Source organism: Brachypodium distachyon, chromosome 3 (genome assembly GCF_000005505.3).
Source record: "Brachypodium distachyon strain Bd21 chromosome 3, Brachypodium_distachyon_v3.0, whole genome shotgun sequence".
NCBI lineage: Eukaryota > Viridiplantae > Streptophyta > Magnoliopsida > Poales > Poaceae > Brachypodium > Brachypodium distachyon.
In genome coordinates this window covers 21455339-21596445 of record NC_016133.3, presented here as the reverse complement: position 1 = coordinate 21596445, position 141107 = coordinate 21455339, and the positions used below count along the sequence as shown (strand labels likewise).

The window sequence follows — 141107 nt, the reverse complement described above, 5'->3', positions numbered from 1 at the left end:
ACGTTTGAATAACTGATGCTGCTTGAAATTACAAAAATGAAAAGGTGAAAAAGAAAGGCACCTTGCTGGAAATAAACTATTAAGCCTTCCAGTTACCGGCATGCTGGTGGGTTTTGTGATTTTCCCAAAATCCAGAACTTCCATGGAGAATCCGTTTTGTGTCAGTAATCTATTAACTTCTGGCAAGAGGTTAATTAATTGAATAATTTGATTCTATCTTCAATTTGATGTAGCTGTGAAGGACGATGCAAAAGGGCTTTCCATCCCAGAGAGAAGGATGGAAGGGAATCTAATTGCGATACTCTTGGTTTCTCTTCTGCACAACTACAGGTGCTTCTAAAAGTTGACTGACAGACCCTGCAGTTTTTTCACTTATCTGGTTCAAACTTATGACTGTCATTTTGACATAATTGCAGGAAATTGGTCATTATCTGTGCAAGAACTGTGAATTTCAGCAACACCAGTGTTTCAAATGTGAAGATCTTGAGCCATCCGATGGGCCGAATGCTAAGGTAACACATTGCATCTTCCTTACAAGAAAGTGGACACGTGGTTTGTTGAGATCACAGGGTTTTTTGTACTTGTCATTCAAAGATAATGCTTGCCTTCCTGCAAAGAGTATGTTCATTGCTTATTCCTATTTTATGTAGTACCCTTATTTCATGCCTCGAAAATCACTAAACCTGCTTGCATTGATATTTCTTTATTAAATGATACTTGCATCCTATGCCTTCGTATGAAAATATTCAAATCCTGTTCCTCGATGTCTTTATTCTCTTATATGTTTTGAGTTCTGAGCAACTGATGTTTTTTGGTATTTCTCTGTGCCTTGCTCATTTTGTGGTGCTGTACATGCCATTGATGCTCATGGGTGTGATCCGGGATTGTGTTTAGATATGCTTCGAAGTCCCCCTTTAATAACTATCTTTGTCCTTCCTTCTCGTATCTTTTCTTTATCCTTACTCTCTTGTAACTTGGAGCCAGTGGTGGTTCATTTTCATCCTCTCCCCTGCTTTACAAATCGTGGTCTGACTTGTGGGGCCATCAAATCCCTGGAACCCTGCGCCTCGCTCATTGTGTCATCCCCCCCCCTCCCCCCCCCCCCACCTCCAACGTGCACACACACAACCGCTGCACCTTGATATCCGCTCGCTTTGGTCACGCCATCTGATTCCCCTTCCTACCACCATGATCCCGGGACACACTGAAGCCATCCTAGGTAGTGCTTCTCTACAGTGCATGTACATGATGCTTTTACCTACTCATACCGAACATGGCAATGGCATGAGGACATCATTGGAAGTCCCACATGGTGGTACTTCCTCATATTGAGTTGAGTAAGTGTAATTTTCCATGCTACCTAATACTCCCTCTGTCCCATATTGACTCAAATTGTCTAATAAATATGGACGTATCTATATACCAAAATACGTCTAGATACATGTAGTATTTCGGCACTTAATATGGGACGGAGGGAGTACATGTTTGGTAGAATGTCTCAGTTGTCTGTGGTGTTCAGCTTCAGCAGGTGATTAGTATCTTACATAAAGTGCCTAATACATGAGTTCAATATTTAAAGAGTGACATGAGAACTGGAGTATTTCTTTTGTGAGAGTGTCATGTGGTGCCAACCAGCTAAGGACTTGGTGTCCGAGTTTGTTTCAAGATTAGTTTAAATCTTAGGTAATAAGATCTGGAGATGGAAAGGTTTCTCCTGCTGTTTTCAAATCTGTTAGGAGTCTGTTTCGAACTTCTGTTAAGAGTCTGGCTTAGCCTCCAAGTTGAAATTGGGTTATTTATAGTTCCCTCTAGTTGATCAATGAAGCAGACAGAAATTTACCCAAACCTGATTCTCACCCCTTTCTCCTGTGCCTCGGCATCCCTTCTCATCCTCTTCCCCAGCAATAGGTCGGCAAGCTGCGCCCTCCAATTACACACGGCTATAACTGATATCCAATCTGTGCCCCTTAGACCCCCCAAACACTTAACAGTGAGCTTGACATGTTTGGAGGAACTAGGATCTGGTTTGCAACGAAGATAGGTAGAGCCAAGGGACGGGCGCAGAGGAAGAAGAAAATGATGTTTTCTTCTAGGGCGAGGGTCCAGAAGGAGACACACCACAGAGCGGGAAAAAGCTAGAGAGGGCGCGGTGGTCACTGGGAGGGACAAGCGCTAGGAAGGGTCTGACACTTGTCGTGTCATGGTTGGAAACAGTTGAAGTTTGTGGAAAGAACAATATCCTCATCAGCATCTTTCTATGTTTTAGTTTTAGTTTTCCGTAGCAACGGGCGTGGCACGTAGCTAGTCTTCATGGTTCTAGTGTTTCCAAGTTTCTAAAGTGCACATTTTTTCTAGGTGTTCCAATGTTATAAAGCATGTTGTGGGCACTTCTACCACCCCAGTTGTATTGCCAAATTACTTGAGCCTCATGACAACGATGGAGCTTGTGAGTTGGAGAAAAGGATTGCTGCCGGGATGGCATTTACATGTCCTGCACATTGGTGCTCTAAATGCGGAAAGATGGAAGACCATACTGAAATACCATTGTGGCTTGCGGTCTGCCGGCGTTGTCCAATATCGTATCACAAGAAATGCTTGCCTAGGTGCTCTGCATTACCCAGATTAGTTGCTTTTAGTTTATTTAGTTATTTTATTGCTTTGTTCTCATTGCATTTAATGGTTTATCACAGAAACATTTCCTTTGAAGACTTTGAAGAGAAGGATGGCAGAAAAAGTATACGTGCTTGGCACCTGGATGATAGAATTATCATTTACTGCAGGTATCGGTAATTCCTTGTTTGTTTCCTGATGTTTCTCTGCAGTTGCCTCTCAGAGCATCTAACTTATGTTAAAATCTTGCAGACAGCATGAAATAGAAGACAAGATCGGAACACCTCGCAGAGACCATATAAAGTTACCTTCTATAAAAGATAGTGGCACTATTGGAACACATTGCATGGACCATATGAAGTTATCTTCAACTACAGAAAGTACAAGAGATCTTGCTAAGAAGAAAGCACAAGTGACTGGCAAAAGGAAAATGAACACCGATCAAGGTTTAACAGGAACTGAAAAGCTGTCAAATAAGATTAGTCAAGAAAAAGCCGGCCAAATCCAAGGAGTTGTCATCAAGAATGACACTGTCCATTTAAACCGAGGGCACTGTGATGAGCTAGACAAACTTACTGTGGACGAACAGGCAAAAGGGGATGAAAATAACGCCAAATCTGGAAAAGAAAGAAAGATGCATAGGGGAGAAAATGCATATGGACATGACTTGACACTAGAGAAGGGGAAGACTCCTGGGGTCAAAAGTAATACATCTGGTTTAACTATCGGGGGGTTGACATCAGGTCATATTGATGACCCCACTCCAGAAAAGAAATTGCAGATTGCATATGTGAAGACGCCTACTTCAAACAGAATAAATAGTTCCCAAGACTCTGGATGGGATGGTGAGAAACAAGTTTATGGAAGCGATGCCTGCCAGCAGGATCCGAAGAGTCCTCATTGCAATGATAATTCGAAAGCAACAGAAATAGATACTTCAGTTGACAAGTCAAGAGCAAGACGGGGACAGGAGGAACAGGCATCTGATGGTAACATGTTGGACTTGGATACCAACAGAAAGAAGTTTCACAAGAAAAATGGAGATGTTCGTGACAAAGTTCAAAGCCCTCAAAGAATCCGTGACATCGAAAATCCTCGGTCAAAAAGTCTTCCTCAGCGTACTGATGACCAGAGAGCTTCAAAGTCTTCTGAATACATTGGCAGAGAGGGAAGGGGATCAAGTAGAGGAGAGTGGAGGGATAACAGGAGAGCAAGTAAACATAACTCACTCTCGGGGAGGAGAAGTCCTCAAAAGAGATCAAGGGCCTCTTCTCCGCAACGGCGAAGGATGGACTATCTAAGAAGCAATAACCAACACAGATATGAGCAAGGACGACGCGATGATTATTCCAGTGATGGTGATGTTGGTAGAAGGAGGTTGAGCCCCCAGCAACCAGCATTTTCTCGTGATGATTTTGGTACTATGCCCAGTCCCCCTTCATCTCGGGGAAGAGCAGAATATGGTACCAGCGAAAGACGTACGAGAAGAGCGGAAGAATATGAAAGGCATGGTTCCCCTTGGTACCTGAGAAGACCTGAAGGTGCTACTAGTCGAATGGATGACTCCAGTTTGTACGCACTAGGATCAGATTATGCAATGGACCGGACAAGTGTTCCTGTCCATCATCCACGCAACGTCGATCTTGATTACGGTGACTACCATTTGATGGACATTGCTCGAGTTGATAGGCATTCTGCGTATGGAGCGCGAACTGACACTGGCTGGGGCGAAAATGCAGCATTGAGTGGTGGGGGTTTCAGTGATTATGGACTCGGATCAGATTACCCACCAAGACTGAGATCAGATTCCGCACCAAGACTGAGATCAGATTCCCCACCAAGGAACGGATTTAAATTGGGTGATTTGGCTTTCGCTGCAGGTTCAGTTACGGACAAGTATGTTCCGCAGCTTGACCAAACGAATCATTATACAACAAGAGGCCATGGTGGCCTAAGTGATGTGAGCTTCCAGCGCGGACATCAGAACTCGTATAGATATAGTCTCTTCTAGTAGATTGCTACTGTTCTGGTTCTTGTTAACCTGGCCCTAGTCACTCTACAAGAGCCCTGCAGGAAACCAAGAGTTAAAACCTTCTTAGCCTTGAAACAGATGTCTTTTAATAATTTGTGAGAGTAGAGTATGTTGCATTATGTTTTCGCCACTGGCTTTGTCCTTGGTACATCAGGCTTCTGTGGAACAGGTGTATCTGGTGATTAGGAATTACTGGACAAGCTTTGGTCACAAGCGATTTCTTGTCTTACAACAGATTTTTATTTCATCTACCTAGGTAAACAAAAATTATCCGCTTAATTTGCTGGCCTGTTTGTGATCTTTCAACAGTTATTGTATTTTTGTCTTAGTAGCTCATTAAGATGTTCTGGCGATGTAGACGCCACAGTTTTGCCGGTTGCTAACTCAAAACATTGGCTTATGCTTGGTAGTACTACGTGGATTTGCCTATTGCACCGTGGAATTGCAAGACATAGGAATAGGCGAGAGATTAAGATGTCACGTCATTTCTGCTCATAAAGAGAGTAACAATTTAAGATTTTGAGCCATATTTGTATCATGTTTCAAAAAGATTATAGTGTCAACTGCATATTGCGACTAAGTTCCCCTCCAGGTCTGAAATCAGTAAGCAATCCAGAGATGAGATTTCTTTCAGCTGCTTTATTAAGCATTCTAGTAAATACATCTGCTACTAAGTTAAAAGAGCAGAGGGGACATGGGATCCCCTTGACTTGCCTTTGCCAGTCTCGAAACGTAGCAGTAGCAAACGACGCAAACCATTAGTCATATTGATGGATGCCCAATTAGCTGAAAGTTGATTTATTTGGATTCTTTGGAGCAGTTGCCAAATTCTGATGAATTGCATTCCTCCCGTCTCTAATTTCATAGGAAAATGAGCTCAAACTTCTTCCATTTTTCCTTTGAGAAATCTAATGCAGTGCACTTGTTACTGTGCAATTATCCAAAAGCATCATCAGCAAAATTTCTGTGTTTCGGAATCCTGTAATGTAGAACAAAACAAGATTTTTTTTTCGAGGTCCATTCATGAATGCAACAGTTTACAAACAGTCCCGAGAAGCATTGACAGGTACACAAGCTCCCACTGCATCTGACCAACACACATGGAGATACAGATGAACACACAATATGATGTCCCAAAAACAAATACACATTGCAGTTTTCACATCTCACATTTCCATTTTTCAGTGGACCACGAGCGATTTTTTACTCGTCCAAGCACACAGTCTGATCAGGTATGGCTTCACCGTGTCGTCTTGTCTTTTAAAAAACCCCACACAGTCTGATCAGGTATGGCTTCACCGTGTCGTCTTGTCTTCTAAAAAACCCACATGGGCTTCAGTGTCACAAAATCTATTTTTACACTTCATCCATCCATCTTGAGTGAACTCAGCCGTCTTATTCTTTGATCGAGCTCAGCCAAGACCACTGTCTCCTGCTTTTTCCTCTCTTTTGTGATTGTATTTGCCGTCATGGACCCAATCTTATCAAATGCAAACTAGGAAGGAAGATGGTAAACATAGATAACATCAGAATCCAATGTTTGGCAAATAGTGCTTTACAGCGTTTTGTACTACTACCATAAGACATATACTTCATCACTGACTACAACACCCAATTTGTCTGTTCAAAGGAACGGATATTTACCGTGAGCAGTTCATCAGGGTCATATAGATGATGAGCAGTTGTTTGCAAAACATCAATTACATCACCAATGTGTTGGATGCGTAGTAGATCATCTTCTCTCATCTATAAATATTCCAAAGCTTGTGAGAACAAAGTAATGTAAAACAAGCATAAAGCACTCTTTCAATCATGTGAGCAAGGAATCCAAACACCTTTGGAATACCATGCAGCTAAGGATATTTCCTGGGTACACACCTTGAAAATTGCCAGAGCAACATGGAACAAGACCTTTGCTCCTTCATTGAATAAAACATCCCACACCCGGAGGGTTGTCTGTTCACAACAACAATAATGTCATGTATGAGCTAATAATTGTACAGTGAATTCTGGACAAATCTTAGATGAACGTGCTAATCTTTGAAGCAAATTATTGCCTAACCTCTGAAGGCAATGTTTTGGAGAAGAGACACAAGAACCATTCTGTGGCAACAAGTGAAACATCAAATCCCATGGCTTCAAGATGAGCAGCAATCCTGTATTATTTGGTTAATCCAGTATAGTTCAACACCACAGCATGATGTGTTATAGTTTTTTCTTTTGACCGAAAACTGTAGGGGAGGCCCCAACAGATGATGTATTATTGTGATTTATGTGTTAGGGAGTAGCATAGCATCAGAGAAAAAAATATACCTGGGGCACTTTTTAGCTAGAAGATCTTTGAACACTCTCTGCTCAACATGACAGCCAGAAAGATTATCAGTATAACAATCTCTGACAAGGACATCTTCTAAAAGTACAGCAAGCATCCAAAATGCATCTTCCTCTGTCTTCATAACGAGCAACAACAGAGCAGCTACGTAATTTAAACCCTGCAGTACACACCGTTAGAAGGTGCTCTGTGAGTTAATTACATTTGACAAACTTGAACTAGGCACCACAGTTACCTGGCAATATCCAACTTCTGAATCGCGGAATGAATATCCAGCAAGCACACGTCGAAGAGATGCCTGACCTTCCTCACTGTTCAACCAAGGATGGCAAGGGAAGGTACGGGGAAGATCCTATAATGACAAAGTATTCATATTTACATCACAGATTCATCGAATTAATGTACATAAGAACAATATTCTTTTTAGATAATGGGAACTTTTATTGATTCTTTGCAATTTATCAAGATGATGCAATCACACAAGAGTTGAAATCCTGGTCTCTGCATCAAGATGCACAGTCAATATATGCTGATAAGTGATGATAACCATCTGGATTGAACAGCATAATGCTACATATTAAGATCAAGAAACTATATCAACTCCAAGATGGGCACTTCCAGCACACAGGTACACAATTGATATGAGGAATGCTAACTGGAAAATCCTTGAACCAATGAAGCATATGCAAACCAAGTATTAATGTAAAGAACAAACAATAACAGCTTATCAAAACTCACATGGTCGATTTGGCGTGTCGCTGGTGTGGTCTTCCCCTCCGTAGCCCTGATCAGCTCATCATAGTACGTCTCAGGAACCGTTGAACGCTTCTTGGCCGCTCCCGACACTGACAACCATACCTTTGGCCTCAGCACAGGTGGCACCCCCTTCCTGATGAGCCTCCTCAAGGTAATTGTATTGGTGAGCACTGATAGCTTGAGCGACGTGACGCTAATCACACCCTCACCGCCATTGGAGGAGATCCTCGGCTGGAGGTACCAGTTTGCGCCCTTGCTTGCCTCCAGCGCCCACCACACCCTCCCTTGCTGCCTTATCCTCTCCCTCACCTCGTTCAGCACATTGACATCGTCCACATTGCCCTTCACCATGAAGCCATAGAGATCCTCAAACTTCACCGACAAGTGGTGGGTATTGGCATGGCTCTTCCTGGGTGTGGTGTACCTGATGGTGTGGGCGGCGGGCATGGATGCAGGTGGCGTGTTCCACAATGTCTTCCTCCTCCTCGGGTTGAAATCATCTGCCACATCCCTGGTTTGGATCCCAAACATAGTCTTGTCCCCAAATCTATGTGCTAATATATGTATGTATATAGTATATCTTTATATCAATCCACTCCGAAATGAACCCTTTTTTTTCGTGTTGCTTTCTTGGTTTCCTTTCTCGTTGTTGAGACCCCTGCAACCATCGCAGCAAACCACAAGTTGATGGCACTTCATCAAACACCAACCGCAACTAGGTGCAAGAAAGAACACAAGTTTATTTCGAAAAGTAGGGAGAATAGGAGGGCGGGTGGGGGGGTTGAGATTACCTGCAGATTTCGAGAATCCGCACGGATCTTCTCTTGGCTAGGCTAGCCGATCTCTTGCTCAAGAACCAAGAAGAGCGGATTCGGCCGGTGCTGCTCTTGTGGATATTCGGTCCGAGAACCCAAGAGGCGGAGCAAACACCGACGATATCAGATTGGGAGCAGCAACACCGACGACCAGCTTCCTCGCAACGGCTAAAAATGGCTCCTCCTTTTCCCCTCCTCCTCTTTGACCCTTTTTTGGGAGGCCTAATCGCTCTCACCAATTGGGATTTGGGAGTTCCATGTCAAGCACCGGGGCGGGGATAATCAAATGCTGAATCTTTCGCGGTGATGTTTTCTCCTGGATTATCCTATCTCTCGAGCTTCTGGCAATGATGACAGCTTTCGAGAAAGAAGGTGGGGGATTGGTAGCTAGCTTTTATGCAGAATACCTTCTCCCGTTGAACATTTCAGCTTCTTGTCTCTAAAATAGTGTCGGGATAAAGATGTACTCCTTAGCCTTAACTACCACCAACGGATAGAAATTTGGCAGGTTTCCCCTCCAAGAACATTGGATTTCAAAATAATTGAAATGTGATAGCAAATAAACAGGAACAAGTCTTTTTGCAAATTGATGAGCCAGGGTAGGCATGATTGCAAATTATACGAAAGGGATTTGACTATATAATAAAAAGGGGTTTGGAGGTGTTGAACACGTTCGATTATGACGGAAGCTTGTCATCCAAGTCGACGCAACTATCAGCGACCGATATCATAGGGAAAAGAAAATGTTCACATTTGATTTCAGCTTCTTCTTTTTCTTTTCGGAGAACTAGGCACGTTCACATTTATATTTTGCGGTTGGTGGGTAAAGAAATCATAACAGAAAGGAGGGTAGAGGGTTAGTTGCCAAGGACGGTTTCTTGGAACAAGCGGTCGGTGCTGTGTGATTAATGCTACACGTGGAGGAGAATCTGCTTCTGGAGTGTGAATTAAGATCCCGCCAAATGTAACGATCAAGATTTTCTTTACAATTTAATTAACTAATCTCATTTTTCACAAAGAAGGGTGTCCATTTATTTTTAGGTTTAACTTTGATTGTTGGTAGGACCAATATTATGTAAATTATGTGTAATAAATTTTGCAGCATTGGAAACTTTTTTTGAATATGAATTCGATGATACGTATTAGTAACAAATATGCGTCGTCTAACTAGTTCTAGTGGTCCGGCGAGCCGGCGAGTACAGATAACCAAAGTCGGGCCCATACAGGTCACCCGGTGCAAAACCGAACCACAAACCGAAAAAATATCCGAAACCTTTCGGTTTTTCCTGGTTTTTTATTTCGGGTCCGGTTTTCAGAATGTGTAACCGTTCGGGTTCGGTTTCTTTCGGTTAAACCGAATAAAACCGAAACCAGTCCAGCCAACGAAATATGTTGGACATGGGAGTCAAACACTCGATCTTTGGATCTCCCCTCTACCAACAAGCCAGTTGCGTCGTGAAACTTTTGTTACTCTTCTAAGGAAAACTTGTTGTTAACCAGTTTCAACGTTGGGCTTCCAGATTTGGGCCTATTTTCCCTTGGGCTATTGCTAGGCTTCTCATCTTTTTGCATGAGCGACTCAACGGATTTTTCGAAACCTTTGAAAGTAGTCAAGTTCGTGCAGAGATCCGAATGGCAATGTTGCTGCTCCAGTCTTATTGCGGTCTCTTTTTTGAAGCCTTGACATTATTTTATGGAGCAAAGAACGATACCATGGAGAAGAAGTCTCTAGAGATTTCGTTGTAATTCTTAATTTATAGGAGTTGCATTGTAATCCTAGGGTTTATGATCCAAAACACTGTACCTGTAATGGTTCTCGAGTTTGACTAAAGTCTCGAGTATGTGAAATCATAGGTGATGTGTAACATTGGCGAATGTTTTAGGTGAAACATTGATGTGGATATTTTGAATAATATGGATACTTATGTAATGACATGTATCTTGTTTGGACTTAGTGATTTGCTATTGGTATGTTGATCCATTAGTTTCTTATGTGAAAACGTGGCGTGAGTTGTGTTGAAACTTACTCTCAGTCAAGTTGTGGACTTGTGCTCGTACTAGTTATTTGTCTGTTCGCTTTGAGGTGTTGCCGGAGCTTGAGGGACGTGGCCGATGATGGGATCGAGGGACGAAGCTTGGGAGAAGTTGAGGTCGAGGGATCAAGGTCATGCGGGACGTTCGTGCGAAGGAACAATGGAAGTAAAGGCTACGATGATCCGGGAGGGTACCGGTTTGTCGTACGTTGTTTATATCGGAGATGGAGATGTACAGTCTTGGAGATATTGGTCACGTGATGGTTGAGTTTTGAAGACATCACAAGGAGTTGGTGGCATGGAATGACATCGACGGAGATATTCGACACGTGATGGTCGAGTTTTGAAGACATCACAAGGAGTTGGTGGCATGGAGTGGCATCGACGTGAATACATCCAGGTCCAGTCCTGGCTGGTTGAGAGTTGTTAAAGACTGAACAAAAGGGTCCTCAAGATCGAGTCCGATGGAAAAGTGGTTCACGCGAAAGTTGTGCGCGTCGTCGAGACGAACAACTTTGCTTTCTGAGGTCGTATGCAGGCTCCACGGTCAGAGTAACGACTGGGACACAGGTGTTCGTGTTGGATTCGAACTCGGTTTAGGGTCGCAAATTTTTCCTTATAAATAGAGGCGTCCAGGCTAGGGTTTTAGCAAGGACGTGAGGGAACTCAGAGCTTTGGATTTAGATCAATTCTTGGAGAGTTTTTGGATGCATGGTTGCATCTTCTGTAATCGATCGACATCGTTGCAATAAAAAAATTCGTTGGCGGTGTCATCTCCATTTTTCTCGGATCTTCGTGAATTCTTCGTGCTAAATCTTTCTAACACTTTGATGTAGGTTTATCACAAGTTCATAATATTTTGATGCAGGTTTCCCACCAGATCAAGGGAAGACTACGATTACTTCATCTTTTTAGTTATTCCTCGAAATTGGTTCTAGATTGATTCTCGTAACTTTCTGTCAGCTCTTACTGTTTTGATCATATCTTGTGATTCACACATCCGATTGAGCTGCTTTTTGGTTCTTTGGTTAGATAATTTCAATACCTACTCATACGTATTTTTTTATTCATCCAATCGAAAGTTAAGGCTGTTTTACTATCACGTGTTTTAGGTTTTGAACTTTCGGGAAAAGTTTTGATTTGCTTGCGCGCAAGCATTCACCCCCCCGCCCCCCTCTGATTGCACGAGAATACGGTGTACATCGATTTGGCGCCTTTAGAGGACTATGATGACACTGGATTGGGTACCGAGGGCGCCAGGGGTGAAGAGGGAGCCGAGGGAGGAGAGGAGAATGATCTTGAGGAGATAGAGGAGGGGTTTTCGACGGATCCCAACCTAAATTGGCTCCGCGGGCGAGCAATTACTCCGAAGTCAAAGACGTGATATTGGTGAGAGCATTTGAGAGTGTATCGCTCATGCTTTGTCCGAAAATGATCAATCCGGCAAGAAGTATTGGCAAAGGATCGAGGACAAATATCATTGTATGATGGAGGTTCCTTCGGCGCATAAATTGAGGTCACTCCAAGGAAGATTTGAGACGATCAAGACTTGTTGCAGTCGGTGGAGTGGTTGTTTGGAGCATGCGCCACCAAGCGGGTGCCGAATTGATGATTATGTGAGTGAAATTGAGTCAATACATGTTTGTTTGATTCTCCCCATTGGACAATTTTGATTGTTATTTCCATTTGCATGACAAGATTGCAATGGCGAGGTACAAGGAGATGCCGGCGTCAAAGCGGAGGCCTTTCATGCTCCACCATTGTTGGAAGGTTTTAGAGGATAGCGAGAAGTGGAGACTGAGGGATGAAGAAACACCCCCGAAGAAAGGATCCTTCGTTGAGTTGGATGATGATGATGATAGTGATGCACCATAGGGTGGAAAGAACCCGCGCAGGCCGGATGGAAGGAATACAGAGAAGGAGAGGTTGAAGAAGCAAAGAGAGACCTCTAGTTTGACGACCAAATTTGATGAATTGATGAAACCGAAAGAGATTGCCGCGGCTAAGAAATTGGAGGTCAAACTTGCATTGGCCGACAAGAAGCATGCGCACAAATTGGAGAAGTGGCAAGTGGTGAAAGAAGTGGATCGAGAGAGGACGAAGATCGACGTCCGGAGGACTGCAATTGAGGAAGAGAGGGCGAAGATCGATGCACGACGGACTGCAACTGAGGAGGCCAAAGCGGCCAAGGATTTGGAGGAGGAGGAGAACAGAGTCATGACGATGGATCCTAACGCCCTTTGATGAACTCGGCCGACAGTGGTGGCAGATGAAGAAGGAGGACATCATGCTGCGTCGCTGCCAAGCTAGAGCTACCACGACTGCTGCCGCAGCCTTTTCTGCCGCCGATGCTACTTCTGCTCCACCGTAAAGCAACAACATTTGGTTGTTTTAATTTGAGCTTTCATGTGATGCGCTATGATATGCGCAAGTATTTTGTGAACCGTGACTATGAACTGTCGAATTGTGAACTAACGAAGTTTCAATTTTTGTTTTCGGTGTGCATATTTGCGGTTTGCAGGCCATGGGCGGAACAGATCCTGCAAACTCAATTCTGGCCAGGTCTTTTTCGCACCCAAAACGAGGATTCAGCTCACGGAAAAAAAGTTTTTCAGGTTCAGATTATGTGGGATCCGAGATGCTCTTAGGTAACCTGATTATTTTAACCTCTTAGGTAACGTGATTATTTTAACCTCAAACCAAACCAAATGTATCCAAGTCGGGTCCGAATTTAATGCGTATATTGCAAAGTGGGCCCCTATGTCATACAAGTGCTTGTTTTGGTAATTTTGAAAAACAGCTGCCGTGCTCGGCCCACATACGGACGGATCCCACGGTCGCTGCGAAACCGCTCCCACTTGGTATCAACCTTTCGTGCTAGATCTCCCTCGCGGCGAATTATTTCCGTGTACCCAATCGTAACCTACCCGCGCTCGTACCCGCCTCGCCGCAGAAGGACACCTCCGCCGCCGCGGCGTCACAGGAATTCCCTGGCATGGAGGGCGTGGGCGCTCGGTTAGGGCGCTCTTCGGCCCGCTACGGCCCGGCGACGACGTTCACCGGGCCCGTTAGAAAGTGGCGCAAGGAGTGGGTCCCCATCGCCGCCGCCGCGGCCACCGCGGCCTCCGCCGCGACCTCCTCCACCGCGGCCGGATCCCGCGGGAATAACCTGGTCCTGTTCAAATGGACCCCGCTGAACGGCGCCAACGGAGGAGCAGGGGAAGGAGATGGGGAGCAGGCGGCGGCGGCTGCGGAGACGGCCACGAGAAGACGGCGGTACGTGCCGGTGAGGATTCTTGATGTAATTCTTGGGTCTGGTGTGGTCGGTTTCTGGGGCTACGATGGGTTCGTTTCTTTTAGTCTGCGCGCTCAAAGATTGAGCTTTTTTTTAGATCTTGGTCGAACTGAACTGTTGAACCAGGGGAATTTTGGGATGATATGCAACACTGGGGACCATATGGTTGAAACGGGTTTGAAATATTATGATCTGCAAATAGCCCCGGAAACTGACCACGCCAAACTAAGTTTACTTTACAATAGAGTTGTACGTTTGCGAGTTGGGTAATTGTACGTCTATGGTGTTTAAGTAAATTAGCCTGGAGTTTAGAATTTCACTAGTATTGCTAAACTTGATTGGCAGTGTTAATCGTGCATCATCTAATTTGACCACTGATTGTTTAGTAGGATAATAAGCATTATAGTGTGGTGCTCCCAAACTGAGTTTATTTTACAGTGTGGTGGCTACGGCAACTTACTTGGGTAAAGCATCCGCAAGACCCTTTGACTATTTACAGTCTTTTCTTCTGAATTGTAGTTCAACTTCAGTGTAGAGACGCCTGGCTGTTTGCTTATCTTAAATATAATCTTGATTTGATCAAATTGATGAATACATTTAATATTATGTTCAGTCTTGGGGTGCATTTACTTACTTTTGCCAACTACTTCACTCCCTGTTCGTGACAACATTTACCCTCTGGAACTCTGGCGTTTTCACATGTTTGTTTTTTCTGATATTTTGTCAGCCTGCTTTAATTCAATCTCGCCACACTGCAGGTTTCTATAGTTGAAGATCAGAGGCAAGAATCTGCCAAATCTGACGATGAGAATAAGGCTAATGATGGAGATCCTTCATCCACTGAAACTGAGCCATCTAATGGGAAAACTAATATTGATGATACGCCCATGGATGAATCACAGGTAAAATTGCTCTTAGTCAGATGTACTATTAGTTTGCAGTGGTTATCTTCTTTAATTCAGTAATGTTCACAAACGATCAAACTAACAAACAAACAAAAATGTTTAGCTCCCATGTCCCAACAAATGTCATTTTACAGTATTTGACAACAGCGATCTTCTTTGGATTTTGATTATCTTGATTCATCCAAAAACGTATCTGCCATTGTAGTACACTGGCTCATAGCTTAGCATAGCAAAGCATCCAGCTCTTTACCGCTTAAAATATTTCCTGAAATTGTCAATGATGATTCTTGATTCGTGATCGTTCTCACAAGAAATTTTATATGCCTGTTTGCAAATAGTTGGTATAATGTTATGCTTCATATTATATGTGGCTTTTTTGTGACACCATAGATCATAAGAGGTGGTAGCACTAGTTCACATAACCGTACCACTTCATTTCAAAGGAAAATGTCTTTCTCTAATAGCTTGTTTGGACGGTATTTTTAAGTATGTTGAAATATATACAATATCGTTCTTTCTGGTACTCAGTGTAGACTATAACTACAAAAGTGAGTACATTTTTCTGATGCTATAGACTAGACTTGAAAATTGTTTGTTTTCTAGTAAGGCAGCAATCATCTAATGGTGTTCATTGTGCAATATTTGTTCCCTGTATTTGTTGTTCTATGAAGAATTTTTGAAGTTTCTGTAATTTTCTTTACTTTTGTCTCTCTTTTAGATCGATTTTGGTGATCCTTTTACCAACTATTTTACATGAGAGACCATGTGTATTTGCTCTACCCACAGCGCAAACCACTTTCCCCGTCAATTAGCTGATGACTTGTTTCTCCTTATTTCCTCTTCAAATTGAAAATTGAGCGTACATGTCCTATTTCAGGCATCGGATGAGGCTCGAGATTCTGGCAATAATGGTGGTGGGACCGACCTAAATTTAAACTTAGGTCCGAAGGACCCTGATGATGAGGATGAAGGTGATACAGGCGAGCAAAATGAAGCTCGAACAGAACATAGATTGAAGAGAAAATCTGTAACCCCTGACCTTGAGATGAGAATGTAACAGGCGGCTCATCTATTCCTTGGAATTCTTTACTATATTTGCCTTTGGGCCATTTGTGTAACTTTCTGGAATATTTTCATCAAGACAAACAGCTCAACAGAATTTATTACAGAACTCACAATAGTCAAGTGTAAAACATTGATGTTAATGAAAATATCTATGCATTGGCATGTGCAAAGTGCGCTTTTATTTTACGGAGTATATATGTTTGAATGGAGCAATTTATAACAATGTGAACACAACATTAGTTAAGATACAGCTAGAGATATCTGAAAATTCAACGAAGCAAGTTACCTAGGCATGCCGTGCTTGAGTGCTTACATCCCAGCAAAGTGTTAAAGAAATTAAGCCAAACTTGGTTTGCACATGAAGAAAATGTAAACCACTACCTCGGTTTCTAAATACAAGATAATCTACATTTGTTGTAAATCAAACTTCATCAAATTTGACCAAGTTTATACGAAAATGTAGTAATATCTATGATATCACAATCACAACAGTCTTAAAGGTAACATGCAGGTCGAAATAAGAAATAATGTGCGGTAGTTAAAATGTAACAGAACAGAACAACTTCACTAGCAAGGGCGCGCCCCCAGATTAAACTTCAGACTGCTTCTTGCGCTTCAAACATGTGTAACAGACACACCCCTCGCAGTTTTCCCCGCAGTGCCCAAATTAGAGATCGGCAGAACAGAAACTGGACTGGCACAGAGGAGCTTCAACTGAGCAGGGGAAGGGACCTGAACATCTTCATTGGATATCTTCGAGCCGCTCCCAGCTAGAGCATTGCTATCAATAGTAGTCACCACAGGGGGGCTAAAAGCTATTACAGCCTACTTCCATGTGACCAAATGAGGTTTGCTGATATTCTGGGAGATTGTTGGCATACGGCAGCCATCATGATCCTCCTTGAACAAAATATTCCATTTCTTTATACGTTTCAGGACTAGCTACCAAATCTTCTTCTCTTAAAAAAAAGCTACTTCCTCCGTCCAACAAAGGATGTCTCAACCTTGATTAAATTTAAATGCATCTATACACTAAGTCATGTCTAGATACATTCAAATTTTTACAAATTTGAGACATCTTTTGTTGGACGGAGTACCAAATCTTCTTGAAATTATCAGACCAAGAAGAGAGGTTAGAAATCATGTCATTTCTATGGGTCATAGACTCCAAAGAACATATGCACATACTACATTCATCATTGAAAGTTTCTTATTAGCAACCAAACATTGTAAAATAGACAGAAAATTTTGACCTAAATTTCTGCCAAAAAACTGAGATATATGTGTCCAAATAGATTTGGGCACAACACAATAAAAGAATAGAGGCGCTGAACTGACTCACATTCGTCACAAAAAGCACCTACATAATTCTGTTTTTTTTTTCAAATTCCTTTTTAAGTTACCTTTGGTCATGATCTTGTTGTGAGCAGAAAGCCACAGAAAGACATGTATCCTAGGGGGAACCACTAAGGACCAGACAACAGGAATGTTGATTGGATAATGATGGCTTATAAAGAACTAGAGGAATATAAACCATTATTACTATACATCAAAATCAAAACATCAGAATCATCGGTGTATCTAACACTCTGAGCAATCTGTTCAATCTCATACCACTGTTCCATCAGGAGGGCACTGAAAATCCTTAGAGCATTAAAGTAGTCCCAGACAGAAGCAACATGCACATTGCTCATTGCTGATCACATAAAGATTTCAGTTGAATTGATAGAGGGGAGGACCCAAACCAGATGTCTTCACAAAAAAGAATTTTCCTACCATCTCTCCAACAGACCATCTGTGACCAAACTTGATAGCCTGGACAGCATACATCACCCCTTTCCTGAATCTGTACACCCCAACCTCCTTGCTACAAAAACAATATTGGCTACAAGTGTTGTACTTGTTGTCAACAATAGTTTTCCAGATTTTCTCTTCGGCAAGAGAATATATTTTCAACCGGGAACCTAATAACAGATATTAAGATCTTTCAGAGATGGGGTGCTTAGACCTCAAAAATATTTTTTCATAAAGATGAGAAGCCAATTTGCTAAGTTCAGTTTTCTATGCCCTTCAAAATCACTCTAGAGGCAGTGTGCCATCTGAGAGTTCATAATAAGGTTTAAAGCCCACTTGGGAAACGGGGAAAAGGACAACAGATAAATAGGTATGGTGCCAGACAAGATTTAATCAAGGTCAGCTTCCCTCTCCAGCCAGCCATTCTCTTCAGGACTTTGTCAACAAGTGGTTGGATATCCTCCCTCTTGAGTTTGTCATAGACCTATAGTGCAAGGGGATACCTAGATATTTTTTATTGGAAAATTCCCCAAGGTGCAGCCAAAAATGGATTTAAAGGGGGCTACTTCAAAAGAGTCGAAACCAATAGGAATTAGCTCACTCTTTTGAATAATTAATGTGCATGCCAGAAACCTATTCAAAGCATGCAATACCCACTTAAGATTAATGGCAGTTTGTTCGTTAGGGTTAACAAAGAGAACAGTGGGAGGCAAATAACGCCTCCAAGGCAGATAGCAGGGCACATGCTTTTTATCAAGTTGTTTTACAGTACGGCAGATTCAATTAGCTTGGTCGGACAAACCCAGAACATCTTATATGCAGAATCAGGGCATAGTCATTTCAGGCTTTCAAATTATTTTGCTGGGTCGTATTTACCTGCAACGCCACATTTTCAAACTCTCCGTTTGGATAAAAATGCACTGCAAATCCATGTAAGATAACGAGGCCCAAGCGTAACATAGATTGAAGAGAAAATCTGTAACCCCTAACCATGAAATTGTTATCATTTTTTAACAGCAGGGAGTATCGTGGTTCGAACTTCAGATAAGATTAGAGGTCAAATAGCATATCCGTGATAACGAGTTTGACAAACAAAAAATTAGCCCAGAAATCACTTCTGGTCGGATAAAAAACAAAAGGTGGCAGATCTAGACCTAGGCAAGTATCGCATGCTCATCACAACAAAAATGATATGAGTATAACAAGCATCCATGAAAGGGATCTGCTGTCGAGCCTAAAAAGAAAACTTGTCCATAGGTGGATGCACCGCTGTTTCGTCCACCGGTTGGTGCACCACTGTGTCTCCCTTTTTATGTTCAGAGCAATCACACTCGTGCCCGAAGGCAGATGATCTGAGATCGAATTTAATCCGACTTGCTAGACTTCTCTTCTGTAATTTCCTCGGTTGGACCACCTTCAGTGACACCAACTTCAGCAGGACGGAGTACACGATCATGTAACATGTATCCCACCTGAAAGAAAGGTATATCAGTAACATCAGAATAGAGCATCTATATTTTTGTGATCAAGTCTTCAAAATTTTATTTTATGATTGCTGTCCCAGCTATAGCTTTGGAGCCAATATTGTAGTAGGTTTTTTATTCCATGAGCCTTTCTGCAAAAGTTTGTGTTAGTGAGAAAATAATGCATATGATTACACCTCACTGCAATGGTCTGGTTGGTTTACAGAGATCTAGTTCTTAAACTAGAAGCTGGAAAGGTTATACATCTACAACATTAGATGTGGTTTTGTGTAACTTACTTAATATTGCACTTTATGGTGTAACTGAACTGTAACTTAATACTGAAACCAACATTAAGTATTAAGCTACAGTTCAGTTTAGGGACACAACAGTTCCTGCTATAGTTTCTACCTTCTAATGTCAGTATTAAAGGCTCCGCGGAGCCCGAATTATTTTTAAATATGAAAATAACATTTAGAAGCTTACAACAATTCTGAAAAAATATAAATGTAAAAGTTATATATTTTTTTCAGATTTTTTGAAACTTGAAAATATTGTTTCTATTTTTTTAGAAAATTTCAGGCTACCAGGATCCCTGGCCACAAAAGGAGATCTCGATATATGCCTCACTTTTATCAAACTGCTTCCTACTGTCTAGTAAATATCTTGTTAAATCCTGAAAAAGGCCAACAATCAACTAGCAAGAGAGATGCTGAAAATTTGAACCCCCCCTTTCATTTAATGTGCACCAGTTCAGCAGAACCAAGTTGAACTAGTACGGAGTAGATAGTTCTGCAAATAACAGAACCGAGTTGAACTAGTACGGAGTAGATAGTTCTGCAAAGTAAATTCACAAGTAATGCTGGACACATATAGCTCTACAAGAACCTACTGATTTTCAAGCAGTGACTCCAAGCTATTACTTTTAACTTTCTAGATACAACTCAAAATTCATTCATGCTACTTGTCAAACAAGCAACATCCAAATTTAATTCGAGATATACTAGAAATATCTAACGTATGAGATGATCAACGCGAATGCAATATTATACACCAGGCTGACTAACTAATCAACATAACATAGGAAGGTCAAATGCTGAGTTTCCAGAAACAGGAAAAACATACTCCCTCCGTTCCATAATTCTTGTCTCAAATTTGCCCAAAAATGGATGTATCTATTCCTAAAAAGCGTCTAGATACATGTAATATTTCAACAAGAATTATGGAACGGAGGAATACATCAAAGTAACTGGGAAGGTATACCTTGACAACAGCAGCCACAGTTCCTGACGGTTTTGAAGGATCAGGAATTTGGAAAAGTGCATAGTGCCTATTTGGATCAAAGTTCTCATTTAGAGGATCAAACTTTTCCACTCCAAACTTCTTGAAGACCTGTGCACGTTCCTTATTAGTGCTTTGTGCTTTCGGAAAATTGTCTTACTATGTGTATGCATAAATGAAAGATGGAGCAGAAGAGACACAAAAGGAAAGATAAGTTTGAAAGAGCCATTATATTTTACTATATAGAAAAATAGAAAATAGAAAGAGCCATTACAGCAATTCATAATTTCTACTAGAAATGACCGATGGGTAAAAAAGTTCTATGCATAAGGAAATTCTATTTTATTCCACGGAGCTATTCACGACATATCATACATTTTCCCTTTGTTTTATAATCTTTCCTTTTCTTAGCATAATTTTGCTGCTCTTTTGAAGTATCTCGCGGCATGTTTAAGCATGAAAGGTTCGCTGGTTTTTTCCTTTTTACTATATACTTTTTTACTATATTTTACTATATACTCAACAGTGTTACACATACACTTGTACAATTTATGTTAGTTAAGGCAAAAGGAGAATATTGCGCTTCACACATGAGGAAAATAAGTTGAATTTACGGTTACTACGATTAGTACACAGGACACTAGAGATGAAATACCTCCCCAAGTTGCTTCTCAGTCATCTCAACACCTTCTAGCAGGGTTTTCAGTAGTGGCACAGCTTCACTTGAATCACTAGAGGTATCAATCTTTGAGAAACTTTCCTTGACAACAAATGACGCCCGAGACAAATTGTCTGCAACATCTAACAAGCTCTTTGAGAAACCCTGCATATACAATATATTGAGCATGAGCTAACTCCCAATGTAACAAGAAAGAAACGTGAATCTGTAAAAACAAAAACAAAAAACAGAAGATATAAAATGCAAACCTGTACAGCATATTTCTTAGAATTCTCAGATTCACGTTTTGTTCTTGCTATGACATTCTCCATCTCCGCATAGCTGCGTAAAACTTTATCCTTCATATCTTTAATTTCTTCATCTTTGGATTTCAACAATTCTTCTTTCTCAAGAACTAGCTTCACCAGGTCCTCCTTTGACAGGTCAAGTTCTTCTGTATCTGAATCAGAAAATGCAGTTCGTTTAGCACCTCTCTTCCTCCTGTTGGATTGGGACATGGAATCTTGTGAACCTACTTCAGGTGCTTTCTCAGCTCCTTCTGTTCTATTGGCTTCATTTGAAGCATCACTTTGTAAGCCAGGGCTTTTATTACCTCCATCATCCGTGTGCTTGTTTGCCTCCTTATCGTCTTGCTGAGGAGCAGAGGATGAAAACCCAAACCTCTGAAATGTTGATGTTGAGTATCGCATTGGTTGATTCAACAAAGGCAAGACCTGCTTGTTAAACAACAAATAAAAGTTTTGCACTAAAAGAGATAAAATATAACCAAACAGTAAAACTAAGCGAATTAACTCGATATAAAAGATTTATTAAACTACGAAATCAGTATTTTCAGTAAGGATTGAAATGACTTGCAATTATTTCAAGGCTTTGTTTTTGTCGTGAGGTGCTTAAATTTTCCCCATTTGAAACAATGGAACAACATTGCTGCAACACGTCAACACCATCACCAAATTCAGCAAATGCTTGGCACTTTAAGTTTTGTGGAAACCAATCGATCTTAACCTAATAAGAATATGCTCTAAGCCAATAGTATCCTGAACCATGAAACAACAATGATAAGCCACAAAATGAGCTCAGATAACAAAGTAATCAGAAAGAACAGTTTACTGTTTACAAAATATATTACAGTAGTACCACGTATTCCATATACTATTACCAAAGCAGTGAGATAAACCGGAAGACCTAGCAATAATAAATCTAAACTAACTAGCAGCAAACCACGACAAGCGCAGCAGCATCCAGTATCAAGAAATAATTACGGTGACTCGCACCCAGAAGGCCTTCCGCAGCGACTAGAAAAACCCACCTTGATTGAAGAGCAAGAAGCGGCGGAGCCCTGCTCCGCCGCCAGCACCGACGCCCGAAGAAGCGCCGACGCCTCCGGCCACCGCCTCGCCGCCGCGGAGGCTATGCCTTGTCGCGAGATTCGCCCAATCAGTCGCGCGGCCGCCACCATCTTATTCGGTCGGAATCGACGCGAGACTCAGACGACGATTTGGAAGGAGAAGGAAGGAGAGAATTTGGGGAGAAGATTCGAGACGGGAGCAAAAAGGGTTTTGAGGGACGGAATACTTCCGTAAAGGACTGTTATGCCCTTGACGATATGCCGATGGTGTGCGGCTAACCGGAGGGCATTTGCGTCATTATTATTTGCGGTTTCCGCAAAGAATACTTGCTGTGCAAGAAGAAAGGAACTAAACAGCCACAATGCGGTATGTTCCACTTTGCGTAGGATGTAATGGGTTGATTACAATAATCACCATTCTCTGTCTATTTAATATTTTGTTTAAATTTATTTTCAACTTTCATACTTCCTCCGATCCATATTACTTGTCGAAATATTACATGTTTCTAGACACTTTTAGACATAAATACATCCATATTTAGACAAATTTGAGACAATTAATATGGATCCTCACAACAAAATCAACAAAACGACAACGAAGATTGCTTTTAGTATTGCGATGGCTTGTGATAGTCCTACTTTCCTAATCAAGTTTTGTCTATTTATCGTTTGATTAACATTTTTTTCTCTCTTTCCGTTGCTTTTTTAAGACGATTATAAATAATTTCACCATTTTTCAGTAATAACAAGTTAAGCCATACTGAGTTAACAACAATTTTTTTTTGCATATGCGCTCCTCCATGTAAGATGGTCGAACAATTTCAACTATCCACATATATGCAGTACATCAACCAAAGGGAGCATTTATTAAAGTCGAGCCGATACCTCCCGGGTATTTACCCCATCATAGCGACCACACATCTTTTATACCTAAACAGGTGATCCCTACTAGCCTATTTCTCTTAACATGCAGCCTATCCACCTTAGCAACCAATCATATCAACAATTTGCGCCATGTCAGCAGCCTAGTTTTTCCATTAGTAGTAGTTCCGGACCCTCCTCCTAACTCCCCGCTAATAAATCGAGAAACCCATTCTCAACCGTTCACCTCCCTCCTTTGCTCCTCTACTATCTTCTCTAAAGCCTTGACAGGAGGCATCTGAGCAGTCATCGATATACCTAAATAGGAGATCCCCACTAGTCCATTTCTCTCAACATGCAGCCTATCCATCTCAGCAACCAATCATATCAACAATTTGCGTCATGTCAGCAGCCCAATTTTTTCATTAGTAGTAATTTCGCCCCTCCTCCTAATTCCCCACTAATAAATCGAGAAACCCATTCTCGACCGTCCACCTCCCTCCTTTGCTCCTCTGCTATCTTCTCTAATGCCTCGACCAGAAGGAGGTATCTGAGCAGTCATCCATCTCAACAAATGCAGAAGAAATTGATGGGATCTCAACAACAAATGCAGAAGAAATTGACACGATCTCAACAAATGCAGAAAAAATTGATGGGATCTCAACAACAAATGCAGAAGAAACTAACGGGATCTCAACAAATGCAGAAGAAACTGACGGGATCTCAACAAATGCGGAAGAAACTGATGGGGGCAACTGAACAGTCATCTTCTTTTAAAACCCGTCTCGGCTCGCTCCATTCCCATCGTTCTCTAGCACATTGGGCGCTACTGCTCAGAATTTTTCATTCAAATGGCTGGTCTCAAATCAACTGATTTGTTCGCTCCTTATTCTTAATCTTCCAAGCATCAGCGGCGCCGCTCCCCTGCTGGCTTTTGCCGCGCTCCTCGCTGATCCCCCGGTCGAGGACGACGACCATGCTCCTCGGCGTCTCTGCTGCTCGCCCATGCCGGCACAACTCCCCTCTTCGCTGCGTCCCAGAACCTCTGTCGCCCCGTCTCTGCTGCTCGCCCCATCGGCCACAGCCACGCTCCTCGACGCCCCCGCTAGCTGCAACTGCTTGCCCCCGCCTGCTGCGGCCAAGCTCCTAACCGCTGGGCATGATTTTGCTTTTCTGGAACTGAAAGAATATTTTGCCATGGTCTGGACCTGTGGCTGGTGGTACTAGACATCAAGATTGGACCTTCTCCAACTTTTCTATTTTTCAGACTACTCCCGTTAAGACTTAAGACACAGTATTGGCGATTATTACGACCAACGTAGGTCCACTGGCTTCAATTCAAGAGTACTCTCAATTCAATGTGCAGTCATTGGTACTCTTGGATCAGAGTAGTCAAAATTAGTCCCCTGTACTCGATTCAGGTTTTGATTTGGGCTCTAATGTCCCTGTCAGAAGACGAGTACTCGGTCCGGAGGTACGTGTGGCTGTAATCAAACTAAAAATCTTGTGTGTCTTAACACATCTTTGCACTCCACAAGTTGTGGATGTGTTGTTGCTTGGCATAATGAGAAACGATTCTATTTTACAGTTCTACTCTGAATTTTATTGCCCTATATGATTTGTGCTTTCTGTGTATGAATGATTTTGATGTACACTCAGTCCTTGCACGGCACAATCAGGAACTCGGTTTTAGTACTCCCTCCGTCCAACAAAAGATGTTTCAAGTTTGTCAAAAATTCAATATATCTAGACATGATTTAGTGTATAGATGTATTCAAATTTAATCAAGGATGAGACATCCTTTGTTGGACGGAAGAAGTATTTTATGCTTTGTTCAGTCTCTCTCTCTTGCTCATTCTGAATTTTATTGTCCTAGAGTGTGAAATTTTTTTGTCTTCTTGGAGATGAAAAGTTGCATCGTATTGATAGTTTTTTTTTAGAACGAATCATATTGATAGTTTTCATTTTGTGACCGCGTTGATGATGAAACAAGTTGGAGACAGACTAACTGATATGGGGATTGGATTTGGCAAATGCCGTGGGCTGGACTATGGAGTGGAATCAAAATTAGCCGCGCCATGTGTCTAACGCTGGAGGGGTCTTCCTACTGGAATGGCTGAACCCCTGTCATATAAGATTTTTCTCCATTTTTGTTTGGTTTTCTTTGTGTTCGCCAATACACAAAACATAATTACTTTTGCAAAGCAACACCAACCAAGCCCATCTCATTGACCACATGCATCCCATAACTCCACCGTGATGGATAGCCCAACACTATTAGTCTTCATTGATTTCTCCGGCCATCGACTACAGTGACGCTTCAGCTTCCTTTCGCCATCAATGAGGCGCACAAGTTTCCGCAGCAACACGCAAGGTATTATGTAGTTTCAGAGAGAGAGAATTAGAGAAAGATGATTAACAAGAAAACGTACAACTTGTGTCAGGTTTTTCTTTTTGAACCTTCTTGTGTTAGGTTTCACTCTCTTTTGGATGTGACAACTGGCAACTTTTTATATTTTTTTTGCTTTTCTCTCTCTCTCCTCTCTTATTTTGTTGTTGTAATGTTGAAAATCACATAATGTACTCATCGGTATATATTTTAGTGAGTCATGAGATACGACAAATGATGGTACATTGCTCGTTTATCAATGTACCCATCGGTACTAACAATAGTACATGATGGTACTCAAATCACAGCTGCCAAAATAAGACGAGTAACTCTTCAATACTTACTACCTCGTCTGTTAATATTGTGTATATCAACTCATAATTGTATGTCATGTATCAAGAAAAAAGTACAAAAAATCATCAAGACTTAGTACCTCATGATGTGACACTTCATCAAAACTTAGTACCTTGTTTGTAAATATTGTGTACATCAACTCATAATTGTACGTCATGTATCAGGAAAAAAATCACAGCACAAATATTTATAAAAAAATAGTACTCCCTCCGATTCATGTACTAAGTGGACGACATTTTTTATGAATCGGAGGGAGTACCTCGTCATGTACCCATGGTACAGAATGGTACTCAAAAATCACAGCGCGAACATTCAAAGAAGAAACCACAAGATCCAAAAGAAAAAGAAAAAGACGGCAGCCCGCGGGGGCCGAGACGAGTGAGGGCAGCGGCGGAGGTCGAGACCGCATCCTGCGGCGGCTGCTAAGGCATGCAGCATGGTCGCGGCCGCCTAGAGATCTTGCGCTCTCTGCAAGAGAGAGAGAGAGAGAGAGAGAGAGAGAGGGATGGGACAGCCTGCGCTGAAAGAGAGGGGGGGGATGTGTGTGCCAAGGGATTAATCAAAGGTTTACTTGATGCCAGAGGGATTGAAATTGAGAATGGACACATGTGTGGTCAACACGGTGGGTGTAGATAGGATGGAGGCTACATGCTCCTCTCTCTCTCTCTCAATATTGTGCTTAGTAGGAAGCAGGCATTGTCTGCCAATCCGCGACCGACTACATAGATTTAGTTTTTTTTACCAAAATTTTAGTTGAAAGCCTTTTTGCAATTTGTGAAAGGGGCAGTAAATATTTTGCTAGATGTTTTGGTATGTTCCAAATTTTAGAAAGTTCACCAAACTTAAAGTTTGTTTCGAGATTTTGAATTTCACCATGCTTTTTGAAAGTTCTAGTGTTTCAGCTTTCGAAGTTAGTTTATTGGAAGCTCATCTCAACACTCTTTCTCTCCCTCATTGTTGAAACTAGTTCCATGAACTGATTGAACTAAGGAAAGTTGGGCCAGGCATGAATGAATGAGGGAGTGGGACCTCAGGAGCATGACATGTTTCTGAGAGAGACATCCAGTGACCGTCGAATGGTTCATAATTTAAATCATACTCTGTACTATTTAGCTACTATTCAAATTTTGAAATTTTCTTTTGTTTCCTATGCATTGAATTTGAATTAAAGTCTTGTGACATACTAAATGAAACTTGGATCGATATTTTCAGAAAATATCTAAAAAACTTATGACTTCTAGGATATGCTACCCTTTGTCGTGGACAGTGCCCTACTCCGTGTGAGCGTGTAAATCTCACTGATTTTGTGGCAACAGGTTTAACTTCAGAAGTTTTTTTTTTTCCGATTTAACTAGGTATGATCGTTTGTCGGCAGCTATGGAAAATATTAATTCTTGAATCACCTCATTGTCCCTGCAAGAGGGCGTGCCACGGTTTGGCTCAAGCCCTGAGATGCTTGTTCAACCGATGGGGACCATGAATTACCTCTTGGTGGCTTGTCCCTTCTCCCGCTTTCTCTGCCACGAGGTACACTCTTGGATTCGATCCACGTGTGTCCCACCAATCGTCGGCTCCCATTTGCCGATTGGTGGCAGAAATCCATCTGCTTTGCCCCTTCCACGACTAGAAAAGGGCACCGCGTCGATCATCATGCTTACACTCTGGTGGATCTGGAAGCATCACAACACAGACGTCTTCGACAACGCTACTCCCAATGTTGCCTCCCTCGCTGATTAGATCAAGTCTAAAGTTAGGCTCTGGTCTCAGAGCCAGGGTGGTTGGGCTTGGAGCGCTGCTCCCAGCAGATACCTAGTTGTGTGAAGTTCTAATTAGTGTTGTCCTCTCGGGCATGTACATAACTCTCTTTCTTAATCAATGCTTCGAGCCCGCAAAGCTTTTTGTGTTTTCTTGAGAAAGAAAAGAGAGGCGAGGGACATTTTTAGACATTTTTCCTGGTCAAAGTTACAAGATTTTTTTTTTGATAAAACGGTACAGACGTGGACACTCAGAAACACACATGCTCACTCAACATGAACATACGCACGCACATCCTAACCACATGAGCATTTTGACACTTTCAAGAAGTCATGTATTCACGTACGGCGGTAGTGTTATATTTGGGACAAGATGTGGTTACAAAGACACATTTTTTGCTGGGAATGTTAATCGGCAGCCGTACATCTAAATTTCTAAAAAGTCGGTGAGTATTTGTTCTCAATTTGAGTTGCCGGTTATTTAGCTCTTTCTGTGACAAAATGAACCGATCTGTGTAAAACATTGCAATATTCCTACGTGAGGGTGAGGCCCTTTCTAAAGTAAATATTTAACGACAATGGCACCATTGATTGTTGAATTGTTGTATTCCAAAGATTATGCAGCGATGGGACCATCGGTTGTATCTTCGCATACCATGATATACATACTTCAGAAAAAATAAATCATGATACTACTCTCTCCGTCCAGCTTTAGAGGCTCTCTATTCAAATCATGCGGTCCGTTTATACCAGGCGCGATTCTTTTCAGCAAACGTTCTCCCAAATGCCTTGATGAAATCGCGCATGCATGCAGTAACTGCAGCGGCCAAGCTAGATCAGTGGCTGGGCTAGTTTTCTCAGATCATTGGTACGTGTGCAAAAACAAACTCGCCTCCTATATACGGGCCGAGGGAGTAGCATAAATGCAAGATTTCATATGGTACCCCCGACAACCTCTCGCTTGTTACGACCTAAGTACCATGCTAATCAAAACATTAGTCGTGTTTTTTACAAATAATTAATCATCTTATTTTCCTACCCTGAAAACATAAAAATATATGATCTCATGTCCCAACTTGATACATACTCGATATACCCATCGGTATCTCCCTCGGAACATGTACACAAAAACGAGAGTGACCAAAGCAGCAAAGATATGCGAATATATCTTAACAAAAAGGTGAACAGTTTGTAATAGAAACTAACGTTGGTCTGCTTCTTTTATTTACCTTTGTACTTTCCATCACTGCGCACCGACATGCATGTACATACAACATACACGTTTCAGCCAGTTCGCGCACAAGTGCATAATGGTAAGAGCAATGAGAAGGATTTCCCCCTTCCCAATAAATTGCTAACAAAAATATTGCATCTGACTCCTGACCCTACAAGCTAAATTTCAGATTAAAAAATGGGAAACAAATTACTTACCCTTTTCTCATCTACAGCGCAACAATTGTACAACAGCTGTCAAAAGATGAGCCCTGTAACATTTGATATTAATCTGTTGGCCCCAGAAGAAAGTAAAGTGCACAGCTCTGTTCTCGCTCGCTCACTCCAACTTGGTGAAGCAGCAGCAAAGCTAGGAGCATGAGTTTCTTCATCAGACAGGTAAATCTTAGAACTCCTCTGCCACCGCAAATGGAGCAGACCTGACTCCTGAGGGCCAACTGGCTCATGGAGAAATAGCTGTTCAAGCCAATTATCTCTCACCAGTTGGATTGGTGGTATTTGTGGCAGAAAAAACAGGGCTTCATCTTTCTGCCAATGGCGATCTATGATTATATTATACAAAATGGGATGCCTCCTGGCCGATTGGGACTCCAAGGAGAGGATTCCAGCGGTCAAAGATGATGCGACCTCCTCGTCCAATCCTGCCTTGGCACCGAAATGGCGGTGCGGTGGAACCACCATCAATAGGTGGATCTAGTGGTGGCCTGATCCTAGCCATCTCCAACTTATCGGGATCCAGTGGTCTTGTGAATAACATTATTGGTTCCTCAGGATCCTGCATTTCAGGAACCTGATTAATCATTATTCAAATAACAGTGACTAAAGATAGCAGTTGTGATCCTTTCAAAAGAATTGTCCTGTGAACTTATAACTGCAGGTTTATTTAACATTCAATAAATACAGTTAGAAAAAAATGGAAATTTTCTGCTGTACAAGTAGGACAAAGGGAAGATAAGACATGATCTCCTTCAAGGTAAAATGCATGTTTAAAAGAATGACAAAAAGATGTCATACCCTTCTGAACAACCAGGCATTCTGGTGACGTCTTCTTTTTAGCTCACGCTCACGTTTTAAACGCACTGATGGGATGGTTGATAGCTTGTTATCAGGGAATCGAGGATGAAAAACAACTGGTTGCTCAGTATCTGTATCATCTGAGTCTGCATAATCATCGTCGCTTGATCCAAACTTACTGGGAACTTGCTGGAAGCCTGATAGAGCAAATCCATCATCAATAAGTAACGCCTCATGCTGCACAAGAAAGAAAACTCTTGTAATTATGGGAGATAAAACAAAATTAATTCATTGTTGTAAGTCAAGCATAAGTGAAGACCACTGGGCATAGTGAAAATAAAATGAAGTTCATGGTAGTAATGAACCTAACATTTTAAGAGTTAGAATATAGTAATCTAAGCTTTTGTTCATGGAGAAAAGTAATATCATTCGTTGAGAAAAGAAATATTCAGCAACTATTTATTTTGTCAATGAAGCTGTCTTTAATTTTCCAACTAACAAATATTAAGCTCGGACTAATGTAGTCCTGCCAAAAAAGAGATTGCACAGCAGATCACTTCATCAGTATTATCGATTTAATCTTGATTGAGCAAATAAATGCAGGATTATAAACTAGCCAACTATTGTGTTGCTTCTATTCTTTGGAAAAACACCAGTTTCATTTCGTGCACCTTAGAAGCATACTAAATTCATGCCCAGCTAAATCAGGTAGCAAGGCTAAAATAAAAATGGATAACTGATCAGAGGTCACGTATCAATAGGGACTTATGACTATCTCCATCAAAAACAAACTTTGTGCAACCAGTTACCACTGCAAACAATTCCCAAAAAACTACTTCCCCAGTTTCCAAAAAATGTGAAATAATTCATGGATATCATGCTATACCATGTGTACCTGCCAAAATTCTTAAAAATAAATAAACGTTCTGACCTAGAAAATAAGAATGGTTAACTAGAGCATTTAGGTCACATTTGGCATGAGTGTGATTGCTTAGGTTAGGTGAAAGTGGAATAGTCAAAGTGACAAGGTTTTGCCAATAGAGTATAAAATGCACTGCCTGCTCTACCAGGATCCTGAAGTCATATATCGCTCTTTCCAACTACACAACAGTTCCACAATAAAACAGCACTCGTAAACTTCTTTTATTTCAGAACAAATTTATGACTCTTAGCAGCATCCTGCTTCACCGTGTAAAACATTTGTTGCAAAGTTGTATTTTTTCCAGAAGAAATCATTACTTCTTATTAACAGCATCCCGCTTCATGAATTGTAATTTAAATTACGTACACTATTCTGCAGCATGTAAAATTTGAACTCGCAGTGCATGGATGCATCTAGCTGTAACACATAATTAATATAAAGAGGACTTTGTAATTTGCATGCATAGTTTCACAATGCGCAGGTCGTCTGATACCTTGTATTTCATCTGAATGCGTCGAAGGTGAACTTCACACTCCATGGCCTCACGTTTTTTCTCTTCCCTCTGTAAAGTGAACAATTAGTTGCCTGGTGTGCTATTCTCTCATGCCATAACAGTAGTACAGGAGCATACCTTGATCAGAGCATCCATTAGCATCTTGGCCTGAACTAGATTGCGCTGGATCTGTATTGAGTTTTAAAGCATACGAATGATTGTAAAGTACAGTTTATGTCCAATTAACACACATACAGAAATACAAATGTAGGATTGTTCCATATACGAGGCATTGTGGGACTGAAACCATGACATTATGAAAATTCAGAATGGGAACTATAAATAAAATGAAATAACATGCAAAGCAGAACAGGAGAAAATTTTAAACTAAAACATTAATGGAAACTAGGCAATCTACTACTCCCTCCGGCCAGAATTACTTGTCGAAATATTACATGTATCTAGACGCTTTTTACACATAGATACATCCATATTTGGGCAAATTTGAGACAAGTAATACCGGTCGGAGGGAGTACTACACTAGTTGGTCAAATCATACACAACTGCACAATAATGATTGCAAATTACGTGCAATATAGCACATGATTTATGTTTTTAATTTCTTTGCCAGTCTACCAGATTTGTTATCCAAAGGACAGAAAGTTGTGGCATATTTTAAAATGCATTAGAAAAATATTTGCAACCTAAACTAGCTTCTGATCAACTGAAGATGAAAAGAATTCGCAAAGTAAAATTCAGAGCTTCAGATTTATTTTCCTCAAAAAGAACTTTAGTTTTATATAAATTGGCTAACAAGATCAAATCAAGGGAATCGTAGACAAGGAAAGCATCTCCGGAGTGGTTGGTAGAGGAAAATCTAAAATACTGCTTACATGTTTTTGTAATAATTACAATTCTAGTTTGAAGAGAGAAGATGAAGCATTTTTCCAAAGTAAAATTCAGAAGTTCAGATTATGTAAGTTGATTAGGTAGACTAGATAGCGTCTCCAGGGCGGTCCATGGAGGAACTTTCTAAAATAATATTTAAAATTTTGTGAAATAAATACAATTCCGCTTTGAATAAAATGTTTATGTCCAAACAAGATTTCTCACTATTCTATTTAGACTAGTTACCAGACTGACATAAACTGAACATGAAAATTGTTCTTTTGTCATATACAAATATTATTTTTATCTGTACATATGTTCTAAACTTAAATATTACTGAGGTCACAGAAAGCTATAGAAAATGCCCATGGTACATGCTAGTTAAGAAATGCTAATTATATTAAATCAAAGAAATAGCGAAGACAAGAAATTAATAACCATGGTAGAGTTTCATCCAAAAATGAGTCAACATTGCTCATAATTTCAGACAGTACGGAGAACTCGAGAATAAGAACATGGTTTTGTTTAGTAAATAAACAGCATGGAAAATGCATCATGAAACAAATTGAAATCAATGAGCAATTAGGATGCGATAAGTAATGATGAGGAGCAAATAAATATGAGTTATTAGTGGAGGTCTAATTTCTGTCCGCAACCATTGGATAAAGAATTATGATACTGGATTAAAGATTCCTGACGGCTTAGATGGAAAGTACCATTTCCTAACTCGAGCTTTATATATTGGTAAAGAAATACAGAAAATGAATAATAAGGATGCGCTACAGAACCATTGGGCAAAGATATAACTATACGAAGCAGAAGTACCTAGGCCTTCTGCAATTACAACAACTGCATATTTCCATAATCAAATATGTTGCTATGCTTACCAGACGGAGTTTTTCAAATGATTGGACACTATTTTCTCGTCTTTGCATCTGAGAAAAGAAACGAACGTAAGGACATGCAACAGATGCAGTAGTTAGATATTGTTACAAGCTTCTGGTTTCCCAAATACTCACCCTCCTTGTGTGAAGGCGATAAGCCTTCTCTCTTGGTCTAAATACATTGTATGGATTTGTATCATTCACCGGTGGAGGAGGCTTCACAAAATCAAAATTAGTTACTCCAAAGCTGTGTAGCCAAGAAAGCCCAAGCACAATCTAACAGTTCTACTTCTAGTCTTCCAAAGTTGATGAAGAAAAAAGCAGAATAACAACCCAAGAATGCTACAACTTGTTAATGTTTCCAAAATATAGTAAACAAGAATGTTGAAAAGTAATAACTACAAGCCAAAGATACCAGAAAGCATGCATCTGGGAATCGAGCATACAGCATATAAGACAAGAGGAATTGCACATACTACATGCACATAAGGAATTGTTGATAATCCAAAGGTAATACAACAATGTGAAATGTCATGCTAGACAAGTTACCACAAGGAACTAACCTGCAAACGCCGTAAAATGGGCTTTTGCCACTGCTCTCTCTGACAAATGAGGAAGTATAGGTAAATTACAAGGAATAACATGAACATTTTAACAAAATAAATTGTTCTAGGTGAAAAGTGTAATCTCCATATAGAGTTTTTAAACATAGAACAGGTTTTGCAGTAATTTCTCCAGAAAACAGCAATGTGAACCATCATTCAAGAAGCAATGAAAACAACATGCGTAAACGATGCATATGAGACCTGGTAAGAAGCAAAAACATGTGTGCTATATGTTCTAGACAAGAAATATACCTTTGCTTTCCAGTAGTTATATACAGCTTGGAACACTGTATAGCGAACTGATAAGTACTGCAAAGCCTGGACAGAGAAGCACTTTGTTTAGAGAAAAAAAAACATATACGTGCATGCCACTTTCGATTAATAGATAGTAGCAGCAAATAGGCACTTTATACTTCACATGTCAGCTTCTCCAGTCCTCATCAGTCATCACAGAACCAGACTACATCAAAAACTACTGCTTACGAACTCACCCCTTCAGCCCTGTCTGGCATTGTTGTAGCTTTTCACAAGCACATTTATTTCTATTTATGCATATAGCAGTTAGGTGGGAGCACTTTTTCTAAGGTGTAATAGAAACTCTTAAGTCTTACTCGAACTAGTAAAGATTTCCCTAAGTAAATCCAACAGCTCAGCACAGAAACTGCAAAGTGACTCTTCATCTCGGTTGAGTGCAGCCACTATAAAATAAATTCAGTGCCAGAGACATGAGCCTGAGCTAGGGGCACAATGCAGGCCAATCACTGGGCGCGGGGACATGACATGTGCCAAGGTTGAGTAGGGGCACAATGCAGGCCAATCACTGGGCGCGGGGACGTGACATGTGCCAAGGTTGAGTAGGGGCACAATGCAGGCCAATCACTGGGCGCAGGGATGTGACATGTGCCAAGGTTGGGCACAGACGGGTGACATGGCGAAGCCGGACGCATGTCATAGGCAGGACCATGACAAGACGCCTCACTGTTCTGTCTGATATAATTCCTTTCCCCATGGCAACACATGGGTATTCAGCTAATTTTGTAATTAAGAGGTGAGAGAAAAGAGACGCGCACACACACATAAAAACAACTCATTGCCAATTTTACAAGTTTAATGACTTAACTCATATTCTTTATCACATTTACCTTTGTGTTCCATTCTTTCCTTTTACTGGGTGTCATATCCACCACGTGGCAAACGTGGTAAGCTATCAAAAAAAAAATGTTTTCCTTTTCCTTTCTATGCACCAAGATGCAACTCAATTAATCTTTGTTGTGCAATGTCATAATTTTTGTAATGGCAGTGGTTGGGTGTTCAAATAGTTTTGTTAGTCATAGAACTCAATTCAAAACAAGACGAAAGGGGACTCACCTAGTCAGCTAACATTTTTTTTAAAGTAGCAGGAATGACCATTAAAATTTCTCGATGAAATATATTATTTCAATACCATTAAAATTTCTGGGTGAAATAATTACCTCCATAGCAGAATCAAGCTGTAAAATGACTGGTACAGGTCCAATGAAGGTGGGTGTTATGATGCCTGCTCTTTCTCGAGCTTTGAGGTCCAAAATTTCAAGCTTGAATAGGAGAATCTCCAGCCTGTCATATGTAATTTCATTAGGAATGTAGCAAATTATACCTGCTATAGATTTATTTACATGGAAGAAAGCAGTTGATATCATACCAAAAACATTTTATCCTAAACTGGAGATAAGAGGTCCGACTTGAACTGTAGTCAAGTATGACAGTCAACGAGGGACATGAGTTCAAAACGACAGAAAGAGGGTTACTTCGAAATTTAACACAAAATTAGATTAAAGTTTTACCAGTTAGACAGTTTGTAAAATGTCCCGTGGTTTATGGAAGATATAAAGTTATCTGGGAAGATATTTCTTCAGCTTTCAGTTATTTATTAAGTAATCCTAACCCAACCGCCACATATATTATAGTGTGATATCACTCCTGCTCACTCTGGCCCATCTCGAATGACCACAGTGACTGTGTGCAGAATGTTTTACATCCTTTAGTCCAGGCTCTTACAGCAAGAATCAAAGAGGATTGCAAGCTTTGGAGGTTGGGCGAGCGCAATACGGGTAGATCGGTTGTCCAAGGCAGAGACAGCATTTAAGGGTTCTTTTTGTTTAGGGAGTGCTTCTGTGTGTTTTTCATTAACCTGTTGTCTTTTAAATGAAACGATACGCATGGCATATGTGTATTCTTGAAAAAGAACAGTAAATTATCTAGAACTGCATATATTTTCCTTACTTTTCAGGGTTAAGATTTATCCTCTCATTGTTAAAATCTTCAAGCCAATCTTCATCTTCATTGTCCAGATCATACTCAACAAACTCGCCAATTTCAGCCCGAGCTGCAAGCAGCAATTGCTCTAAGAAATACAATAAAAAAAGTAAACATATGGTTTTTATTTCAACCACAGTAGCAGCAAGAAATAAACCTCCTCGTGCACGTATATAAGATGTGGGCTGTGCAAAGGTGCGAGTATAGTCCCTGTCATATGTATCAACATCATCATACTGCGGTGTAGGTATTTCTTGCTCATTTTTCTTGGCCGATCCTGGATGTGCCTGCAATGTAAAACATATGATCATGTCTCCAAACTGCATAAAGTTTCTCAAGACTAAGAAGTATCAATTATGACTAAACAATGTCGTTACAGTTTACATTAGCATTACACAGGGAGACAAGCTTGTACGTATGTGCAAGCTGTTAAGCCCACTAGTTATAAACTTGGTAACTGTGTAGTTTACCTCTAGTGAAGGTAGTTCTTTTTTCCTATTTGTCCCAACTAGTAAATGTATTATTCCAGCCCTTTGGCCCTATAGCGATCTGGGATACGTATCATCAGAGGCCAATGAAATCAAAACCTAACTACTGCTGCGGAACTCTAGCATCCTAGATATGAAGACGAGTTACCTACTGTTCGTTGAAACCATAGGGTCCATTGCTTTTCTACTTATGCTAACCAGCTCTAAGTTCCTCCCAAATTTGCTCAACCAAAAGGGTTAAACTTGGTTACTGTGGATTGCTCTAAGAGAGCAGTATATATACCGCATTTGCTCATAGTTCTAAAGATGGACTACTAATCCACGCAAATCGAACATTTGAGCCACTCTTTTGGGCCATATCTACCTGTCAGCACTGGCGGAGCTATGTCGGGGCCGAACTGGGCCATGGCTCACCCAGGTTTTTTGCAAAAGAAACAATTACTACTATTAATCATAGGCCCATTCTAGCAGACCGACAGAAACCAGCCCCTTTACGCTGCCTCTGCCTTCCTGCCTGGTCACCACTCGCCCGCAGCCAGGGGCGCACTGCCCTGAGCGCTTGACCTTGAGGACGACAGACTGAAGCCAGGGCTGCCCCGCATGCCGCCGCTGCTCGCCCACTACCCTGCACTCGTGCGCCGCCTCGCCGCACACGCAGCCCTGCACCCGCTGCCGTGCGCCACCTCGCCTCGCCGTGCCTGCAGCCCCTGCTGCTCCGCCGCCATGTGGCTGCTGCTTCTCCGCCGCACGCACCGCTCACTGCACGCCGCTGCTGCTCACCCCGTAGCAGTGCTGCCCTGCGCCCGCTGCCCCTCCTCTTTCCCAATTTCTCCATCCAGGTATTTTCTTTCTTTCTTCTCCAAATCCCTAGTTTGCAATTTGGCAATTTCATAGCATGGCACTGATTGGATTGTTCCCCGAAATTGTGTGTTCTCTCTTAGCTTGACCCGCCCATGAATTTCTTCATAGCTCCACCACTGCCTGTCAGTATAACATCGCAGGCCTGCCAAATGTTAAAGCTTTCCCTTCTTAACAAATGTCCTTGCTCTGATCATACGAGCTTTTGTAACAGCTAGGTTCAGGTCTGATATTATTAAGGTCGACTAGTTCTCTTTTACAGCTGGCTGGAATAAACTTGTGAACACAAAGACTTGCTTAGGCTTTTGTCCACTTTTTGTCTAGTAAGTAATAAAAACAACTCATGGTGCTAGTGTTGATAGCCTGTTATGCAATATATACATATATACATACCCAACTCAACTAAATTCCCATGCGGGATGAAGTCACATGAGTGGGCTATCGAGCCATACCCTTTCAACTGTAGTGATGAAGTCTCTCACATACTGAATGTTACCTCAAGCGATTAGCTACCGAATAATAGAATCATATGGAAGTAAATGAGCAAATACCGCATACAGGGAAAATGGAAACATATGAATTACCATAGTAAAGGCTATTCCAGGACATTAATTACAATATTTAGTTATTTACCATAAATAAATTATTCATTAAGCTATCAACACCGCATAATTTGTGTTCTTCTCACACATAGTAACAGATACTCCCTCCTTTTCAGTTTTTAAGGCCTATATCAAAAAGAGGAGTGCTATGCGTACGACGGAATTGAATTCTGTCCAATTTTCGTCCGACGATTCACATGCACCGCTGGTTTTCATCATTCTTTATTATGTATGGCTGCTAGTTGACATTGTACCAAGGTCGGACAGAAACCATCTTACGCACAGAGGTTTCGTATCCAAAAATTTCAGTTTGTAAGCCTATTTGCTTTGGGACTAGGTAAAGTTAATTACATCTACACTAATTCATGTGTAGTTTTGGTTCTCGATGTGCAATCAACCAATGCATTAAGGGGAGAAGTGGCGATGCATGTTGCATTTATACTTGGCTAACACTTAATTAGATGCTCCTTGGTTATTGTAATTTTTAAGCAGGCCTTACAAACTGAACATAACAAAAGAAAAATTAGAAATAATGGTTTGCAGAAGGAAAGGAAAACATGCAGATTACATCATAATATGTGCAATAAGATGATGGACAGAAGGCTAACAGTGAGATAACAAGGTTTTCTGCCAGCTTTACGTAAAGCCTCCCTCAACTCCTTGAGGGCCAACTTGTCTTGGCAGCAACTTAGGCTTGTCGCTAGACCTACTCTTCTATTGTAGTCTTCATTTTTTAAGATCGGTTCACTTTTCAAGAATTTAATCCTTTACGTGGAGAAAATTATAATCTTGATTCACCCATACATACCAACATGGAGGCAAAACTAACATATTTGTTTGCACAAAGAGGCAAAACTAAGCCACAGTAATCGTCAACCTTACAATTATCAGCAGCATAAATCTAGGTTCAAACAAGCAACTTAATAAAGTTTGCAGTTTGCATGCCCTGAAACTGGTTAGCCTTGAACATTAAATAGCATTACCAGGTAGATTAAGCGAACAACTTTAAAACCCACCCTGATTAGCTTGCTCAGGAAAATTATGAACTAAAACTAATAAAAACTTTTATTTCACCAAGCTCTTTACCCAAAGCCAGGTCAAACATGTCTTGAGTTTTGCACCTCCACACATACTAAGCCCACAAAACAAAAAGTCAGTGCCATGTAAGCCATTCCAGTAAAGTTATAAAGGATCATAACATTCTGATCACGCATTACCTCCACATCAGCTGCAAGCTCTGGCACGGAGTGCCGCGGAAGGGGTGGGGCAGCCCTGAGTGCTAATGTGGTCTCATCGTCTTCGAATTCCCGCGCTGACTTGACGATGGGAAGCTTTTTGTGGATGTCTAGAGGACGAGGCCTGAACGAGAGCCGATTCATGGCTGCCACTCACGGGCGGAGGACCCAGTAGGGCAAGGTAGGGCGCCCGCCCTACCTTGATTTTGCCTCAGTTACGAATTGGGGAAGATTATGAAACGGGGATCTAAAGGGCGGAATCCGTTCGTGGTGTGATGGGAGGAGAAACGGTCGGGAGCGAGAGAATCGAAGGGGAGATCAACCTGCGGTGGAGGCGCTCGAGCGAGGAGGAAGACGAAGGGGGCTCGGGCGCTCGGCAGCGGGATGAGTGGCGGCGCTCGCGCGAGGAGGAAGAAGATGCACGGAGCGAGGGGGCTGTGGGGCTCGGCAAGGAGATGGGGAGAGGGGTATAGCTTTTCTTTTTTTTTTTTAGGAGGAGAGGGGGTATAGCTACAAATGAGACTGACCCGGTCGCGGCCCGGTGAAGCCCGATTCCTCCAGGCCCAAACACGGCACCGTACAGCTGGGCCAACTACCCAAGTAGTAAATGAGAATAACACGATTAATAATAATGTTTAAGAATACATGGATAAAAAAATTGACAAACTCGTGTTAGATGTTGTAACCCTTGCATCAAGTTAAGACAAATTATTAAATTGTTGTTAGATGTACATTTATTTGGTTCTTTAGAATTTGTACTTTCATCTTTATATAAAATAAATATGCAAAATTTCAACTAATTTAACTCTGAATCATTAGAGGCAGCGATGGCGATGATTTGCATTTTTTACGTGGTTTGAGAAAGACGTTGTAGGAGGCAATGATAACGGGTCAATTGTCGCCTACATCGGTGGCCAATTTTCGACGGCGACGCCCGTGTGAGGTGGTGTGTGTAACGTTCCAACGTACTTTGCGCAGTCGACGAGGATATAGCCTGCAAATACTGGTTCTCCAAGAAACGCAACTTCTGCACTCTTAGTTATTTTGGATATCTACTTTTGATGTCCATGTATGATTGCTCATTGATGTCTTAATTGTCATACCTTTACTCGTATTTCTTGCTTAATGAAAGTCGATAGGAAAATTATATTACTTAATGACAGTAGATATGAAAGCCATGCCCACGTGGTGTGTATTATTGTTTTATGAGTTCTGATTTTGACAGACTTGCATACTATGTTTCAGATTGTGTAATTATTTCCCATAAGATATCATATCTCTCGAAGTATGGAGAAGAGCGTTGCTTATTAACTAAATATCTACTTGATATTTTTATGTCGCTAAATATGGAGATATTTTTGGAAGCAAAATATAACTATAGTTTCACCCTTATAAAGATTTGAATTGTTGATCGTCTGCTCACCCCACTGAAGAACTGTTTGCAAATTATTATAATTGTCATATATTCTATGTTATAGATATTTATATTACATCTTCAGATTATGGTTAACATATAATATGATGAAAATTAATATTTAACATAAATATCACAAGATGATATATCATAAATGTACCAACCAAAAAAATGCATCCTAAAAAATCCGAAAGAACCAAATTTATTGAAATATGTTTTGCAAACCTAAAAAAAATATTAAATGTGATATGTATATTAACTCATAGTGTTCGGATAAGAATTCGCCCTATCTAAATTTTTTTCTATCCTCCGCCAATGGTACCACTTCATCTCCCAACCCAGCCCCTCCGCAAGAAACACCAAGACATAAAAATACTCGAGCCCTAGCTTGATAGGGCCTTCAAAATGGAGGTATGTCCACACAGGCTGACCCTACGACGTCGGCGGGGCGGTAATCGGGGTCACGGGAGGTCCGTACGACGTCGGCGGGGCCTCCGCCACAACCCGCAAGGAAGGTTATCGAGGGCGCGTCCGCGAATGCTGTGAGGATGCGGCGGAAAGCCGAAGAGACAGCGGAAGCGATGGAAGGGGTGCTCGAGGCAACGGATTGCCTTAGGGGACGGATTGGCAAGGGCTAGGGTTAGGATTTTGAGACGACGAGGTGCTTAGGGTTTGAAACAAGGCCAAGGAGGGAAGAACGGGGAGGGAGGGAACGATCAAACGAAACCAGGGAGATTGGGCTCGATGGGTTCACGACTGTATCAAAGGAATAGTTTCCCTCCCGCGTATGCGTACTCAGGAAAGACGTGTATCTGTTACGAAAGCAGATAAACAATCATTTATGTTTGAAACAGTGAGACAATGGCAATCTTATACTCCTGCGAACAAGTAATTCCGGCCGGAGGAAGTAAAACCTAAAGCTATGTAATGACACTTTGCACCGTTATTGTCAAAAATAGTTGCGCTATTCGTTTTAGCTCAAAATCAAGCAATGGTTGATGCTATTCATTGTAATTGGGAATGGATACAAGAAAAGCATATCTTCAATTATAGTCATATTATAATTTGACCCAAGAATAACCTTATATATGGACAAGAAAACATAAAACATGAAAAGCAAAACAAACACGATGACATCGAGGAATCTTGTTGTGTCAACCGTTCCGTCTGGGAGTCTCGACCGGTCATGACATCTGCAAACATCTCACACGTTATCCCAACCAGCCAAGAAAGTAAATCAACTATATGAGTTGATTCTATCCATTGGCTACTTTGATTTGTTTCATGCATGTATTATGATACAAGTGTTAGTAACTCTAAATGACTATGGTTTTCTAGTTTGTTTGAATATAATTTTTGTTACATGTTTATGTACTTTTTTTGTTTTAACATAAATGCCGGTGGCAATAGCTTCATAGCTACTGGTAGCTATAACTAGGGTCATGTCGAGGCCCTAGCTTAAAACCTGGTTACTAAGTCAGCGACATATCCAGTGTAAATTTTCATTCGCTACGAAGTTGCAAACTATTCACGTTGATAATCATATCTGAGCGTGCAGTATAGATCAAATGTGGGAATCATAACACCCACTTAAACATGTTTTCGCATAACCTCATGTACTCATCCCAAGGTTGGTAGCACTTGATTACCACCGGCCACACAAAAAACATTTGATTCCAGCCTTTGATTTGCATCACATGTTTTAGGTCCGATGTTCTACATGGATTGTTCGCAACTTTGCACCAATGAAGATTTCCATTGGATGCGCTGCCTAGTAAGTCAGCTTTCATCTTTCTCTATGCTTATGCGGTACAAAATCTACTTGTTCCAAGTATGTTGGCAGCGCTACAACACCATGTGCCAATCCTTGAGTCAAGGAAAGGGCCAGCTAGACCAACAATAAGCCTCGGACTATACATAAATTTGCTTTTTATTAGTGAACAAATGTTTGCGTTTTACTCAAAATAAACGGTCAGCATCTCTATTAGGCCAGATCACACATGTTCAATTTTTGTCCAAATGGTGTGCCGCTTGGCCATCTCCATTGTTTTCTTTGTGAGCCATTGGACGGCCAACATTGGTGATCGCATCCCGCACGTGCCTTGTTGCTCCTTTCGTTTCTCCGGATGGAACTCAGAGGTTTTGGGTATGGGCGGAGTTCACCCAATGCCTTCCTATACCCTTCACTTGCCGAGTAAACGGCACCCGCCGGGTAACCCTTACTTGCGGGAGCATGTAACAAGAATACGATACAAACACAACAAGCATGGAGCTCACCCAAACTCGTCGTCGCCGGTTCCCCTATTCTCGCCCTCTTTCTCCTTTCGCAGCACGTCGTTCGCCGACTCCTGCATGGTATACGGCTTCCGGTCTAGAATGCGGGGGTGCCAAACGACCACATTATTGTGGAGAAGAGGTGGAGTAGAATTTTTTTTTAGTGATAGGTGAGTATAAGGGCAGAAAGATATAGATATCACAATACCATATGTACCCTCCAAACACGGTGGGCGCAAGGTACTCCCTCCTTTTCACAAAGAATGACATACACGCATTTAGGATTTTACTTTGACCAATAATTAAACTAATGATTTCAGGGTTTTGTGCTACAAAAACTATGTCATTGGATTCGTATTTCAAAAACCTTTCCAACAATATAAAATTTGTAACATATAACTTACATATATTGGTGTAATCGTCGATCAAAGTTCGATCTCGAAAAGCGTGGGCGCTATTCTTCGTGAAATGGAGAGAGTAATTTCCATTTACGCATCACATGTGCAAAACATTCTCAAACCCTCGGCTTAATTAGATAAATACCCGGTGGGTACGGGGTAATGGTTACCGTTGCCATTATAGGTGGCCAATGAGGGAGACCTTTTGGAAAAAGCATGCCCGCCGACACGCAGGCCCGACACAGGCTTGGCGGCACCTGGCTAAATGGGCCGGCACCGTGCCTGGTCCTAGGCCTTGGACCCGTGGGCAGGCCCGACCCATTTAGCATTTTATATATTTTCGCTGCATTTTCCCTATGTAAGCCAGGTTAAACGGGCCGTGGGCCGGGCCAAGCTAAGCCCGTTTATCCCCCGGCCCGCGGATGGCCACCTATAATTGCCATCCACTTTCCCCAATTCACCTCCCGCGCCCATAACCCCAATTTCCTTCTAGAGCTCTCTCTCTCCACTTCCCTCCATCCTTTTTCAAGTATCGGGGCGGCGGATTGGGGGAGGTTTCCCGGAGCGATCGTGGTCGGTGGGAGCGATGAAGCGCGCCAGGGACGGGACGCCATTGGTGCCCCCCTCAGACCAGTTAGTGGCTTTGCATCCTCGTCGTCCCCTTCTTTTCCATGTTCTGCGTTGACGTTGCAATGGAGGAGAAAACTTGTGATTCTTCAAGCCAGAAATTCGACGGCCTGTTTTGATTCTTTGCTGTTCTTTGATCGGGCGCGATTTCGAGGATATTCGTGATAAACAAGGCTCCAATCTACTCGCGTTTTATTTCACCAGTTTTAATGGTGTTTCGATTCCGTCGTCTTTCTTCTCGTGAAGTCCGGTCCAGGTCCAGCCGCCGACTTGCATGGATCTGAAGCCGGCGGCCACCGACGCGTTTGCGTACATCGCGGCCGTGAAGGACCAGCTCCAGGGCGAGCCCGACAAGTACCAGGAGCTCATCAACACGTTGATTGAATTCCAGGGCAATAGGTTGGGGATGGTTGTGAGATGCTGCGTGATTAGAGCAAGAAATGGGACGCCAGTTCCAGTAGTGAAGTTGTGTTAACTTAAATCTTCCTGGTCTTACAGGATAGACAAGAACTCTATGCTCAGCCGTGTGAAGGTCCTGTTGGCTGGGTGTCCCGAGCTCATCCTCGGCTTCAACGAGTTCTTGTCAACTTCCTGTGCACTCAATATTCAAGAGGACAAAAGGCAGCGGCAGGAGGATAAAAAGCTGCTTTGAAGACATTTGTTTGGCCATAGCTAGGTAACAAATGATATGGTCGGTCATTTTGCTGTTGTTTCTTGTGGATGGGTTTCCTTATCTCATTTTGTGTTGAATGATCTAACAATGCGCGCTCCTAGTAATGTGGGACCTTATAGATTTGGATAGTTTTTGCATTTGGTATCAATTTGTTTCATATTACTATCCGACACATTTTGATTCATCATTCAACGGAGTATTTAATCATCCAACACGTCCAAGGAAAAATGTGGCACTGCGCTGAATGACGTAGCATGCATGTGTTTCGGACTTTCAGTGAGGTGGATTGAATTTTGGTGTTATGTATTGCTCCATGAAAAGCAAATCTAAACTTTTTACATGTCACTATGAAACCATTATTTTTTGCTTAGATGGGAAAGCTTCTATCTGATTAGACAAGGTCACTTGCTTATTTATCCTATGTTTTGAAGGGTCTCTGTGTCATATATACACCACTTGTAACAATGTAAATCTGAACAACATTCACTGGCATGCGCCACTGGTTCTGCTAGCTATTGTTAGTTTGTTACATACCTAAAACTCCATTTCTAAGCCAACTGTCAATCTGATTGAAAATGCTTTAACTAAACTATCATTATGCTGCCAGAAAAATGTAACATATGTGTACTAGTTTGTAGTAGCTTGGATGGTGCATTTGAGCAGAATTATATTTTCATATTGCAGTTTCAGATTTCTTCAGTGCTAAGTCTGTGAAACAAGATTGAAACTCAGAATACATTTTTTTCGTGAAAATATGAAAAGCCTATGTCTCTCTGTTTTACTTGCTTGGTCTGACTCCCTGTTTCCTCCAGCAAGCAGCCAAATTATGTTAGAGGAAAAACATTAGTTAAAACTTTCAAAATTGCTCTAGAAGAGAGGCAATACTGAAACATGAACTTTGTGTTCTGGTGCTCACCGCCTGCGCCTCATGGCCCCAGCATGTGTAGTTCTTGTTCACAAGACATACAGATCAAAGTATTTTATTGTGATTCTTCCTGTTCATTTGTACCTTAAAATATTGCTCAAATATTTTGTACCAAGACAATAATTAAAGAGAAGCATATCTTGTGGGTTTCAGCTTGCTGCTTCCTGTTTCTTGCTTGCTGTAGCGTTGCTAGATGGATCTGCACCATCAACTCCTCATATATGACTGGAAATTACTCAAAAATATATATGTCTGGAAATCAGAGATTGTGAAGATAATGTACATACATCTAGAATTGTCTTTCTTACAAAATGTACCATAATCACTGGATGGGTTTGATATATACAAGTTTCTTGTTGCTTACCTCGATGATCTAATTTTCATGCTGTGAGTGTGCTGTTCCTCACATTGCCTATTAGTTCTACGGATTTGTTAATTCTCTTGCATGAGACCTGGACTTATTCCAAACTAACAATCTTCTAAATGATTTCCTGCAGCTTTGCAAACTCAGCTCTGAGGGCAATGTAAAGAAGCTGGTAGGAATATGGTGATCTGCGTTGTTTTTATCATGCGAGATCGTCATTTAGTTAACCAGGATTAACAGTGAGGAACCCGATGACCTTAACGTAGTGCAGTGGTATAGTATACTGGAAGTTGTTTTCCGCCATCCCGATGTTAATATCTGATGCAGTGAATGTCCACTGGGAAGATTTGATGATAGAAGTTGATGAGCAGATGCCATGAGCAGTTGGATCGTGGCATCAAAATTGATATTAGCATTCCTTTTAGATGGTAAAGGAAATTGATTTTTTTTGGATTTGTAGTATTATTTTTTACACAAAAAGCATTTCTCCTATTATCTGTCTATTATTCTTTTTGAATTAAAGTGTTTTCAAGAACTTGCTGTCATGATTTTTATCATAACAGAGTTGGCATAACGCCCTCTTACAATCCTATTAGCCACCTCTACGGGTGCCGAACCGAATAACAGACCAGAACTATGATTTCTACGACTGAATTGAGACAGGATATATGAGTGCATTCGTTTCCAGCATGTGTTTTCAAGAACTTACTTAATCCTAACTCAGAAATTTGCCGCATCAGTTTCTTTGTTTCTTCGATGATGTCACACACAAGGCTGACTTTTGTTATTCTGCCAAGAGCTGAAACAACTAAGCTGCATGGAATCAGTTTCAACCCTCAGAAGCTGCTGCATCGTTCCAATGGATACCTTCCAGGCATGCGAAAGCTTTTGCCATGCCCAGCTTAAGCATCTTGGCTCGATCTGAACCAACATGAAGTTAGGAGTTTACAGGTGAAACATTTCCAGATGTTATGGTGGAACAATAAATTGAACCAGATATCGAAACAAAGAAGCCATGCATCTGACACCTGCAATATGCAATTTTTCCTTGCTTTTGTTTTTCCTATAATTTTCCTCGATCTGCGGTGTAGTACTGAAAATTCAGACGGCAACAGTTGAAAATAATATCTGTGATGCTTACTCTAGGTCACTTACTCTTGCAATTCATTGTGGTAGCTAGCAATAACATATTAAACCAAAAGTAACAGTAATGGGAACATGCCACAAAAGTGTTTTATCTAGGTGAATGTTTCTTTTATCTGACAGCCCCCAGGAGAATGCTGGAAGAGTATGAGTACAAGTTAAACAGGAAATATTCCAGCTTGCAATCTTTTCACACTCCCTATGCAATTGTGCAAAAGATACCAATTAAGCTCACAAGACAATTAGATATGCAGTCCTTGGTAATTAGAACTCAGATCTTAATGTCAAAAAGGACAGGGGAAAGGAAAATTGGAATGCTTTTATGAACCGTGGGTTAGGGTGCATGTGAAGGAATGAATGACACAGACAGCTGTTTAAAACATATTACTTCAAGTGGATCTTGATCGCTTCAGCTTTCAATCAGATTTTAATCTTGCCTGATGAATGATGTACAGAAAGGATCCGAAAAAAATCTTAAAATCAAATAGATCTTTTACCGGTTCTCATGACAAACAAAAGAGATCTGAAAGATTCTACAAATCAAATCTTACTTAGTAGTGTTAATCTTGTCCCGCTTACGGGACTATTAAACATTTGTTTTTTTATTGTCACTTTGCACATTTTGTATGGTCAGTTGTCCTGGTTGCCTCTAACCTCTCTCCATCCCAGAGTGTAGCCCATATGTTTGGGAATTGGCTTCAGGGGGTTGGGAAACGGTTGAGGTCGTTAATCCTAGTGGGTGAAGCGACACTATGTTGGGCTATGTGGCTATGCAAAAATGATGTGGTTTTTAACAAACAAGTTATATTGTCTCCTATGCAGGCTGTGTACTCTTGCTCTCGCTGGCTCCGTATCTGGTCTATACTTCAGCTGGAGGACCAAGTGGTGTCTACAGATGTGTGCCATGTCTGCCATCTGTTGGAGTGGGTGGTCCGAGAGATTTTTACCCTGCATGGATGACGGACTAGTCTACGGATCGGTGTGCCTTAATGGTTTTCCTTTTTATTTTTCCAAGTTTGGAGACTTTGGTCATATGCAGAAGCAGGGGTTTGAACTCACTTTATTGCATCTCAATCGAAGCTTTCTCTTTATCGAAAAAATACATTGTTCTCGTTTGCCTGTCACAGCAATGGCCTGAATTGTTATCATTTGCCATCAACAAAGACATTGTCACATCATCTGTTTTCCATTGTGAAGACATGAGCACGCTTTTCCATTTGCTTCTTTCACTTGAGGCCCATATGCAGTATCAGGAGCTACTTAACTTGATTGATCAGCTCATCCTCACTATATCAAATGATCAATGGACCTATCTGTGGAATTCTTCTGGATTTAGCACTTCAAAAACATATCTGGCTCTCATTGATCATATCGATATCAATCATGCTGCCAACTGAAGCACACAATCTTCTGTTGGCTTTTTCTTAATGACAGGCTTAATACCAGGGCTATGCTTCAGAAGAAAATTTTCATCCTCCCGTCATATTCCTGCGTGCTTTGTGATGGCTTGCACACTGAATCAAAGATCCATCTTTTCTTCACCTGCTCATTTGCTTTGGCATGCTGGAGATACATCTGTCCAGCCTTCACTCTGCAGAGTTGTGTTCATTCCAACATCTCCAGTATTAAACAGCTGTTGCATGTTCTATTCCATATGGAAATCTCCACTCTGTCCTTTGGAGCACATGGAAATGTCGCAATGATGCGATCTTCAATGGATTCAGCCCAGTCTCTACAGATGCAGAAGTCTTTTTAAAGAGGAACTTAATGTAGTGTTCCACCATGCTAAAATACAAGTGGATTTGACACATTTAGATAGCTCCTTTTATTTTCCATTTTCATTTGTACAAAACTTCTTTCATTTAATTTAATAATAAAACTTTTACAGTAGGCATTTTTCCTACTGTATTTTCCCTAAAAAAAAATTATCACGCTGATTGCAGCCACTCTGATCTCTTGGGACTTCTTCATTACAAGTTTTATTTTTATACACATGTCTCAATCATGTTTCTAGCCGTCTAGCAACTATGCTCAGTTAGGTTAAACTTGCAATCATCAGAAACTTATCTTATTTGGTAACTAAAATTATGCAAAGGTACAACCAGTCAGAGACAATCTTTTCCATTTGTATAATGCACCTGCCTGCAGGGCCTAGCAACCTTACAAGATTCTTCACCAGCAACTCTACCTGTTATAAGAACAAGGGGATTGGACTGATTAGGTAAACTGAAAACCAATTCGAGCATAAACTACCTCATAAGATTTTGATTGTGTGCACTCAAAGCGTGTGGTAATTGTTTTTCCATGGACCATCATTTTGTGGATGCTTCTTAGTTATTGGGATCCTACTTCCTTCTAGTTCAAGCAAGCTAGCAAAGTGTGAAGGTCCTAGGATGAGCTTAGAAAACCTACCATCTAGGCACTACTGATTGGATCATATTCTATTCAGGGAAAAGATATTAGCGGTTTCAAACTTGAGCTGGTATGCTCGCCTACCGTGAATTTTCATGAAATTGTTTTTTGTGCATTAAGTTATAGATATGAAAATATGGATGATACTTGCACAACTAAAGAAAACTAAATTTTAACTCAAATGCTGGCAGTGTCGAATTTTCCATGTCGCTGCAAATTCTTCCAGCGCTCACCCATAACCACCAATAGAGATTTCATTTGATCTGATAAGTGACCTTGGGAGTTCAGTGTTTCTATATCCCTCTGAACTCTGAAGTACAGAAAGTTTGAAGCATTTGCAGCAGCATCTGATTGTGAAATGCACATGTCAGCTGCTATTTAAGTGCCTTAAACCTTGTTTGCCTGTTCCATCTTACTTTTCGAATAGTACATAATAGATCCTTTGCTCTCTTTCTTGGTTGAAACGGCAAACAGATACCTATGTTTTTATGGCAGCTGTTGATTGCAGTAGGTGATGGCAGAAAGAAGGCTTTAACTGAAATGACTACACTAAAATACTGCACATATCTACGAAAACAGTGAAGATATCTTTGTCTCAATTTTAGTTATTCACTAAGAAATGATTAGGATGTTGGATTTACTTAGTGTATGTTTGTTGCTAACTAACTATAACAAAACAAAATCTTCCGAGAATTATGAGCATGGGAATCTTTGATAGGAAAAATGAGGATATAAACTTTTGATGGTTTCTGTCCTGATTCTGTACTACAAACTCTTGGTGATTCACTACTTTTGCTTTGAGAACTCATTATTTTTCTTTCTCTGGCCATGATTCCACATTTAATCACTTCCTGAAATACTTGAGAACACAAGTCAAACAATTCAGGCCACAGATCAAATTCGAGCAGTTAAATTTTATATGTTCTGAACTTCTGGTTACCCAATACAATAGACAGCAAACTATAATAGTATCTTGACCAACTGAAAGGTTTGGAATATATGTCATGCCCCCTTGATCATAGCTGTAAGTTGGATGGAATAACTTTGCAGGGTGCACATGGTAAGATCTGGACATTGTGTTACTTTATTTGGTGATGATTTGACCCGCTATCGTATTGTTTTCTTGGGAGAGGTTTCTTTCAGATCGAAGAAGATATGGACACGTTGACAAAGCTGCTTGCAATTTGTATTTAATAATGCTTGTCATGTGCAAATAGATGGGTTGATCCGGCCCACTTTCTTTGTACATAATTTCCCTGGTCATGCAGTTCATTGCTTCTCATGAACACTTTTTTTATATCGACAAAGTGCTTCTCATGATCTGACATGAGCACCATCATTTGGAAATGAGACGATCAAATATCTGCACAAATTATATTTGAACCAATTAGGTTTCCGTCAAAGGTTAGGCATTAGCATTGCTCAGAGTTTACCTTTATGCATTTTTAGCCTTCTTGTTGTCTAAATCACCGGTAATCAAATGATGTACCTCATGATTGCTGTTGCTATTGCGCCTCGACGATTTTTAAATGGCCTTCTAGCTTTCTATAATTTTTCTGGAATTCAACTATGGATAATTGGATATAATGGCGAAGTAAAGGTTCAGGCCGCACCAAAGACGCCCCAAAGTTTGTGACCTGTCGTACTGTCTGAAAGAGGATTCAGGGATTCAAAGGTGTACCCCGTGGTTTAATTAATGAGGCATAATGAGTTTTGCTAATTATGAAACGTGCTTTTGCAAAATTCTTGTAAAAACTCAAGCAATGAATCTAAATATGATGTACGTACTATAATCTGCAGGTGAACAAAGTAGTTAGATCGATATTCGCGATAGTGATTCGTAAATTCGTAGTATTGCTGGAACTATTAGAACCAACGCGTCCAGAAATCTGCTTTAGCTTACGTCTAGCTAGCTTACAGACTACTCGATTGACCCACCGATATTGCGTGTTTTGTGCTTAATTAATGTCCATGGATTGAAGTAAACACTCAGTCCAGAGATCAACCAACCCCAGAAAAAGCTACTCCAGCAGTCAGCACTCAGCACTAGCAGGACCATGCGTAGAATTCCTTGTAAATTTCAATAGCGCCGTCACATGTTGAACTTTTTTTTTACAACGACCATAAACCTAATTGGGACCGACTAAGAATCCACTATTATTTCTCAATTTAAATTCTGCGATCCAAACTGACCCTCAACGAAAGTCGACTCCCTGCCACGTTAGCATGACGTACAGGCAGAGCCAACCTGTTAGGATGACGTTACATTTAGCACAAACTAAATTTTCGGTTCTTAAATAGGGTGTCGATGCAAAATAGCACTTCCTCCATTTCAAAATGTATGGATATACTTTCGGTGACTCTCTAAAGTTTGACCAAACTTCTAACAAAAAATATTAACATCTACGATGCCAAACGAAGATTGTTAAATTCATTGCGAAATACATTTTCGTAGTATTTTGGTTTGACACTATATATGATGGTATATTTTGCTACCTGTTCAACAAGAATTATAGGGCCTAAATTTTAGAAGAGATCATTATTTTATCTGTTACTCGTATTGCATTCTAAACCTCACGCACCTCGTATGTTAGTATTACTCCCTCCGTTTTTTAAATTAGCCCATATATTGTTTCCATTGACCGAGCATTTGACTAAGGATTACTTCATGGACGTGTGGCTTACCTGATACTCCCTCCGATCCATATTAATTGTCTCAAATTTATCCAAATATGAATGTATCTATGCCTAAAAAACATCTAGATACATGTAATATTTCGAAAATTAATATGGATCGGAGGGAGTTAGGATCGGATGCGGCATCGGTTCTGGTAGCGGTCTTTCCAACGTGTCCGTTGGCTTTCCAGGATTGGTTGCTTCGTTGTTGGGGAGTCGGAGTTGCCAACTTAGAGGAGGAGTGATGCGTGATGACGATAACTTGGTGGGAGGTGGTCCGATTTCTGGGGTTCCTTTTCGGCGCAGGCCTTGCATAGTGCCTCTCTGAAGCTCGCCATCAGAATCGGCGTCTTTTGTTTGCCTGCAAGGATGATCGACTGTTTGGCATGGGCCGGTACGTGCTTGCGTGCCTTTGGAGGCGGAGTCCCCATTCTTTGACGCTAGTGGGGGAAGTCGGAGTCGCCAGCTCAGGAGGAGTGCTTCTGTGATGACGATGACTTCTGCGTGCAACCTCGACGGCAATTTTCCTTCGATAGCGTGCGTTGAGTGAGTGTGGGTGGCCAGGTCGGTCAGGGTGGTCCATGGTGCGGTCATGTTCCATGACGGTATTATAGACATTTGTTACTGTTTTTGCCCGGTTTTCTGTTAATTAACTAGGCAATTCTATTCTTCTTAATTAATAGTTTGAGTTCTTCGGACTCCGGTTCGAAAAAAAAAATATTGGCAAATACTCCCTCCGTTCCTAATTAATTGGCACCGGCTGTTTTGCAAAGAAACCTCTGTAAATTTCCGAAATAAACATGCAGTCCACATCTTCAATTAAACGTAGACTGCGTGTTGATTTCGAAAAACAACAGGGTTTTTTCGCAAAAGTTCCGATAGAACGTGGACTGCAGGTTTATTTCAGAAATTAACAGGGATTTCTTTGCAAAACAGACGGCGCCAATTAATTAGGAACGGAGGGAGTATAAATCTAAGAGTAAAAAATATATCCAAGCTGGTACGTCATGGTAGCACGGCAAGTTGGGAAACGGTCAGCACGAAGGGATTCATCGAAATTCTTAAATGGGGTAACTTGTGGAAGAACTTTTCTTAAATGAGGTACAAAACCGAAATTTCCACTAAATGGGGTAAAAGCTGTCAAAAAAATGAAACCCGGGGGTGGTGGTGTTAAAAAATGAAATTTACTCTAATTTTTATTTCACAAAAAAATATCAATGGACTAATTTTTTACTCCATAAAACAATGTACACACTAATTTAAGGAACGAAGGAGTAGCATTTTACCGGCCCAGTCCATGCACTAGGGTTTGTTGATCAGGGTGAGTAGTCTGAAACTCACGGATGAAGCAAAGCTAGCTGGCAGGACTAGCACCTAATATGCTTACTGTCCCTGGAACTGGACGTAGGACGACGGGTACGCATGCAGCAGTAGGCAGCTGAATAGGCAACTCCCAGTGCATGGTCTTCCAGGAGCTGTCTCTTAAGGTGTGTTTGGATTTCGGAATCCAGTGGAATGTAATGGAACCGTTCCTCGTTTTGCTTTCATACCTGCGTTTGGTTGTTGGAATACACAAAAGTAGAACGGAATCAGGTGGTTCCTCAGATGGGAATATTCTTCTCAGATCCGGAACCAACACATAACAGCAAAACGAAGGAATGAGAGCGTTCCGCTCGAAACGTGTGGGCCCGGGCCAGAAATCACACCTCGCATAACCTCCCACCCCTCTCTCTCTGCGCTCTATCCTCACCCCCACCCGAAAAATCTTCCCCGTGAGCTCTCCCCATCCCCGGCGAGATCCCGGCCGTTCTTCAGTAGATCCGGTCGGCGGCAGGAGGTCGGCGGTGGGGGAGAGAGGAGACCGGTGGGGAGAAGAGGAGGCCGGCGGCGGGAGAGGAGATCGGCGGCGAGAGGGGAGAGAGGAGACCGGCGGGGAGAGGAGGTCGGCGGCGGGAGGGAGAGAGGAGACTGGCGGGGAGAAGAGGTCGGCGGCGGGAGAGGAGGCCGGCGGGGAGAGGAGGTCGGCGGCGGGAGGGGAGAGAGGAGACCGGCGGGGAGAAGAGGAGGTCGGCGGCGGGAGAGGCCGGCAGTTCGGCAATGAAGGCCAAAGGTACAGAAAAAAATCGATTGCTCACCCCACCTGTCCAATTTTTGATAGCCATGAAGTCTATGATTTAATTGGTACAAAACAGTGAGAAATTGTTGCATATGGATGCATTGTTATATTTTGATAGCCATGTGTGCATTGTAGATGGTAAAGAGGATGGATGGTAGACAAAAGTCCTGATTAGGGGAGCTGCCACGTTTGTGGTTATTTCATTGCTGGCTTTGGTAATTCGGGACAGAATAAGGAAGAGGAGACCCCGTGTTACCTACGGCCCTATGTTGGACAGAGATGTACAACGAGTCAATTATCTGAACAACAAAATTTTCAAGTGCGATCTTAGATGCAGAAATATGTTAAGGCTTGAAAGAGCTCCATTTTTTAGGTTGTGTGAAATTATGAGGGACCGTTCCCTGCTCAAAGACACTATACATGTATCCGTGGAAGAGCAACTAGTAATGTTTTTGTTTACTATTGGACATAACCTTCGAAATAGGGTTATTGGCGCTAATTTTGACAGATCAAATGAGACAGTGCGCCGCTATTTTAGACTAGTGCTTCATGCAATAGGCGAGCTACGAACCGAATATATCAGGCCATCTTCATTGGAGGTTCCAACAAAAATTGAAGGGAACCCACGGTTTGACCCATATTTTAAGGTATTTTGTGAACTATTTCTTATGTACATACGTGTCAAATAGTATGGCTTACAATCTTTTTAAATACATAGGATTGCATTGGAGCAATTGATGGTACACATGTTCGAGCATCAGTTCCTAAAGATATGGAACCTTCATTTCGTGGTAGGAAGTCTTTTCCTACTCAAAATGTGATGGCAGCTGGCATATTTTGCTGTTGTATGGACTCCTCTAATGTTCTCTACTAATTGTATGGACACCAAATATCTATTGTAGTAGTATGCTTTATGTGATGTATTTTGGACTTGTAATGTGATTGATTGTATGGACCCTATATGTGATTTATGGATCTGATGCTTCATCTACTAGTATGTTTTATTCGTGTATGTGTTATGTTCGTGAATTCTAAACTTTCTATGAGAGAACATACAAACAAAATGTTGCCAATTTTTTTCCTTGTGTTTTCAAAATCATGAAGAGTAGATCAGCTCCATTTCTTACTCCTGGAGGTAACCTCACCAGGAGGTGAGTACATTCTCTTCATCTCATTCCATCTCCCAAACCAAACACAAAATGAAACCATTACATTCCATCATATTTCATAGACCAAACAAAATCTATAACCGTTCCATTTCCCAAACCAAACAACATACTAGAACCACTCCATTCTCATAGGAATGGAATGGAATGGAGTGGTTCCATTCCATTCTACCTCACTCCCAAACCAAACACAGCCTTAGCTCACAATAAATGCTAAAAGATAATATCTTCAATGCATTGTTTCTTAGGTGTTGTCTCTTGTGAGTTTACAATTAATTAGATTTGAGATTAATACTTGCACCTCAACATTGTGGCCTATTTGTGGCATGAACCAACATATAAATTAGTTCATACAAAAGAAATTCACTTTCATTCACTAGATTAAAAACTTATAAACTGAACCTGAAATTATAAACTGAAGGCAAAACAATGCTGAAACTGAATGGCACTGAAACTGACCAAACAAGCCACCTAGTGACTACTGAACCTGCTCCAAAACCACACCACGATCTCAACCCATCCAAAATTCAGTATTAGTACTAGCCGCCGAATAAAATTGACAACTTGATGCACACAGCTTGTAGAGAATCAACTGACAAATTGCATTCGTTTTGTTATATAGCTGCTTCTCCATGACCCCCCTGCCCTCCCCTCTCTGATTAGAGCTGCTTCTTCTAGACCAGACAAACATGGTGATTAACACATAAATCATGGAGATTGTGCTTACTACTGATTTGGAGATCTGTTGTTGGAGGAGCGACTGGGATCGGCCAAACCAAACAGTGCTGCCTTGGGAGCCTTCTCCCTGCTGCTGTCCATGGAGATTAGGAAGGGGCGGAGATGAGTTGTTGGCAGCTGCGGAGATGGCCAGGTGAAAGGAGAGGCATCAACGGGACTGCAGATGTGAATCGGGGGAGACAGATGGCCAGGTGAAAGGAAGAAAACTGGCGGCGAGCTTCGCGGGAAGGCGAAGGGCGACCAGGATGGCGAGCTGTTGCAGGTTGCATCCGGGAAGAAAGGTGCAGCGAAAAAATCGCCTGACCGGCCGCACGGGATCAATCGTAATTAACGTGTGTGTTGGGGTACGGGACAAGGGTCGTTGTTCTCTATAGAAGAACCGACTTCTGCGTTTTTCGCATTAATTATCTTAGCTCTTGCTGTTCTGCTTTCCATTCCACCCGGATCAAAGCAGCAAAAGCAGCGAATGGAGCAAAAGGAATCGAAAAAACAAGAGGAAAGAAAGCCCTCCGGCCCCGAGAAAAGAGTTTTACTCCGTCCATCCATGTACTACGTAAAGCAGAGGAGAGGAGGCACGCGGATTATGGGCCGATCATCACGCGCCCAACCAAAGCGATCGTGATGAGCTCGGCGTACGAGGAGGGCGTACGGACAGTTGGCTCGGTCGGTCTTGACGGCGGCAGCGACCGGTGAACAGTGCCCGCCTTCCCCGGACCAGAACTGACCAAATGGTCTTTTGCTTAATTTTGTTAAACTTCGGTATCCAAGTGGGCACGGGCGCACGATCCAGCCACCGTGATGCCCTGATCCACATGGCACAGATGACTCGCTTCATGGAGTTCTCTCTCTCTCTTATAAATGGAAAACAGTCGGAAGTGGAGTATTAATTAAGGCCAATTCAAATTTTCGATCATGAGTTTTTCAAACTTTCGCTGAAGAAGTGGAGGAACTCTAATACGTCCGTTGAGTTACTCAATATTTGTCGATGCAAATGCTGATGATAACGATATGATCATATGTTTAATTTAGTTAAACTTCTTTCCCCCCCTATCAACGATTTGGGACGCGTTCCGGGACATCATTAGTTCCATGGCCCTTCGCTGGTTGAGGACCGATACATATAAGAGCATCTCTAGCGGATACTCCCTTCGTTTTCAATTAATTGGCACCGGCCATTTTGCAAAAATATCCCTATTAATTTATGAAATCAACCTGCAGTACGTATTTTCAATTGAATGTGGACTGCACGTTGATTTTGAAAAACTGCAGAGTTTTTCTTTGCAAAAGATTTGGTAGAGCGTGGATTGTAGGTCGATTTTGGAAAATAGCAAGGGTTTTTTTTGCGAAATTTCCGGTGCCAGTTAATTAGGAACGAAGGGAGTACCATATATCGACGTTCCGAAAAATTGTTTTTGCGGGTTACCTAGCGTTGGGAAGAACATATCCCTTATTTCAGAGAGCAGACCGTAAATTTTAAAAGAAACTTCACGCATCAAATCACATTCATCAAAAACATCACATCCAAACGCATTCATCAACAAGAACAACATTAAACTTACGATTAAAAGTAGCATCTTACAGTTCATATGTATAGTTCATCGTCAACTACATGACCTAAAATTAAAAGCAGCATAACCTAACAAAAAAGAGGTGAGCTCCCCGGCTCACTCCTCCTCCTCCTCGATGGAGGGTCCCAACTGATCTGCATTCTCTCTTCACAAGACCGCATTGGATTCATACTTGGTCCCTACTGGATCAGACGGATGGTCATGATAGTTTGGAGTTTTTGGTGCAGCTGATTGGAGATTGTCACACGTGTGACTTCTTCAATCGGGTTGCGAACAGTCTCTAGCCTAGTGGTTAGAGGCTCTAGTAGCACTCCTTTGGTTCTGGATTTGACTCCTCCGGGAGGCGAATTTCAGGCCAGAGGTTAAAAAAAAACCTCGTCTGTCCCATACCAAAGCACAGGTCTAAGGCCGGCTTTGTCTCACGTGGGCTGCGGTGTCGCTGTGTATGGGTGGAGCATGAGGTTTGGAGATTTTTCTAGACCTACGTGAAAAGGTATTCTTCTTACAAAAAAAATCGGAGGGGGGAGGGGGGGTCTTCCCCCCGCAGCTCTAGTTTTGACTTTTTCAGTCAGGTTGGATGGCGCACCAATAATAAACTAGGAGTGTGATTTGTTTCTAACTTGTAGTTTTGTTGAGATCTAACAACTGACAGTTGAATGACTTCAAAATATATAGAAGGTGTCTGCATCGATCGATGCAGAGGCCGGAACGTGCCATGCTTTTCAAGAAAAAATTGATAGCACACCGCAAAGTTATGAAAAGAAACTCCTTCCCAAGAGAACATCTGATGATTTTCAAGATTTAGTTGTCAATTTCTCAAAAAATGTGAATCATGTATCTCTCAGCTATCAACCCCAAAATTATCTGATAGCTTCATAGCTGATAACACTACATGCCATGCAAACTCCCAAGGGCTCTCGGATTCCTAGCTTTCCAGGCCAAGCTTCGGGAGCGTCGCACAAAAGAATTATTATTTGTCTGGGAAAGCCGCATGCCAGTCATTCATTATACCAAAGAAAAAACTCTAAAAACACTTTACAATAAGTAACAATTAGTAGGAAAAACAAGACCGAGAGGACAAAAAATGTCAGGAGGTCTGATCGACAATCGTGATGCTTGGATTGATTGCCGCCGAAATGGTCCGTTCCAAATTTGCCATGAATATTTCTCCAAAGCAACGCTTACAGTACAACCATAAATTCAAATGGACCATTCCAAGCTGAGAAGAAAAGCCGAAGCATGCGTGCATGCGGCGATTATGCATGTACATGACGCATGGCATAATTAACTAGCGCGCCGCGCCCACTGGAAGCTGAGATGGAGCTGTCCGTCAGTCACCTATCGACAGCAGGAGGCCTACACATGGAAAAAACACCGTGAGAGATACTGCGGTCAAGCAGGCATCCAGTCGATGGCAGGTGGGCCATACTTCGTCGGCTGCTGCTCCGGCCGATCCCGACACGACCGCCTCAAAAGCCGGGCCTTTCCCACGGGAAACAAAGGCGACCACTGCTCAAACCTGCAGGTACGCACGCTGCCGGACGTTCAATCGTCTCCTATAAACGCAGGTTTGTGTTTTTTTATTAGAGGTGTTATTAAAAACGTAGGAACAGGAAAATCATATGATTAAATTGTCGTGGCATGTTGAATACCATTCGTTTCACAATACACCTCATACAGATTTGTGTATTTGGATCAAGAAAGTTCTTGTTTCTAGTGTCTGGCCATTTCTATTGATCAAAAATTAAATGGATGTGGTTAGTTATTGAGATGTGGGTGTCAAGAGAAAAATAAGATGTGTTGCGGAACAAATTAGAAAATATTATATGAGTTGTTTTGTGGAATGGAGAGAAAACTATAAGAACAGAAAATACATAGTTTGAAATGGGTGTTTGGATGTTACACACGAAAAATATGAGATGACATGGTATTTAATTGGAGCAAGAGAGGAGAGAGATAGAGAGAAGTTGCATTAAAACTGTCAAAGGAAAATGTCCATGAGGTTAGACACTTAGACCTCATGCTTAGATTGCTAAATATTTGGATGAAACTTTATATCGTATGAAATTCCTTGGGTAGCAATCCTATGATCCGAAGGACATCTATAAGAATTATTTCTTAGGACTGGAATCCTCTATTGTTCCTTCAAAATTCTTATGATCCAAATAGGACCTTATAAAGGACAAATACCTCTTTGGATCGAATGAATTTCAAAATATTTTTTATTCCCTCCGATCCATAATAAGTGTCTTTAGCAACGCAGTGGTATATCTAGGTCTCTAGAAACCAAACTTTTGGATCATGCTCAAAACCAAATCGCGGCGGGGGCTTGCCAGAAATGATTATGTGGCTTGGTGTCATGTTTGCCCGTGGCAAGTTGGAACGAGGTTCGGTGCTCGCATCGCGGCAAGAGCCATAGCGTAGAGTTGAGGGTCTCTAGCCGTGATAGCAACGCATTCATGTAAGTTTCGCGTGCAATTTAATTTCTTGCTAGAAATACATATTAGCATATATTTTTATGTAAACTTGATCAAACTTATTGAAATTTGACTTGGATAAAATTAGAACATCTTAAATTTAGAAAGGAAGGTGATATCACACAATTAACCAAACAACATTTTACCAGAGTCCTCACGAGTCACAGTAAGCGAGATTACGTCGTACATACCTACCAAGTTGCATTACGTCAGCCACCTCCTCCCTCTTCCGTCACCGCCACCTCTTCCCGGTAAGAGTAAAGAAAATCAACTTTTATAACTTGAAATTCCAAAACTTCGGGCGAAATCGATAATAAATGTGCAACTATCATGAAAATGCACACGCAGTAGAATAAAACAGTTGAGGAACAATTGCAGCTGAGCTCTGTACGTGTTGGCCCGCGTAGGGGTGTTACTGGAATTACAAAATTCGAAGGCATACCTTGAGGACTTGAGGGATGGAGGCAGCACACCAGCAAAGCAAACCAAGGTGGACCAGCATGGACTTTATTCCGAGGACCACAATGTAATCTCCCCTCAGCTAAAACAAACAGGTCACCATGATTATGGCCTGGCCTCCCTCAATCGGAAGACTAGCTAATGGTAAACATTTTACAGAAATACCCCTTCGTGGGCACGAAATTAGTTACTTAGCTTACCTAAGTTAGGTGTGTTAGTAAAAAGCAAACAACGCCAAAGAGCAGAAGCTTCTCCTTCCCGTCTCCACCCGCTAAGTATATTACTAGAGCATGGTTAGCAGCAACACCCCAAAGCTGAAGAATAGACAATTGGACAACCTGTCTGCTCCGCCTCCGCCTCCGCCTCCACCTTCCTCCAATCCAACAAGCTCCCCTCTTGCTGTGTGTTTCTCCTGGGTTTTGAGCTTAAGGATCCAGGCGGAGGCATCGCCGGTTTCTTAGATTGGCGCTGCGGTTCAAGAATTGGGATTGAGCGGCCGGCCCTTGGTTCAGCCCCTGGAGGTGATCTTTCTTGTTGCTGTTTATACTGTTCTTTGTCGATATGGTCTTCTCTCTTCTCTTTTGATGGAATTTTCCCTGCGGCCATGCTATGTTTCCAACTTTCCATCCTCCTTTCGGTACAAGAATCCCGAAATTTTGCGAGAATTTGGTTAGTTGCTTAATTTGGGGACCAGAACCCTCCTTCGGGAAAATTTCGCGGAAATTTTGTCACAAGCGTGAGAACCAACCAGTCAACCGCCAATGCTCTGTTTCCTGATTTTTAAGTCGTCCGTCCTTTCTGCTTGTTCTTTCCAACGGCGTCAAAATCGAGTCTTTGCTCGTCTTCCTACTTCGGGGATGTCCTCAGACGACACTTTCGGTGTTTTTTTTCCAATAGACCCCTAGGAATTGTTTTCGCCACACAAGTCTCGCCGGAGGTGAATTCTGATTTCTGTTGCCTTGGTCAATTGGTGCTCTAAGCTGTTCTGTAATCGCTTGTTTCCCTGGAGGATTTTTTGTTGAGGAAAGATACTGTTCTTGATTAGTTTCCGAATAGCTGTTTGTTTGGGTGCCTCTGCGAATTTTGCTACACTCTTCTCTGCTCAATTTCCCTTTGACTAAACGGTAGCCTTCTCCGGCATAGAATTAGTACACTAGAGCTAAATGCCTTCTAGTATATCTTACTGCATTTTTTTTAGTTTCCAGTTCTTTTGCAGTGATAAATGGCAGGTTGGTCACCTCAGCACAAATTCAGTCAATTCTGCCATGGCTTTATTGGTTTTAGAATGGGTCGATGAAATCTAGTCAAGGTCGTCTTTACGCGTATTATGCTCCACTAATCTATTACAAGGTTTAATGGCTTAATTTGCGCTGAGCAGTTTCAGTCCTTAAACTTTGGTCAAAAGCTGCTTGTTGACCACAACTCTTTCCTTCTGCAACTACGCAGGCCCGTACAGCAGCTCACACGGCTCAGTGCTTGTTTAAGCTTAATGTCTGCTTCTTCTTTCATCGAACTTAGGTTCTACTGAAAAAGAAAAAAGGATGATCTTGAACCTCTGTCACTCTGCATTTCCAACTAATTCATGTCATGGTAACCCAATAATACCTTGCCAGAACTAGCACTTTTTTACCTACTTTTCTGATACCCCGTACAGGAGTTGTCTGGGCTTTACCCGAGCACGCATTTTGATGATTCTTTTTCTCTTTTGTAGTACTCCTACGCGCTGTAACAGCTTGGCCTGGCCATAATGGAGTGTTTTGTTTCGCTTTAATGGTGAATTTCTTTTATTTTTCCTGTAATGGCTTGCCTTGGTAACTGGAAAACATTCCGTGGCCATCTTAAATGTTCTCCCCTCCCAGTCCTGCATCATCCTGTCTAAAGGCCAAACAAATCTTCTTGCAAAGAAACTGGAGGTGTCCGAGTGTGTAGTGTACACTGAACTCTGAACAGCACATTCTCATGATGCTTTGCTCAATCTGTACTCTATTCCAGGTGCATTTGTGTGGATGAAGGCGAGAATATAATCCCTCAACAAAAGCCACCGAACCTGCAAACGAAATCTTTTGATTCCCTGAAAATGTCAGGTACAAACCGGTTTCTGTATTTTATGTCTATAGATTTTTTTTCTTGTGTTGGTGATTTATTCTATCTACTAACTTGTTTTGTCGGCAGTGCGTCGTCGGTCAGAGAGCATGGAAGGGCTGTTCTTGTTAGAAGAGAGGAAGGATAGGAGGTCGGACGTGGAGAACTCTGAGGATGAGAGGAGAAGGCTGTCCATTGGCGGGTCACTCAAGAAGAAAGCGCTAAATGCATCAAGCAAGCTCACACATTCACTCAAGAAGCGGGGGAAGAGAAAGGTTGAGCATCGGGCTTCTTCCTTCACAATTGAAGATGTCAGAGATGAGGAAGAGGAACGTGCTGTCTTTACATTTCAGCAAGAGCTTCTGAGCAGGAACTTGCTGTCAGACAAGCATAATGACTATCACATGTTGCTCAGGTTGGTGATCGAACAGAACAAAACAGCAGATATAGAGCTATTGATGCTTGGAGAACTCTTTCTTGTTTTATTTGCACTAGGAGTCTAAAAATTTCCTGACATGCTATAGGTTTCTGAAGGCTAGGAAATTTGACACTGATAAAGCCATCCATATGTGGGCTGAGATGCTCCAATGGAGAAAAGAATTCGGTGCGGATACAATACTAGAGGTGAGGCTAATGGTGCTGGCCTAGTTGATATAATATTTATGTATGAAAATTTCATTCGGATTAAACTTTGCTGAAGGGCATCATGCATACATCAGGTTGCTTAGTCACATGCAGCAACTGTTAGCTGGTGTCTTAAACTAGATATTCTTAAGGGACAGAGTGATAAATGGTAGCCTGTTTTGGTTTTTGTATAGTAGAAGTATCTGTGAGCACAAATTACATTTATTTATTTTCAACAATACAACTGATGCTTGCCATTGACAACTGAATCTTGTAGGATTTCAATTTCGAAGAGCTAGATGAGGTTCTTTGCTATTATCCTCAAGGCTACCATGGAGTTGACAGGCAAGGAAGACCAGTATACATAGAGAGATTAGGGAAAGTTGACCCAAGTAAACTTATGAACATCACTACAGTTGATCGCTACATCAAGTATCATGTGCAAGAGTTTGAGAGAGCCTTCTCAGATAAGTTTCCAGCATGCTCTATCGCGGCGAAAAGGCACATTGATTCTACCACAACTATACTAGATGTTGACGGCGTGGTATGACGATTCCTTCCATGTTTAGAACAATAACTTCATCTTTTCAGTTTGCAACCAAAAGAAGTGCATATAAAGATTGGATGCTAACATTTCCCGTACTATTTTGCTGCAGGGTTTCAAGAACTTCAGCAAGACAGCAAGGGAGATGTTGACCAGAATGCAAAAGATCGACAGTGATTATTATCCCGAGGTATGCCTACATTTGTTACTTATCTTGCAAACTTGGTGCCAGTGTGATTAACAGTTTACTTGTATGGTCAGACACTGCATCAAATGTTTGTTGTAAATGCTGGCAATGGTTTCAAGCTACTATGGAATTCAGTGAAAGGTTTTCTTGACCCTAAAACTGCATCAAAGATACATGTAAGCATAAATAATCTCTAGAGCTCTTTTCCTTTTCTTTCCAAATAAAAGTATTTCAATGGAACCTCAATTGTAGGTTTTGGGAACAAAGTTCCAAAGCAAACTTCTTGAAGTAATAGATGCAAGGTACATTTTTCCACTTACAACCATTTAGTATAACTTACTGATCATAAATCTTTTCTCGTAGTACATTTGATCGAACGCTTTCTTTTTTCTATCTACAGCCAACTTCCTGAATTTTTGGGTGGAACATGCACTTGTGCTGGTGAGGGAGGATGTCTCAAGTCTAACAGAGGTCCATGGAACGATTCTAACATTATGAAGGTGAATCTTGTTGATTTGCTCCCTAGTGATATCTGTGATTCGTGGTGATATTGCTCTATGGTTTCCCAAAACTAGTTAGTAAAAGCTTTAGATTTCCAGTTGAACTTTTCAATATTAAAAACCTGACAATTCCATGCTGACATAAATCAAATCCTAGAAATAGCTTTGTGTTGGGCGTACTTTAAATCTAGATGAAAAATAGTCTACAACCGGACAAGCTTATTATATTTTTTTTTCTTTTTTAAGACAGATATTACTGTGTGCAATTTCATGGTATCCTCCCCAGCTGAACATGCCAATATATTTGGAACTAAACTCATCATATGGTTCAGCAAAGTTTTTTCAGTATCACGTCTTTCATACATGTTATTCAAAAGTATACAACAGCATTCTCAACTGCAGTACTTGGTGTTTGCTTTTAGCTTGCACATAACAAGGAAGCAAAATTTGTACGGCATACCAGACGGTTATCTGAGATCGAACAACGAAGGGGATCATTTGCTAGGCTACATCTTTTGAAGGCAAGCTCAACACTTCCAATCACTCTTTACTTTAACTTGATATGATTGAAGCCCTTCTTTTGTTTCATCAGCAATAATACATATTAGCACTAATAACAAATTTTGCATTTTATTCATCCGAATGAATAACAGGGTAGGAACAGTGATACTTCAACAGTTGAGTCAGGATCGGACGTTGATGATATGGGTTCTCCTATGATGAGAAGGACATTGGAGTGTAGTCGATTAGCTCCAGTTCGCGAAGAAGTGAGCTTTCTTCCTGAATCTTAATCCTTGTTTCATGCAAATGCTTGATGTGCATATACTTAATTTGCCAAGTTTTACACAGATGCAGATGAGAGCACGAGACTCTGCAGCTTATTACAGTTGCGATGATCACTTTGTCGTGGTGGACAAAACAGTCGATTATGGCAGAGGATCGATGCCGGATAAAAGCATTACCTCAGAAGTAAGAGCTCAAGCCCGGCCTTTAGGCATTGCCACATCACAAAACATGGCAGGTACGTTTACATGTGGTCTTCTGAGGTCACTTCATGTAATATAAAGAAATCTGCTTTTTTGTTATTTCCCCAGAAAATTTTGTACATTGTGACAACTCTTACTAAAGAACTTACCATCTCTTAGTATCGAAGTGAGCAGGTAGTGCAATGAACTAGGAGTACATTAGGACACTCGTTGCGTTGAGTAGTATGTTCACATTTTGTTTTATCTCTTTAGGTCCTTCAAGAAACGGACATGGTACAGTAGTACCCAAAGAGATTCAGGCCGAAGGGAAATTCTACAATTTTCTCAGATTACTGCTGGCTCTGATTGTTAGAGTTCTTGCCTTGTTCCACATAGTACACAGTCAATCAGCGACGACGAGGGTCAATAATCCACCACCACCACCTGAGCCTGAGCCTGAAACGATCTCTGGTGATCATCCAGCAGCGGAAGCATTCAGTCTGGACCATATCAGTCCTGTCATTGAGCGCCTTCAAAGGCTCGAGGGTAGGGTTGATGAGCTTGGCAGCAAGCCCCCGGAGATCCCGCTGGAGAAAGAACGCTCTCTCTTGGAATCATGGGATAGGATCAAATGTATTGAATCTGATCTCGAAAGGACAAAGAAGGTAAATTTCTATCAACATTGTTGTTTTCTTTACAAGCCTATCCCTGTTTCAGAGTTAAGGAAATATTACAAATAAGAAAATGTACTAAACGGAACCACATAAGTTTTATAGTACTTCCTTCCGATCCATAAAAAGTGTCGGACATTTTGTACTAAGTTAGTACAAATTTTGTATTAAGTGGGCGACATTTTTTATGGATTGGAGGGAGTATTAAACAATGTTCCATACCACAAAGGGTAAATAAATTTCCACTTAAATCTTGCTGCCAATCTCAACTACGAATTCCCCCTTCTGTCGCTAATCAGGTGCTGCAAGCTACGGTGATGAAGCAACTGGAAATTGCAGAGTCAATAGAGGAAGTTATCTTGTCAAAGCTGCATGTAAGATCATTCGTTTGACTGCTTCCCTTTATTTTTTGGCTTGGATTGGCTTGTCATTGCATTGCCGGTCTCACCATTTTACTGTGTCTTAATTTGTTTATGCAGAGACGAAGATTTTGTGCGTAATAAATAATGATAGCTCCTTAACAAACAACATGAGTCATCGAGGAAATAAGACTTGAGAGTTGTGACTGTTTAGCGGGACAAGGTTAAGCATAAGATGGAGTTGGCGTGTGCAGATCGTGCATTCACATGTTCAGATTGGCTCAAAGATTGGGTGTTGCATAGAATCAGTTCACATTTCATCATTTTCCTTGTAACCAAAGATGCTTGTCTATTCTTCAGGTTAACAAAGAGCATGTTAGGGTGAAATGGGTGAAGTCTGTGGTAGACTAAAATCGAGTTATCCAGAATTCCGTCCCAAATCATCACTCTTGACTTAGTGTTGTCCTTGAACTATAAATCTGACTCATTTTTATCCACTGCCCATGTGGCAGCGCACGAGAATGCGCTAACTCGTTCGGACCCAAATTGCCGTTTAAGTACCTCTAAAACCCTAAACCACTTCACCGTGGCCTTTATTCCATCCGTATCAACAACTTTGTACACCGTAGGAGTTTTTTTTCTTTCGAAAAGGAGGATAAACCCCGGTCACCCTAGGAGTTGGTGGTGGCTCTGTGAAGAAGGCGGCAGTTACATCTACTCCCTCCGACCGGTATTACTTGTCTCAAATTTGTTCAAATATGAATGTATCTATGTGTAAAAACCGTCTAGATACATGTGATATTACGACAAATAATTCCGATCGGAGGGAGTAGTAAACTTGGTCATCCTTTAATATAGACTTAGTTCACCAGGAACACAAAATCATGGACCATATTGATGTTTTTCCTATTGTGAAGATTGCGTTTACGTATTGTACTTTTCCAAAATTATATATTCCATACACCATATAGTCATGAACATGGTTCCATAATGTTACGATCGATACACAAATCACGGACAGATCCTTGGGTTGAAGAGTATCTGAAAGATCGTATGGTCGACTAGACGGGGGGTTGAATAGGCGACTAACAAATTTTACTTTTTTCTTTTATTTTTTTAAAGATACAAAGCACTTAATCCTAAGGCTCACTAGATTCTCTAAAGTGAATGCAACCCTAGTATGAAGTGCAGTAGCCGAAGCAACAACACAAACAATATGACTTGCAATAATGTAAAGGTGTAAAAATGATACCACACGGGAGACGAAAATTTGACCGGAGTTCCACCTTTTGGAATAGGTGTACATCTCTATTTGAAAGAGCGTTTTACCACAAAGGTAGAGACGCCACAAAGACTCACTCTATTCTCCTCTCACAACACCACAAAGGTGAGGTGAACTTCACTAATGGCTTCCTTGAAGGCGAAGACCGAATCCTTACAAACTTGACCGGGGAATAGCCACAAAAGTGAGTTCCTACGATTCAATAAACGAAAAGGCCGATAAGCTCCACTACGCTTCTTTTCCATCTTGAGGGCATCGAATCGTTTTGCGCCATTTGATTTCAAATCTGAAATACTTAGCTCACAATTAGTTCACAAAATATGTTGTAATCACCACCAAAACCACTCAGGAGAGAAATGTCCTTTCAATCTCCTCCTTTTGGTGGTTGATGACAACATAAGAATTTGCATAAAGATAGGTAATTAAACTAGATGCAAAGATTTTATAAAACAACAACTCAATTGCATAGAATTAGATATATAACAATTAGCTTTCTAAAAGATATGTAAATACATTCAATCAAGGATTCGAGCAATACCTCATATAGGCATAACACATATGAATGAACATACAGGGATTTATCCATAACAATGTAAAACAATGCTTCCAAGAAGCATATATATGATTAGATAAATCCCAACAGTTGATTTTACCTTTTGCAATCAGATCAGGTAATGGAGCATATGCTACAAGAGCACAAACAAAGTTTCTCGACACATGATGTGTATCAAATAAGCATTCAACAATATAGCAAGTCAAAGTGGAAATAGGCATAAAGTACACAACCATAAGACTAGCTATTACATCACATCACTCACAAATAGCTATCAAATCTTACACAAACCATAATAAAGTAGCTCACAACATAGTTTCACACATAAACTAAATAAGTTCATAAACACATAAAACCAATAGAACGAAAAGTCGCAAGCTCGTGACTTTTTCAAGCAAAAACCCATGCAAATCCCATCGTTCCTAATATTCTTCCTATCACTACACTCTCCTCTTTTCGCATCTAGACACCAAAAAGGGAGGAACGTCTCAAGAAAGAGAAGCAAACAAATCATTCGGAGAAGCAAACAGATGCTTCAACATCCTCATCATCATTAGCGGCGGGTAACTCATCCTCCACTGAAGAAGGAATGTGGCCATATCTCCTTCCCAATTTCCATGGGATGACTTTCATGCCACAAAGTGTTCATCCTCTGAAACCGAAGATACATCATCAGCTCCAAGAGTCTCCAAGATGACATTTTGCTTGCAAAGGATGCGATGATTGTTCTTGTACACCTTCTGCTGGGCGTTGGGCGTGTTCGTACTTCGATAGGCCCAATGGTGACCAGAGCCATTCTGACGGATACCGTTCAAGATCATCCGCGTCTGGCTTTCTCTCTGTAAAATAAGTAAAACCTAGGTGGATGTTTCGGCTGATTTGGATTGTCCGACGCTACAAGTCACATCTTTCCTGAACTTTAGACAACACCTCGTGCACGAGGACACCGAGCCAGCCGTACAATTTAACACCTCAAAAACTAAAAAAGAAGGAAGCATTTGGAGTACGATAACCACAGAATTTAATCCTGCACACAGACACAGTTCGCACAAAGCAAATAGGGCAACAAAAATGCATGACGAGCTGCGCGTAGGACGAAACTTGGTTACCACTCAGCAACCAACACGATTCTTTTATTAATTTGTTTAGACATAACTAGCTAATGTCAGCAGTAAAAAAACAACTAGGGACATTATCATTGCAACAAGACAAAAACGATACCAGATTATTTTCTGTTCAATAGGACTATCCAACTCCTGACCTCCTACTGAGTGCTTTAAGGAACAACAGAAACAGAAGACTTCAGATAACTTTTTTTCTTTCCTGTTATATAGACTCCACGAAGCATAACAAAAACCTTGCATAACTAGCCATTCCTCTACCATCAAAATACGGTTGTGTGTGAGCCTATGAAGGAGCGCCAAGGTAAGAGGCCAGCCGTAGTATGTCACTGAAGACACCTGCTGCAGTCACTTCTGCACCTGCCCCCGGGCCTCGCACAATCAGCGGTTGCTCCTTGTATCTCGACGTGGTGAAAGCTATGATGTTGTCGGAGCCAGACAGCTGCGCAAATGGGTGGTCCCTCTTGTACCTTCGCAGCTCGACCTGTCCCTTCTTGTTCGCCACATCGACGACTCCAACATACCGCAAAACCTTGTGGTACACAAAAATGATTTAAGTGACCCCACCCAATTTTGGAAATGTGCATGGAGAATACTTATATTTTCTAGAGTAAATGACAAAATCTTAATACTCGCTAAGAAAGTAATACTACTATGATATCTTCTGTGCGTACCAAAACTCTAATCTTCTGTGCGTACCAAACTCTAATCAGCAGCTGCTAGGATATCCAGAATGGTTTGTGGTGAGGTGATATGACCAACATATAACACATACTACCTAGCAGATCCTACTCCTGAGTCCTGACCTTCCAGGAAAAGAGTTCAAGGGAGAGAGATCTACTCACTTCTCCTGCAACTTCAGCTTCTTTCCGCTCACTGGCCCAGTTATGGTCAAAGGATGGCAGCTTTTGCATGTATTCATTACCTGATGAACACATCTGCAGAAAATATACCAGTTAAAAGTGTTAATAACAATACATGGTTGTCAAGGCTGTGATCTTACTCTCAGTTCCTCCGGCACAAGACTCCTCACAGGAATATCAGAAAGTTCAAGCCTCAAACCAGATTCCCTTGCAAGGATTATGACCTGTTCCAAAAGTATGCCTAATTGCCATAAATAAGAGATAATTGAAATACACATGTACCCTCAGGACTTAATTACTAATTGATTTTCTTATATATATTTTTTAATAATAAAAAATGGAAAGGACATAGGAAAAAAGGGTACACTTGAGAATGATTGTATGCAGAATAGGTTCTAGATTTATGCATAATAAATCTATTAATGAACAAAAGAAAAACAAGCTTAAGTAGCAGCTTGACTAGAAAAACTTGAAGCGCATCATATGACACGGAAGTTTCTCATTGCAGATTTAGGACTAGAGGGAGAAATGTGGAGCCTACAGGAAGTGTTCAGTCTTGAGTGGAGCCTATACAAATACATTTTCCAAATAAAAAATATAGGTGCTTCACACTTCCCTTCCTATTCAAAGTGTTTAACTTTAGTATATGCACCTTAAGAGTAAGGAGACAAATTTGGCTTGCAAACCCCGGTACAATACCCAACAGTACGAAGTAATGTTCGTTTAGACACATTTAAGAAAGAAATGAGCAAAACCTTTCTGGCAACATCAGTCCCAGATAGATCATCTCTTGGATCAGGCTCAGTATATCCAGCCTCCTTTGCCTCAGCAACAACATCACTAAAGGTCCTTGTTCCTTCAAAATTGTTAAAAATATAACTCAACGTCCCACTGCAATTGAACCGTAGATAGAACATGTTATCGGCTATCATCACACTGATTTTCTTGAACGAACACAAGTACTATCATTGAAGTGGAACTATTCAGTTATAACTAATAAAAAGGTTTATATGTTTCATCGTTAATCTTAAGCCAATGCAGACCTGAAAATCCCCTCAATGCGTAAAATCTTGTCACCCGTCTCCAGGAGACCTCGCAGAGTGCTAATGATCGGGAGGCCAGCACCAACGGTTGCTTCATAGAAGTAATGTGTATATGATGCACGCTGTAGGGTCCTAAGTTTCAGATACTGTATGTCAGGGAAAACACATTAGTCAGTCAATAGATGCATCAACGGCAGAGTGCAGCGAGCACATAACTGTAGCTATCATATGTATGAATTCAAATCGAATTGAAGTTACAGAAAACTCCTTATACCCACTGAAAACTTCCTCAATCACTATTCGCCAATTAATAACTTGTTGTACACCTATGTCAACCCTTTAGAAACTAGTGTCCTCCATGCCAGCATCATAAGCCCCCATTAGTCCGAGATGTTTAGTCCAGGTTTCAAGTTGGATATTGTCCATAATGTCTCCCCTATCATAAAGTATCACTATGGTCTGTTTTAACTAAAACGGTTAAATTGCAGATTCAAAACTAGAATAAAATTTATAAATAATTTCATTTAATTAATTTTGGAGATCATAATAACTTAGGAATATATAAAACAGAGAACTGGATAAATGGTTAACTCCTCTGAACAACGTAAAATTACTTTATAATATACAAAATAGTACTCCCTCCGTCCAACAAAAGATGTCTCAAGTTTGTCAAAATTTAAATGTATTTAGACATGACTTAGTGTATAGATGCATTCAAATTTAGTCAAGGTTGAGACATCCTTTGTTGGACGGAGGGAGTAAATAGTGATAAAATAAAAATCTGAAACAAAGTAAAATTCATAAGAAGATGAAATTCACAATTATAATTTCTTACTGAAGTTAAATTTTGAATAGATACAAGTTCATTACCATCATTAGCTTTGTTAAAGTTTAGCTGGAATTTTTAAAACACAAATGGATTTTGTCTTTGAAGATTCATGATGCATATAAGTAATTTTCTCACATGTTTAACGGCTGGACGCTACCAACTATACAGAGCTAACAGCAATGGCAGCTATGCAGAACGATGGCATCGGAAGAATGGTAAGTGTTCCGATGGACCAGGGGCCCAAGAGTTAATCCATGGCATCTAAGGAATTTACTCTTCAGGTTACAAGATGTGTTTCTAACTAGTTCAAGACAGTTTATGCTCTATAACTCAGTTTGTAAATACTAAATAGCCAATTATTAGCACTCATTTGGAAAAATAAAACCTAGGCAGGCAAATAGTTACCCTGTCAAGTGGCCCTGAATTTGCTTTCTTATTTGGAGTGATGACATGGATTCCCTTCTTTAACCAATCATAATAATGGGATGCAACACTTGTGTCTGCTGTGCAATCCACCAAAACTCTGTTAGGGAAGAAGTGATTTTCAGATAAATGGTAAGCAAACTTGTCGAGGTTGGCTGGTTCTGCCTCAGTTTCCAGCAGCTCTTTCCACTGGGTCAAATCAACTCCTCTACAGAAACAACAAACTGTAAGAAACATTAAGGGAACCGATCATATAGTTGCATAATTGAAGAAACAGCGTTGATTAAGCAATCAATTTCTAGTAAGATGAACAAAAAAGTCAGGATTATCTGCCTTGTTTGTACCTTACCGATACTCCTTAGAAATACACTTGTTATATAGAAAGTCAGAAACTCTTCATTGAACAATCTTTTTTTGACCAAAAATTCAGTGAACAATCTTGTTGACTTCCCATCAACATTATCTTGCCCTGTAAGGCATTATCAGGGGCAACTGTTTTAAAAGGTAACTAAGCATAGCTGTTTTTCATATTGATCCGCCCTGCCTAGACCAAGGTATGCATGTGTTTGTTTGTTCTATTAATATCATGGCAGTGAAGGAGCTAGCAAAGGGTGGCACTGGGCACTTTTATGAGTGGAAAAACATCCAGTCATAGGCTGATGTCTTACAAACATACTGAGGCGGGTCTGACAGGATTTGTATGCCGATCAAATTGTCCCAGATATAGTGTTGGAACTTGGCAGGCTTCGCTGAACAAAGGGGGTGAGGTCTAACCAGCTACTGACTGTTTGCACACTGGTCAGGTAATTCCACAAGCAAAGTTTTTCCAGGAGATAGAAGGAGGCCAGACTGACAGCTCACTTGTGCCAGTTTGACGAGGTGTATCCAGATGGGAAGATCGTGCTGGAGACGAAAATAGAGCTCAGCCTGTCTCATTTAGTAAAAAAAAATCTACATGCAAGGCCTATGAGGCTATGACTGGCATTTACCTGCAATATGTTCTTTTTGCATAAGTTCTAAATACCTTTAAACCCTGAGAGCTGATCAGCTAGGGCTTTTTCTTGTTTCTCAGAAGATAGTCCATCCTTGCATGTGAGTTGAGGAGCTCGTGCTCTTAAAGGTAGTGCAAACAAACCAACTCAGCTCAGCTCAACTCGGTTTGGCTTGTTAACATGCTAAACTCCCAACTCGGCTCTACTAGTTATGAGCTCAACCCAAAGGTATGTACAGCTTAAACAGAGGGTATAAATACAAGGATTCTTGAAGCACTTATCAAGCATATGTACAGTTTTATATCCATGGAATACATTGATGCTTAGGATTTATCCTCTGCTGTGTTGCATTGTTGTAGGCCTTTGGCTGGGGTGTGTGTAGTGGAGTTGTGCTGGCTGCTGAGTTAGGCAGTTTACGAGCTTAAGGAGTATAATCGTTAAGTCAACTCATTAACGTCGTCAATTAAAAGAGTTCAAGTGCCTTAACTGGCCAACTCATCATGGTACGAGTTCAAGCCGAGTTTTTGATTCCTCATTAAGCTTGTGAGTTATGATTTTTTTTCACACTTACTTAAAGACATGTGGAATCCTTGAGGTTCTTACCTGTGATTCTTTCCTCTAGATTGGTTTACAGGATATCTTAGCTTTGGCTTGTACTTCCTCTGTTTTTTTCTAAGGCGTATAAGTTTTTAGAAATAAGTATTTTAAACTTATCGAGAAGTTCAAAAAACACCCTGAACTCTGAAACAGGGCACAATACCCCCCTTAACTTCCAAAACCATTCATACCGGCCCCCCTGTTTGTTTCGTGGATGGAGTAAGTGGATTGGACCACCTGGGCGTGTTGACTCCACGCTGCCATGCCGGCATGTGGAGTGTGTTTTACTCACTGCCCCACACACGCCTCAACCATTTCTCTTTCCCCAATTTCTTTCCCGCCGGAACCCTAGCCGTGATTCCATGTTCTGCTCCGCCGCCCAGCCACTGCAGCACCTCGGTAGCAACGCTGACTCGTCATCTCCCACCTCCGCATCAACACCGTCGATGCCAAGCCGCAGCGGTTTCACCGGTGGGAAATGAATCGATAATGTCTTGGCCCTGTGAGGACGACAAGTCGACCTGCTTTGCCGTGAGCTTCTGTTTCTTCCTCTTTGCCCTGCTCTTCATTGTTTTTTCCATCTCTTCTCTTTGCCCTGTTCTGTTATGTTTCTGATGACCGTGACAGGGAGTTGAATGATTTCCGATGACCTGCTTCGCGGTGAGCATTGCAGTGGCCTGCGGGCTAACCTAGCTGGGAGCAGAGGGCGCAATTCAGCTCTGCATTCAATTCCCTGCCACCACCAGAGTTGAATAACCGCTGCTGACATGCCCAATCGAGGCTGCGAGGCCAAATGGTGCTGCGCCGCCACCTGCAGCTGTACAGTTCTAGAGGGATTGGACAAAGAGGGGGGAAGCGAAATGGGTGACAGTGTGGCAGCCAGCTGGAGTCAAAGCGCTCACGTGGCGGTCCAATCCACTGATTCCATCCGCGAAACAGCCAAGGAGGTCAGGATGAATGATTTTGATAGTTAAGGGGGGTATTTTACCTGGTTTTAGAGTTCAGGGTGTTTTTTGACCCTCTCGGTAAATTCAGGGGCGTAAAATGGACTTATTTCAAGTTGTTATCTTACTTCTATTGTAAGGCACGGAAGAAAATTGGCAAATGCTTCTTTTATTAATTCCGTAACTATCATCGAGGGCCATTCAATTGAACTGATGACATGCATACGGTAGTTACAACATGCAGGACAAAACGGAGGAGTATTTTCTACTGGAGTGCTCAAGGAGTTGCTGCTGTGATTCTTGTGGCTGCTAATGTAATTTGTTTGGCTGATTGGGACAACTTGAGCATCAACTAGGGCTTCTACTAGCTGGTGTGTGTCAAATAACCATACAAGACACCCATTTTGGTAGACTGCAGTATGGAGGTCTGAATATTTACTGAGTTAAAAGGTTTGTTTAGGTAAGATACTAGGGTGTTTTACAACAGAGCCCCAGATAATCAGACAAAAAAGTTAAATGGAAATTCATTTTAACTTACGTGTCACTCAAAAACATTGTCCTTGAACCGGTAATCCCCATGACGCGCAAATCGATGTTCATATTTTCCTTGAGAACAGCAGCCTTCAAAACAATTCAGTAAAAGTGTTAACAAAAATATGAAGCCGCAATCACGGAGGAAATATCACATCACATACAGCTTTTCGTTAAAGCATAAACTAAGCAATCCAGTTGAGTGAGAATTTTTTAAGTGCTCCTTTCCGTATCTAGCATAGGCTGAGCCTGGCATTGACGTGGATTAGGATAATCCTGTTTGTCCAAAAACAGTTTTTGCCTATTGTGCCATTTAACTGATCAACTTTTCCTGCTTCCATGGTTATTTTCCTACGGCAGATTATAAAACAAGTTCAGCACAGCCCCAATATGATAGCGGGCAAGATGGTTATTGCTCCTCAATTAATATGGAGCATGCATGATGCAACAAGTTCAGGTTATGGATTCGTACTCAAAAAAAATAAATCCTACATCACGTCCGGTACCCATTTTTTACCACGCGGTTCAATTTGTCAAGATTACATGGACAGGCCTGTTCGCATCCAGTTTCTGCTCCGAATGACCAGTTCACAACCGAAAATGCTGTGCATACAAATATATTCTCGAACACGCACCAAAGTGTGCGTCATTTCGTAACAGAAGGAGAACGTTCAAGTGACACCAGTCTTATAGCTCAAAACCAATAAGGAAGAAGAAACAGCAGAGGCGAAAGACAAGGAAAATCCTAAAACTGTACAGCTTATCTGCTGCCGCTATTGGAGCCAGTTGGGAGGTCAGGCATGCTGTAGCAGTCTCCTTAGGGCCTTGGCACCAATGATCATCCATGAGAAAGTATCCGGTGGAAACCACATTATGTTGAAAACTCCGTGGAAATAACAAATAAAAGTTTTTAAAAAAATCTCGCAAAAATATACTAGTATGTTAGGAAGGTGATGTTCTAAAAACATGCAAAGCTGCAACTTCGAATTCATATTCATTTCGGAGGCACGTAAAAACAAATTTAGTCATGAATAGTAACATTTACCATTTGTACTATTCATTGCTGAATTTGGTTGTTTCGTACCTCCCAAATGAACGAGTTTGAACTTGAAATTTTACATGTTCATAGAACTCAATCCCTCCAACATACTGTATTGTTTTGAGAATTTTTCGAAAACTCTAAATGTGTTGCGATGTTTTCACTGGTTTCCACTGGACATTTTCTCTCCACAGCTTTGCTTGCACTATTCTTCTTTCAACATGACAACGAAAGGCTATATATGACTCTTACATACCTGATCCTTCAGTTGGTTAAGCAGTGTCCGGCCAATCAACCCAGGTCCAATAATTCCAACAGCCAATGTGGTTTTGGAGAGGAAGAACCTCGAGTGAGCAGCTCTCAGAGCCCTTACACAGTCTTCTTGCTTCAATACAACAGTAATGTTGTACTCACTGCAACCTTGAGCTATCGCCCTTACATTAATATTTGCCTGGATCAATAATTCAAGGTTAAATTACACCTGGTCTCATGGAAGAGAGAAACCTCATGCACGATGATGTATGAAACTAAGAATGTTGAGTTACCTTTGCCAGTGCATCAAAAAGGGTTGCACTGACTCCAGGTGTACTTGCCATCCTCAGGCCAACAGCAGCGAGAATGCTACAATTATGAATGACTTCAACCTGAAAAGAAATAATACCAAAGCATATCAATAAAGTTGTATAGAAAGTATGGAATCAAGACCGAATTTTCACCATGGAGACATTATCAAGTCACACTAAACTATGTCTACTCACTTAAGTAAACAGAACTACATATTACTTCAAGTGAGTAATTGCATGAAGTTGTAATGTAGACAATCATTTTAGTCAAGGTCACACTGAGTATTTTGTGCGGCTGACATTGATACAGTAAGCAGTGTGTGTATTTCTCTAATAAAGTAAGCCAACAAACTGCAACAGTTATTTACATGCGACCCAGGCTTGCTATCAATATGGCTTTCACATGTTGTATGATCCATGATTTAACATATTAAACATTTGAAATACCAACAAGTGATTTAGACCAGTGCAGCTTATCAATATTGATTGAAGTGTTGAATTTTCTAAGGGTAAATATTCTTCAAAGATCCAAGAAAATTAGACGACTATCAAGACGATGATAATTTGATGATTATTACACAATGCTTAGTGCTTACCTAGGAAATGCAAGCTAGTATAGCAAAGAAAAATATGTGAACAAGTATGTCAGCCTAAGTCTTAGGCTTGCTTCCTACACTATTCTCATTTCTATCAAAGCATCGAGGCGCTGCATTTTCTGAACAGAAAAAATAACAAATATGAAGAGTACAAAACTTCATGAATATACCTTGGATAGCCTGCCCGCGGATAATGCTTCACGGAACCTAACATGCAAGGCTGCAGAGACTGCTGAAACTTCCTTCTCTGGAACAGCGAAACATACAGAGTGTTCACTGCTAGCCTGCACATACTTTGCAGTTAGGAAGAAGCTTCATCAAGTATATGCAGATACAAAAGATAAGAAATCACTATCTACCTGTGATATCATGATAACATTAGCTCCAACATCCTTCACGGCACCAAATATGGCATTTGCCGTACCAGGAACACCAGCCATTCCAGTTCTACAAGAAAGATTAGTGCATGGTCAAGGAAATAGAAGTTGCTAGTCCAAATAACAAGCGTCAGAGCATCTGGCATGTGCTTAGTTATTCTTCATTTATCCTATGTCAAACCTTGCAACGTGTTTAAACCAGTGTTAAATCAAATTCGTGTTGAGCTAGGATTAGAAGGTTCAATTAACTTCGACAGGAGAAGGCACAAAAAACTGTTCTATGGAACTTAGTAAATAACATCACTCTGCCATGTATGATGGCATTCAAATAATATATATGGTCCACATATTGGCGGATAAGAAGATGTGCTGACCTACTCAAGACTCACCCTTCAACATTAACAAGAGCTAATTTATCTATAGTTGCAAATGCTTTGACACAAGCCTCCAAATCTCCATCTTCATTCGTGGGCTGCTGGCAGATCATGGTTCCAGGGGCAGAAATGTTGAAGATGTTCCTTATAACAATGGGAATATTGTATTTCATCACGGGTATGATGGTACGTGGATGCAGAACATTTGCCCCAAAATATGACTGCAAACACGGTCACATGCAAAAAGGAAAAAAAAATTAGGTCATGCACAAGATACTGAAGCAAGAAAGGATACAAAAGTTTATAGTACAGAATAGTGTACGACACAAATGGCTCTAACTAATGCTAGCAAGAGTACACAGTAAGCTCATGAAGTGTTGTTAATTGAGGAAACACAGCTTGCACCAGACAACTGCTGTGATGGACAGAGTGTCACTTGCATGGTGAACCACATTGTGCGGCCATAATATCAAAGGGGATATGCGCAGATAGTAGAGAAATTACCATTTCCCAGGCCTCCTGATATGACAATGTGCTTAAGATCACAGCCTCGCTAACTGCATTAGTAAGATGCTGATATTAGGTATATAGTTATATACTCAAAGGAAACCTGTTATAAAAAGATTATGAGAGTAAGCTTTCTCAACTTGTGGTGTGTGCACTCTGCATAGAAGACGAGTCCATAGATTTACTTTTAAGCTTGTAAAAACATAAATTCAACACAATTCCTACTAAGTTTGTCTTGTCGCGTGTTACATGTCAATCAGTTTCTGAACGAACTTTTCTACCTATCACAATAGCTAGAATACTCTAATTGATAGTACAGCAAACCCTAGGCCCGCTCTCCTGCCTCGCCAACCATCGCCGCTGTCGCCAGCAGCATCCGGCCACCGGTGGAGGTGGTGGCAGGGCTTCCTCTCCTTCCTGTTGCTGTTATGTTCACGTCCGGGTCAATGGCCGGTCAAGGAGTGTCTTGGCGGCACACTGGATCCTTAGACATTCCAGGAAAAGGGCAGTTGGCAGTTTAGCCCATACATGACAAGAGATGATGGAAAATATTGAGAGGGACCACTATTCATATAGTTCCCCATGGCCCAAAAGCCCGTCCAGTAGCCCATATACTCCTCCTGTCCTGTGGCCTAATTCCACTGCCCATCCCATCTCCCTCACCACTGCCACCACACACCTAATACTCTCCTTCCTCACGCCAGCAGCACAGAACCATCACAAAACCTCCCTTCCCTTCTCCCTCACCACAAGAGCCAGAACTACTCCCATCCTCATCAGAGCAGAAGAGTAGATCGGTAAGCGAAGGACGGGAGCAAGCACATGACAGGATGCTCGCCCAAGAGCAGGGAGGCGACATGATCACCATTTCTGAGCACCACAAGCAGCCACAACAACGATGCAGCAATAACCAGGCGATGGCATACAATTCATTGCATCTGACATACTCTAGATGTCTAAGGAAAGGGCGAAGCCGTACCATCCTATGGCTTTTCATGCTGAAGCAAGCACTCAGCGACACTTAGGCGATGCCTTAAAAACCAAGCTGAATATGCAGACTTATAGTGACTGAGTCTATTTCGTCTACATTGGACGGGTATTGACACATATGGTCAATCCTTGATGGCGTGATGGGTGTTCACACATAGATAATGAAATTGAAAATCGCATGCATACATATTATCCATGTTGTTCTATGCATAGCACGTAAAAAGCTGGTAAGTACTGTTCACATTAAATGTGAAGGAAATAAGCTGAGATAGGATCACCTTTTCTGGGATCTGCACTGAATACCCCATCAACATCAGTCCATATGGTGACTTGACGAGCCTTAACAAGGGACCCGATTATGGCTGCAGAGAAATCACTTCCATCTCTTTTCAAGGTTGTAGGGATGTTTTCATGTGTGCTCGCAATAAATCCAGTTGCAATTATTGTCTCAGCTGGTTTTCGAGCAAACCATTTGTCAAGTCGTTTCTCAGATTCCAAATAGTCAGGATCTACCTGGTTGGAACCTGTAGGATTTACAACTAAAACTTCTCTAGTATCCATCCAACTGCAAGGCGTACCAGACTGTATTTTGAGGGCAGAAGTCGATGTTATGAAGGTCATGTCAGGTAAGATTTGAAGATTCAACAGAAAAGAACAAAGGTAAAATCTTACAAGTACGTCTAATATACTGTAGAAGTAAAACATTATTTTATATATAAAGACTAGGCACTACTATGTTGATGGAATATGTATATTTGGGGTAAGGGGAACAATAGTTGTGGAGTAATTGTTCAGTATGCTTTGTTACTTTGCTAGAATCCAGTGTTCCATAAATAAGCTTAGTAACAGTTGATTTGAATGAACTAAGCAAAACTTGAATGAACTAAGCGAACTAGAAACAGTTATTAAACACATTAAAGAAGAAAACTTTCAGATAATACTTCATATTTGTTAGGGTCTTTGTGAGCTGTTCCTTCTGAAGATAAAAGATGTGCCCTCATAGAGAGGGTGCCTAAAACTGAATGCAAATATCATGATATCTACTCCCTCCGTCCCTAAATTCTTGTCGTGGTTTTAGTTCAAATTTGAACTAAAATCATGACAAGAATTTAGGAACGGAGGGAGTATTATTCTAGCTTTAAAACAGGACATTATATTAGTCTATTCATGCAAAACGGCACCTATACAACATATAATCTATATTTTTCATGATACATTATACTCGGAAAGTTTATGAGTATTATGCCAAAAGGAAATGTGCGCATAGGACTAAATTCAGCTGTGCCTTTGCTAATCATAAGCAGAAATGAAGGGCCAATTAGCAATAGTTACAAGGAGATCTACTGGTTTTAGGAGGTCATATACGCATTACAGCCTACTATTTTGTTTCTCACAAAAAATAAGTTTTTTGTGCGAAAGATATGTTGCTCATTTTTTTTCAACATGCTGCATTTACCTGCTTTATTGCAAATGACAACATTTGAGCTGACCATAATTCTCCATGCCCAACCACAAAATCAGAGAAAGATTCCGTTACATGCCCAGCTGCAATAAAGAAATGCAACATATCTCAGCTAAGAAGATATTTCTATCATCAAGCTTCACCCTTAACAGCACGCAAAGTAAACAGAACAGCTATTCTGCATTTAGCATAACAATATCAGCAAAAAGGTGGAAACACCTTTTATTGAAAAGCAGCACATACTTACATAAGTAAGAACTTGAAGGGCATATATCAGTAGCTAACCTATATATATGGCACGAAGCATCGCTTTTAGGTTACTGATGTCCGCATGCATTTGAGACAAAAATCTTGCAAGGTCTTCTCCTTCAAGCAGGTCCTTTGCTGCTACCATATGCTTCTCAAAAACTTCATCTAGTGCAACGATGTAAGAATCATCCCTCGCTTGAGCCTTATTGACAAGGTTGTACATCATGTCAGTGACTTTAGACATTGCGGATACAACTACAAGCTTCCTCTCAGAAGGATCGCGAAGGACTATGTCAGCAACATTCTGAATTCTCTGGGGTGTCCCCATGCAGGTTCCGCCAAATTTGTGCACAGACCACATGTCACCTTTTGGAAGATAAGTGCTGGCTTCAACTTGTTCAACTGAAACGGCTGGGAACAAATACATATCTTAGATGCATATGCAATTCAGATTAAATGAATATGCTAAATGAATGGCTATGGACTAGTAAGATTCATAACTGTTAACTGGTATACAAAACTGAAACATGAGGAGTAATAAAAATCAATGTATTTGATAGTGTATATAAGAAGAAGAAGAAAAAACTTGCAAGAGTACTTTATAATACAGAACACTTCCAATCCAATAGCGACTAGAAAATGTGGGCTGAAAGCATGATGCAAAATGATAAACCACAATATATAAGAGAATAAAGAGGAATACTGAATGCACTGGAGCATGGAAAAAGAAACAATTCAAAAATAAAAATAAAGTTAACTGATAAACCAGAAGCTACAATAATTGTTCAGCGAATGGCATTTCTAACTGCCACTCCCTCCGTTCCTAATTAATTGGCGTTGGCTTTTTTGCAAAGGAATCCTCGTAAATTTCCGAAATAAAACTGCAGTCCATGTTCTATCGGAACTTTTGCGGAAAAAACCTGTTGTTTCTCGAAATCAACGCGCAGTCCACATTTAATTGAAGATGTGGACTGCAGGTTTATTTCGGAAATTTACAGGGGTTTCTTTGCAAAACAGCCGGCGCCAATTAATTAGGAACGGAGGGAGTAACATTTACAATTCTTAGGGGTGGGGAAGTCAGAACAATGGACAAGTAAAACAAGAGATGATACTACCAGCAGTTGGTGTGAGCAAATTCTTTGGAACATCTCCACGTAGCTGTCCTGGAAGATTGCTGATCCTGACTAAAGCAACAACGGATATAAGGAATAAATTTACTATAAAATATGTAGAGCAAAATAATATGTTGATGACAGTGTTGATAGTATGGGCAAAGACAAACATCTCAGATAATATTATCGATATGTTTGTTAGTGAAGAACTCTTCAGCATTTTCTAATGGATCAAACATCAAGCACCAAACTTACATTTCAGTATAATTCACCACATAGAGCAGTGGTAGAATCAGAAACTAAACAAAATAGCCAATTAATCGTTAAACGGTCCTGGTTGTGTTACAGTCTAAATAAATATAAATCGCTCCGGTCAAAAAAAAAATCGCAACAGTTTCGGCCAAGTGGGATTCCGTTCGCGTACAGAAATCGTCCACCACGCAGGACACCAACCTTAGAGAGCTCCGAAACGAACGTCCCTGGCTTCTCTCGCGTCGCCAACACTGGGAAATCGCTTCCCTGCATAATCACCAACAAGCATGGCATCAATACAGGGGAGGAATGCATAAGAATGATAAAATCGAACCACTCAAGGGGGCAGAAATGATAAGTTGAAGCTGGCGCGTTCAAAATAGATGAACCAAGCAACTTCAACACAGAAGAGATGAAATTGGGATTCACGTGGCCCGAGATTTGCCAGGAAACTGGCAAGACGCCCGGTGGAGATGCCAGGGCGAGGGGAGAGATGCAAGAGAGTGGTAGAGGACCGACCTGGTGGGGTGAACGCGGTGGCGGCGGCGGGCGGCGAAGGCGGCGCCCGGGTGGGGGCTCGCGGCAGCAAGGCTCGTCATGGCAGCCACGGAGAACGGTGGCGCAGCGGCGTGGGGGCAGGGAGTTGGAATTGAGCAGTCAGGCCAGCTCAAAACCCTGGTTAACCCTACCCGCTTCAAGCTTTGACCCTTCTTATCGCACCCCTTCTTTGCATCGTTGTGCTCATTAACTGACTCGTGATTAGGACGGAGGGAGTACAAACTGTTGTGCAACTCCTGCCGGCCGGCCGGTCCGAGGTTGCACATCAAGAACGTAGTCGAACACACACAATCACGAAGTACAGTAAAGTAGATGAACACCAGAAAGTGAAGAGGAACATGAGATTTTTATTAATTCTGATCTCAACAGTACGTACAAGGGGTAACCTCCTCTCCTTTATATAGGCCCAATAGGTAGGGGATAAGAGTCCACAACTAACATTAAGTGGAGGAACGAGTCTACGGGAGATGTAGGGGGCGCACGTATCGGTGCCCTCCCCTCCATCGACCGGTTCCTCAACACTCCCCCTTGGGCACTTATCCGTATGCCATATGCTTCAAAAACTCCGAAAAAACCAGTGGGAAAAACACATGGAGAAAGAGCGCATAGGATACGTTGCTATGTTGCACAGTTTGCCTTGTTAAAAACCTCATGCGAGAAACACAAGAAAACCCGCTGAGAGAAAAAGAGTACAACCGACTCAACCTCCAAGGTGAGTACTTGATGGCCATGATCAAGATTTAATGATGAGTATGTGAAGTATCTCGCCCTGAATCTTGCATCTCCCCCTGAATCTTGCATCTCCCCCTGAATCTTGCATCTCCCTAAGTCTCGACATACCGATTCCACGCACACACCTTTCAAAAGTGGATGCCGGTAGTGACCTGGTGAACAAATCAGCAAGATTTTCACACGACTTAGTATGCAAGATCTTTACCTCGTTCATCTTTTGCAACTCATGTGCATAGAAAAACTTAGGATTTATATGCTTGGTGAGATTACTCTTCACATAACCCATTTGTACTTGTGCAACACAAGCTGCATTATCTTCATAGATAATGGTGGGGCTTTGGACGGTGTTCAGCCCACAGGTCTGCTGAATGTGGCGAACAATCCGTCGAAGCCATACACGCTCATGTGATGCTTCATATAGTGCTATGATTTTCGAATGGTTCATCGGAGTCGATACAAGACTTTATTTTGACGATTTCCATGAAACAACAGTTCCGTCACATAGAAAAACATATCCAGTCTGAAACTTGGATGTATGCGGGTCCGACAAATACCCAGCATCGGCATAGCCTATCAAAGATAGGTCTTGATTCCTTCTATAAAATAGGCCAAGATCTTTGGTCCCTTGCAGGTAACGAAAGACATCCTTAACACCTTTCCAATGCCTTTTGGTAGGTTCAGAGCTGTACCTAGCCAGCAAATTGACGGCGAACGCAATGTCCGGCCGTGTACAATTCGTGAGGTACATGAGTGCTCCAATAGCGCTCATGTAAGGAAATTCTGAACCCAGAACTTTCCCCCCCCTCTTCTTTCGGTCTGAAAGGGTCCTTGTCTTGCTGTAATGATCGCCCAATCATGGGAGTCTTTGAAGGATATGTCTTGTCAAATCCAAATCTTTTCAACACCTTCTGAGTGTAGGTAGACTGGTGCACTAGAATCCCATCATGGGAATGTTACAGTTGCAAACCTAGACAGAACTTGATTTTACCCAAGTCCTTCATCTCAAATTCCGACTTCAAGTATGAACTTGCTTCCTCAATATCCTCAGGTGTACCGATGATATTCAAATCATCTACGTATACCGAGATTATACAAAATCCATCTTGGGATCGCCGTATAAATACACATGGGCAATCTTCATTGCTCGTGTAGCCCTTTTCATGTAGAAAATCGATCAGGTGATTATACCACATTCTACCCGACTGTTTAAGTCCGTACAGTGACTTCCTGAGTTGAACACTGTATAGACCTCTGTTTGCTCTGTCTTGGTTCGGAACCGGGAGACCATCAGGTATCCTCATATAAATGTCCGAATCCAAGTTACCATACAGGCAAGCAGTAACAACATCCATCAATTTCATTTTTAAGTCCATATTGACTGCCATTCAGATTAAATATCTAAAGGTAATTCCATTCATGACCGGGAAGTAGGTTTCCTCATAATCGACCCCAGGTCGTTGAGTAAACCCCCGAGCAACTAACCTTGCGTTGTACCGTACTACCTCATTATTTTCATTTCTCTTGCGGACAAATACGCACTTATAGCCGACAGGGCGTACGTGGGGAGGGGTTCGACACACAGGTCCAAAAACCTCTCTTTTGTGCAGAGATAATAATTCGGTAGCTATTGCCTTCTGCCAACCTTTCCAATCCGATCGACCTCTTCTTACAATCAGCGAGCGAGTTAGGCTCGGGGTCAAGATCGATGATTGCGGCAATTTTCTTAGCAAAGTTTATGTCGACATTAGCAGTCGCTCGGTTTATTGATTCTCCCGTGTTAACATAATCTATGGCCATTTCGTCATGGGGCGCATCATGCGCATCCTCTGTCTCCACAGGATTTCCCATTCCTGGAGCGAGGTCCTTTAGTTTTTCCGCGCCGATGTGTGCGCTCACATCTCCGCTGGGTGCTTCCATTGTTGAAAGGTTAAAGTCTGGAATTCCTTGCGCTGGAGATTCTGTACTTGTGCCAGGTCTCAATTGGCTCCCGTCACTCTCTCGGGGCTTTTTAGTAACCGAGTGTGATAAATCCCCCTTGTCCTTTTTCATCGGACGTCCCCGAGTACTTGGGATTTGAGGAACCGGATTTCTCGCCCTTTTAGGCCTTTGGACTCGAGCGGATAGACCCACATGATCCTTGGGTATCTCTACCATTTCCGGTACATTGCGCGCATGCACATGTGATTTTACCACACTTCTCAAGTCACTAAAGTGATTAGGTAGTTGATTCGCTAAAGCATGCAAATCTATTATCTTTTGGACTTCTCTATGTGTCTCACTTGTGCGCGGGTCATTTGCGTGGATCCCGTGGCTTGCCATGTCAATTCTCGACTTTTCTCATCAAGAGGTTGATTTTCTCCTCCTAAAGTCGGGAAGAGATCCTCGTCAAAAATGCAGTCAGCAAAGCGGGCCGTATGACAGTCTCCTGTCATGGGGTCCGGATACCTGATTATGGACACAATCTCATAACCAACGTATATCCCCGACTTACGGAGCGGTCCCATTGCTGATCGTTGAGGGGGTGGTATCGGTACATATACCTGGCAACCGAACCTACGAAGGTGGGAAATTTTCGGTGCCGACCCTTGCGCTAGTTGGACAGGTGAATGTATGTTGTACGCCTTGGGTCTATAGTTGATGAGATTTGCGGCGTGCAACACTGCATGCCCCCAACACGTGGTTGGTAAATTATAACCTTGAAGGAGTGGTCTGGCAATGAATTTAATCATCTTAATCAATGCCTCCGCTAGTCCATTTTGTGTATGGACATGCGGTACAGAGTGCTCAACCTTAATGCCAAGTGCCATACAATAATCATCGAATGCTTTTGAAGAAAATTCTCCAGCGTTGTCCATTCGAATAGACTTTATACGATGATCCGGGAAATTATTCCTCATTTGTATGATTTGCGACATCAACTTGGCAAAGGTATGGTTCCGTGTAGACAACAAGTTAACACAGGACCATTTAGACGAAGCGTCTATGAGCACCATGAAGTATCGAAACGGTCCCAAAAGGGGCTGAATCGGACCACATATATCCCCTTGGATGCATTCCAAAAACGCAGTGATTTCATCCCTCACTTTCAATGGTGATGGTCGAATGATTAATTTCCCGTCGCGCATGCCGAGCACACGAAATCATCATGATTCGGGAAATTTTTAACATTCACCCCATGCCCATTTGAGTTGTTAATTATATTTCTCATCATTCACCCCATGACCCAGGGACTTACGCGCAAAAACGCAGCACATCAAACATTTGTGCATAATTACGGTAAAATCCAGGGGCTAAAACGCAAAATTCATGGCCCAAAATACATTTCCGGTTGCCAGCCCATTTCCCCCTCTCTTTTTTCAGCCCAAAAGTCGGCTCACCGGCCCATCCCTCGTGGCCCAGCTGGGCCAGTTGCCGCTGCTGGCGGCAGGGCCGGCCAGCGGCCCGCGCGCCCTGCACGGCGGCGCCGCACCCGAGGCGGCGGTAGCCGGCGGCTGCAGCAGCCGGCGGCGCGCGCTCGTGCCCGGCGCAGCGGCAGCCAGCGGACAAGACGGCGGCTCGACAGTGGCTTGGGACAGCTCGCGGCTTGAAGCCTGCGGTGGCCGGTGGTGAAGCACGGTGGTGCGACGCCATCTCCCCATGGTGATGGTCAACAAGTCCCTCGTGCGGCGAGGATGATCGGCATTGGCCGGCGACTTAGTCGGCAACATCTCACGAGGAAAATCCATACCGTGGGTAGAAAAATCTGAAAAATAATCTAATCGCAAAAACAGAATCGTAACATGAAGAGGAATCCATTTTTGCAATAAAATTTCGGATCAAATACCTCCGTGATTTATGTCGAGAGCTTGTTTGGAGGAGGCTCGATGAAGGCTCGTGGTAGAGGCTCGTGCTGATAACGTGTTGTGCAACTCCTGTCGGTTGGCCGGTCCCGAGGTTGCACACCAAGATCGTAGTCGAACACACACAATCACGAAGTACTGTAAAGTAGATGAACACCATGAAGTAGAGAGGAACATGAGCTCTTTATTAATTCTGATCTCAACAGTACGTACAAGGTGTAGTCTCCTCTCCTTTATATAGGCCCAATAGGTAGGGGATAAGAGCCCACAACTAACGTTAAGTGGAGGAACGAGTCTATGGGAGATGGAGGGGGGCGCACGTATCGGTGGCCCTCCCCCCCATCGACCGGTTCCTCAACACAAACATCACATTGGATGTCTTCGTGCCGATTTAATTTTGTCAAGTTCTTCCATGCAAAAGAAAATCAATTTTGACTCGATAGGATTTGAAAGAGTTCATCATACTTCCAGCCAGGCACCGTGTCGATTAAATCAAATATCTTTCGCTACTTATAAAGTAGGGGAAGAAACATATATAACCTACTCCCTCCGATCCTAAATTGTTGAAATATTATATGTATTTAGACGCTTTTTAAGAATAGACACACCCATATTTTAACAAATTTGAGTCAAGAATTTAGGCTTTTTAAAAATAGATACATCAATTCACAAAGAATGGCATGCACGTATTTCAAGATTTTACTTTGACCAATAATTAGACTAGTGAGGGCTACTTGCTACAAAAATTATATCATTAGATTCATATTTCAAAAACCTTTCCAACGATATAATCTACATAGTATTAGTCTAATCGTTGGTCAAAGTTCAATCTCGAGAAGCGTGCGCGCTATTCTGTGTGAAAAGGAGAGAGTACATTACATGGGCAATAAGTGTGAGCTCTCATGGGTAGCCAATTTTTTTTTAGAAATCATATATGTCATTTTTGGTTGGAGGTATGGAGAGTTCAAAAGAGTCTCACGTGCACCGAATCACGGAGGAATGTGAGGAAGAGCAAAGCAGCCGACTAGAAGGGGAAATTGAGTTAGAGAAGTAACATACATTGGCACATGACATGAGTAAATCTGTTGGACTATGCACTGATGCGTGCATTTTGTACCAATTTTTTTTAAGGAAATCTCATCCATTTATTGTCATTTCACCCTTGTTTTGTGCGACTTTTATCTTGGTTGGGGGTAGGTGGCAAATTTTGATCCAGAGATGATGTTAATTTGGTGCTGTTCCGTAGAGGAGAAAAATAAATAAATGAAATGATGATTCATAGTTTTTAGAATGGAAAAAAGAAGACCAAAGGGCGCCACATCGTGACTTCGTGAGGTCTGTGGGCAGGGGCGGGCACCGGGTGCAGGCGAAGCCAATAGAATTCACCAAATCATTTGTTAAGTTAGCATAATCATCGGTTGTTGGTGGAGAATTACACCCTGATAAATACTAAAGATGAACTCAATAATCCATCACACTAATCTTTTATCATTAGAATCACTCTATAATTTACATTGGCCACATAAATATTCTTACAAAAACTACGGCTAAGAGTCGCTGAAGACTTCGGCAGAAGCCACCTGCTTGTCCAGGGGAGACATCCACCACAAAGCAGCTGACTGAATGTCTCCGATGAAGTGCTAGCAAGGTGATGCCCACTGGTGGCTTGACGGTCGGTCTGTCTGACTTGTGCACATAAGGTAGGAGATTGAACTGTAGATTTTGAAGACGCTTCACCAAATTCAATCTGAATATGCCAAGTTTGACACATTTGGGGCTCGGCAACGAGGGCACTCCCATCTGCCTTTAGCGAGCAGCCAGAGCAAACTCAGTGCAACCCAAGCGTAGCGAGTAGCTGTGAAGGCAAAAGATATGCGTATGGAAATTCTGTAGAGGAAGTAGTTGCCCAAAAATCTCAGCAACAACACTGGAGACTTGTATAAGGGAGCCAAATCGAAGGGAAAAAACCATCACAATTTTCACCCCACATCCACGACCACGGTCGCTTGCTGGAGAGTGAAAGAGATAGATTCCCCCCCAATTTGGGCAGCCAACAGGACTTCCAGAGGAAAGGCCAACACATCTCATGTTGACTTCTCTCGGCCCACCAGCGCAACAGCTCGAGGAAGAATTAGGGAGAGGAAGAGGACCACCAGGAGGCAAGGAGGAAGAAGAAAGAAAACCGGATCCAGAGGAGGACATAGAGGATGACCAAGAGATGGAAAAACCGCCGCGGGCCGCGTTTGGGCGCCCCGGGTAGCCATCTCCACTGCAGAACGTCAAACGGCAAGAGCCCCTAAGGCAACTTATTTAGCTACTAATACTAACAACTATTGCTACGAGGACCGGAGGGCCCCCTCCCCCTGGCCGGGAAGGAGAGGGGCCGACGGGAGGGTTCTAGAGAGAGCTCTGAGAGGAAAGCGGTGGGGAGAAAGGTGAACTACAACATCATTGAAGTGAAATCATCGATACATCAGAAAGGAAGAAATATTGGGAACGAGAATCGAAAGAGTGCCATGGATACAAAAAAGCTCAAGGTCGGGCTTGCATTGCACCCCACACGGTACTTGCACGCTCCTATAGCCGACGCCTTTCCATGAACATGGATGGAAACCAAAACTTGAAGAAAGTACCCAAGAGTGAAGCCGAGTGGCTGGCCTTCATGACGCGGAATAGAGTTGGGTCTATTCACGCCAAGCCGTGCCGGGCTTGGACTGTGCGTGCTGGGGCCGGCCCGATGGCCAAGCCAATCTGTCTGGCCGGACCGACCTCCCCCATAATAGCTGAAGTACAACATTTGCTCAATTACTCTTATAAAAGAGCCAATTGGTGGCGGCTATCCGTGACCTACTTTTATGATAAAGAAAAACTCTTCATTTTTTTCTAACGCAGACAAATCTACTACAATAAGTGAGATGGTGATGACGTGCAAATTATCGCCAATATTTCATAGCTGTTTTTAGTCTTATTTATCTAAAAAAATGGTTTAATTTATATTATGCGTAGCAACGCACGGCTATTTAGCCGGTCCATGCTTAAAAAAAAAGAAAAACATTCGCTCGAAAAAAAAAAACTGGAGTATTACAACACTCTGAATCTTTTCTCTTAAAAAAACACAAAAAAGAGACTCTGAAGCGGAAGCCCTCTCCGCGCACCCCTCCCGCGATCCAGTCGGCGGCGGCGACCGGCGGCCAGGGGGAGGCAGCTGTTCTTGATCGGCCGGAGACTTCCGACCCATGCACTGAGCGAACAACACCTGCTACCCGCACGCCGACGCGTTACAGCCGCCGCGATGGGCTCCCTTGAGCCTTTCAACCGGTCAGTCTGGGATCCCCTCCCTTAAAACCCTAGCCATTTCAGCTGCGGCATTAGTCTTCCTTCATTGTCGCTGATCCTTGCGAGCTTTGATTTGTTCGACGATCGGTCCGAGGCAGGCTGGTGAAGCTGGCGGCGCGCGCCTTCTACGATGACATCTCCATGAAGGGGGACAACCAGCCCAAGACCTCCCGCGGTGACAACCGGGGCATGGCCGTCGTCGTCCTCGATGCCCTTACCAGGTACGAGGAAAATATCTGCAAAAAGTTGGCGCTCCCTGGTGAAATTTGTATGCGAATTCGTACCCTTAGGGCTTGGGGTACGCTTAGGGTTCGGGCAAGTCTGGACTTCTTCAGAGGTTGATCTTTTGGGGCTTATGACGTTGGTGACCTTATTTTTCGTTGCTAATTGGTTAGTTGAATATCTTGAAAATCGAACAATCTTTGTTAGGTATTGCTACCAAAATGTGCATGCATGTGAGGATTTTGATTTGGTTTGCTCTTCAATCCAGGGCATCAGGATTCCTCTTGTAGTCCCAGATGGATGGTTTTAATGGAGGTCTTAGTATGAACCCATTATCACTCTAACAAGACAACAGTAGTTAACTACAAACTATGGCTCCCCCTTGATGTTAAATGGAGGTCTTGGTGCGTATGAATCTAAAAGCAGTTTAGGGATGTGTTGATAGCCAACTCTAAGAAGGTTACTGATATGTCATAGCCATTTTTCCGGAATCTTATGATCTGCTACCTTTAATGATTTTGTAATTGGGAACCTTATAATCCTGCAGCGGACTGAAAATTCTTGAAAGGCCTCCTTTGGCCATTTGTTATACTCTAAGATGGTTACTGATATGTCATAGCCATTTTATTGAATTCTGATTATCTGCTTATCTCTATAATGATTTTGTAATTCGGAACCTTATAACCCACTAGGGGACTGAAATTCCTGACAGCCCCCTTTGGCCATTATTTATTAGACATATATACTACCCCCCAATAAACGGAACAATGTAATTGCTTTTCAATTACCCTGCATGATGCAGCTTCATCTGCCATCATCATATTTGACCTTCTTTCAAATGTTTATTTGGTATACAACTGACAGCTTATCGGCTATGTTGGTTTATGCAAAAACTTGTGTACTTTCACCTCTAGACGCCAGTGGGTCCGAGAAGAAGATTTGGCTAAATCATTAAAGCTCCACTCAAAGCAACTGCGCCGTATCCTCCGATTCTTTGAAGAAGAGAAACTAGTAACAAGAGATCACAGGAAGGAGGTTAGTCTTTTTGTTGCTTCTTTTATTGCAGTCTATGAGCTTGCCATTTTGAACTAGGTTAGCCACATTTACTTCCCATCTCTGCCAGCTGATTGCAAATATTCTTGTTTTCTTACTATAGACTAATGTAAGAATCAGAAGTTTTGCAGAACCAGAGCATCCTAACCTTCTATCTACTGTAATCTGATGGCTAAAGTTTAAATTGTACCATTAACAACAAATTATTACAGTGACAAAATTAGCCCCATAATAGATGCTGTAGACGACATTCTTATGTTACCAATTGTTGTTGCTTTATTGTATATGATGTTCATTATCTACTTAATTGGCAGCAATCCTTTTGAATACTGAATCTTGAATGGTATAAGTTATGGTAGCAAAATTGTTAATCGTTATGCAGCTCCAGTATTTTTACGAGCTTATTTTTGTGTTTCTGATGAAAATTGACCCTTGTTGTAGTTAGTGTTTCTGGACCATAGTTTACAAACAGTACTGTGTATTTAGGAGAACTACTCCAATTGTTTTTCTAAGTAGTGACCGGAAAAATAACATTCGAGACATTGCATATGGAGTAATGATCTCACAAGTACTGAATACAATAATTTATAGTACTTTCCAATGTTTTTTTCTAGAGACGTGGATTCCATGTGCATGCTAGCTAGTTTATGTCGAAACAGTCGTGGGTTCTTTGTTCCTGGAAATATGTGGAGCTGGTGATCATATGATTTTAACATCTGGTGTGTGCTGCATGATAAAAGTAATTGATTCATCGAAAGGGAATGGCTCTCTATCTATGCATATGTTCTAACTTTGTCTTTTGCTACAGTCAGCAAAGGGTGCGAAAATATATAGTGCAGCGGCAGCTGCTGCCGGTGATGGTCAATCAGGTACTAAGGAAGGAGAAGAGAAAGTAAAGTTGCACACACATTCTTACTGTTGCTTGGACTATGCGCAGGTCAGCTATCCTAAACCTGTGGTAGTTACATATTCTTGGTGGCTTTATTTACTTATAGGAAGTATATTTCCATTATCATTTTAAGTTGCACCATCTCGATGCATGTTTCTATACTGTTCAAGGCATGTGAGTGACACTTCATATTTTCCTTGATTTGCACATAAGAGTCAAATTATGAATCAGGATTTGGTAAATTATTCAATTCTAGATAGGTTTAAACAGGACTAGGCACCAGTGAGTTAGTTGGGTTATTCAGTGCAAAATTAGAATTATACCCCATTGCAGAAAAGCTTGCATAACTTGGTATATTTGATTTGTAGGGTTCATGTCTATTTATTGTTTAATCACTCATCAGTGTTCACTCAATATTTTGTTTTGCTTACCTGGTCTTGTTCGAGATCTACAATAGGGAACTCATTTTCCTCCCATTCATCACTCATCTGTTTCTTGTTCTCTACCATCTGATGTAAACTGTGGTTGAAATATTTATGTTCTCCTCAAACACAGATCTGTGATGTCGTAAGATACCGGATACATCGCATGAAGAAAACATTGAAGGATGAATTGGACAGCAGAAATACAGTTCAACACTATATATGCCCTAACTGTAAAAAAAGGTATTAGGCTCACTTCTAGTTTATCCCATTGTAGGCAAATAGTTGGGATACTCACCTGTCTTTTCTGTTTCAATATGCAGGTACTCAGCCTTCGACGCATTGCAACTTGTAAGCTACACAGATGAGTACTTCCATTGTGAAAATTGCAACGGTGAACTAGTTGCAGAGAGTGACAAGCTTGCTTCTGAGGAAATGGGAGATGGTGATGACAATGCACGAAAGCGTAGGCGTGAGAAGTTGAATGATATGCAGCAAAGAATTGATGTTAGTACATAACTTTTAGAATTTTGGTAATCTTAACATCATATTTAGTACTCCCTCCGATCCATAATAAGTGTGTACTAAATACGAGACACTTATTATGGATCGGAGGGAGTACATTATTGCATACGTACAGACTGAAAATAGGAAATGTTTGATATGCAAGTGTTATTGGTGATGAGAATAGATTAATTTAGGTGCAACAGGAGATCAAATAAAGTTTTCCGTTTGTCATGTTTCTCAATGCTGCTTGAAGTTCTTCTTTCTTTAACCCGTACTACTGTTTTGCTTCCTAGAAAATTGCACTAATATGCTAGGTACTCAGCCTACATGGATAGACTGCATCAGTAACATTTGATGTGTACATGCATGTATGAGTCTGCCGCTCTGTTATTTCTGCCATTTCACAGTTATGAATGCCTGCCACCTACTTGGCCATAACCTCTAGATGTTAGACATGTCTTTTAGTTTGAGCATCGAAAGCGCATCATAGCATATATCTGAGTACTGTTGCTTTGTTGCTTTACTTATAATACTTGTATTTTGTAGATCTGCTTGACTGTCTGCTTAAAGTTCAATGTAAATTTCATTCATCTCTTGACGTTGCAGTTTACTTAGGAAATACTTAACTAATTAGAATAGAAGATCTTGGATGAAATTTGGTATAATGTACTCTCTTTGGCATAACCACATTGTATTCTCTTTTTTTTTGGAAAGAAGACTTGATTACATTCTATTTGCGACCTTTTGGAGGTACTTGCCCTGTAGACTAATGTGTCAAATAATTCTTTTACTTCTCTTGTGTGAATTATATGTTTTAGAATCTTGATGATTAGATGTATTTTACATATCACTTTTATATTTGTACCAATTCAGGAACAACTGAAGCCATTGCAAGCACAACTTAAGAGGGTGAAGGATCTGCCTGCTCCTGAGTTTGGGAGTCTACAATCATGGGAAAGGCTAAATATTGGTGCTTTTGCACATGGTGATCCTAGTGCAGCTGATTCATCTAGGAATGCACAAGGGCAGTATAATGGTACACCGATGCCTTATCTTGGAGAGACAAAGGTAAGATGTCATATGGATGCAGGTACCAGGATTTTGTAGTCAAATAATGTGCATCCACATAATGATATAATGATTAAGTAATATGTTGAAGCCCTTTCAGAGTTTCAGTGTCCCATCAGGCTTTTGAAACATGTATGTTTATCCTCTTCTGGATAGGAGTCTACAATTGCTCTGCATTCTATCTATCATAGTGAGATAAACTCCACATATATAAACTAGTTCTTTCCAAATTTTGGAGAATGATTTTTCTTTAAGTAACATCTATAGCATTTGTTGAATTTATGATGAGTCCATCAGCACAGTTCCTGCATACTAGCAGACATGCACATGTAATGCATGTTTTGTCCACTATATAAATTATGTTTCATGTAATATTATATTATTAAATCCATAACTTCTTTTTTTTAATGTTGTAGACTTGCCACATTCTTAAGAACTAAAAAAAAATACGACTTCTAACAGTTCATGGCAATATTAAGCTAGTGCAAAATCCAACTTTCAGCTCTTAGGATTAATAAACATAGTCGAAAAGTTGCTTAGATAATAATATGATTATATGGACAAACTAAGATTGGAAGGTTCTCACGTCTCAGTGGATTCTCTTTTATAAGTATTACTATGATGCTATTAGAGAGTGTAAAATTAGTACTCCCTCCGACCGGTATTACTTGTCTCAAATTTGCCCAAATACAGATGTATCTATGTGTAAAAAGCGTCCAGATACATGTAATATTTCGACAAGTAATTCTGGCCGGAGGGAGTATATAATTTTAGATATTCAACTTGACATGTGAGTCGCTGAATCAGATTAGATGGCTAAGATGATTTGGGTCAAACCCTAACGTGCTTTTATAAGTATAATAGTAGTAACTGTAGATCTATATTTAACATGCGATAGCTGATCGTACTTTCTTTTTTATCATACTTACCCAATCAGATATTTGTTTGGATTTTCAGGTCGAGGTTGCATTATCAGGATCTGGTGCAAAAGAAGAAGGTGCTGAATCTGGTACAGATGGTACAGTGATGAAAGTCTTGCCTCCATGGATGGTCAGAGAAGGCATGAATATTACGAAAGAACAAAGAGGAGAGACCAGTAACACAACCAAAGGAGATGAAAAATCAGAAGGCAAGGATGAGAAAAAGCAGGACTCGAAAGGAGATGAGAAGAGTATACAGGTCAGCTTAGGATTGTACACGAGGTAGAATGTATTTACTATTATGAGAGGTCTTATGTTAATTATTTTAACTGTGTAGGATGAATACATAAAAGCCTATTATGAGGCCCTCAAGAAAAGACAGGAAGAAGAAGATGCAAAGAGAATGCAGGAGGAAGGCCACACATTATCTTCTGAATCTCATGCTAAGCGGCTCTTGGGCACGAAAACCAAACGCGAGGATGGGGATGTTGAGGACGAGGGTGTTGAATGGGAGGAGGAACAACTTGCAGGTATCGTGCGCTTCTATTTTGACTTCAAATAATTTAGTATATGAATGTATGCCTGTACTGATACCAATCTGATTTGTACTTCTATATTTGTTCATTAAGTTGCATTGCTTATCTGAATTAATCTTTCGGTGCTAAATTAACTCTTTAACTGAATTTGAGAATCCAAGTTCTCAGAGGGTGGTTTTATAACTTCATTGATGTGTTAAAGCTGACAACTGATGTTTCCATAGAGTTGAACATGGTTATTTCGATGCCTTGAAACTTAGATCTCGTGGAGTTGTTTGCTCACACCGTGAGTTGGTTTCTAGTATTGCCATAATCTGAGAAGTACTCCATCTGTTTGAAATTAATTATAAGATGTTCTAGCTTTGTCCTAAGTCAAACTTCTTAAAATTTGACCAAGTTTATTGAAAAATCAACAAACATGTAGTACGACTCCAACTTAGTTTAATTAAATCTGTCATGACATATATCTTCATAGAATACTTATTTGATATTGTAGATATGAGTACATTTTTCTGTAACTTTGGTCACACTTTAAAAAGTTTGACTTTAGGACAAAGGCAGACCATCTTATGATTTGAAGCAGAGGGAGTAAGAATTAATTGCTATTCCTTATCTTTGAACTGTTGAAACTTCATAATAGTTTATAGTAAACCATATATTGACCATAAAGCACATGATCCTGGTATTACAGAAAAAAATGAAAACAGTAAGGTATCCGTCGCATGGGTTCCATCTAAGCAGTGTTACAGACATTCCAAAGTATTTGAATTGAAGGTTGTGTGTGGGTATGCCAGAGATAATTCTTGGGTCTCAATATGTCAGCCTTCATCTGTCTGTTTTAGGCATTTGTGGATAGATGGTTTACTACTATGTTTGAACTGCTGGGTCTAACATTTTTTAACTGATGCAGGGAATACAGCGGAGACATATAAGTTTGTAGACTTGAATGCAGAGGCCCCTGAATCTGGTGATGAAGAAGATGATATTGATTGGGAAGAGGGTTAAAAGACAGGGACAACTTGACATGTCTTCAATTCGTGAAATCAGTTGAAATACAATGATACCAGTTGGATTTTAAGCGTATGCCAAGAGTATTTCAAGACTTTGCTACGCATGACATTTTTCTCCAGATTGTGAAAAGTCGTTATACTACAAGCTATTGTGATATTGACATTTTTATATGACGTGAAGAAGGAATCACATAAGAAATTTACTATGTTCGGAATATTGTCATGTTGGTCTAGAAAAGGCTAAACGACCAGTTGATAGGCTAAATCTGGTCTGGTTATGTTCTTTGCCTGGCATATACCGCTGTCTGGTACTTTCCAAGTAAATTTTTTACAATTTTGGGGCAGTGATCAATATGCTCCGGTCAATGATCAAAATAAGCCTGATTTGTAAATGTAAATTTTTCTAGGGCATGTTCCGCTCTGGTCTGGTTATGTTCTTTGCCTGGCATGTACCGCTGTCTGGTACTCCCTCCGTCCCATATTAAGTGACTTTGTATTACATGTATCTAGACGTTTTTAGATATAGATACTTTCATATTTGGACAAATTTGAGTCACTTAATATGGGACGGAGGGAGTACTTTTCAAGTAAAAAATTTACAATTTTGGGGCAGTGAGTATACTCCGTTCAATGATCAAAATAAGCCTGATTTGTAAATGTAAATTTTCTAGGGTAGATGTGATTGCGCTGGTTTTGGTTGGGCGCTCGTGGTCTCATTGAGACCAAAGTTCGGCCAGAGTTTTACCATACAAAGTCTGAGTGTCTCAAAAACGATCAGGCAAACACCAGAACAAAAGCATACTACTGGTAAGAGTGCTCAGCGAGTCACACAGGTCGCAGCCTGGATGGATGCAGTCTTGGTCTTCCTCAGCGGAGAAGCCTGTGGCGAGTGGGTCGAGCGTAGTCGCCCAGGATGGAAGCCTACGACCTTGACAACAGCGGCATGACTCTACCTCCAGTAGAGCGGAACGCCATCAGTGCCAGGCCAAGGGAGGGATGCCTGCAGCACCAGACGCAGGTGGGAATAGAAAGCCTCGACCACCTCCATCATTTCCTGTTTGAAGATAATTTTCCATTTCTGGAGAGATTGGAGGATTAGTCACTAGATTTGTTTACGACTAATCCAAACAACATTATTAAAGATAATATTATCCCTAGTTTTCCAAATGCACCATAAAACAATAGCACAAATGGAATTAAGCCCAGCGTGTCTTTTACTGGAAAGCCAGAACTTGGCAATGGATTCATAGTTGGCACCTAGCTGTTTGTGAAAGAAATCGGAAACGGGTGCCTAGATTGCCTTAGCAACTACACAATCAAAGAATAAATGAGAGACATATTCTTTTTCAACACAAAAAGCACATTCCTCTGGTTTTTGCATGTTTCTTTTTTTCAAGTTGTCTCTAGTCATTATCTTATTATGAGACAGCAACCAGAGAAAAACCTGAATTTTTGGAGGGACAATGATAGACCAGATGGCAGGGATAAAAATCTGTTTGACTCATCTAAAATTAATAGTGTTGTACATGGAACTAGTGGAGTATTGGCCTGAAGCAGTATATTGCCAGATTAAATGATCCATTTCAGTACTTAGAGAGATACTAGAGGCAATCTGTTCCAGTTCATACCAAGGTTCCATCATGGCATTATCAAAAGTTCTTCTAAAAGTTAACATCCGTGTCTGGCCATCCCACACCTCTGCAACAGTTGCATTTTGTTCATTACATATGACATAGAGAGGCCAGAACTGGACTGCAAGTGGGAGGTACCAAACCAAGTATCTTCCCAGAATTTTACTTTGGTTCCATCCCCAAGTACCCACCTATATCCAAATTTGACTGCTTTGACCGCCCACATCACTCCAGCCTAGAATCTGGACACACCCACGGTGTCTCCCGTATAAATTAGTTTTCAAGAGAGCCATTTCTTGTCCAATTCCAACCATTTTTTTATTATTTCCTCATTTTCATAAAGGTTGGCGTATTCCGTTTCATTAAGACAAGATTCACCGCCTTGAAAGCTAAGATTCTCTTAAAGATTAGGGTTTGGCTCTGGTTGATTTGGCCCAACGCTATTGTTACCAAGGATAATATATGACTAAGTGTAATCGGGTGGGTGACACTATAGATGTAAATTTTGTGAGGAGCATGAGACTATGCACCGCGTGTTTTCTGGGTGTGCAGCAGCTAAATGTGTAGGGAGTGTTGTCAGCCTGACGATAGGTGCCACTACTACGCCTGGTTTCTTCTCGCGGTACTTCTAGTGGACATCTCAGATCTTACCAATCTGGAGAAACTTGCAAGTAGTTGGGGTAGAAGTTATTTGCTGAGCACTCTGGAAACTACGCAATCAAGCTAGTTTTGAGAAGCACTTGAGTCGATCCCCTGCTGAGATTATATGCTATGTTGTGCTTTTCTACACTACTGGACAGGTCTTCAAAATGACACCTAGAAACCTATAATGCTAGCAGGGGTTGATGCGATGCAAGAGGAGGCCTTGGTTCACCATGAAGCTCACGCACATATTGACAGGAAGCGCCTTCTGGATAACTCGGCAAGTGAAGATGACCGCGACAAGAAGAAGAAGCGAGAGGAAGACAAGAAGTGATTGGTGTTAGATCCTTTCATAATTGCAGTTTGTTTTTGCGTAACTGACTTCTCGAAGGTGTGTTTAGCTTGGGTGTGTTCTTGATCCGTGCGACAAGTATGTGCAATACTCTGTGGGGATGTGAACTGTTGTTCTGTTATCTTTTGATAGTGGAATCTGGTCATGTGACCGTTTTTGAAATAAAAATTGAGGACTTAAAAAAAGCTCTAGATCTATTTTCCTGGCCTATCTCGTAGATTCTTTGATCTTTCGGTCTTTCCTCCTTCTCTACCGTCGATGAAATCCCCAAAATATGTAGGCATCCCTCTTGTAGGGTTGAAGGAAGCTCAAGACATCGTGCGAAGATGGTCCGTGGGCTACCCTATGTGCCCCAGATAGGCAGGCGACCAACAGAATCACACCCCATATACGTTCTGTGATCGTGTCTCCCCTTCTATTGGGATCCAATGGCCTACCTTTTCGTGGTGTTTTCTTTCCTCTTCTTGCTGGCTCACATACCAAGTTTCGGCCAATTCTAACACATTTCCTACGCAACAATTTTTGTTGTTGTTGTGGTAGATTAGCCCTAAAAAATAATACTCCCTCTGTCCCATATTAAGTGACTCAAATTTGTCTAAGTATAGACTTAATATGGGACGGAGGGAGTAGATTTTAACACTGAAAGGGAAAACCATTCAAATGAATAGATAAATAACTCATCAAACACTACGAAAGGATCAAGTGAAGCTTTTGTTGAAAATGGACAAACACCATTGTTCAACCCCGGTCACGATAACAGGCAAAATTTCAGAGGATTTAATCATATACCTCACTTTACATTGCACTTTGATAATTTGTCATGTCTTTTTTCACCGACAGGTCGCTCTAGACCCCACATGTATAGTGACACAGAGGGGCAAATCATCAAAATGCAAAGTAAAGCGGGCATATGATAAATTTGGTGCTTTTAGAGACATGTAAATATGGTTTTCACACAGTTTGGGTCTAAACTCCATCATAAGAACATCTACAAACTCTTAGCTGACTCTTATTTCAAAATTGTCGATGTGGAGAAGAAAGGGAGGCGTGAGAGAAGACGTCTTAGTCGACTCGTAGCCACGAGTAGATAAATGCCATGTCCAATGCGGGCGCTCATGACAAGCGCTAGGATAAAATTCCTGACTGATTTATCGGCGTGGCCTTTGCTCCTGGTTATTTCACTAGAGTCTGCCAAATTGCCCAACCCTTGATTGAATCGAATGATCTTTTTTTAAAAGAACCTTACAATATATCCAACTTATTAAGGCACAGGGGCTGGGAGGATGCTGGGAGCAGCCACGCCAACGCCCCTGTTCCGCACTGTGGACCATCGGGGGTTGAGGGCTGCGTACTGCGCGCGCGTTTGCGTGCCTTTGTCGTCTGCTCTGTGGGTCCTAGGCGGGGTTACTAACTCGGCCCACGAGTCCACCACGCGTCCTCCCACCTTGCTCTCGCTCGGCTCCTCGCACTAGGGTTCCTCTCCCGCGCCGCCACATGCCTAGGCCCAGAACCTTACACTATATTAAATCCAAGTGGGCTGTGGACCCAAAATACCCACATATTACAACCCTAACCAGATAAAGGACACAAAGGAGATTAAAATTACAATAGTATCCAAGGACACGCGCCAAGGCCAAAGCTTCCCAAGGACACGGTCGATAAAACACACTCCGGGCTAACAGCCTACCACGCGTCCTAGCTTCAACTCCATCGCCGACTGAGGCGTGCCTCTCTGCCTCCTGCGGGTTGTTCTCGTCGGCGGCGGCAGCAGCGAAAGGCGCACGGGGCGGCGGCCACAATGGCGAAGGGCGCGCAGGCACAAGGGGGAGGGGGCAGCGGCGAACGGAACGCGGGGATGCGGGCTGCGGCCGTAGCTGCGAGGGTGCGCGGGGCGCGAGGGGAGGTAGCAGCGGCGAAAGGAGCGCCGGACGCGAGGTGCGGCAGCGACGGCGAAGGGCGTGCGGGGCGGCGGCAGCGACGAAGGGCGCAGGGCGGCTTCTTCCTCGCCTCTGGCTTCGCCTATGCTGGTGGGGTTGGTGCAACAATTGCGGCGGGGGAGCAGAGGACGGCTACGGCAGAGGGTCACGACGGCAGAGGAGGAGGGCATGGGCAGCCTCGTCCCTTCTTCTCACCATCAAGTAGTCACCCCACACGATACCTAAGTTTCACAGTCCTAGTGAGGTAGCGCCAGTTGTAGGGTGTAGAGTGCAAGGGCGCCTTCTCTACTTTTACGTTCTTGCTTTTCTGCTCCAGCACTTTGAGGTGTTACAGCTTTTCTGCTTTCAGGGATTTGCTAATTCTCAGGCAACATTTCTCAGTCGATTTTTTTCAACCGTCAGACAAGCCTTTAAGATCCGTGCTCGCATGTCTTCTTTTTTTTGCATGCGTGTAAAGGCTTTTAGGCAATGAGGGCTGAGGGGGAGGCACATGGGCCTCATTGTCATGGGCCGCATGTTGTGGGCTCTTTTGTAACCGACTGGGTTGGTTGTGTGTTATTTTTTTTTTCTTTTTCTTTTTTCAAGGCTGGACTTTTTGCTTGCAGCATGTGCAGTTTTGTGGGTGTTTAATTGCATGTTTACATATTTATACTCATTTACATCCAGCTAATTATGGCTGTGTTTTCCCACCTCAAAACAATTTCCCAATATGTTAATTCCTATATATCTATATATTCATTGCATATTAAGACTTTTGATGTGCAAATGAGTTTTTATTGCCAATTGCATAAGGGCCCTTCTCATGTGTAATTGAGGTTTTTTAGTCACTTGCACATGCCTCATAGTAACGTGTAATTGAATTTTTTATTAGCGACAATGTGTAATTTATTTATTTTTTGAGGTGTGTATTGCACACTAAAACTCTTGATGTGCAACCGAGGTTTTTTGCGTGAGTTGCAAATTACCTCTCTTGATGTGTGACTGATGTTCTGAGAGGTGAGTTACCCACGTCCGCCTCTGTTGCGCATTTTAGTTCTTTCGTGTGGGTTGCATATTAAGACCATTGAGTGCAATTGAGTTTGGCATAAGTCGATTTGAAATTTAAATGCCAGTTGAGTAAGACCCCTTCTCATGTGTATTGAGGTTTTTTGGTTGTTGCATATGCGTCGTGTTAACATGTAATGATTTTTTTAGGACACGTGTAATGATATTTTTTAGGTGTGAGTTGCACATTAAAACTCTTGATGTGCAATCGAGTTTTATTGGGTGAATTGCACATTATCTCTCTTGATGTGGAACTGATGTTTTCAGAGGTGAGTTACCCGTGTCCGCTTTTGATGCGCAATTTTAGTTTTTTTTAGTGTGTGATGCATATTAAGATCTTTGATGTGCGCATAAGTTGATTTGAATTTTTAAAGCTAGTTGCATAAGGCCCCTTCTCATGTGGAGGTCTTTTGGTCAGTTGCATATGCCTTGTATTAATGCGTAACTGAATTTTTTAGTTAGCGATGATGTGCAATTTAAATTTTTTGAAGTGCGAATTGCACATTGAAACTCTTGATGTGAAATACAAGTTTTGGATGAGTTGCACATCATCTCTCATTATGTGCAACTGTCCTGAGAGGTCTTTTTCTTTGGTTTCATATAGTCTTTTTTTTTGGAGGCCTCATAGAATCAGTAATTTCCAAATAAGCTATACCCAAACAACAGCCTAGCTAACAACCCAAGCAAAAAGGCCAAAACTTGGCCAGCCCAAATACTTCCCACACAAAAGCAAAAAAGCCCAAGTACTCACCGTGAGGGGAACCATGGAGACTTGGCTACAGATCGATCGACTGAGAAACTGTTGTCTCTCAGTCGCCTGAGCCATAATCGGTCCCTACATGAAACCAGTAAGGATTTGGTATGGTGTTTATTGATGCCTACCATTGCTATGGTTCTCAGTCAGGCAGCCGTTCTGGTTCGTGGAGGAAACAGGCGACTGAGGATTTGGGAAGTAAGGGGAATGCAGGGAGGACAAGGAAGTCACTAGTCCGTTGAAACTACCGCAGCCTAATCACAGCCAGAGCCCGACGAAGAACAATGAAATGCAAGTTGAGGTGTCGGCGACAGGAGGAACACTTGCGCGTGGCTCTGAATTAGCAGGCTATGAAGATAAGAAGAAGAAGAAGACATAAAATGCTGAGATACCGAAGGGTGCATTACGGGGAGAGCCGAAACAAGGTACGAAAGGAAAAAAGGTGAGAAGGAAGTTGGAGACGGAGAGGGCCTCAACCAGTGGAGCTGGACATGTGCTAGGAGGGAAGAGGGAGCTAGATTCTATGGATGTGGATGAAGGTGAACTGAAAAAGGCCCGCCTAGACCCGGAGTCGACCAAGTTCCCAGGCATCACCTCAAACACTTTTGTGGGGCTGTCGAAACAGCCCTGCCTCGTCCAATGAAGATTGTTAGTTGGAACTGCCGGGGATTGGGCAATCGCACGGCAGTTCGTGGACTTCTGGAGCTCCAAAAGTCAGAAAATCCGGACATGGTGTTCTTAAGTGAAACTGGGTTGATTAAGAGCAAGCTAGAGAAATTTCGTTGGATGCTTGGGCTGCCAAATCTCCTGGCCCGGGATTGGGACGAGACGGGGGGCAGGGGCATGGCCCTGTTCTGGCGAAGTGATGTCGATGTGGTGCTGCATGATTACTCTAGGTACCACATCGACGTTGAGGTGACTGAATCTAGTGGTTTTGTTGGACTGGTGATCCACTCTGTGAATTGCAATTAAGGAAATCCTGTAGTTTAGCAGTAATTTAAATGAAGTTTTCCACAGGGATTAGATGTGCAACAGTTTCTTTATTGTTAGAGTCCGCAAAAAAGGACTCCTTCACATCATGCAGGAACTTCTTTTTCTGGTGAGAACTCAAGCTGGCTGGCAGGTGCTCACAGACCAAATAGTTAACTATATCTGCATACCAAGGCACCTTGTGGCTGATCTTCATAAGTTGATCACCAGACAAGCTATCATTTATCTTTATAGGATCTTGATCAACATGAGGTAGCCTAGACAAATGATCAACAACTAGATTCTCTGTTCCTTTCTTATCTTTGATCTCAATATTGAATTCCTGCAACAAGAGTATCCATCTATAAGTCTGGGCTTGGCATCCTTCTTATTCAACAGATATTTGATAGCTGCATGATCTATGTATAGAATTGCTTTTGACCCCACAAGATATGGCCTGAATTTATCAAATGCATACACAACTGCAATTAACTCTTTCTCAGTTGTTGTGTAGTTGGATTGAGCTTCATCAAGTGTTTTGCTAGCATAATAGATCACATTAACTTGTTTCTCCTTTCTCTGCCCAATCACTGCACCAACTGCAAAATCACTAGCATCACACTTGATTTCAAAAGTATTACTCCAATCAGGTGGTTGCACAATTGGGGCAGAAATTAGAGCTTCTTTCAACTTCACAAAGGCTTCATTGCACTCGGCATCAAACACAAAAGGTACATCATGATTTAGCAAATGTGTGAGAGGCTTGAGAATTTTAGAGAAGTCTTTGATGAATCTTCTATAGAAACCGGCATGTCCAAGAAAGCTTCTGACCCGTTTGACATTAATAGGGGGTGGCAACTTAGCAATAACTTCAACTTTAGCTCTATCCACTTCTATTCCTCTAGCTGACACAAGATGCCCCAAAACAATTCCTTCTCTAACCAGGAAATGACACCTCCCAATTCAAAACAAGATTGTTTTCTGTACATCTTTGCATAACAGTACTTAGGTTTTTCAAGCAATCCACTAAGCTCTTTCCAAAAATAGTGAAGTCATCCATGAATACTTCCATAATCTTTTCCACAAAATCAGAGAAAATTGACAGAACACATCTCTGAAAGGTTCCTGGTGCATTGCACAAACCAAATGGTAACCTTTTATATGCAAATGTTTCATATGGGCAGGTAAATGTGGTTTTATCTTGATCCTCTGGATGAATGGGTATTTGCAAAAATCCAGAATATCCATCCAAATAGTAATAGTATTCCTTTCCTGCCATCCTCTCAAGCATCTGATCAATGAAAGGCAAAGGAAAATGATCTTTTCTGGTAGCATCATTCAATTTCCTGTAATCAGTACACATCCTGTATCCAGTGACTATTCTAGAAGGAATTAGCTGTCCCTTGCTGTTCTCAATAACTTTCATTCCACCCTTCTTATGTACAATGTGTATAGGACTCACCCATTCACTATCTGAAATGGGGTAAATGATATCTGCATCCAAGAGTTTCAACACTTCCTTCTTAACAACTTCCTGCAAATGAGGGTTCAATCTTCTTTGATGCTCTCTAGTTGGCTTCTTTCCTTCCTCAAGAAAATTTTTGTGGATACAAACAGTAGGGCTGATTCCTTTCATATCATCAATAGAATATCCAATACAAGCTCTGTTTTTCTTCAACACTTCAACAAACAATTTAATCTGATCTGAATTCAGGGCTAAGCTAATGATGACAGGAAACTGTTCATTTCTAGTAAGAAACTCATAGGTGAGGTGCTCTGGTAGTTGTTTCATCTCCACTGAAGTGTATGGCACAAGACTAGTATCTACAGATACAATTTCTTCATTCAAGTCATTCATTTCAGCAACTTCTGTCACAGACTCTGTCTCTGCCTGAAAACAGCTTGTTCTCTGTTGATTTAGCCAAATTTTTGTTTCCTGATCAATAGCATTGGATTCTTCAGTTACAACTTGATTACTCTTCATCTTATACACCTCAACAACACAATCATCTATAATATCAACAGATAAACACTCATCAAGACAATGAGGCAGATGAGTTGGGTGCTTCATATCAAAAATAACTTCCTGTTCTTCAAATTTCAGAGTTAACTTTCCTCTTTGCACATCTATTAGAGCACCAGTAGTAGCTAAGAATGGCCTGCCAAGAATCACTGCCTCTGTTTTGTCTTCCATCCCAAGCACATTAAAATCCATAGGATATGCACATTTATTCACCATAATTGGGATATCGAACAAAATTCCAGCAGGTTTCCTTAGTGTCCTATCAGCTAGCTGACCCCAAATCACATAAGGCACCGAATTTTCTGTTTCCCACAACACGAGGAATTACAAAACTTCCAGGATTTTCTAGCTTCAGTGGCATTTGATTCAGAATCATACCACTACACTGCTTTGTTAATGTGACAATTTCAGGCTCATCTATACTTCTCTTCTTTGTCAACAATTCCTTGAAAAACTTGGCATACATTGGTACATGGAGCACTGCCTCAAGTATAGAAATTGTGATCTGGACTTCTTTCATCATTTCAATGAACTTGGCATAGTGTTTATCTTCTCTGCTCCTGTCATTCTTTTCTGGAAAAGGTAGCTTCTATTTTGATTTCTGAATTGTTTCATCAATCAAATTATCACTTGAGCTAACTTGATTTTCTTTCTGTACAGCCTTCTCAGCAACATTCTCACTGATTTTTTTCTGTTCTCAGATGAGGTGGAACATAATTACTAACAATTATAGATGTGGGCAACAAAGGTTCAGTAGTTCTGGCAGATCTTGTTGTTATTGCACCACACATGTTCTTGGGATCGCTCTCAGCTTGAGAAGGCAACCTTGCTTCTGCCTTTCCTCTCTCATTGCTCACTGTAAAATCTTCCATCTATGTTGCAAGTTTTTGGACATGGAGTTAATACAACTCATCATTTCCAGATGAGTTTTATTCATATTATTCATCATTTCCATTTGTTTCTCCACTAGTTTCTCTAAAGATGATTGCTGAGCTGGATGAGAAACTCTTGATGAAAAAGAAGATTGAACTAGCATATTATTCTTGTAGCTCAAGTTGGGGTGCTGTCTCCACTGAGGGTTATAGTTATGTGAATATGGTCCTTGAGACTGAGCATAATTAACTTCTTGTACTGACTGAGCTATTGATTCAACAACTGAGATGCCCATACACTCTCCATCATGACCAGGTACACCACATATGCTGCAAATTTGAGCTGGAGCTGGCTGAGCAACAACTGAAGATGCAACTGAGCTAACAAAATTAATAGATGAAAGCACCTGTGTCATGTTCTTGTTCATAATCTCCATTTGAGCTGCAAGTGCATCATTGGGAGAAATCTGATGAATACCAGGCCTTTGAGGTGTAGAAGCCCTCTCACTTGACCACTCCACATCATGACTTGCCATATTTTCAATCAGAGTGAAAGCATCATTCAAAGTTTTGTTCATAATTCCTCCTCCTCCTGCAGATGAATCAACATATGTTCTTGTGCTAGGAGTTAAACCTTTATAGAAAGTTTGTAGCACCAGCCACCTTTCTAAGCCATGATGTGGGCACATTCTGAGGTAAGATTGGTATCTATTCCAAGCATCATGAAGACTTTCATCACTGAATTGCTCAAAAGAATTTATCTTATCTCTATACTCTGCTGCTTTGAGTGGAGGGAAATCCTTCTCAAAAAAAGCCTTCATAAGAATATCCCAGCTGCTCTTATGAGAAAGAGGCAAAGAATTCAACCACAATTTTGCCCCATCTCTCAAGGAAAAAGGAAACAATTGGAGCCTTATAGCATCAGCTGGCACACCATTCATCTTGTTACAATACTCAAGAAATTGATTTATATGTTCATATGGATCATTTAGAGCAGATCCACTGAACTGTGAGTGTTGAAACATAGAAATCAGGGCTGTCTTTAACTCAAAATTGTTTGCTTGTATAACAGGCTGAGCCACATTCACTGAGACATTCTGAGGTAACCAAAGATCTTTCACAAATTGGTCTCCCATTTCTGCTTCAGGTTAACTCACAAATGAAGCTGAATCTGAATACTCTTCTTGCTATTCTTGGACAAAAGAGTTTGATCTCTGATCTGTTTCAAAGTCAAACTGAACTCTGATGATTCCGGCAATGCTTTCTTCTTTTGTCTTGTGAGCATAAAACAACAAACAATCTCCTGAAAGTTCAGTTTCCTGCAGTGAGACACAACTAGACAAGCTAATTAAAGGGTTAGTGATCTAATAAGCCTAAGCAAGTAAAAGTGAACTACTATAAAGGAAGTAAAAAGCTTAGTCTATAGATTTTAGTTAGAAACCATTGATCTAATCCCCGGCAATGGCGCCAACTGATCGACTCTGGGAATTGCAATTAAGCAAATCCTGTAATTTAGCAGTAATTTAAATGAAGTTCTCCACAGGGATTAGATGTGCAACAGTTTTTTTTATCTTAATCTATAGCTAGGCAAGAAAATTTGGGTGGAAAACAACTAAACTAAGCAAGTAAAAACAATCTACAACTATGTTTTTGGGTTTTCTGATTTTACTATTCAAAATCTGAAATCTGCTTTTGTCAGGAGCTGAAATCAGACAATGAACAGATTAAAACTTAACACTAAAGAAATTAAGGCAAGGAATGATCCAGAATGAATTTGGGGTTGAGGCAAGAAGCAAGATTAAGAGGTAGTGAAGAGGATGAAGCAGGAATTTAGGCTGGGAAAAGCAAGGGTTGAGGGTTAGAAACAGATCTAGAGAGTTATGTTTTAACTGTTTAAGTCTGAATTTCAGACAGTGAACAGCAAAACTTAGCATTTTGGACAGGGAATTTGGATGAGTTCTAGAATGATTTGAAGGGTGAGACAACTTGGAGAAGGAAGAGGAAGACTTGGGGAAGAGATATTAGCAAGATTTCAGGATTGGAGAAGAAGGAGGTGAGGGCTAGGAGCAGGTTTAGGTGACTACTCAGTGCAGAAACAAGAAAGTTCAGAATTTGGACATAAGATAATTGGGGTTGGAAAAGGTCAGGTTTAGGGAGAAATAGAAGGTTTGGGGAAGAGCAGCAGGGTTTTGGATAGAAATTCAGACTTTGAACAGAAATTGCTAGAATTTGGGATTTGGATGAGAAATAGACTGGCAGGGGTTAAGAATGGGTTTAGGGGAGGGATTAGAGATAGGGGAAAGAAATAAACAAGAGGAGAAGCGCAGATTTAGAGAAAAAGAGGGAGGAACAGCTGGTTTTAGAGAGAAGTTCGGAATTTAGGAAAGAGAGATGAAGTTGACAGAAGATTGAGGAATTGGGGAGGAAAGACTTGGACTTTTTTACTCTAATACATCACAAACACATATAAGAACATGACAGAAACATGGATCTAACAAAAACAAACACAAATCGATAGATTAAACACAAGAACTACAAAAGTTGACAGGAACAGTAAAAACAGTAAAACTTAGACTAAGAACAACACGCAGATTAAGCTATTGGGACAACAAGGGAATGATCTAGTACATGTAACACATCACAAACATCACAGGGAACAAGTTTAACATGAATATGAACAATTTTTACACGACGGAAATTCAGATCTGAGGGAAGGAACACAACTACTTTTTAACAGAAACAGGTAAAGAGGAGATGAAGTTGAGTGGGATTACAGTGCCTTGCAGACGGAGAATTAGCAGAGATAAGGGGTGTGGGAGAGATTTGTGGCCTAGAACTCTATGAACAAGAGGAGAGGAAAGGGAGGAAGGAGATGGCAGCCATGAAAAGCAAACTAGAAGCTTTAGATCTCAGCAGCCCTTCCCAGGGCTGGTCTGGTTTGAACTGTGGGGAGACATGGATGGATCGATTCGAAGAAGGGGTGCTGCATTGCTTTTATACTCCCTCCTAGCTCTCTCTTGTGGTGCATGAACATGTCAACATCATCTTTAAGCATTTGCACAAAGCTCCCTTGCTTTCCTTCCTTACTGTATGGGCAGATTCCACCTTTTTCCGCCTTTTTGCATTTGAGGGCAGCTTCTACTGCCTTCTTCTCTGCTTTTATGGTTTGCTGACCAAGCCTTTCTTCTTCTAATCCTTCACTTTTAGTCCTTGTTGTATTGCCGATGAAGAGGGAGAGAATTTTTTGCAAAACCACACAACAACAAGGGTCTTTTTCTTCACTTTTAGCTTGATGACTTGGCCTTCTTTTCTTCCACTTTTTAGTTTCTTCTCCTTTGATCCTTGATACATGCTGAATGAGTAGAAAAGGTGCCTCTGCGCACCAAACCTTCATATAAATGTCAAGGTGCTGTTAAATGGCAGATTTGGGCATAATTGGTTCAAATATTTCAAATTCGAATTCTAATCTGCCAAAATTCAAACATGATCAGTACTAAATGAGTTTGAAATTTGTGTAAAGTGAGTACTGATCATACCCTCACACCTGAATTTTTGCTTGTCCTCAAGTAAAACAGATGCCAATCAACAACAGTTCATAGCTTTGCAAGTTTCAAAAACAAATTAGAGTAGCTACAAGTTCAGTTTTCTGTCAAAATATCTTTATAACTTGATTATCAGACTTTTGAATCATTTCTGGGCATCAAGCAATGATCTAGGATGAATTAGTAAAGACTTTGAGTTCTAAAATAGAGTACTTAACTGAGCTAGGTTACAAAAGTTCAGAAAACTGTAAATGCAAAATGTGGTTCAACCACTTATTCAGAAATTTGGAAAATGTGGCACAGCCACTTATTTGCAGAACTGTGACTTGAGTCACTTATTCAAAGCTTAAAACATGTGGCACAACCACTTATCGAATTTGTAAACTTTTGAGAACTGTGGCAAAGCCACTTATTGCAGCAATGTGACTTTTGTCACTAATTTGTGGACCATGCCACTTATTGAAATTCAAAAAGATAGCAACAACTAGAGTAACTAAGCTCATGTGACATAGATTTCAAAAATCACAATCCCAAGATCATGACATCTACTTAGTGGCAATAAGCTTTTAGCTCAGAAAAGTACTAAATATTGGAATTCAAGTCTTTTTGAACGAAATTGATCAAATATCAGAACTGATGCACCAAGAATCATTAAAATTTGAGATATTCAATTTATAAAGTCATTTTGAACAGAAAACTAGCAACATGCAACTGCAATAAAGTGTTTCTTGACAATACATTACAATGAACAGTGTTGAGGCAAAATTCAGTAAAGCAAGTGATTTAAAGTTTGGTTTCTTTCAGGATGGGATGAATCTTAGCAGATGAATTAAGTTTAGGTACATGAACACTAGACAAATTGTAATATAGAAACAGCTCACCAAGTAATCCATAAAGCATTTGCATCAAGACTTGTCAAATAAATTTAGAAAGAAGATGTTCTGAAATTTCCCTTAACACAATCTCAACTGCTCCTCTGCTTCCTCTTAACGACAGATCAACTCCAAGAATTCCCATTTATTTCCTACAAACACAAGAAAGGAAAACAAACATAAAACACATCTCTTCAAAACAAGAACACTACTGAAATGAATTTATTTCTAGGCTCCCTCCTCGTAGGGCATGTTTAATGTCATTAGCTTGACAAATGTTGGTGTAAAACTCAGGTAGCATTTGCAGTGTTTAGGTCAGGCTGCCTCAACTCCATTTCATCATCTTCTTCATCAAGTTCTGGTATTGGATCACCAGCAAAATAGTGCTTTGCTCTCTGCCCATTAACTGTAAACAGTCCCTCTGATGGACTTTGTACCTCCAAGGCACCATTGCTCATTACTTTCTTCACAACACAAGGCCCAAACCATCTGGATTTGAATTTCCCAAGGAAAAGATGAAATCTGGAATCATATATCAAAACAAGCTGCCCTGGAATGAATTCTTTTCTCAAAATCTGCTTGTCATGCCATTTCTTTGTCTTTTCTTTATAAATTCTTGCACTTTCATAAGCATCTAGCCTTTGCTCTTCTAGCTCACACAACCGTAGCTTCCTTTTCTCACCAGCAGCTTCTATATCCAAGTTTAATTTTCTCACTGCCCAGTGTGCCTTGTGCTCAAGTTCAACAGGTAAATGACATGCTTTTCCATACACCAACCTGAATGGAGACATTCCAATTGGTGTCTTATAAGCTGTCCTATAAGCCCAAAGTGTATCATTTAGCTTCAAGGACTAATCACCTCTGCTTTTTGACACCACTTTGTCAAAAATCTATTTTATTTCCCTGTTGGAGAGCTCAACTTGTCCATTAGCCTGAGGATGATATGGAGTTGTAATTCTATGGCTATGCACTCCATACTTTGCAAGTAACTTCTCTAGCTGCTGGTTATTGAAGTGTGTGCCTCCATCACTGATGACAACTCTTGGTACACCAAATCTGGGAAAAATGAAGCAAGATGGCTTGCGGAAATTTGAAGCAAGATGAAAGGGCGTGTCGGGCAACTTCAAATTTGAAGCAAGATGGCTTGCGGAAAATGACTGCAGGGGGATTGTGGAGAAGGCTTGGGAGGATGCCAACCTAATTGGTGGGTCCTCAGTTTTGCGGCTTTGAGCAAGGTGGCGAGAGATTTAAAGACCTGGGATCGTGATGTTCTCGGTGACCTTGAGAAAAGGCCGAGAAAGGCTAAAGCTGACCTGGAGAATTGTCATAGAAGCAACTTAAATTCTTATAATGTGAGCAAAGAGGAGTTGTTAAGATGTAGGGTCGATAAGCTTGAAGAGGAGACGAACACTCTTTGGAGACATAGACCACACACTGACTGGCTAAAAATGGGGGACCGAAACACGACGTATGCTAGAGTCAAAGAAAGGCGCAGAAATAACACCATTGGCAAGCTTCAGAAAGAGGGAGGGGGCTGGGCTGTCAAGGAGATTGAGACGAAGGAGGTTGTGGTCAGCTACTTCAACAATCTGTTTCGTTCCAAAAACAATGGCTAGGCAGAAGCAATTTTGGAGGCAGTTGAGACTAGAGTTACTATTGACATGAATTCTTTTGTTAGTATGGCATATAGTGAGAAGGATGTGAGAGACGCAATTTTCTCTATGGGGGATATGGCCCTGATGGAATGTGTGCCATCTTCTATAAGAACTATTGGGACATAGTGGGGGAAAAAGTTACTTGCGAAGTGCTGAGAGCCATGAATGGTGGTCATAATCCTGAGGGCTGAAATGATACTATCATTGCGCTTATCCCAAAAGGGAAGAAGCCAAGCAATACAAAAGATCTGTGGCCAATTAGTCTTTGCAATGTCATCTACAAAATCATCGCCAAGATGATAGCGAAGCGCTTGAAGCTCATCCTGCCGGACATCATTTCTGAATCCCAAAGCGCCTTTGTACCAGGAAGGCTAATAACTGATAATATCCTGATTGCTTATGAAATGTCACACTTCGTGAGAAAAAGGAGGAAAGGAAAAGAGGGCTATGTGGCCATCAAGCTCGACATGAGTAAAGCCTATGACCGAGTAGAATGGAGATTCCTCAAGGAAATGATGCTGAAACTCGGGTTTTTTGATTCTTTTGTAAAGTTGATTATGTAGTGTGTGGGCTCTGTCAGCTATCGCGTGAAAGTCAATGGGGATCTTACTAGCGAAGTTGTCCCTGGGAGGGGCCTGAGGCAGGGGACCCTATCTCCCCCTACCTCTTTCTCCTTTGCACGGAAGGCCTCTCGGCGCCACTGTTCTAGGCTGAGAGGGAAGGTCTCATCGAGGGCATCAAAATTTGCGCTACTGCCCCGCGCATCTCACACTTAGTTTTTGCAGATGATTCCCTTATTTTGTGTCGGGCGAAGGAAGGGGACGCGAGGGCTTTAAAAGTGGCACTTCAGGTGTATGAGTGCTTCTCGGGTCAAGTAATCAACAATGATAAATCAGCAATCATGTTCAGTGCTAATACCAATGATGCAGATAGGGGGGCTGTCATGAATACCCTTTCCATCCATCATGAGACCATGAGTGACCGCTACCTGGGCTTGTCTGTTCATGTGGGGAAGTCGAAGACCAAGGTGTTTAATTTCTTGAAGGACAGGGTGTAGTCTAGAATTCAGGGATGGAAAGAAAAATTGCTCTCTAGGGCTGGGAAAGAGATCATTATCAAGGCAGTGGCGCAGGCGATCCCAACTTATACTATGAGTTGTTTTGATATCTCGAAGGGTATGTGTGAGCAAATCTCAAGATGATCTGTCGCTACTGGTGGAACCATCAGGATAAGTTGAAGAAATGTAAGATGGAGGGTGGGCTCAGGCTTAGAGATGTACACTCGTTCAATATGAGCATGCTTGCGAGACAAGGCTGGCGACTAATACAAAGTCCATCTTCCTTGTGTGCTAGAATCCTCATACCAGATATTTCCCGAGTTGTGATTTTCTTGAGGCGACCCCATCTGCAGGTATCTCGTACACATGGAGAAGTATTTTGAAAGGGATTAATATTCTGAAATTGGGCCTAAGTTGGCGTGTGGGAGATGGCAGGACTATCAAAATCTAGGAGGATCCCTGGATTCCGAGGGGCAGCACAAGGAGACTAATTGTGCTGAAGGGTAACTCTAATTTGTCCTTGGTGGCTGATCTGATTGACCCGCTGTGTGGAGCTTGGGACGAACATCTCATTAGACATGTTTTTTGGGAAGAGGATGCCGACTTGATTCTAAAAATCCCGATCCACTTGGCTTTCAGCGATGCAGTGGCATGGCACCCTGACCCGAAGGTGCTCTTCTCTGTAAAATCGGCTTACCACTTGACTGCTGCCAACGAAGATAGAGAGAGCATCAATGGTGGTGGCAGCTTTGCTAGCAAGACGAGGGGTCAATTTGGATGGGATAAACTGTGGAATTCCTTGGTTCCCAACAAGATAAAACATTTTCTTTGGAGGCTGGCGCATAACACAATTGCGATGAGAATGAATCTGAGAAGAAGAGGCATGGATATTGATTCTAACTGCTTGTTCTGTAATTGCAAATTTGAAGATACAGGGCACCTGCTGTTCATGTGTAAGCAAGTGAGACAGGTGTGGAGAGGTCTTGATCTGGAGGAGGAAAGGCTTATGCTCAGTAGAAAAACCAATGCCCATGAAGTTTTTGAGTTTCTTATGAATATGAATCAAGGGAAGTTTGCCCTGGTTGCCTTCTTGTTGTGGAATTGGTGGCTTCAAAGAAATAAAGTGCGTGACGGCGAGTACCTGATTTCCTCTGTCCAAAGTCAAACGAGCTCTTTTTTGGAAATCACCGAGAGAACCAACATCAGAAGTGGCAAACTCTTAACTACTTGGAAGAAGCCTGTGATGGGGTGGATTAAAATTAACTCTGATGGCTCCTTTTTTGCGGATTCTAACAGTGGAGGCTGGGGCGCTGTGGGACTGTAATGGCGATGTGCTGGCGTGCGGGGCTGGGAAACGGATTAATCTGCTTAGTGCTATTCAGGCGGAAGCTATGGCTGCTATTCAGGGCATGAAGCTGGCTGTCGAGCTAGGCATTGAGCGAATTGTGCTGGAAACTGACTCTACGATCCTTAGGGCGACTCTGCTCTCGTCAACCACTGACAAGTCCCTTATTTCTATGCCGATCGAAGAAACCAAGGAGCTGCTGACCTCTTATTTTTCTGATTTCCAAGTTGTTAATTGTATTAGGAGTTGTAATATTGTAGCGCACAGGTTGACCTATGTTGGCCGTGACCTTTCTACGGGCACCGACTTGCATGTCGATGGCCATCATGCTGCTGTAATTTCTCTTGTGGCAAGTGACAAAGCTTCGTCCACCAGTTAATGCATCCTTGCATTCCAAAAAAAAACCCATCGGTATGGTTCTTCTCTGGTCCTTTCTTTTCCTTTGTGCTCGCACAATATGCTTGGATGAAGAAAGCAATGGACGTGCTGAATAATCTGCTTGACAAAGCTACTACTGCTGGTCTTCTTTAACTGTGGTTTGCATCGTCGTACGCCAATTTTTGCAGATGATGTGGTTTCCTTTATCAGGCCTACGCAGTTGGACCTTTCTGCTTTCTCGGTTCTCCTTGTGGACTTTGGGCTGGCCACTGGGCTTCGGGTGAATTGGAGAAAACGGCGGCCCATCAACTGCCTCTCAGCTCCAATTCCTAGTTGACAAGGTCAGCAACAGATTGCAAGGTTGGTGTGCTAATCTCCTATCTTCCGGTGGAAGGCTCGTTTTGATCAAATTCACGTTGTGCGTGATGTCTATTTATGCCATGCTCTCGTTGGATCTTCCTATTCGCACAGAGAAAGGGAGAAAAGACGTTCGTGGTAGCCATTGTTTGATTTCTTGGCAGGCAGTATGTACTCCAAAACGTTTGGTTGGTCTCGGCATTCCTAATCTTAGGCTCTTGAATGTGGCACTAAGGGCCCGTTGGTGTTGGTTGATGAGAACTGAAAACTGGAGGCCCTGGCAAGAGTTTGACATTCAGGTTTCGGTGGATTCATTGAACCTGTTTGAGGCGGCTACTTTGGTGTTGGTGAGAGATGGTCGTGATACTAAATTCTGGGCTGATCCCTGGATTGATGGGGAGAGGATTAGGGATGTAGCGCCTCAAGTGTTGCCGGCTAGAAGAAATCAGAACTTGTGCATCTCGGTGGCTGAGGGTCTTTGTCAGAATGCTTGGGCAAGACAGATCAGCCCAAATCTGTCTGAAGAGGGCCTGACTCAATATCTGAATTTGTGGGATCGAATTCAAAACTTTTAGTTGGTGGAGGGGGAGGATTCGTTCAAATGGAATTGGTCCACTACTGGTTCTTTCAGCGCTCGGTCAGCCTATTTGGCTTTATTTGAAGGACGGGTGGACATGGCAGGTATGGATCTGGTTTGGGATTCTACAAACCCCCTAAGATGCAAATTTTTCATGTGCCTCGTTTGCTGGAAGCGTTGTTGGACGGCTGACCGCCTGAGGAGAAGATGTCTTGATCATCCGGAGCATTGTCCGTTTTGTGATCAGGAGGATGAGACGATTTCTCACGTCATGTTGGGGTGCGTTCTCGCTAGGCATGTTTGGTGGAGGATCATGCTCACTGGATTCTCTAAAGTGAATGCAACCCTATTATGAAGTATATAGCCGAAGCAACAATAGATAGCAAGTATGTAAAGGGTGAAAATGATACCACACGCGGAGACTAAGATTTCACCGGAGTTCCACCTATTGGGATTGGTGTACGTCTCCGTTTGTAGGAGTGCTCTATCGCAAAGGTAGAGGCACCACAAAGGCTCACTGAGAATAGGAGTGCTCTACCACAAAGGTAGTGGCGGACCCAGGTTTTCAATATTGGATGAGAAAAACATTGTATTTTCAACATTGGGTGGGGCAAATACACTACAATTCTATTTTTTTCCCTTAATTATTTTATATTTTTTTACTTATGATAAAAGGATTTTCAAATTTATTGGGTGGGGCGGACCCAGGTTTTCAATATTGGATGAGAAAAACATTGTATTTTCAACATTGGGTGGGGCAAATACACTACAATTCTATTTTTTTCCCTTAATTATTTTATATTTTTTTACTTATGATAAAAGGATTTTCAAATTTATTGGGTGGGGCGGACCCCACGCAATCACCCGGCTGGGTGCGCCCCTGCTTTTCTCCAACTTGACCGGGGCTAGCTCCACAACTCAATTGGAGGCTCCCAATCCAGTCCCCGAGCTCCTCACACCAAGGGAGAGCTCAAGGCAACCGCTTCCGTTTAGGGCTCCCAAATGCCCAAGAGAAACGAAATCCACAAACGAAACAAGGGGAATCAACTTTTGGCTTGGTAAAACCCTAGATCAAGATCTTCTCGTCCAATACTCAAATAATCAAGAGTTGGGAGTGGCTAAGGAAGGAGATCTTGGAGATTTAAGCTTTTGTGTTCTTTGGGTGAAAGGTGGTGTTCTTGGTTACTTAGTCGATCAGGTAGCTCGTTGGGGACGAAGGGGGTATATAAATGGGGTCCCCAAAAATCGAGCCGTTAGGCACAGGTCGGGATAGGCCGGAACTTCCGGCTAACCGGAAGTTCTGAATATTCACCGGAAGTTCCGCATTTTCCTCTGGGACGAACAGAGAGCACCCAGATGTTCGGGCAGAAGTTCACCCGGAACTTCCGCCGCCTGGGAACCTAGAAAGCCAGAACAGGGAAATTGAAGTCGGTTTCTTCTCTCACCTTTTTGGGTAGGCTTTTTAGTGGGTGCAATTGTATGTAGATGTGTACATGAAATTGATTCACCCGTTACCTTCCCTTGTGAATTCCCTCTTAATAATACGGATGTCCTACGACTCAAATCAACTGAAAAAGCCGCTAAACACCACTACGCTTCTTTCCTTTTCGAGGTTCCACGAATCGTCTTGTGTCAAGTTCTTTATAAACACTTAAATGCTTAACACAAGATTAGATAAGAAAACACGTTGTCATCACCACCAAAGTGCACATACACTAGCATCAACACCCCCCTAGATTTCATAAACCAATAACTCAATTGCAAAGGATTAAAGATACAACAATAAGCTCTCTCAAGTGTATGTAGATTCATTTATTCAACGATTTAGAGCAATACCTCAAGTTGGCATACCAAATGTGAATGAACCTACAAGGATTTATCCACAACACAACAAAGCAATATTTCCAAGAAACATATAAGATTAGCTAAATCCCTACACAATAATTTACCTTTTGCAATGAGATCTTGTGACGGAGCAATCCTATAATGGCTCAGTTAACACATCTCCAGACAAGATTAGTAAGACAATATATATGAGAGCAGCATTAAAACCATATCTAGAACAAATGATCCATCACACAAAGCTAGCTATTACATCATAAATAGTTATCAAGTCTTACATAAACCACGAATTTAAAGTAGTTCACACTCACAATAGTTCAACAAATTAGATAAGTAGCACAAGCATATAAAACTCCATGACTAAGAACGAGCTTGTGACTAAACCATGCAAATCCCCGACGTATTGTTATTTGTTTCTTGGTACTTTAGGTAGGTACCTCAACGTCTAGTTAATTTTTTTTGCGATGCTTGTACTGTGATTTGTTTGGTGCACTTTAATGTGCCATTTTATGTGTTAATGTACACAATAAGATTAACATGTACATGGGTACATGACAAGGTACTAAGTTTTGACGAATGCATTATGGTACATGATGTGCCATAATGAACTTAGAGAGTAGGTACTAAGTATTGACGAGGTAGATGCTCGCAGAGTGATTTTTTTCATGATACATAAAGTTGATGTATACAGTCTTGATTATTATGATGAGGTACTTAATAAAAACTAATAATGTACATGTCATGTACCACAATGTATTTACAGACTTGCATGTCATGTACCATAATGTACTTGCATGCCACTGTTACATTTAACACCAAGTACAGTTAGTACAAAAGAAACAAGCAGCCTCTAAAATTTCATCTACAAAAGAAAGCAAACATATTGGAGAATTAGTCAGAAAGAAAATAGGCACGTGATTATGCCTAACACAAATGAGAGAGAAACAAAGGAAAAAAAAAGTTGTCAACGGTCACATAAAAAATGGGAGAGAGACACACAAGTAGTATTTTTCCCTTAATCATCTCTTTTTAATGGAGTATAAGGCATGTTAAATATTTCGGAGGACTCACCACGACTACTCATAGTGGGAGTAATATAGATAGTAAAATGAAATGCTAAGTAAGCAATTTGATGATGTGTCATGTATTAAATGAGAAAAGAGAGGGTTGTGTTAACTAGGTTTGTTACCACCACATCAAACTTTCCAATGTAAAATAACTATAAAAACAATAAATGAGGTGTATATGTTATCACAAATTATGTTACTACGCCTATTTAAATAGTTAACATAAAATAGTAACATGGACGTGTTGTGCGGCTACCATGACGAGGGGTCGATCATTCGCATTATACTATTTTTCTCTTAATCTTTTATCAAGATAGGGAAGCTCACGTGTTACCACACATTCGAGCGCCCACCGGGTGTAGATACCATCGATGGTACCGCCTCCGCTTTACGCGTGATGATTTTCAGGTCTATATAGTTTTGCTCAGTGGTTGTCCTGTTGGTTCGCATTCTCGACTCTAAACCCCCAAACAGAGAGGAAAAGAAAACAAATCCCCCAAAATGGCGGCGTCAGGCGAAGGAGCGTCGCTGCCGTCTCCGGCGGGTGGCGAGGACGGCCGCCGCCGTCGTGTCAGCTATTTCTACGAGCCCACGATCGGCGATTACTACTACGGGCAGGGCCACCCGATGAAGCCGCACCGCATCCGCATGGCGCACTCGCTGGTCGTCCACTATGGTCTCCACCGCCTACTCGAGCTCTCCCGCCCCTTCCCTGCCTCCGAAGCCGACATCAGCCGCTTCCACTCCGAGGAATACGTCTCCTTCCTTGCCTCCGCCACTGGGAACCCGAACATCCTCGACCCCCGCGCCGTCAAGCGCTTCAACGTCGGTGAGGATTGCCCCGTCTTTGACGGTCTCTTCCCCTTCTGCCAGGCGTCCGCTGGCGGCAGCATCGGCGCCGCCGTCAAGCTCAACCGTGGGGACGCCGACATCACCGTGAACTGGGCTGGCGGGCTCCACCACGCCAAGAAGGGCGAGGCCTCCGGATTCTGCTACGTCAACGACATCGTCCTCGCCATCCTCGAGCTTCTGAAGTTCCACAGGGTACGCTTTTTCTTCGTCTTTTTCAGGGGGTATGCTTATTGTTAACCCAATTTATCTTCACACTTGACTTGTTTAGATACCCTCCTTAGGTTGTGTAAACTGTTCGGTGATTGGAAGTGATGGAGCACTACGATTTTTGGGTTTTATTAGGGTTTAGAATCAGATGCATATTGCAATGGATGTGATTATTAGGGGCACCAGCTATCGGGTTTTTGTTTGTTGCGCAGAGGGTGCTAAGCCTCAAAAGGATCCCCGTTGCTGCGATTGCCAGAGGAGCAAAAGAAATTTGTTAATGTTTTCCAGTGCCAATATAGTCACTATTGTGGAGGACTAGGGACTCGAATGGCTGTGTGTAGGGCTATAAAACCATCTGGAATGTGAATGCAAAGCTGTGTATCCATGTTACTACCTCTGTTCCTTGATATAAGATGTTCTAACTTTGTCCTAAGTCAAACTTCTTAAAGTTATACTAAGTTTATAGAAAAATGTACCAGCATCTATAATATCAAATAAGTATACATAAAGATATACATCGTGAAGGATCTAACAAAACTAATTTAGAGTTGTAGATGTTGATAGATTTTTCGATAAACTTGGTCAAACTTTAAGAAATTTGACTTAGGACTAAGTTAGAACATCTTATATTTAGGAACAGAGGTATACTTGTGATTTTACAGCAAATATGAACAAATAGATACATTCATTAAGTGGATGCTGCTGCTATCCATATGGTGTTTCCAATAGTGAGTTCTTATTAGCTGATATGGTGATTTTGGAATTTGCACCATTAGTTTTCACCAGCATCGTCAGATGTGAGAAACGAGTTAACATGATTTTCTCCGTTGTGTGAACTCATATGTATATCTTCAATGTTTTTGGATTTATGTAATTGATATTGTAGTTTTGTATGCATGGAACTTGCTAGGTATCCTGTTTGGCTTGCAAGATTTGTTGATCATCTGTATCGTTAGACAACTGCCTTTGTGTACGCATGAGGTTTTATGATTTTAGACTTTTCTTAGAATCGAGGTTGACTGGTTCCCAAGCTTCTGTAAGTAAGTTGTACCAGTATTGTAGTGTAATTATCCAGTTTGCTTCCTGTATGACTGATATGCACCCTTACAACTTATATCTCTCTAGAAAATGTTGCCTGGTGAAATATCATCACCCCTTTAGTTTTTAATATCAGCAGTTAGGTTATCTCATCTTCAATAAAACAGGACACATGTTTTCCAAACTTGCCAAGCATTATCGTGCATTTTTCTTTCAAGCTTTCTTATGTCTGTAGAATATGCCAGAATTTGTCTTTTGCTTTATAAAGCATAACTGCACTGCTATTGTGCTATCAAATAATGTTGCTACAACATTAGAAATTTAGAATCAAACGATGAGTATCTAATTTCTGACGGACATTTTTTTTCTTTTGTTCCAGCGTGTGCTATATGTAGACATTGATGTCCACCATGGAGATGGTGTGGAGGAGGCCTTCTTCACTACAAACCGAGTCATGACGGTTTCTTTCCACAAGTATGGGGACTTCTTCCCTGGTACTGGACACATTACTGATGTTGGAGCTGGTGAAGGAAAACATTATGCTGTAAATGTCCCCCTTAGTGATGGCATTGATGACTCTACCTTTCGTGATCTGTTCCAATGCATCATGAAGAGAGTAATGGAGGTTTATCAGCCAGAGGTTGTTGTTCTCCAATGTGGGGCTGACTCTTTGGCCGGAGATAGGTTAGGCTGCTTTAATCTGTCTGTGAAAGGCCACGCAGACTGCCTCCGTTACCTTAGGTCATTCAATGTTCCTATGATGGTTTTAGGGGGTGGAGGTTACACCATCAGAAATGTTGCTCGCTGCTGGTGCTATGAGGTTTACCTTTCTCTCTTGTTGCACATTCAGCTGATTGAAGTTGTTGGTTGAGTGTTATCAGAACTGATGTTATTTGGGTTGTTGCTATGCAGACTGCAGTTGCCGTTGGGGTTGAACCTGATAACAAGTTGCCTTATAATGATTACTATGAGTACTTTGGCCCTGACTATAATCTTCATATTGAACCAAGAAGCGTAGAGAATTTAAATACTACAAAAGACCTGGAGAATATAAAGTAAGTAAACTGTTTTATTAATGTATTGTCCCCTGCAAAATAGAAGTATTTTACATTCTTGAGATATTTTAAGAATCATCATGTTTTTAGTAGCACTGCCACATTGTCTAGTGTCTCGTGAGAATTTTACTTGCTGTAGATGGGACAATGCACAATAGAGCATTAGAACTAGATGCTAGGAGACAAGCATGATGACTTGACATGGCGTATACACACCCTGGGCCAGGCAGAATGGTACTACACTGGCCCATGACATTGTCCAGACTAATCACGTAGATCGAGTTCCCTTCCCTGTATAAATTCGAGAACTAGTTGTTACAAATTTCAAAGCATCACCAGCATGGCATTCTCATTCTCCTGTGGACTAGCTCTTCAGTTCCTCATACTGGCAACAGTAATCTCTTTGAGCGCCTATCGTGACTTCATCCTCCCCAGTCAGCATGTTGCCAGTGCAAGCATCCCATTCCCAGCAGCTCATGGTCAGAGCACGTCGCCCACCGTCAACATGGTCTCTGCCTCTTTGGTACCACCACTGACGCTTCTTGGGATCAGGGAGCATCCAGCGGCGGTGTGAAGGTCTACATACACATCAACTCTGCCACCAACGTTGCCAGCGATGTGACGGGCGGTTTGTCACTGCTGTCGCTGCCACCACGATGATCGTAGCTGCAGCATCAGGCTAGCTCCAGTGTGCATTATCTGATCCTGAAAAATTCCAAAATAAAGCTAATAATACCTATTTAAGAGCTAATGTATATTAAATCAAGAGGAATGAACATCCCAAAGTAGTTGTATGTGTCTTAAAATTTCTCTGCATTCTTTCACTGGAAGTTGTTTCAGAAGCTTCTGTACGGGCTACCACTAGTGATGATCTGTGCTAGTGTCTTCAGCATTTAATTATAACTGTGTCCGTCTTCTAAATAGGAATATTCAGCTACACAATTAATTCTCTATTTCTTTAATGAATAGATTAATATATTTTTCCTTAGTTCGTTCTTGTATCATTGTGATTTGAATTCTCAAACTTGCTCCACTTTATTGCTAGTACATTTGCTCACTGCTTCTTGCACATGTGCTTTAGATGATAATCTTTTTATGTGGTATGGCTAATTGCTGTACTGGAATCTTCCTGCAGGAACATGATACTGGATCATCTTTCAACATTAGAACATGTCCCAAACACTCAATTTCATGATAGACCATCTGATCCTGAAGCTCCAGCAGAGGTTCCTCTCTTGCCATTGCCAATTCCTCATTTTAATTCACTTTCTTGCTTTGTCATGTGTGCCTATTTGATAACTTACTTATGTAGAAGGAGGAGGATATGGACAAGAGACCAAGTCAGCGCAGCAGATTATGGAGCGGGGGAGCTTATGATTCTGACACAGAAGATCCTGACATGAAAACTGAGGCTAACGACTTAATTGCCAATTCTATCGTGAAGGTTTGCCCTTCTGTTCCCAACAATTTATGCCATTCATCTTGTGTGCAATATTTCTGGATTTTCAGAATTTCTAGTTGATACTATACTAGCGGTGACTACTGTCTGTTCATGATGGTTCAACTCACAACTATTCTAACTAAAAAATAAATCTAACTTGGCAAGTGATAGCTTCAAGAATATAACAACAGTCCAAAAAAGTACCTCTTGGCTTGACAAAATTTACATTTCTGGTTTTAGCTATTTGTAGAAAACCATGGTGTCTAAAGTCCAAAGCTGTTGATGCAGGATGAATCAAATGATGATTTGTAGAATGACCCCTCCTGAGTTGTTGGTTCTCTGCTCTGCTGGTTATCTGCATGCATACTGAAGGGCGGGGACGTGTTTGAAGATGTGCTTATGTCTGAGCCCCCTGACCATTTTGTAGAACAGTGATTGTTTTGGGTACTCTTAACTTTCTTCGGGTTGGCGGTTCTGTCTGTCGGCATTTCAGTGTCCTCTGCATCCTCAAATGTCTTGCGCTGGAGAAGGGTTTATGCTGGAACATATGATCTCTTTGTTGCGTATGGATTTTTGTTTCTTCAATGAGTTGAATCTAAACCGTGCCTGATGGTGAAGTCTATGGCTGAATCTTGGCGTTATGCTGTCTGGTTATAAACACTGCGTGATTCAAAGACTTAAAAAGGAAAATCCACATAAAGAAATAAACTTAAAATACGATGTTGCTTGGGTTATCTCAAAAATCACGTTAAAGCGTTTGTAGTCTAGTGCAGGCAACAAAGGGGGTTCCAGCTTGTTGATCCGTCAGGACGTGTTGAGGGCTTGAGGCATATCTCCGCTTGAGCCAAGCAAATTTTATCTGGGTTGGGTTAAACCGGAGGCTGTAACCCCCCTCCTATCTCGCCCCACCGTCCGAGCAACGAGATTGAACTTTGAGATATGTGCCAGTGCCAATCAATTAAGTTACCGTATCTTGCGTTAGAGTATTGATTAATCGGGAAATTTAACGAGCAAACGTTCTCCGGTCATCTTGCGCGACGCAATTGTAGTCATAGATTAGGAATACTCGATTGACTGATTGGAGAACGTGTAAGACGGCATGCATGCATGCGCAGCATATACACTGCATGCAGTGCCGCACTGGATAATAATTATTTGTTCCAAATTTCAGGTTTATGTCAAATGGGAAATATGGCGTGTGCACCGCTACTGCGCTAGCTGCATGAACGTTTCTTTTTTGCTAAGACCATAGTTTAAGGTTAAAAAAAATACCAAGTTGATTAAATTTAAAATGGTCTGTAGCTTAAATTGCCAGCCCGATTCGCGATCCGTTTTCACCCTTGGAATCGTATTGACAAGATCTTCCTAAATCCCAATCGAATATGTTTTGATAAAAAAATTAGACCCTTTAAATTGTTACCATGCGATAAAGTATAAAATTACCATGCTACTCTTAAAAATGTTACCACATGGTACCTTACTACTGACAAGGTGGTCACTTCATAAATTATTGGGTGATAACTTTATATATTATGGCATGGTAACTTTAATACATAAATCATAATCCTATTTTCTATGAAGATATCACATGGTATTTGTTAATAAAAGGAGTGGCAACTTGATATATAATCGGGTGGTAACTTCATTATATTATAGGATGCTAACTTTATTACACCAATCACCATCTTATTTCGTATAAAGTTATCATGTGGCATTTGTAAATACCAGGGATGGCAATTTGATTTATCATCGGGTGGTAACTTCATATCTTGTGTGTGATACTAACTTTATTGCACAAGTCACCATCTTATTTTGTATAAAATTACCACGTGGTATTTGTTAGTATCAACAATGTCAACTTGATATTTTATCGGTTGGCAACTTTTAAGACAAAATAAATAAATTAGCACCATGGTGATAAACTAATAACTATTAATACAGTCTGCTGAGTACATCATCTCCTTGGTGGCAACTTATACTAATCGGCATGGCAATTACATCGCCACTATGTTGGTGACCTTTTTACCAAACAAGTAGTAAATCTATCAATATGATGGCAACTTCTTTTATAGAACGAATGACTCTGGCTAGCGGTGTCAGCGTTGTCGTATCTCCCTATGACTTTGTGGTTACATACATGCAAAGGTGTGTTGAAGACTCTATCGTTGACACATATATACCAAATGCATGTCGCTAGTTGACGTGGTTATGACTAACCACGTACTCGACTCGAGTATACCCGGTACAGCCCAACTGGGGGCCCACAAGAAAGGCTACTTCGACACCAGGACTTTAAGTGCCAAATCTTGCGACTCAAGACAAGGAAGGTTAATTAGAGTATATCTTCTCATTGTAACCAACTTGGACTCTACCTAAGACCTGAGTTCCTGCATATATAAAGGACCGGGAGGAGGAGCCAAGGAACACCCCCAACTTAGATACAAGTCGCCTAGACGCACTCGACGACTCGGTGCATTTAGACTCTGCGGCACCCCATTGTAATCGACTCATCAATACAGATCCGACAAGCAGGACGTAGGGGTATTACATCATCGAGGGCCCTGAACCTGGGTAAATTGTGTCCCCTGTGTTCTTATTAGCTGACGAGTTCGCCAACACACACTCATCTTTCCTTGATACAAGTCCATCAATATGGACATTGTCGAAGTTACATCTTCGTCATTGGCGCCATCTGTGGGAAAGAAGTGTGTTAGAAACACGACCTCGGCGGTTTCAGACTCTTCAAACCCATCGTCGACTCAGGCGGAGTCGATGACTTTCGGGTCCTTTCACTTTACCACTCATCCTCCCGCCAGCCGCACGATATTCAACGCGCTTGATACTGGCGTGGATCTCGTGTTCGGGGAGTTCCATCTCCGAGCCGACCGATCTGGCATCCTTCGATTACCAGATCTAACTGCTGCAACTCGAAAGAAGACGCTTCTTCTTTCACCTTCAGGTAGGATCCCGCTGACGGATCTGGCAGAACCACTAGGAGGGCAGGACTCCCCAGAGACTCCCTTCAGGATCGACGCCAATTCGCCTTGTTACGCAGAAATCCCCGTCCCAGGCGACGCTGGCGACTGCCTGGAACAAGAAGGCTGTCATGACAGTAGCAATTCTGCGCCCGAGTGTGCCATCGCCCAAGTCTTCATGACAAACCCTGTCACCTCAACTCCTTCGATTGCGGATATGATTGCAAATCCGCAAGGTGGTCATCCAGCAGCGGAGAAGTCGCGGGTTCAGGCAGCCCTTGACTCGAGAGGTCTCATGGATGACCCAACTCCTGCAGAGTTGGAATTATATGCGAACTCCTTGTCCAGGAACCGCTTCAACTTGGTCAAAGAAAAAGAAGAGTTTGTTAAGCAACAGAAGCTCGAAGCTGACAAACTTAAGAAGATAGAGGAGGAACTTCAAGCGTCCATAAAGGCTCGGCCGGAGTCATCCGACACCTTGGGCAGAAGCGCCCCCCCTCTTCGAAACACCCATCGTGGGTCTCGTTTCCATAAATTACCCGAGGAAGATAGAACACATGGGGACTCGACATGGTCGGGCCACTCCAATGATCAAAAGAAGGGGGTCATACTTTTCTACTTGTCGCTATCGACAAGTTCACCAAGTGGATCGAGGCAATGCCCATCACAAACACCTCGAGAACTACTGCCGTCACATTCATTCGCTCCATTGTTTTCCGCTTCGGAGTCCCTCACAGCATCATCACCGACAACGGGTCAAACTTCCTTTCTAACGAGTTCTAGGACTTTTGCGAACAGATGGGAATCCACCTCAATTATGCATCAGCTGCGCATCCACAGACTAACGGACAGGTCGAAAAGGCGAATGGCCTGCTCACAGTCGGCATAAAAAAACAACTCATGACTCCCCTGCATCGCGCAGCCGGGGCATGGGTCGAAGAACTGCCTCTGTACTCTGGAGCCTGCGGACAACTCCAAACGGTTGTACCAAGTTCACACCGTTCTTCATGGTATACGGAACTGAAGCAGTGCTACCAGCAGACGTTCGTTTCAACGCTCCCAGAGTCACGGCATACTCTGGACCGGAAATTGACATGTCAATGGAAGACACACTCGATGCGATCGATGAAGCTCGCGACGTTGCGCTTGCACGAGCAACCGTCTATCAACAGAGCCTCCGTAACTACCACAGCCGACGGCTGCGCACCCGCGCCTTCATCGAAGGGGACCTCGTACTACGACTCAAGCAAAAGAGTCATCACAAGCTCCAATCGCCTTGGGAGGGACCATACGTGGTCACCAAGGTGATTCCGGGAGGTGCTTACTATCTCAAAGACATGAAGACGAGTCGCATACAATAGGCCGTGGAACGTCGCACAACTGCGACGATTCTACGCTTAAAATCTTTCAGCATTTCCTCCCCCTACAACTTTTATTAGCATCCTTAGGTCACAGTTGTTTTTTGTTTCCCTACTGTACTCCGGTACTCAATAAAAGTTTCAATAAATCGCTACACAGAGAACTCTCATTTATGTTTTGGGCTCGCTACCTACTTGGTGGCTCCGCCCAAGCATGCCGTAACATTTTACCGCAAGCCAAACAACGCTCGATTCGCAGCTCTGATACATTCAAAAGGATGGGCTGGAGGAATACTTGTCTTGGACGCACCCGACACTCGGGGGCTGTGTCCAATTGACTCTAATGCCTGTCTTGGACGCACCCGACACTCAGGGGATGCGTCCAATCGACTCTAACACTTGTCTTGGACGCACCCGACACTCGAGGGCTGCGTCCAATCGACTCTAATGCATGTCTTGGACATGTCTTGGACGCACCTGACACTCGGGGGCTGCGTCCAATCGACTCTAATACTTGTCTTGGACGCACATGATACTATGAACCTGCAACCAGATAGCAAGTAAACAAAGTACTACCCGTGCGAATAAAGCTCACTTGGGTCCGCACCCGACTACTCATAGTCGACCACGGACCCGGGGGCTACTCCCACCGGGAGCGCTGGTCGCACACCCGGTAAACGCCATTCGCGGTCTTGCACTCTTCAGACTCAAGGGAGGATAAAGGATCTCAGCGTCACTCCCACCGGGAGTCTTCAAGGCAAAATTCACATTCAAATTCAATTATAATACCAAAGCTCTTTCTACAAGAACGACCCCAGGTCAAGATATAATCTTTGAGTACATAACTTGAGTCCGGTCACCACTGCAAACAGTTGTCACCAGACTCGGGGCTACTCCCGCCGGGAGCGCTGGTCGCGCACCCGGTAGAATCTATACTACTGCCAGTTACTGAGCGGCAGTCGACGTTGTCGCGCTATGAGATCTTCTCCTTTCCAGTAACGCCAGCCAATGATTCCCGTCGCCTCTTCGTAAACTGCATTGAAATGAGGTCGCAGATCGATTTCATCGCCCGGGTCACCAGGAAGCTCCGATATTTGGCTAAGATCGAGTCGAGGGTACTGGACCCGCACAAACGCCTAGGCTATCTTCGTCCCCGGGACCAGCTGACGGTACATCAGCTCCCGAAAGACGTTGTCTTGCCCAAGCTTTCGGGTTAGCTTGCTCAACTCTTGGGGCACCTCCTCCAAGGGCCAGAATGCCTGATGAATAGCCTTCAAAGTCTCTAAGTAGGAGTTGAAGACGCTTTTGTTCTGATCTATGCGGTCTCGCAAGAGCATCAGGTCATGACCCCTTGCTCGGTCAGACAAGAACGATGATCGGTCGATCGTCTGACGAGCGTTTAGGGCACTGTTTACCCGATCTTGCTTGGCTCGCGGGTCGGCTTGCACATCTGCAAACAACTCATGTTTGTAAACAAAAGGCCGAGAAGAAGAAGATCCAAGCAAAAAGGATGCAACGGCTCACATTGAAGCTGAGAACTCAGCCCGCGAAGCTCCTCGAAGATAAACTCTTCCCGGGCGGCAGCCGCTTTCAACTTGGTCTTGGCAACCTGAAGGTACTCTAGTTCGCTTCGAGTCTTGTTCGGGGAAGGAACCTCCTTTGGAGCCGTTGACTCTGCGTTTCCCGAAGGGAGCATCTCAGCCGAGATCGCGGCTCTCGCGATATTCGGCTCAGGTGTCACAACCCTCTCTGTGTCTACCTCGACTATCGAAGTTGTGGGCTCTTTCTGCCGCTCCAGAAGAGAAATACCCCATTTTTTCAGTCCCGGAAAGGATTCAAAGACACGTTTCTTAACTAAAAGCAAGGAGTCCGACTCATATCAGTGCAAAGGAACAAGGATGTTTTTTTATTAATATTGCTCGCATTCGAGCAAGAACGATACAAAAAAGAAGGAAAAATACAAAGAGGACAGGCGAAAGCCTAAAAGAAGTCTAAGCCTCAAGCTGGACCCACCTCCTGGCTCGGCGCAGCAGTCGACGATGGTGGAGCCGCTCCTCCTTCAGATGCCATGCTCCCCAACTGAGCCGACAGCTAGGACGCCAGTTCTTCCCCAAGCTGGAAGTAAGGCATCAAAGCCACCTCCTCCCCGTTGGGTAACAAGGGAATGCCGGAAGCCACCTTCCGCAGCACGTCTTCGCCGACGCCGTGTGCTAGCGCTAGCACGAATGTCGACTCCACACTGGAGTTGGTCTGAACCCGGCTAAACTCGTCCAGAGGATCCGGATCAGCGCTGAAAAACTCTACGAGTTTCCCTAACGACTCAGGCACCGGCTCGTCAGGAAACATCTTCCCGAACAAACCAGTGAGCACCCGGGAGGCTCCCTGGACTCCAGTCGCTGCTCCAGAGCAGACGCTTGCCGCAGCGTCAATCACCCTGTCGAGTGAACTTTCACTCGAAGGCAGAAGACCAGACAAGGAAAGCAGGCCTACAAATGAGCCAAAGCGTTAACAATATATCCAAAGGAGTGGATTTATAACTACGATGTTCTTACCAGCGAGGGGACCAATGACTCCTTGGAGTCGGACGGTTCTCGTCTTCTCCTTCTCGGCCTCTTTGGCGAGAAGGGCGCCCGAAGCTTCTTGAGCGAGGCGTTTTTCAGCCTCCAGCTTCTCTGTCGACTCCCTGGCCAGATCAGCAAGCTTCTTCTCCAAGTACTTGGATTGAAGCTCGGCCGCGTCTTTTTGGGAGTTAGCCTGAGAAAGGAGATCTAGACGACAAATAGTAAGACACAATAGTTTTTCAACTCAAAGAAAGACTAAATTGGAGGCATTACCTTGAGCAGACCTCAGCTCTTGTTGGCTTCGCTCCAACTCTTGGCAAAGCTGATCTCGCTCAGCCGTCACCGCGTCATAGCGATCAACAAACTCTGTTATGGAGCGGATGATTGGCTGCGGCAGTGATTACGTCAGCATCTGACTCATACTCCCACTGGGAGAGTAAAATTTTTTAACAAAAGAAGTTTGCTTGACAAACAAGGACCCAAGACTTACGTGACTAGCCGAAGTCGAGGGAGCCGCTTCGGCTCCATGCTTCTCCAAGTGAGTCGACGAGCGGGACAACCTTTGGGGTTGACACTCCCCACTCACTGAAGAAGGCCCCTCAGGCATCGATGCCTGAGGCTCAAACGTCTCGATGAGGATCGAGGGACCCGAAGCCTTCAGGTCCGACCCGGTGGTCTCAATAGCCTGGGTCGTTGGTTGGTCACCCGACGCCACAGAGCTGAGGCAAAGGAAAACAGCTAGTTCAGTATTCAGATTACACTATTTAGCTAATGAATGAAGAATTACCTACCTGGCCTGGGTGACTCGGCCAAGAAGACCAAATCGGCGAACAGGCGCTGGGCCGCCTGTCTTGGTCTTTTTCGCTGCTGGAGGAGGAGACGAGGTCACTGCGGGTGGACCCTCGACACCCGTCGATTGATCATCAGACTTGGAGTTCGACTCCCTCCTGCGCTTCCTTCTCGTCTCCAGGGCAACCTCTTCAGTCTCGGAGTCGCTCGCCTGCGCTGGCGACTCCGAGGACTCGTCGGCCAGCTCCTCCCCTGCAGGAGGAGGTTCACTCAAGGGATCTTCGAGTCCCTACAACCATCAAGCGGATTAGTAGCTTACAAATACAAGCTCACAGCGGCAGAAATACAAGTTACCTCTTCCCTTGGCATGTCAGGGCCATAAGGGACCACTGGCGAGTCAATCTTGCCTGGAGTCACGTCGATCAGGGTCATTAACCTTCGCACCCGTGACTCCAGCTCGCTCAGAGATAGTTCTTCCGCGTTCACTCGAGTGGGATCCCCGGGTCCTTCGAAGGACCACATCGGGTGAACGCGAGCCTGCAGTGGCTGGATCCTCATCTTGAGGAAAAGAGCTATCAGGTGAACACCTGTCAACCCCTACCCCATAAGGGAGTGAATCTTAGCCATCAGGGGAGTCGCCTCAGACTCCTCCACAGGCGTCAGTTCATGGCTCCATGCCGCCGTCTTCTTTACCTTCTTCTTGATTGAGAAGGCAGGAAGACTCGGATCGGCACCCGGGACGTCAGAGTGGATGTAAAACCACTTCGACCTCCAGCCTTGCACAGATTCACGCTGCTGGAGCGAGAAGTATTTGGCGTCGGGCCGTACCTGGAAGTTGACGCTCCCAACAGCGTCTACCTTCTGGACCTTGATCATAAAGATCCGCTTCCAGAGCCCCAATGAGGACTTACCCCCAAGAAGCATTCGCACAGCGTGATGAAGCACGCAACGTGCAAATAAGAATTGGGGGGCAGATCGTGAAGCTGCAGCCCATAGGCTAGCAGCATAGCACGGAAAAAGATATGAAGGGGAAAACAGAGCCCTCGCAGCACATAATTGAGGAAGAGCACCCGCTCACCTAGCAACGGTCGCGGGTCTTCCTCCTTTGCCGAGAAGCGAACCTCGTCAGGGTCCCCCGACAACAATCCCTCGTCCTGGAGTTCCAGGAACTTGACGCGGTTGTCGGCCACCACGGGCCAGGGAACAACTCCCTTGCCGGCATCGGTCTTAGAACCCGCGGTCTTGGTCTTGCCCATCTCTGGATGGTGTGGGATTCTTGGTCGCAGAAGGAACTCGCAAGAGATTTTTGGCTATGGAGACGGGAAGCTCTAGCGCCTGAGCTGATTTCACGAGGAAGAAGAAGGGTAAAAGGCATTTCCTTTTACCTTCCTCCTTTTATAGGTTGAACCCGGCCGAAGAATCCGGGCCACAAGATCTTTATATTGGCCACATGTCCCACATCAATCGGGAAGTGAAGCGGTGAAAACATAAACGGCCACCCATCTTCGGGCGCAAGAATCAATGAAATCATTAATGCCTTATTTACTGCGGAAGTGGGACCGTTTTCCCACTGACGCTCGCCAACAGTACGCCTAGCTGTCAGGCTAGACTGTGCACCTAGTCACATGTATTAACCCAACGGCTCTTCACCTTCAACAGGTACGTCATCGGTGACGGAGTCTGACTCAAAGACCATGACTCAAAAGCTATCTCTCGTATAGGGAGGAGTTTGTATCATAAGAATGGGACTCGTCTTGGGTCTCGATTATGAATGCTAAAGACTCTCATTCGAGTCGCGATTTAATCAGTTGTTACTTTATATTAAAGACTTCATACAGTCATCTATTGTTTATTCTTTATTCACAACAATAAAAATAGCGTAATGACCCTGGCACAAGACAGTCGATTTCATCTAATCGACTCAATTGAGTCGCACCAGCTGCGACACCTCACTTGTTTATACTCATTCGCATAACAGTAAGCCTCTTGGGTCTCGTCCAAAGATCCTGGAGCCGCACCAGCTGCGTTGCTCTAGTAAAACCCATGCTTATTGCATGAAGATAAGCCTCATGGATCACTCCATCGAGCCTGAAATCGTACCAGCTGCGTATTTCAGTAAATCCATGCTCATTGCATGAAGATAAGACCCGAAAGTTCTCTTACGGGCCCAGAATCATACCAGCTACGTTATTTCCAGTCAAATCCATACTCATTGTATGAAGGTAAGTCCTAAAAATTGGGCCTGGATATGCATCGGTTGCATCCCTCCAGTAACAATTCTCACTTACGGGTCGCTCCCTGCAACCATGTTCATTACATGAAGATAAGACCCGTAGGCTTCCTATAGGGCCTGGAAACGTACCAGCTGCGTATTTCCAGTTCAAGCAATCTTGACGAACGAGTCGAGTACTTAAAACTGGAATTTGACTCTATAAGACCCCAGCTGGCTAAGTCAAAATTCGCCAGTCGCCAGGTTCGAGCCCGGGGACTCGAATGCTGATGAAAGCTAGTGTTGTTGTTGCCCTAGAGCGATTAACTGGACTTGACTTTTCGTGTATCTAGGCGCATTAAGCATATATCCTTATGACTCTCACTCACTGCTTTGATCTCCTATCAGATCATATTGTGAAATTGTCATTTAACAATCAAGCACTAAAGCATAGGCTCAAAGACTCTCTGAGTCGAAAATACTTCTCATTCGAAGTACAAATCGATTAAACTCCAAGTCAGCAGCATTATGCAACTGGCTTAATAGTAGAATAAGCTCATCCTTTACGGAAAAAGTCCCTAGTCGAGTCTTCGACTCAACCAGGCACTTGGGGGCTACTGACGTAGTTATGACTAACCACGTACTCGACTCGAGTATACCCGATACAGCCCAGCTGGGGGCCCACAAGGAAGCCTACTTCGACTCCAGGAGTTTACGTGCCAAATCTTGCGACTCAAGATAAGGAAGGTTAATTAGAGTATATATCCTCATTGTAACCGACTTGGACTCTACCTGAGATCTGAGTTCCTGCATATATAAAGGACCAGGAGGGGGAGCCAAGGAACACCCCCAACTTAGATACAAGTCGCCTAAACGCACTCGACGACTCGGTGCATCTAGACTCTGCGGCACCCCATTGTAATCGACTCATCAATACAGATCCGACAAGCAGGATGTAGGGGTATTACCTCATCGAGGGCCCTGAACCTGGGTAAATCGTGTCCCCTGTGTCCTTATTAGCCGACGAGTTCGTCAACACACACTCATCTTTCCTTGATACAAGTCCATCAATATGGACATTGTCGAAGTTACATCTTCGTCACTAGTCTCTTAAACTAACTAATTGACTGATATGTGGTAACGTGGTACCAACACGATGGTAATTTTATAAGTTGTTTGGTGGTAGTTTTCATTAGTGAAAAAATATGTGCCAAAATATGTCTAGTTTTAAATATTTCGTAAAAACAAAGCTACCGTTGAAGACTGAACTTAACTAGAGTAGATAGTTTGAAAGATAGGATTTTTAAAATTGTAAGTTTACAAGACACTAGTAAGTGTGCACGTGCACGCACGTCCTAAAACGTTAAATATGTATTTTGAATTTAATTTCTCTTTAAATTATTGTTATTGCTTTTTTTCGTTGAACATTTAAATAGTTATCATTGTGCAGCTGTAAGCTTGTGCGTGCCACGTATGATCCACACACATTTTATTTCATTCCAGCAACGTACACGACTACTTAGTTGGTGTATATCAAATTCGAATTAGGGTCTGCATGCCGTCATGCCAAAGATGTTTTTTTGTATCAAGTGTTAATCTCACTTCTGAGCTACTTCAGAGCAAGCTCAGAAGTGAGATTACTCTCTCTTTTCTGGATAGTAATCGTGTTGCACGTGTAATTCAATCACACAATCAACTTGCACAATTTTTGTAATATCTCATAACAAAACCTGATCAGAGCACTTGATTTGTATAATAACTAATGTAAGAGACATTCAACAATAATTTTTTCTAAGTACTGTAAATACCAATGTGTCAACCGCCAAAGATGATGAGCAAAAGTCCCAAAAGGATGAAATAATATGGCCAAACAAGAGGTAAATACAAGAATGAGAATCATACATCAGACCAAATCTCCTCTTCAGGAGCATAAATGAGTTCAACTTGGGTGCTTAAATTGCATAACTCTTTAGTTGATTGTCTCCGGTAAATTTAAATCTTCAGTATCGGCAAATGATAATCCATTCAGTGGAAAAATTCTGCTCTGATAACATACATCAACGATTCGATCCAACTTGAGAGGTAAGCAATGCATCACCAGTTGGATCCTAATGGCACCGAAAGGGAAAGAAGTGGACCGGAATGCCAGTGCACAAGCCGACCGATTTTCTTATTTTTGTTGCAAAAGCAGCAAGCAACAACTCATTCCTCCTAAGCAATCCAAGCAAGCAAATTTATATTATTTTTACTTTTTTTCATCGACAGCACAAAGATAGAAGATGCACTTCGGTGAAAATATTGTCAGGACTGAATGAATATTATATGGCAGAAGCTTCCAAAATATGTCCCTCTGAACATTATTTATTTCTTGGAACTTCAAAGCCAGAAAGAGCGCATCTGGATCCCCAACACCAGCAGTTGTGTTAAACCAATCTTGCACAGGATGAGATTCAACAGCCTCAGATAATATGGCTTCATCCGGCAGCTGCAACACATAGAAATTTAAGAAATAATTGAATTGACCGAGTGGACAAATATTGGAACCATTAACAAATGAAAAATGCTCAAATATTGGGCCTGCTTCTCATAGCACTGGTCGATCGATCATAAAGTGACCAGACTCAGAGACAAAACTGCCTTGATAGCAGGACATTTCTTGCAGGTAACTGTTATGAAAAGAAGCAACACCATGTAAGCAAGTAATCTACTCCCTCCGTCCAACCAAGGATGTCTCAACTTTGATCAAATTTGAATGCACCTATACATCCAAATTTTGACAAACTTGAGACATCTTTTGTTGGACGAAGGAAGTAGAATATTTGTTAAGCTTACATATCTGCAACAGCCAAGACACTAAACAAAAGATGAAACCCGGATTTTTCCTAATTAGGGGCTGTAGCTCGAGGCTAAGTAGAGTACTGAACTGACAAACACTCATTTTCATGGACAGGGAAAAAAAATATCTATAACTGCTACAATAATTTGGAAGCAAAAAGCTTGAAAAGCATGAAAAGCATGGAGAAGTGCAGGCAACAATTAACATCATGTTGGACTCAGTCGAGCTTAAGTGCAGACATTGTATATGCGAGTTAATATCTTCAAGAGACCTTTTTGTTTAGAAATGCTAAATGATTAGATCTACCTTTGCTTGAGGGAATCCACTGATGGGATATTAGTGAATGTAGGATATGCAACAGTTTTCAACATGTCATAGTATAGCTCAGTGTCAGCCACCAGTTGATCCTTGCCTTCAGAATCCATCTGAAATAAATAGAAAATTAGAAGTGAATAATGCCATGCATGTTCCGTAGAGGAAACTACAACAACAGCACCCCAGGTGAAATATGTTCTATCATGATTTTGCAGGCCTGAATTTCAACCATGTTTGGTGAATCTTATTTTAGCCCTAGTATTTTGAGTGGCCAAACTGAAATTAATGGCTGAATACTGGAAACATATATGAATTCGATACATCGATACAATTAAGGGAAGGTCAGCATCAAAATTATTGTGAGTATAAGAAATCTAATAGTTTATATAAAAAATGTACATCAATGAGATTCAGGACAACTCAATGTTCGTCAAGAGAATAGCTTTTTCTGATTTCAGTACGGGTGGCCTAATTTTTTTGAAGTAATTATCTCAGAATCACATGTGGAGTTGTGGAGCATTGGTGGAGGTGCTGGCGGCTAGGATTGGCATCAGAAGGGAGAAGAAGGGGTGATGGTAAAAGGAGAGACGATTAGATGAACAGATCATGCAATTTCAAGGAGACTATTCAGGTGGGCATGACTTCTCCAAAACCAAAATCAGGGAGCAATTGAGCGATTTCGGGTGGTTGTGGGCAAATTTTTCAACGGATAGGACGCATGAGAGGAACGTTACCATTTACTGAGGCGGAACTCGTGGTCGCACTGCAACCTCGCCGTAGACCGTCGGCGACGACCGAGTCGAAGAAGATCGAGCACGACATGGGAGTCTTCTCCTCCTTCCCGCTTGCTGCCTCCACCTCAACGGACTCCAGCAGCAGTGCCGACGCCGGGACGACGCCTCCCCTGGACTGGCTGCGGCGGAGGAGGGGCGGGGCGGCGACGCGGTCTGCGGGACGGCGGGGAGGGGGGTGGGGGTGGGGGTGGGGAGGGGCAGCAGCTCGCGAACGGGCGCGACGGCGGTGGGTCGCGTGCGGGGATCGGCGGCTGCGGCTCGTGAGCGGGGCACAACAGCGGGACTGGGGCGGCTGTGAGCCTGTGACGCGAGAGGCGGGGTACATAAATTTGCGATGATTTGAGCGACGTGGTGGAGGAGGCGACGGCTGCCGCTGTGTGGCGGGGCCAGAGGATGGCTGCAGGGGAAGTGAAGGAGGAGGCGGTGTTGGAAAAATCGGTCGGGTTAGGAGATAACGAAAGAAATAAACGGTTCAGATTTTCTGCGGCTGGAATTTTAGGTATTTGCTAAGCGCACACGATTAGTAAGTAATCCACGGTTATTGCGTCTGACTGTGAGATTATTAGTACTCAGTGTGGGTTTAGTAGATTGAATGTTGGGATGAACATGTTGGTTCGTTTAACAGAGACAGAACTACTCGCACGTACAAAGCAACAACCAAGCTGGACGGGCCGTCGCGCAGTAGCGCTGTCCTTGATTAATTAGTCTAATAAAGCAAAGGTACTGCTGCTTTACCCCGTGACTCTCTGACAACTTCCTGCCATTCTCTCTCTGCCTTTTGTTTTTGCTTTGACCACTTTTTTGCTTTTTGCATGTGTGATGCCAATTCTTTTTGGATCATTTTTCTTCTAGGCATGACCTAAGTGCATAGTCATGTTTATAAGTATTTTATAATTCTTGTCTCAAATTTACTTAAAAAAAGATGTATTTATTCATAAAAGGTCTCGAGATATATGTAAGATTTCGACAAGAATTATGAAACGAAGGAAGTACATTACAAGTACCTTATTAATTCATAGTATGTGAAGCAAATCATGAAGGATACATCAAACTACATGACAGATTATGACGGGTAGATCAATGTACATGACAGATCCATGGGATCCATGGAAGGCAGTGGAGGAACCATGGGCAGCATGGGATCCATGGGAGGCATGGGCGGCATTGGAGGTACCATGGGCGGCATGGGAGGCATTGGAGGTGCCATGGGTGGATTCATGGCGTCCATGGTTGCTCCCATCCCCTCATTTGTAGCTTCCACAAGTGGTTTCAATGAAGGTACCATGGGTGATGTAATGGGTTCATTCAACATTCCCATCAATGGA

At 42.1% G+C, this 141107-nt stretch overlaps 9 protein-coding genes, 1 long non-coding RNA gene, 2 other non-coding genes and 2 pseudogenes across 23 annotated transcripts in view; 7 read left to right on the top strand and 7 right to left on the bottom strand.

The window, feature by feature from the left end:
* The window catches only part of LOC100832660, a 16875-nt gene extending 11944 nt beyond the window's left edge, over positions 1 to 4931 (top strand). For both annotated transcript variants that reach the window (XM_010236340.3, XM_010236339.3), the window contains exons 6-10: positions 234 to 330; positions 417 to 512; positions 2356 to 2603; positions 2691 to 2780; positions 2863 to 4931. In XM_010236340.3, the coding sequence (XP_010234642.1) occupies positions 234 to 330; positions 417 to 512; positions 2356 to 2603; positions 2691 to 2780; positions 2863 to 4621 (2290 nt within the window). In that variant the 3' untranslated portion in view covers positions 4622 to 4931. The remainder of the gene's footprint in view (positions 1 to 233; positions 331 to 416; positions 513 to 2355; positions 2604 to 2690; positions 2781 to 2862) is intronic.
* A 698-nt stretch (positions 4932 to 5629) lies between these two features.
* LOC100836667 (growth hormone-regulated TBC protein 1) lies at positions 5630 to 9008 on the bottom strand. Its single transcript, XM_003573755.4, has 8 exons — positions 8522 to 9008; positions 7713 to 8388; positions 7210 to 7326; positions 6956 to 7134; positions 6705 to 6798; positions 6521 to 6598; positions 6287 to 6388; positions 5630 to 6137 (listed from the first exon to the last, which is right to left on the bottom strand). The coding sequence occupies exons 2-8, from the start codon at positions 8259 to 8261 to the stop codon at positions 6006 to 6008; spliced, it is 1251 nt and encodes a 416-aa protein (XP_003573803.1). The 5' UTR covers positions 8262 to 8388; positions 8522 to 9008; the 3' UTR covers positions 5630 to 6005.
* A 4400-nt stretch (positions 9009 to 13408) lies between these two features.
* Positions 13409 to 16024, top strand: LOC100836363. The gene is made up of 3 exons (XM_003573754.4): positions 13409 to 13864; positions 14632 to 14775; positions 15656 to 16024. Exons 1-3 carry the CDS (start codon positions 13574 to 13576, stop codon positions 15833 to 15835), a joined length of 615 nt encoding a protein of 204 aa, XP_003573802.1. The 5' UTR covers positions 13409 to 13573; the 3' UTR covers positions 15836 to 16024.
* Positions 16025 to 18661: 2637 nt separating this feature from the next.
* LOC100836052 (grpE protein homolog 2, mitochondrial) lies at positions 18662 to 22605 on the bottom strand. Of its 2 annotated transcripts, XM_010236338.3 has the most exons (6): positions 22370 to 22604; positions 21653 to 21773; positions 21309 to 21499; positions 21037 to 21204; positions 20364 to 20492; positions 18662 to 19109 (listed from the first exon to the last, which is right to left on the bottom strand). In XM_010236338.3, the coding sequence occupies exons 1-6, from the start codon at positions 22517 to 22519 to the stop codon at positions 19002 to 19004; spliced, it is 867 nt and encodes a 288-aa protein (XP_010234640.1). In that variant the 5' UTR covers positions 22520 to 22604; the 3' UTR covers positions 18662 to 19001. The 2 variants fall into 2 exon arrangements, with proteins under 2 accessions (XP_010234640.1, XP_010234639.1); XM_010236337.3 differs by having other exon boundaries at positions 21309 to 21773; positions 22370 to 22605.
* A 6349-nt stretch (positions 22606 to 28954) lies between these two features.
* On the bottom strand, positions 28955 to 39565 carry LOC100832343 (enhancer of polycomb homolog 2). 3 transcript variants are annotated; one of them, XM_024460912.1, is made up of 14 exons: positions 39266 to 39408; positions 39135 to 39180; positions 36258 to 36387; positions 36068 to 36170; positions 35487 to 35531; positions 35278 to 35401; positions 34058 to 34123; positions 33764 to 33802; positions 33336 to 33416; positions 33204 to 33251; positions 31567 to 31617; positions 31429 to 31497; positions 30014 to 30250; positions 28955 to 29774 (listed from the first exon to the last, which is right to left on the bottom strand). In XM_024460912.1, the coding sequence occupies exons 1-14, from the start codon at positions 39271 to 39273 to the stop codon at positions 29553 to 29555; spliced, it is 1269 nt and encodes a 422-aa protein (XP_024316680.1). In that variant the 5' UTR covers positions 39274 to 39408; the 3' UTR covers positions 28955 to 29552. The 3 variants fall into 3 exon arrangements, with proteins under 3 accessions (XP_024316680.1, XP_024316679.1, XP_010234638.1); XM_024460911.1 differs by lacking the exon at positions 39135 to 39180 and having other exon boundaries at positions 39266 to 39565; XM_010236336.3 differs by lacking the exons at positions 35487 to 35531; positions 39135 to 39180 and having other exon boundaries at positions 39266 to 39565.
* A 4271-nt stretch (positions 39566 to 43836) lies between these two features.
* On the top strand, positions 43837 to 46607 carry LOC104583618. Its single transcript, XR_002964682.1, has 3 exons — positions 43837 to 44395; positions 44495 to 44672; positions 46092 to 46607. It is a non-coding gene; the product is annotated as an uncharacterized LOC104583618 (transcript).
* Positions 46608 to 60982: 14375 nt separating this feature from the next.
* Positions 60983 to 67142, top strand: LOC100835746 (phosphatidylinositol/phosphatidylcholine transfer protein SFH13). Of its 4 annotated transcripts, XM_014901459.2 has the most exons (18): positions 60986 to 61234; positions 61919 to 62063; positions 62160 to 62303; positions 62425 to 62486; positions 62706 to 62797; positions 62886 to 63210; positions 63320 to 63419; positions 63697 to 63963; positions 64076 to 64153; positions 64225 to 64326; positions 64403 to 64452; positions 64551 to 64650; positions 65073 to 65171; positions 65304 to 65417; positions 65500 to 65671; positions 65889 to 66280; positions 66586 to 66660; positions 66766 to 67142. In XM_014901459.2, the coding sequence occupies exons 5-18, from the start codon at positions 62791 to 62793 to the stop codon at positions 66784 to 66786; spliced, it is 1902 nt and encodes a 633-aa protein (XP_014756945.1). In that variant the 5' UTR covers positions 60986 to 61234; positions 61919 to 62063; positions 62160 to 62303; positions 62425 to 62486; positions 62706 to 62790; the 3' UTR covers positions 66787 to 67142. The 4 variants fall into 4 exon arrangements, with proteins under 4 accessions (XP_010234637.1, XP_014756945.1, XP_010234635.1 ...); XM_010236333.3 differs by lacking the exon at positions 61919 to 62063; XM_010236335.3 differs by lacking the exons at positions 61919 to 62063; positions 62160 to 62303; positions 62425 to 62486 and having other exon boundaries at positions 60983 to 61234; positions 65506 to 65671.
* Positions 67143 to 69570: 2428 nt separating this feature from the next.
* Positions 69571 to 84037, bottom strand: LOC100835243 (bifunctional aspartokinase/homoserine dehydrogenase 1, chloroplastic). Of its 4 annotated transcripts, none has more exons than XM_024460623.1 (19): positions 83864 to 84035; positions 83517 to 83611; positions 83096 to 83164; positions 82017 to 82391; positions 81726 to 81814; positions 80548 to 80851; positions 79277 to 79329; positions 78788 to 78993; positions 78381 to 78468; positions 78192 to 78305; positions 77408 to 77506; positions 77119 to 77313; positions 75831 to 75913; positions 72742 to 72967; positions 71508 to 71653; positions 71220 to 71355; positions 70605 to 70688; positions 70447 to 70539; positions 69571 to 70133 (listed from the first exon to the last, which is right to left on the bottom strand). In XM_024460623.1, exons 1-19 carry the CDS (start codon positions 83941 to 83943, stop codon positions 69888 to 69890), a joined length of 2781 nt encoding a protein of 926 aa, XP_024316391.1. In that variant the 5' UTR covers positions 83944 to 84035; the 3' UTR covers positions 69571 to 69887. The 4 variants fall into 4 exon arrangements, with proteins under 4 accessions (XP_024316391.1, XP_010234632.1, XP_010234633.1 ...); XM_010236330.3 differs by having other exon boundaries at positions 83096 to 83160; positions 83546 to 83611; positions 83864 to 84034; XM_010236331.3 differs by having other exon boundaries at positions 83546 to 83611; positions 83864 to 84033.
* Positions 84038 to 91578: 7541 nt separating this feature from the next.
* On the top strand, positions 91579 to 98872 carry LOC100834936 (transcription initiation factor IIE subunit alpha). Its single transcript, XM_003573749.4, has 10 exons — positions 91579 to 91791; positions 91908 to 92030; positions 92946 to 93066; positions 93893 to 94021; positions 94529 to 94638; positions 94719 to 94902; positions 95776 to 95970; positions 96928 to 97149; positions 97228 to 97420; positions 98337 to 98872. The coding sequence occupies exons 1-10, from the start codon at positions 91766 to 91768 to the stop codon at positions 98429 to 98431; spliced, it is 1398 nt and encodes a 465-aa protein (XP_003573797.1). The 5' UTR covers positions 91579 to 91765; the 3' UTR covers positions 98432 to 98872.
* A 6921-nt stretch (positions 98873 to 105793) lies between these two features.
* LOC100831745 lies at positions 105794 to 109796 on the bottom strand (annotated as a pseudogene).
* LOC112272164 lies at positions 109330 to 109436 on the top strand. The gene has a single exon (XR_002965858.1). It is a non-coding gene; the product is annotated as a small nucleolar RNA R71 (small nucleolar RNA).
* A 3568-nt stretch (positions 109797 to 113364) lies between the features above and the next one.
* On the bottom strand, positions 113365 to 115066 carry LOC112271656 (annotated as a pseudogene).
* A 6720-nt stretch (positions 115067 to 121786) lies between these two features.
* Positions 121787 to 126584, top strand: LOC100834631 (histone deacetylase 6). 2 transcript variants are annotated; one of them, XM_010236329.3, is made up of 6 exons: positions 121787 to 122396; positions 123829 to 124269; positions 124362 to 124504; positions 125640 to 125730; positions 125820 to 125948; positions 126234 to 126584. In XM_010236329.3, exons 1-6 carry the CDS (start codon positions 121854 to 121856, stop codon positions 126255 to 126257), a joined length of 1371 nt encoding a protein of 456 aa, XP_010234631.1. In that variant the 5' UTR covers positions 121787 to 121853; the 3' UTR covers positions 126258 to 126584. The 2 variants fall into 2 exon arrangements, with proteins under 2 accessions (XP_010234631.1, XP_003573796.1); XM_003573748.4 differs by having other exon boundaries at positions 125817 to 125948.
* An 11085-nt stretch (positions 126585 to 137669) lies between these two features.
* LOC104583617 lies at positions 137670 to 140146 on the bottom strand. The gene is made up of 3 exons (XR_731471.3): positions 139723 to 140146; positions 138980 to 139098; positions 137670 to 138322 (listed from the first exon to the last, which is right to left on the bottom strand). It is a non-coding gene; the product is annotated as an uncharacterized LOC104583617 (long non-coding RNA).
* Positions 140147 to 141107: the final 961 nt, after the last annotated feature.

What these genes read in the sequence shown, in the direction of transcription:
- LOC100834631 (XM_003573748.4), top strand. Translation starts at nt 121,854, where the DNA reads ATGGCGGCGTCAGGCGAAGGAGCGTCGCTGCCGTCTCCGGCGGGTGGC. An exon ending in AGCTTCTGAAGTTCCACAGG is followed by an intron (nt 122,397 to 123,828) that starts GTACGCTTTTTC and finishes CTTTTGTTCCAG; the next exon opens with CGTGTGCTATATGTAGACAT. An exon ending in TTGCCAATTCTATCGTGAAG is followed by an intron (nt 125,949 to 126,233) that starts GTTTGCCCTTCT and finishes CTGTTGATGCAG; the next exon opens with GATGAATCAAATGATGATTT.
- LOC100832343 (XM_024460911.1), bottom strand. Translation starts at nt 39,427, where the DNA reads ATGAATCGGCTCTCGTTCAGGCCTCGTCCTCTAGACATCCACAAAAAG. An exon ending in AGCTTGATTCTGCTATGGAG is followed by an intron (nt 34,124 to 35,277) that starts GTAATTATTTCA and finishes TTCTCTGTCCAG; the next exon opens with GCTTTGCAGTACTTATCAGT. An exon ending in CATTTGAAAAACTCCGTCTG is followed by an intron (nt 31,618 to 33,203) that starts GTAAGCATAGCA and finishes AACTCAATACAG; the next exon opens with ATCCAGCGCAATCTAGTTCA.
- LOC100836052 (XM_010236337.3), bottom strand. Translation starts at nt 22,519, where the DNA reads ATGGTGGCGGCCGCGCGACTGATTGGGCGAATCTCGCGACAAGGCATA. An exon ending in CTTCTTGCTCTTCAATCAAG is followed by an intron (nt 21,774 to 22,369) that starts GTGGGTTTTTCT and finishes TTTAACAAGCAG; the next exon opens with GTCTTGCCTTTGTTGAATCA. An exon ending in CTAAGAAATATGCTGTACAG is followed by an intron (nt 21,205 to 21,308) that starts GTTTGCATTTTA and finishes TTGTATATGCAG; the next exon opens with GGTTTCTCAAAGAGCTTGTT.
- LOC100834936 (XM_003573749.4), top strand. Translation starts at nt 91,766, where the DNA reads ATGGGCTCCCTTGAGCCTTTCAACCG. An exon ending in TCCCTTGAGCCTTTCAACCG is followed by an intron (nt 91,792 to 91,907) that starts GTCAGTCTGGGA and finishes GGTCCGAGGCAG; the next exon opens with GCTGGTGAAGCTGGCGGCGC. An exon ending in GAGATGAGAAGAGTATACAG is followed by an intron (nt 97,150 to 97,227) that starts GTCAGCTTAGGA and finishes TTAACTGTGTAG; the next exon opens with GATGAATACATAAAAGCCTA.
- LOC100836363 (XM_003573754.4), top strand. Translation starts at nt 13,574, where the DNA reads ATGGAGGGCGTGGGCGCTCGGTTAGGGCGCTCTTCGGCCCGCTACGGC. An exon ending in GAAGACGGCGGTACGTGCCG is followed by an intron (nt 13,865 to 14,631) that starts GTGAGGATTCTT and finishes GCCACACTGCAG; the next exon opens with GTTTCTATAGTTGAAGATCA. An exon ending in CGCCCATGGATGAATCACAG is followed by an intron (nt 14,776 to 15,655) that starts GTAAAATTGCTC and finishes GTCCTATTTCAG; the next exon opens with GCATCGGATGAGGCTCGAGA.
- LOC100835243 (XM_024460623.1), bottom strand. Translation starts at nt 83,943, where the DNA reads ATGACGAGCCTTGCTGCCGCGAGCCCCCACCCGGGCGCCGCCTTCGCC. An exon ending in TTTGCTCACACCAACTGCTG is followed by an intron (nt 82,392 to 83,095) that starts GTAGTATCATCT and finishes ATTTGTTCCCAG; the next exon opens with CCGTTTCAGTTGAACAAGTT. An exon ending in ATGTTATCATGATATCACAG is followed by an intron (nt 78,306 to 78,380) that starts GTAGATAGTGAT and finishes AAGTATGTGCAG; the next exon opens with GCTAGCAGTGAACACTCTGT.
- LOC100836667 (XM_003573755.4), bottom strand. Translation starts at nt 8,261, where the DNA reads ATGTTTGGGATCCAAACCAGGGATGTGGCAGATGATTTCAACCCGAGG. An exon ending in CTAGCTAAAAAGTGCCCCAG is followed by an intron (nt 6,799 to 6,955) that starts GTATATTTTTTT and finishes CAAATAATACAG; the next exon opens with GATTGCTGCTCATCTTGAAG. An exon ending in CCAAAACATTGCCTTCAGAG is followed by an intron (nt 6,599 to 6,704) that starts GTTAGGCAATAA and finishes TGTTGTGAACAG; the next exon opens with ACAACCCTCCGGGTGTGGGA.
- LOC100835746 (XM_003573752.4), top strand. An exon ending in CTAGGCTACATCTTTTGAAG is followed by an intron (nt 65,172 to 65,303) that starts GCAAGCTCAACA and finishes AATGAATAACAG; the next exon opens with GGTAGGAACAGTGATACTTC. An exon ending in CACATCACAAAACATGGCAG is followed by an intron (nt 65,672 to 65,888) that starts GTACGTTTACAT and finishes TTATCTCTTTAG; the next exon opens with GTCCTTCAAGAAACGGACAT.